At 43.0% G+C, this 144,179-nt stretch overlaps 3 protein-coding genes and 2 pseudogenes across 3 annotated transcripts; 2 read left to right on the top strand and 3 right to left on the bottom strand.

Annotated features, from left to right (window-relative positions):
* Positions 1-22,402: 22,402 nt before the first annotated feature.
* Positions 22,403-25,760, bottom strand: LOC147421988 (pentatricopeptide repeat-containing protein At4g13650-like). The gene has a single exon (XM_086503176.1). It carries the CDS (start codon positions 25,541-25,543, stop codon positions 22,988-22,990), a length of 2,556 nt encoding a protein of 851 aa, XP_086359302.1. The 5' UTR covers positions 25,544-25,760; the 3' UTR covers positions 22,403-22,987.
* A 23,263-nt stretch (positions 25,761-49,023) lies between these two features.
* Positions 49,024-50,883, top strand: LOC147421987 (PAN domain-containing protein At5g03700-like). The gene has a single exon (XM_086502837.1). The coding sequence runs from the start codon at positions 49,095-49,097 to the stop codon at positions 50,757-50,759; it is 1,665 nt and encodes a 554-aa protein (XP_086358963.1). The 5' UTR covers positions 49,024-49,094; the 3' UTR covers positions 50,760-50,883.
* Positions 50,884-51,719: 836 nt separating this feature from the next.
* On the bottom strand, positions 51,720-95,943 carry LOC147421984 (E3 ubiquitin ligase BIG BROTHER-related-like). Its single transcript, XM_086502838.1, has 8 exons — positions 95,776-95,943; positions 95,172-95,380; positions 54,084-54,378; positions 53,781-53,818; positions 53,659-53,700; positions 53,155-53,279; positions 52,947-53,055; positions 51,720-52,097 (listed from the first exon to the last, which is right to left on the bottom strand). The coding sequence occupies exons 2-8, from the start codon at positions 95,346-95,348 to the stop codon at positions 52,062-52,064; spliced, it is 822 nt and encodes a 273-aa protein (XP_086358964.1). The 5' UTR covers positions 95,349-95,380; positions 95,776-95,943; the 3' UTR covers positions 51,720-52,061.
* Positions 58,219-69,874, bottom strand: LOC147421986 (uncharacterized; annotated as a pseudogene).
* On the top strand, positions 72,526-78,330 carry LOC147421985 (uncharacterized; annotated as a pseudogene).
* Positions 95,944-144,179: the final 48,236 nt, after the last annotated feature.

Raw genomic sequence — 144,179 nt, 5'->3', positions numbered from 1 at the left:
CTACTAAGAATCCATGATGACGGATGATATGGTGAAGCGAGAGCAGGCTATAGAATTTGAGTATAACTTGATTCTGGCTAATGACACTTGGGACTTGGTAGAACTGCCAAATGATGCGAAAGCTTTACCTTGAAAATGGGTTTACAAGAAGAAATTTACCTCAGGTGATCCAAATCCAAAGTACAAGGCTAGACTTGTATCCAAAGGGTTCAAACAACAAAAGGGAGTCGATTTTGATGAAATCTTCTCGCATGTGGTCAAGATGACAATGCTCAGAATCGTACTTGGTCTTGTAGCGATTGAGGACATGGATGTCCAAATGGATGTGAACACAGCATTTCTTCACGGGGATCTCGATGAGGATGTTTACATGCAGCAACCTGAAGGGTTTGTTCAGGAGAACGCATCTCGTGAGGAGCTAGTTTGTAAGCTCAAAAAAGTCACTTTATGGCTTAAAGCAGGGTTCACGGCAGTGGTATCATAAATTTGATGCATGTATGAGGTCTCAAGGATATAAAAGGAGCAAAGAGGATCACTAGTTGTACAAAAGAAAGCTAGATGATGGCTCAATGATCATTCTAGTTTTGTACGTTGATGACATGCTTATAGATGGGAAATCCATTGTGAAAATTTCCAACTTGAAGAAAACACTTAGCAATAATTTTGCAATGAAAGATTTGGGGGATGCTAAACACTTTCTTGGCATGCGAATGAAAAGAGATCGCAAACGTCGTATTCTTGAGTTATCTTAGGAAACATACATTGAGAAATTTTTGCAGCGTTTCAATATGCAGGGGGGAAAGCATTGAGTACCCCAGTGTAGGTATTCTTGAAACTCAGCAAGGAAGATGCACCCAAATCTGATGTTGAGAGAGCAGAAATGGCTAAGGTACCATATTCTTCGGTAGTGGGCAGTCTCATGTATGCTATGGTAGCCAGAAGGCCAGACATTGCTTTTGCAGTGGGAGTGGTGAGCCAATATATGGCAAATCCTGGCAGCAAGCATTAGGAAGCGGTGAAGCACATTCTTAGGTACCTCAAAGGTACGGTCGGCAGGTGTTTACGCTTCGGGAATAGTGATGCATCCATCGTGGGTTATGCGGATGTAGACTATGCGGGTTGTGTCGACAATAGGAGATCGACATCTGGCTATGTCTTCATATTTGCTAGAGCAGCAGTATCTTGGAGGTCATGCCTTCAAGATTGTACGTCGTCTTCCACTACGGAAGCAAAGTACGTTGCATTGTTGGATGCAAGTAAAGAGGTTGTATGGTTATCTTGCTTAGCCAAAAATCTTGGCATTGATGAGACTCCAATGATATATTGTGATAGTCAGAGTGCTCTTGCATTGGCAAGGAATCCCGTGTTTCACTCCAGATCGAAACACATTGAAGTCAAATATCATATCGTGAGAGATTTCTTGGCTAAAAAGCTCATTGATTTGGTCAAGGTACACACTGACGACAGCCTAGCAGATGCTTTGACAAAAGGCTTATCTTTGGAGCGGTTTACACATTGCAGTGAGTTGATGGGTATAGGTTGAAGCCACTAGATTGCTTCACGGTTGTACATACCAGGTCACTTGGGCTGCGTTGGCCTTCAAGTGGGAGTTTGTTGCGATTCAGGTCAACTGGCCGGACATCCCACTTACTACTAACCCATCTACCAACTTAACCATTATACACTTATCCTTTAATGCAACAGAATAAGGAGCTGCAACATGATAACGTTGCTGTGCGCTCCACCCAAAGCAGGTCTCTCTCTCTCTCTCCCTGCTCTCACACTTGCACTCACTACTAACCCATCTACTAACTTAACCATTATACACTTATTCTTTAATGAAACAGAATAAGGAGCTACAACAGGATAACGTTGTTGTGCGCTCCACCCAAAGCATGTCTCTCTCTCTCTCTGCTCTCGCACTTGCACTCACACACGCTTCCTGCGGCACCTTCAACACACACACACACACGCACGCACGCACACTCATGGTGTATTGTGCAAAGTGCAAGAGCTCCCTCACCTTCTCCAAGCAAGAAGAGAGGTTGAGAGCCTACACCAACACTCTTGGCTATGGAATGCAAATCCAACCAAGAGCCATGCTTCAATGCTTAAGCTTGCCATCTTCTCCATATTCATTACTATGCTATTATGTATGCTAGCAAGAAGAGTGATGGTAAGTGAGGAACTAATTCTTTCTCCTATGAAATCTTTCTTCTTCCTCTTCCCTACCCTCATTCCTTGCTAGCTCTCTCCACATTTGAAGGTGTTTGAGGTCTTGGGACTGAGGCTTGGGAAAGTTAATGCTTTCCACAAAGTTTATGTTATGCTCGTGATGCATGAAGCTTTCCATCTTCATTGCATCACCTAGGTCACACAGAACACAAAGATTGTATTGTAACAAGCCTCTCTTGATGGGAGAAACTATAATACAAATGCCTATTGGAGAGGGGACGACGGGCTACACATAAATTCGGTTCTCAACTATTGTCATGTTCTCTAAACTCTCTCTCTCTTGCAAAAGTATTGTTCATGCCAAGTTAATTAAATTCTATGTTTATGTTGCTACCATCAATTAAGCTCACCCGCTATGCTCACAAAGTAATTTCATAAAAGTACTTCTCTAATTTCCGCTATTCTCAAAGTTAATAGGCCATTTACATTACAAGAAGTATTTTGAATTTCACCCACATCTTTGGTGCTTTTGTGTGAAAAATCAAGCTTTGACACCCAAGCGAGAAATCAATAGCAACACTTGAACAAAAACTACAACAATTGAACTAGAATATATATATATATATATATATATATATATATATATATATATATATATATATATATATATATATATATAGAGAGAGAGAGAGAGAGAGAGAGAGAGAAGAGGACACTAATTGACACAAAGGGGTGGAGTTCTGCTTCTAGATGCACTGGCCCCAAAAATTGGCACCCCTTTCAATATTTATTTCTTTAGTTTTTATCACAAAGGTACAACTTCTAAGGGTCCAACTCTCCACCACAACTCTACTTCTAGATGTTTTGCTAGAGGTTGGCCCAAGGAGTCCTCATAAACTGTACAAGGGATGCTAAAAGCAGAGCTTCCAAAAGCATCGGGTCTAAAATCTCTGATCCTAAAAAGTGACGCACAATCACTGTTGACCATGCAATACTGCGACGTCAACATCTTTCATGTTTTTGTGACCAAGGTGCCACATTACTAGTACATTAGTAGTGCATTAGTAGTAGATCCGTAATTTGCATTGTTGGGCCATGTCATCTTCTTTTTTACCTTCAGTGGTTTGAGTTTAGGACCTATGGGCATGTTTTGCAACTTGGGAGGGTTAGGTTTAAACACCTTAACCCTCTTGGCTCCTACATCACTAATGTGTGACACCCTAGAGGTATTTCTTTGCTTATTATTAGTCAAAATAGTTTACTAGAAGATCTCTCACATGAGGAAGGAAATAAATTTACTCTATAAACTGAGCACCGAGCTCTCTTTTATTGAACATGAATTGTTGAAGAGTGATTGGTGGAAAATCATGATACAAGTTGGATCTGCTTATAAAGATTCCAGCTGATTGTGTTCATCTAAGCACCAGAATCGATCAATATGAGTAGATAAAATTTTTAATCCTATCTTTATAGCAATGTATGGGTCCACATCATCATTATCTTCCGCCTTGGTAGTGATTTGATAAAGCTTGTGTTTCCTCTTAGCTGCCCTTTCTTTTGCTTCTTGTTGTGCTTGTTTAATCTTAAGTTTGTGCATCTCCTTTTTGTGTATTTAGTTGCATGTGCCCTCTCGAGCATTTCTTGTATAAGCGGCAAGTGATATTTCTTCAGTTTGCGTCCACTTATCCAATTTGGTATTTCTTGTCCATCTAATGTAGCAAGCTTAATGGCCCCACTTGGGTGATATTGAATGAATCACAAAGGGTCCCATTCTATGCTTTTTTCATTTTTTCATTTTTTTACTTGAGAGTATAGACAAACACATGATCCCTTGGTGCCAAGTCCTTGGATTTCACATGTTTGTCATGAAACTCCTTCATGCGGCTTTTCATGGCGTAAATTGCGACTACAACCTTCAGTCAAATTTTATCCAACTTTTCTAGTTCATCCAAACGATCAGACCATTCATGTTCGTTCCATTCAAGTTCTTTGGCTATTCACAATGTAGAGATCAAAAACTCTACAGGTAATATGGCATCCCAATCAGACCTATTGTCATCACAATCTTAGTAAGTACTATGTAGAAGACTTTGTTGGTGCTCTCAGCCTGACCATTAGCTTGCGGGTGATAAGGGGCTGATTTTCAATGTATAACCACGAACTCATCAAGAAAATATTCAATGACTTCATTAACAAAATGAGTTCCTCTATCACTAGCAATTTCTATTGGCAAGCCGTACCTTGTAAGTATATTTTCATATAAGAACGTGCAGTAGTTTGCGCATCATTTTTGTGTAGCTTTAAATTCAACCCACTTTATCAAGTAGTCTGTGGCTAGAATGATGTATTCTGCATGAGTTCTATAGGTCGGTGGTGCTATGGGGCCCACAAAGTCTAGATCCCATTTGGCAAACACGTGTGCTCCTATCAGGGTCTCATCAACATTTTGTCCTTCTTGATTGGGACTTTTGTTCTTTGACATTCATCACATCGTTTCACAAATGCGTCATCATCCATGCCACCAAATTCCGGAAAACATTATAGTTTTAGTTGTTTTGTCTGCTGAAAAATGACCTCCCGCTTGCCTTGCATGTGCTTCTTGCAAGATGGTATATACTCATTTTCTGATTCACAAAGTCGAAGTTGATTATCATTGCCGTGCTTATTGGCAGCTGGTAGCCAATCAATTTGTATAACTGTTCTTCAATTATGGTTGCCTTCATTCTTGTTTTAGACATGTTCTCAAGAAAAGGAACTTGGTTCAAACAATCTACAATATACTTACTCCAACGTGGTGCTAGGGTCACGTCGTACATGTAGCGTACTCCTGTTGTTTGTTGTTTCAACATGAACTAAAATTCTTAATACACACCCCATTCTTAGCAAATTTGAATATGTTTTAATTTTGCCATGATGGATGAAGTCCATAGTGACATTTGCTTCTTTTAGATACAAGGGGATGTCAGATGACTCAATACACAATCTCAACACGTTGTCCAAACCCCTATGATATAATCAATTGCTAAAAAATTGAAAAGGTATGCTTCCCTAGATTTCCTAATTGAACTCTGTATTTTTTTATTTTATTTTTTGTGTTTTTCTTGCCTAGTGCAAGCTTCACCTCACTACATGTTGATAAAGACTTGCAATAAGCTCCAACCATATCTAAAATACTAATTCTAACTTGTCTAATATTTTTGTAGCGAGAAACTCACCACGATCTCCTTCAAACAAAAACCAAGGAAACCCTGGTCTTCCTTTTCTAATCTATCTAACCTAAGAGTTTTGCATAAAGTCACTGTTGACTCCAATTGACTCCAAACTTCCCATTCAATATGCGGGGGCTATGTTGAACATAACTGGGTCATGAAATCTACAAAAAGACTCCATGCAAAAATCGCGAGTTTCTTATGTTAGCCTGATGCAGACAATGCACACCAGCTTTTCAAAATTTGGATATGCCTATTGGGTTCTCCAGGAATCACATGCAACATACATATTCTCAATACGACATTCCGATAGAGACAAATGTCACACGAAAGGTCGTAGATGAAGTTCTTGGGTTTCTACAGGACGCTTTGCAATGTAGCGATTCACATGTGGAGCTTGTCGTGACAAACAGAGTGGTGCCCTTAGAAATTCAAAGACACATTGAAAGAGAGAACACATGATTTAAAGAGAGAAAACCTTATCTGTTCTTTTTCATAATAACCATCATCCAAAAAACATTACAAGATTGCCTTTTATACCCTGGCTCGGGGTTTTATGGTACAAAAGCAAGAATTACCATTCTTCTCATCAACAATTACATCTTGGGTTTCTCATTAGAATCAGTTTTAGATTTAAATTATGGGGAAGTCTACATCATTGGAAATTACGCTTACAATTATTTGGGAGATAGAGTAAACTAGAGAATCTTTCTTGGAATCTCTCAACAAACAACCACAGTTCTCTCGCTCTTTTTCTCTCTGCCTTATAGTCACTCACCCTCATCAAATGACTTGGGTTACTCATCCCCCCCATCATAACCCACATGTGACTACTGCAGCCTCTCAAATCTCTCTTTCTCTCTCTTCAGATGATGCTGCTTACTTCATAGATCCATGCAAATTAACCACCACCCTCTAAACATGCTCAACTGTGAAGTGATTTATTTACTCGTTTTTTTATATTTCCTATCTTAGCATATAATTGTCATTTATATTATCCCCTATTCACCCAGCAATTGCCATTTGCTTGTGGATAATAAGGTGTAGACTTATGGTGGGCTATCATGAAGTTTGTCGTGAGTTCCTTTATCACTCCATTTATAAAATGAGTACCATTGTCACTCACAATCTCAACGAGACAACCAAATCGCGTAATAATTTTCTCAAAGAGAAACTTGGTGGTTGACCTTGCATCAGCCTTGCATGTCGCCTTGGCTTCCGCCCACTTTATCACATAAATAGTGGCAACAATAAAATATCGAGATTGAGTGTTACGAGCTACCATACTAATTGGGCCTACAATTCTCCCCCTCCCACCTCGACTCTTTCCCTACCTCATACATTTTTAATTCAAGTCCTCGCTCCACATTCTCAACCATACTACCTCCCTCTTTTACTCTCCTTGCTCCCTACACACCACCCTAATTACCCATCTTTAATCTCCTCTGGAAACCCTACATTCGGTACCCTCCATTCCTTAACATGTCCATAAACCCTCGCCCACATTCTAAAAACCCTACATCCGGTACCCTCTCATTTCATAACACGTCCATAAACCCTCGCCCACATTCTGCAGTGAACAACCATTCCAATGGGAGAAACTTAACACCATCGGGGAGAAAAGCGTAAAGTCGACTTAGACAACTACAAAAGTTGCGAGAATGAGAAGCTCAACCAGTGTGGATACAAACACTCGCAAAGCACCAAACCTATAGTAAGTCTTCATGCGGATTAAAGTAATTCCATCTTTCCCTATCTCTCTACTTCTCTCACGATTTTATCATGGCGAGACATCGAAACCTCCATCCTACAAGACTATGTAGTTGGCAGCAACGTTTGTTGGGCCGCCAAGGTCCTCTGTCATTTTTTTAATGGCCAAGAAAATACAGACTACTTGGTGCCCAATACCCTACCTGTCTAGCATGAATACGCGAAAGATTAGCCCAAGCTTGGTGATGTTCTCAACTTTGGTATTCTCTACCCAGACAACATCAAATGGACTAATGAAAAACTTTTTGCTGGAGAAATCCGTGTTACAAATAAAGTCCTCTACGTAAATGCCTTTGATTTGCTGCATTCACTGACAGTAGAAACCACCCAGAACTGTAAGGTACTTCTTCTAAACCAAAAATGGGGTTTCTTTCCCATGGTTATGCTCAGAGTCTGGGATGGGATCATTAAAAACATTGTATATTATTATTTTCATTATGTTTCCCCTGACTTATTTCACAATGTATTTGGAAAAATCTTGTGGTAATAGTGGCCATCACAATATAATCATGTTTAACAATTACCATAAACCACGGATGTGTCAAAGTCGACAATGCGGAAGCGTAGAGACCAAGGGGAGAGAGAGAGAGAGAGAGAGAGAGAGAGAGAGAGAGAGAGAGAGAGAGAGAGAGAGAGAGAGAAGGAGAGAGAGAGTATCCTAAAGTGTAGAGACCAAGGGGAGTGAGCACGAGGAGTCTCCTGAACCAATCAACCTTGGAAATGAATAATTGAATGTGTATATAATGGAGGCAAGGGGCTGCTTATATAGAAATCCTAGTAATTGCCCTACCCAAGACTTAGACAAATAAGTAAAATAAATACCTAAGAGCCAAACTACATAATGGGATCACATTGGGCAGTTCACTTGAGATGCCAAAACTTTAACACCCTCTCTACAACTCGTAGTGGAGATCAATAGTGAGACCAAGTCGATGAAGAAGTTACCATGGACACCCCAGTAGTGGCCACCAACTGGAATACACCTCGGTGTTTCTCTCCTCAAATTTTTACATGAAAGTAATGCCATCTTGAGCATCGATTGCCTTTGTAGAAACTTTGAACTATAGACCATACTACGTCTAGTAATCCCCATTCATGAACTGTGAACATATCACGTCCAAAATATAAAACTCCAAGATAATGAAGTGTTGAAACACATCCTCTCCATAATCTGACCAACAACAATGAATTGGCTAGCCCATCCATAGTGTTTTAGACATTTGATTGGTTCCCTACTAGATGCATGTGCCTTGAACTCCAACCTACGGGTCCAAATATCAATAACTTGAACTCCAACACAAGGGTCCAAATTGATTATAGGGAGTAGTTGTTAACCCTCACGACACACGGACACCCTATGATCTATAAACGTTGTATTATTTAGAGTCAGGTACCGGGCTTGTCGGACCAATAGGAAAAGGGTAAGAGTGATCGCCGATGAGAGGCGCACTCTAACACGAACATGCTAGGGTTAGTTGGCTAAGCATGGGCGCCCAAGTGTGAATGGGGTGAGCTCCTATAAAAGCCAACTAAACCTAATTTTTACTCATTCTCTCATTTGTGCAATAGAAGAGTGCTCTTGCTCCATCTCCATCTTCTTCTTCTTCACCTCCTCGTGTGTGTGTGTGTGTGTGTGAGAGAGAGAGAGAGGGAGAGTGTGTTTGCGATCGAGCATTACGAAGGCACGACGGCGGCGAAGCGGTTGAGCGCGGCACGACTGCAGCTTCTTCTTCATCGCGGCGAGGAATCCACCACGAAGGCGAGCGTAGAGCGGTGAGTGACACACCCTTTGTTCTCTTGAGCTTGCTAGTTTAGGCTTGTTGTGTGCTTGGAGCCGTTTGTGGCTCGCACACGGTGTATTGGCAAGTCCCTTGCTTCGACAGTGCGGCAAGGAGCGCACATTTTTGGCGCCGCTGCCGGGGATATGCCATACACTAAGCTCGGTTAGCACTTTATGCTTCCTTGTGGTGCAATTTCTATCATAGGAAAGGCAGGGAAGGAGTGTGTGGAGATTTCTGTTTTTTGCGTTTTCTGTGAAGTTTCAATTTTTGCTATTGTCTGTGCTTTTTCAATTTTCTGCATTTCTTGCGTTTTTTCAATTTCTGTAATTTTTGCATTTTCAATTTCGGCGTTTTCAATTTCTGCAATTTTCTGCATTTCTGCGTTTTTTCAATTTTCTGCATTTTTGCATTTTCAATTTCTGTATTTTCTGCACCAAAAAAAAAAAAAACCTTTTTTTTGAAAAAAAAATCCGAAAAAAAAATATTTTTTTAAAAAAAATCGGAAATTAAAAACGCGAGAGTGAGCGGGCGGTGAAATTTTTCGAAAATAAAAAACGTGACTCTTAAAACGGACGGGTTGGTTTGTATAAAAGATAGATCGGGATCATTTCCCCAAGCCCAAGCCCAAGCCCAAGCCTCAGTCCTCATACTTATGATATATACTAGACTCACTCTTATATATATACCCTACTCCCTCAAGAGAGAATGAGAGCATGTGGGACAAGTCCTCCACTCTCCTCCTTTCTCTTCCCACTTGCACCCTTAGACTTTCTAGTTTGGGCCTAGTTCCCTACTGGAAATTGACAGTTTTAGGGATTCCGAGGGCATAGAGTGACCAAACGGAGGGCTGTAAAGCACGGCACGACCCTCTGACCGATACGCTCATTTCGAGCTATCACACGGCCCATTCCACGACACGCTCTAAAAAATCTAGCAAAAAAACAAACAAAAAACACGCTAAAAACTAGTCACAAGGCCTCCTAGAGCAGCTTTTTGACACCTTAGGGTATCAAAAGCACATGCACTTACGCTCTGGGCGGGTGCTAGAACACGAGCATATTGAGGGTGCCTCTGTTCATACGGACACCCATTACCCATCCACGATAAGCTCTAGACCCTCAGCGGGGACACAAGGTAGCACCACCCAAGACCCTAAAATAGCCGCTAGTGATTCCTCCTCCGACTCAGAAATCATGGAAGCATACCCTACCCAAAACACTGAGAGAGAAGGCCATGCACCTCCCAAAGCTCCACAGCCTAGTACTAGTATGTTTAGCTGTTTCATGGAAACATTAGGTAGAGCTACTCGCTCGGAACCTGATGCAAATGAAGCACACGAAGGGGGTGGGGAAGTGGACTCTCCTTTCACATCGCACGTGGACCCCACACCCCCAAAGAGTGTCCATATGGATATCCTACCAAATTCTTACCAAGAAGGCCCTGTTGAGCTGCCTCCTTCAGAAGTTCCCTCTAGAGTACCGTTGGTGACAAGTAAAACCACGGGGAGCAACATTGCTTCTACCTCACAAGAAACCGTTAACACGTCGACTCTAGAAGGATTGTTCATTAATGATCATTGGACATACGACCTCCACACTGAGGTGTTGACGGATCTACACTCTGGCCACGCCTACCATGTAGGATGGATAGAGATTGTACAATCCACCTCTAGTGCCACGAGCATCGAAGATCAACAGAAAATGATCTGTAATGTTATCCATGGCATTATTCAATCAGAAAGGCAAAACCGAGGGGTAAATATACTCTCAACTGGCTCCATGAGATTTCTGGATACGAGCAAGGCTCAACAGCCTACTCTATCACAAATGGAGACTCCTCTAATGAGCCCCATGGACCCATCTTACGTCATTTCACCTGGGGTCTCTATGCAATCTGAGCCTCCGAGCGAAAACTTTAGCTTCCCTAACTTGGCTCAACCCTCTATCAAGGAAAACACAGTGCTCACTCCAGGGATAAGCCTGACAGAGAATGTACCGATGACATCTACGGTAAGCGCAGTGCCACTACCTAGTGTCGTAGTACCTAATATGGGGCCTCGACCATATGTGCCTCTAGACCCTTATGCACACATGGCCCCCACACCTCCAATTGTACCACTTGCTTATGCTCCTCGAGTGCCGCTCCCTAGCCCTTATCCGAGTGGACCTATGCCCGGTTATGTTCCATATCCTGCATCATCCACACATATGCCAAGACCGGCACCCGTCCCTCTCCCACATATGATTCCAAGAGTACCTCCACCGGCCCTGCCTCCTCACATAGGTGACTTGGCAGCGTTTGCTCAAACCATAGGTCGATCTATCGCGGAAAATATGCGTCACGCATCTGATAGAGAGCCTAGAAGGAAGGCAGTACAAATTGCCAAACTCACGCAAAAATTCAATGGGGACGAAGATGTTAGGAAACACATTGAAGTGTTTGAACAAGTATGTGATTCCTTAGGGGAACGCAACGAACTACATAAGTGCAATGCCTTAAGCTTGACATTAAGTGGGAAGGCTGGAGATTGGTATAGGACCCTAAGGGTGGATGAGAAAACAATCTACCCTACCCTTCGAAGGTTGTTTCTAAAGGAGTACATACGAGAAGGTGTGCTTTGGGGTGTAGCATCTCAGCTACAGAAGGCCGAACGTAAGGAAGGAGAGTCAGTAAGGGACTTCATTAGTCGTCTAAAGCACTTAAACTCTCGCTGCCCTGTAAATGAGCGCTTCAACAATAACCAACTGCTTGATCGATTCATTCGCGGGTTGAGGAATGAAGGAATCTATAATGGACTAGTGATTAGAGGTATCACAACCTGGGAAGATGTCACTGCCAATGCAATCCAATTGGAGGACAACTTGATGATAGCAGGCATGAGGGTGTCTACTGACACGAGATCCACTAGCTCACAAGCCATTGAGTATGAACCCATGACTGCAAAGCCCATTGCCAATGAGCCAAAGGTATTTGAGACATTCTTGACAGACCTCACCAAGGCAATCCAAGAGTCTCTTAAGGATAATCGACCCCCTCAAAATAGTCACATGTATCCAAGAAGGGAGCAACAATGGTGTTCCATTTGCTTAGGTCCACATAGCACTAGTGAGTGCCCTACGTTTAGAGTAAAATTTAATGGAACTTGCAACGCATGTGGTAGGTATGGTCACCAAGCTAAGGATTGTTTAATGATCAAACGTATGATGGCAAATAGACCACCTGTAGCCTGGACGGATGCGCCTCGAGCTCCTGTATTGATGCCTACTCCACCTGTTGAGCAACTACCGCAACACATGGTCCCTAGATCTCAAAATGTTGTACAAGCTACACCGCTACCACCTCCTGTGCTAGGACCGCAGCCCCCGCATCCAAGGGTCGCCCCTATGAACCAAGTGGGTTGCGAGCCATCTAATGCTTATGCAGATGGCTGTGAGGAGGAAATAGACACTAGTATTGCCTACAGTCTTGATACATTGGAAGAGTGTCCTATATACTACATGGAAGATTGTTGGGGGCAAGTCAAGCCGGTTTATCAAGCTGCTGCTCTCGCATCCAGAGGTCAAAATATCAACACCCATGCTAGGAGGCCACCTCTTCAATGCTACGAGTGTGGTGGACCACATCGAGCATCGGAGTGCCCTATTAGGCTGTAAAAGAATGCTGCACAGATGCAAATGAATCAAGGGAGCACGTTTGCAATGCCAATAGTCACATGTAATCGTTGTGGCATAGATCACTTGATTGCCCAATGCCCCTATAACCCAAATGCGCCTAAAATCACACCCCTGAATTTGGTCGAAATTGCTAGTGTGACATCGCCAATACCACCCGTCGCACCCGCTTATGCGATTACACGGTCCATGCTTCAAGGGCCAGGACATATCCTCGAAGAGAGAGATACCGCGTCAGTTATCCAAGAAAAGAAAAAGAAGACACGAAGGAAGAAGTCACAGAATACGGAAAATTCAAAGCCAAGTTCCAAAACAAACATAGGAACAGGAGATGACCCCGTGTATATGAATGACCTCGAGGATGATTTAGATTCAGTCGAGACAATGGAGACTAGAACCAATACCACAAAGAGAAAGACCGACAAAGAAAACCGTAACATGGAACCAAATGAAAACCGAATAAGAGAAAACCATAAGGAGCCTCTGAAAACACCACAAGTGTTTCCAAATCCAATCCAAGACCCCCAAGATAAACCGCAGGGGCAAAAAGGGAAGAATCGTAAAAAGAAGATTGGGACGTACCCAAACCCAGTAGACGAGATTGAGCAGGTGAAACATCTAAGAGGTTTAGTGGAGGAGACTCAAAGGAAACTAGAACCAGAACCCATGCAGGTCAAAATTCATGACACAGTGTTTCCCATGCAAGTTCATCCACCCCACATGAACCATAGACCGTTAGCCATATCTAGTATCATCCAAGAAGGGAGTGAGGACGGGACATCAGAAAGTGAGCATACACCCTTTTTGTTGGAAAGGATGTTTAACGAAGGAATACCTGATCCCATTGAGGAATATGAGATTCCATCCTCACCAGTTCCTAGTCAAGGACCTACACCCTGCAAAACGCCAATGAATGTTGCCAAACTAGTGGACTTCATGTCTTCTGAGGTCCGAACCACGATCATAGCAAAGTTGTATGGAGATCCTGAGTTATTCCTTGCACTTCGAGCATTCCTTAACGGAGAGCTACGAACGGGATTACCACAGTTTGCGCAACCAAATGGGCCTGACTCGATTATGATTGATGAGGAAAATCATGTGCAATCACTTGACTTAGATGGACACAAGTCTGTGATCGAGGTACCCATTAACGAATTAGGGCAGTATTTTGAAGGCGACGAGTCTAATGCGACCCTACCCATCACTACCAAGGGATTAACTATAAAGGGAATTCTTGATGGTGGTGCGGGAGTTAGCATCGTTACAAAAGATTGTTGGGAATCCATGGGAAAACCCCGCCTCAGTGTTACTAACATTGTGGTAAAGATGGCAAATGGTACCATAGCCAAACCTATGGGGATGCTCAAGGATCTTAAGATCAAAGTTCTAGGACACAAGGTACGACATACATTCATTGTAATGGATTTCTCTAAACACCTTATGTCATATGAAATGATTTTAGGACGACCATTCATGAGGGAAGCACAAATGGTTCACGATTGGTCTAAAAATCATGTCTATTTGCAATTCCAAGACTCTGTCCTTAGAGTGGATTTGGTGACTGGTAAGGTACACCCCTTAGGGAGTAAAACCATTATTGATCATCGCTCTGACACCACAGTTCACTCGGCCCCACTACAATATTGTTACACTTGTAAGAAGGATACAGACATTGGCAAAGATTCTCCTTATATGGATATCCTACCTGGGATGACTGAGTCGGACAATGTGAATTGGGTCCACCTAGCAGCAACCATAGACACTTGGGGAAATAGGGGGACGACCTGGGTAACACCGGAGGGGGATGAAATGCCTATACCCTTAAATATGCTACAAGCAATGCATATCGCTCCCGACAAGACTCATCCTAATGTAACGAAGAAAACATACAAGTGGGTCCCTAAAGCTTCTTTAGTGACCATAGCTAGTGCTAAAAAACAGAAGCCTTGTAAGAAACGTACCACTCGCTCCAAGAAAAGTAAGAAAATGTTGCGATGGATCCCTAAACGACTATTGGAAGCCCAAGGCTACTATCAAGGAAATGATCAAATCTGGGTGCCAAAACGTAGATTGTGCTCTTACCTATCACCTAACCCAAGTGAGCCCAATCCCGTAGTTCCAAAACGAATCAATGATCGTGGAAAGAAAACAATCACAGAATGCTACACACCCGCTCCCGAGCTAGTTTGGGTACCAAAGAAAGAACGATTTGTTCCACCTAGCTCAGGAAGGGGGGAGTCCCATGAAGATTCTAGCTCCTCATGTAATACATCCATAGAGATAAAAGCTTCTACACAGCCTCCATCTATAGTAGTGGACCTCCATGAAGCTACAAAAGAATCCACACCTCCCAGTGTTCAAGAATCACCTGATGAACCAATTCACGTTCGATCCTGGGAGAGTACTTTACCACCCTTGCAGCTTGACGAGGCACCTAGGGTAATAGAAAACTACTGGCAAAAATCATCACCTATTACCAACTGGAACAATTGGTTTCAAAGGGTGACAAGCTCATTTCAAACGGTATGATCTACCCAAGGAAGGGGGGAGTGTTTGCTGACAGTCATCATTCACTTGCTTCCCTCTCAACCTTTTTCCCTGACCTCTTAATCTCCAATCTTAGGGAATGTACATATAAAGCTTTATACTCACAAAAAACAAAAAAATAAAGAGCAAGAGCAATTAGCAAACGAGTATGCACATAAAAGTCAAAACATTGACTCAGACCTACACATGTCACATCTGGTACAGTGAAACAGAAACCTATGCCATAAAACACCTTTGATCCTCATCACTTGAGTGATGGAGGGTAGGTAAGATTAGTACGATAGGAGTGTTTCTGTTTTAGAGTTGAGTGATTAGCAAAGTTCTCTTTTCCCACTAATGTGCCTCCTGGAGGTATTCCTTTTGTTTTCTAGTGTGTACAGGAGCGTGTTGCTATTGATAGGATTTGGACCTTCATGGAACCTTTCTCTCGTTCACACTTCAGATCAAGCACGACCATCGACACAAACAGGTGTTTCTTGTCCATTAGCATTGCCCCTTATCTTTTTGCATCCATGTTTGTCTGCCTTGATTGTGATTGGTAGCATAATATTCAGCGCATTGGCTTAGTATCAAACATTTAATTCAATGTAATGTTTTGTCATAATCACTTGTCTAGGTTTAAAAATCAAGCAGTCCGACTAAGCTAGTTTGACCAAGTTAGATATTAGAGATCTTCTCTTAATACCATGGGGAATGCCTTCCTAATAAACAATGGTTACTTAGGTTCTTAATCGGATTTAGGCAGCATTGTATGAAATGTACTAGGGCTTTCTAGTGGGCTTAACCCTAGTGACCTTTAGCTTAAGTATTATAAAGGGAGTTTACTAATGTGATGAGCCTGGGGAGGGTAACAGTGTTATATGACCCCCCAAAGTTACAAAATTAAAATGCTGAAAATGAACAAACAAAAAATCAAAGTGCCACACTATAAAATTTTAAGCTGGAAGAGAAATCCCTGCTTAAATTGGTACTTCACTCACATGTATTGTCTATGGTACTAGAGCCCTAGAGGTTCCCAGTGTGGGCGCTTTTCCTTGAGAAGCAAAAAACCCCGGACATACAAAATAAGCACACACGTCACATGATTGTGACCCAAAGTGAAAAGGTATTAAAAAAAGATAAAGAAAAATTAAAAGACTTCCATTGAGCTTACAGTTAACATTTCAAGCTTTTGTTTGCAGTTGTGAGAGCGAATTGGCTAATCAAAGCTGAAAAGCATAATTAGGGAATCTTGCATTTAGATAATCTTCTTAGCTTAGCTAGTACTAGAGTAGTTGTTTTAACCTTAGTCATAGCTAACTAATTGATAGACTCACCCATAAGCTCAAAACCCTTGATTAATTAATCTACTCAAAGTGCAATTTATTTGTCCTTAATGGTAGTCTAACATTTCATAAGTCTTGCAATTACTCATTTCCACATGTACTTTACATTCCCCTCATGATTTATGGCAATATAATTCCGCTTGCTAAAACAGTGACTTTGCCTTGCAGATTCAAATCTAGATGCTCTACAACATGGACATACCAAGCTTCAGCTCAATAGCTTCCGAGGACGGAATCTACATCAGGAAGGGGGGCATGTTAACCCTCACGGCACACGGACACCCTATGATCTATAAACGTTGTATTATTTAGAGTCAGGTACCGAGCTTGTCGGACCAATAGGAAAAGGGTAAGAGTGATCGCCGATGAGAGGCGCACTCTAACACGAACATGCTAGGGTTAGTTGGCTAAGCATGGGCGCCCAAGTGTGAATGGGGTGAGCTCCTATAAAAGCCAACTAAACCTAATTTTTACTCATTCTCTCATTTGTGCAATAGAAGAGTGCTCTTGCTCCATCTCCATCTTCTTCTTCTTCACCTCCTCGTGTGTGTGTGTGTGTGTGTGTGTGTGAGAGAGAGAGAGAGAGAGGGAGAGTGTGTGTGCGATCGAGCATTACGAAGGCACGACGGCGGCGAAGCGGTTGAGCGCGGCACGACTGCAGCTTCTTCTTCATCGCGGCGAGGAATCCACCATGAAGACGAGCGTAGAGCGGTGAGTGACACACCCTTTGTTCTCTTGAGCTTGCTAGTTTAGGCTTGTTGTGTGCTTGGAGCCGTTTGTGGCTCGCACACGGTGTATTGGCAAGTCCCTTGCTTCGACAGTGCGGCAAGGAGCGCACAGTAGTTACCTCTTTGCCACTCACAAGCCTCTCTTTGGCTGAAGCTACCTGTCATTTGACTAGAAATCTGGCGTCAAGGCCACTGTGGCTGCCGCCACGTGTGCCATGTCGATCTCCTCTGCCAAATGTTTATTACCGTGATCTATGTTGAGCTTGCCTTTGTCGTTGTCTTCAAGTGAATTCCTACTTTTGCTTTTGGCTTCCAACTCTCGAGCCAAACAAAGCATCGAATCACAATCATGACTGTGAGCGTGCCTCCCGAGTGCCGAGGCAAGCAAACTGAGTACTGATATTGCCATCCCTGTCCAACTGACCTTTTCTGTTGTCCTCTAGCGAACTCCTCCATTTGCTTTTCACTTCATAACCTCAAGCCAAACAAATTTCCGGGTTCCTTGAGAATTGTGCCAGTGTATAACCGCTAAATGGATGGTTGACGATTTGTTGTTGTCGGGCGTGCTCGAGCAAGGGAGGGCCATAACGATGGTAATCCGGTACCTTCTCGCACTCCAAAGCTGGCTGCACAAACCAAGCCAATAGTAACTCCCAAGCCCACATGAACCACTCCTCTGCACTCCAACTTCCCGCCCCTTAAGCTCCATCACCTCTCCGAAGCCGCAAGATTGGCATGAAGCCGCTTCCACGTACAATGCTCACCGCACCCTCTGCTTCTATTGCCTTCTCCAAACCACTCCGCAAAGCTCTCATCAAAGTTGCTTTCCAAGTCGCTCCACACCCTCTCTCATGGGCCAAAGCTGCTCCTCAAAAGGACACTTCTCAAGCCGACCACCACCATTGCCCAGTGGGCAATCAGAGTCGATGGATGCGAGAGCAAGGCGTCTCAAAATGATGGGCATGAAAGTGGGCAGCGTTGCAGGGAGGGAGGCATCTCGAGACGCAAAAGAGAAGGCCTGGTGCTGATTTCTAGTGTTTTAAAACGCACAAGGGAGGGGGAGGCAGGGCGTTGGCAGGGCAGGTGCAGTAAGACCCTAGCATTTTAGAATGCTAGCAGGGAAGGGGGGAGCAAGGTGCTGCTGTGTAGTGTTTCGAAACGCTAGAAACTTGGGGGGAAGGGAGGGGGGGGGGACGGCTTTTGAAAACGTTGGGAAAGAGGAAGGATTTGGTGCCGCTGTCATAACAATGTTTTAAAACGCAAATTGGGGAGGAGAGGACACCGACGGCCAAACCTGCTCTTCTTCTCGTCTTCCAAATTTGCTTTTCCACACCAAGCGCTTCAAGCACGACCTTGCTGTGATACCATGTCAGAGACCAAGGGGAGAGAGAGAGCGCGCATGTGCACGAGAGAGAGAGAGAGAGAGAGAGAGAGAGAGAGAGAGAGAGAGAGAGAGAGAGAGTCTCCTGAACCAATCAACCTTGGCAATGAATAACTTAATGTGTATACAATGGAGGCAAGGGTTGCTTATATAGCAATCCTAGTAAATTGCCCCTACCCAAGACTTTGACAAATAAGTAAAATAAATACCTAAAAGCCAAACTAAATAATGGGATTACATTGAGCAGTTCAATTGAGATGCCAATACTTTAACAGGATGTTCTTTGATTTTTGGAACGTTTGCATCAAGGACAGATGGGATTACCACTCCCCATACCTTTCTGACCACCTCGCGGACACAAGAGAAAAAATCCATGAGCGCGAATACATACCATCCACAAATCTCACCTTACCCGATCACTGGTACGACATCCATAAACCTTACTTCTCTTGCCTTGAGTACGGCCCACGGATGTCTCAAGAACTACAAAATACTTGCCCTGAATGGAAGGCCTTGACCTCAATCACTGCCGGCTAGGCCTAGGAAGGAGATGTTCATCGCATCCATGGTGAACAAAAATCCATGTAAATATATTTTAGCAATTTTTGTAGCTTTCTTGGTGTGTATAATACCACAAGAATAAATTTTCATTTTGTCTATCTCTCTTAAATCTTCCACCTTTCTCTCTCTTACACAAAACATCTTGTGCGTAGTGTAGACATCAGCACATGTATAATCATTTATTCCTCTTACAATAAGTTGTTTTAATTTTTGTCTACCAATTGTTTAATTTCCATCAATCCATATATTGTTGTACATTTAATCACTTCGAAGTTGGATTTTATTTGTGTGTCCGGTCTCTCTAGCAAACTAGCCTCCTTTTCCTTGTCCCAAAAGCACAGCATAACCTGAACCTGTGAATTTTAACAATGCCCTCATCACAAAGATTTTCCACTATATCATCTCAATATCTAGATATATTTGTTTTACAGACCCAATATCACTCTAACTCCAAACACCTATACTTCACAAATTTACTAATCACTAACTCTTTTTTTATAAATTCACTAAGGTACCACTATCCTAACCTTTTTTTTAATGATCCTGCTATGAATTTATGGACCAACTCATGCAATTTTCTTATTTTTGTTCAAATCTTTGTTAGGCTATTCTCTTTGCAATTAATCTTCACAAGCTACACTCAAGCAATCTGCAACAACACAGAATACTACGAAACATCATTTTAAAAGAGATGGCTCCTTTACTTATTTCCATTAATTGTATGAGCTATAAAATCAACCAATTTCTTTGTCATCATTGTATGTGTATTAAATGGAACTACTGTTGGCATCATTATGCCATGCAACCATTTATATCACTATTCAAGCTTATTTCACTTTGGTATCAAGTAGGTAATATATGTGTAGTCTTTTATGCACATAGATTTGCTGATTTAGGCAGTGTGTTAATGTTCACCCTGCTGTAGATTTTTCAATTTAAGCAACACCAATTATCCATGTATAAATGCCAATTTAGGTAGTACGAGTACATATTTACCGATTTAGGGAGCACATCAACAAACAATAGACTCGCTACTTTAAACAATATCAGTGCAGATTCGTCAATTTAGGTAGCACAAGTGTAGATTCGCCGATTTAGGCAAAACATCCTATTGGTGTCGATTCGCCAATTTAAGAAACACCAATTACAAAATCTTACTGTAGTGGATGGCCACCACTGTCCCTATTATGATTTTGTTATCTGGATATATATATGTATACACACACACACATACATATATATATCCAGATAAGAAAATCATAATAGGGACAGTGGTGGCCATCCACTATAGTAAGATTTTGTAATTGGTGTTGCTTAAATTGGCGAATCGACACCAATAGGATGTTTTGCCTAAATCGACGAATCTACACTTGTATACATATATCTATATATGCACACACACACACACACACACACACACACACACACACACACATATATATATATATATATATATATATATATATATATATATGTATGTATGTATGTATGTATGTATGTGTGTGTGTGTATATGTATGTATATATACATACACACACACATACATATATATATATATATATATAGATAGTGTGTGTGTGTATACATATACATATACATACACACACACACACACACACACACACACATATATATACACACACGCACACATATATATATTAAAAGTGATTTGAATTTGAATTTGGAATCGGACTTGGGTTTGGATCTGGTTTATGATGATTGGTTGTCGACGTTGTGTATGTGATTGGACTTGAATTGACTATTGAAAGATAGCTATGACCAGTGGTATCTTAATCCATCAGGATATGAAATATGTTGTCTATTCTCGTGGTATGGGACATTAGAATATGCAATATGTGGACGACAATAGGCATAAGCAAAGTCATTTGTTTAAATTTAATATTTTTTTCATACACATGATTCTAACCATATTTTTGACAAGTAAACTTTGCAAGTAACTTAGTAGCTAAGAACAATTGCTTTCTAATGGAGACGTATATTATGAAAATTATTAATTATCTAATTACTACAGCTGATTGGTGAAAAAGGCTATGGACTATGCAAAGGGATATCATATTTATTAACATTGTATCATTAAAGAGCTCATTATAAGCTATCATCACTTTATGTCCGAGAGGACAATCTATATTCATTTTGGGCATTCAAGAAATCTATAAATAAATACGTGCAAGAAAAAATTGATCACTCTTGCACGGGGGAAGATTGCACCTAGTGTCTGTGTCCTTCTTCTCTCTTCTCTTCTCTTCTCTTCTCTCCTCTCTTGTCGTATCGGTGTAGCACCGGCTTTAGGAGCTGCACTTGCACATTCTCTTTCCCTCTCCCTCTCGCTCTCTGCTCCTCTTGTGTCGATTTTTGTTGTGGATTTTATGTGTACACGATCATTCAAGTATGATGATCTGTTGGGTTTATTGCTCGTAGTAGTAGGTTATTTTGTAGACATGCCTTGCTCTTCGTCAATATCGTCAATAAGCCAAAAAAATAAAAATAAAAAAAAATTGAAGTATACACATCTCTTTAATCCAAATCCGGTATACTATCTTCTTGGAAAATCCCAACGATTTTTTTTTTTTCGTTCTCCTCTCAACCGGTTGTCTTGAATTTCTGAGTGGCTCAAGGCTAAGCTAAGATGGACCTTTCGCAATCATTGGTTTGGAAAACTCAGTTTCTCCTTGTAAACTCTAAACAATACGATAGCGGTCAGCAAAAGGAGAGAATCTTCTTACTTCATGGCAAGCCAATAAGAAAAACCTTTGCAAAGACTTTATTGGTTAAACAAAGAAAATCAACAAGTAGCGAAAAACTTACCCGGGGGATCGATCATAGGAAACTTACCATACCAAGTAATTAGCCCCCTAAAGTTAAAAATGAGAAAAGTGGTTAAACTTAGGAAGGGGGAGGGGAGCAAAGAAAGGAAACTATTGGGTCTCATAAAGAGTTGTCCAAGTGAGCAACATCCCTATTCTTTTCCTATCCTCCATTTCCTATCCTCCAATTCATGAGACAGTAGTTGTTTAAATACAAAAGATAGTAACGCCTCTTTGTATCAGGTTCACGTCTTTTCTCCGAGAAGAGTTCTTGTTTGGTACACGAATGCAAATAAATATTTTGTTTATTCATGGAAACCATGCCATTTTTTTAAAAAGGGTTAGATTATTCAATAATTTAGAAGGTTTCTCCCTTTGATTGGTCTTGTCATGTAAGGTTGTGTGTAATCTTATATAAAAAGCCGAGGGTATAATATTTTTTCAATTAAAAATCTTAAAAACGTAAAATAGGGGGTCATATTTACCTTATACAAATGATATATAGGGGTCTGTAAATATGTACCTTGGGGGAGCCATTAGCACTCGGATCTTGTGAGTAAAGTTTACAAGTGGGCTCTCCCTGCAGTTGTTAAAGCTTTACCGGAAGGGGTGCCTAGTTGAGGAGCGAGAGCATTGTAGTGGGGAACTCAACCTCACTATGTCTCATCTCATGTGTTACGTTCTCTTGCAGCTCAAGGATTTGAAGTGTTTGCATATTTGTTCCGGTTGTGTTAGTCTGTTTCCATCCTCGGCATGAGGTGCCCTCTGGTTACACACATTGGGCATCCGACCCAAGTCGAATCATCGATCATCCCAGCCGAGTCGAACCAAACTATCCATCAATCAATAGATATCCAGGGAATGTGCACTGATGGTGGTTGTTATGAGCACCACTTCTCTCTCTTTCATTCACATTAATCAGTTCAATTGTTTGATGTAGATGTGTTTGGATTATTGATGTGCTCCAGTTCTGGCAGCCAACTACTTCTTTCTCTCCATCTAGCATGTGAGTGATTACAAAATGACACCAACATGCTCAGCATCTTTACCTTGAGTCGAATACGTGCAAGTTTCCAAATCAGGATCTGCATACATGTTCATCAAGGTAAGATACGTACCAGCGTTTCCTCGATCCAGCTCAATGGCATGCGTGAACATTTGCAGCCCAAGTTCCAGATTTCTGTCTCTTCGACAAGCACTCAATACTGTATGAAATGTGACCAGATTAGGATGGCATGGCATCCATTGAGTCATTGCAATTGCCTTGTTTAACTGGCCAGCACGACTGAGAAGATCCACTATGCAAGTCAGATGCTCAAGATTTGCAATATGGCCGTAATCTTCCTGCATTGCCTTGACATACAAAAAACCCTTGTCGACTGAACCTGCATGGCTGCATGCATTCAAAATGCCCACAAATGTGAGAATATCTGGGTCTCGCGCTTCTTTAATCATTCCAACAAGCATACTAGAAATCTTGTGACATTCGCCTATTTGAGAGTACCCTGCAATCAATGCATTCCAAGCTACATCTTCTTTAGTTGGAAGCTCATCAAACACTTTTTGTGCTTCCTCAAGAAGGCCACATTTCGCATACATATCAATCAGAGTATTCCTGACAACGACATCATACTCCAAGAGAGACTTCTCCAAAATCTCACTATGGATTTCTTGACCTCTTTCGGCCAATACAAATGTTCCACAGACTTTCAAAACATATGCAAAAGTCACAGCATTTGGAGAAATGCCCTCATTCTGCATTTGCTCAAAGCTGTTAAGGGCATCATCATACCAGCCATACCTAGCATACCCTGCAATCAAAGCTGTCCAAGAAACAACATCTCTCTGTGGGAGCTCTTCCAAAACCTCCAAAGCTTTACCAAGCAGGCCGCTGCTCGTATACATGTCAAGCAATGCATTCCCAACATTAAGATCTAAATGTAAACTGCCTCTGGCAATCTCTGCATGCAACTCTAGGCCTTCCTTCACCAGCACCCTACAGGCTTTCAGAACATAGACAAATGTTACTGCATTTGGACTTGCATTCTCATGCTGCATTTGTTTAAATACTTCCAAAACTTCCTCATCACAATCATGTTTTGAATACCCTGAAATTAATATATTCCAACAAACTGTATCCCGAGCTAAGAACCGGTCGAACAATTCTTGTGCCCTCAGAAGAAACCCACAGTTTGCATACATGTCAACCAACGCATTTGTAACGATAATATCAGAGTCCAACAGCTCTTTCCTTGCAATCTCAGCATGAATTTCTTGGCCCTTGTCAGCTGCACCTATGTTACCACAAGCTTGCAAGCCGCAAACGTATGCATAAGAGTTGGGCAAAATGCCTTCCTGTTGCATTTGCTCAAATTTTTCCAGGGCTTCTTCATCATTTTCTTGTTTTGTCAGACCAGAAATCAGAGCCGTCCATGCAACAACATCTCGCACCAATAGCACGTCAAACACCTCTTTTGCTTTCACAAGCAAGCCACAACTGGCATACGCATCCACTAATGCATTGCCAACAACAGCATCTTTCTCCAGAAAACCCCTCCTCGCAACCTCTACGTGTATCTCTTGGCTCTTTTCTGCATCTCCTAAGCTGCTGCAGGCGGTCAAGCCACAAATAAATGTGACAACATCTTGAAGAATTTCCTGTTCTTGCATGAGATCGAAAATTTCCAACGCTTTCGTAGGAAACCCATGCTGAGAGTATCCTGTGATAAGAGCAGTCCATGAAAATTGGTCTCGGACAGCAAGTGTATCAAACACTTCTTGAGCTGTTGCAAGCAAGCCAAGAGTGGCATACATATCAACCAAAGAGTTGCCAATGCCAGGATCTGTATCGATTAGCCCAAATCTGACAATATCCGCATGAATCGTTAAACCCTTTCTATGATCCCCCGCACACTTACAAGCCTTCATTGCGCACACAAAAGCAGGTATAGTAGGAATAACTCCTTGCAGTTGCATCTCTTCAAAAAGGCCCAATGCTTCCCTCCCATGCCCATGTTTAACTTGCGCTGCTATCAACGTGCTCCAAGAAACAGCATCTCTTAATCGAAGCTTGTTAAATACATCCTCAGCTTTGTCAAAACAGCCAAAATTTGAGTACATGTCAATTATGGTGTTGCCAACAAAGATATTTTCTTCTAAACCCATATCAGCAATGTCAGAATGCAATTGATGACCTTTGTCGACATCCTTCAGCCTGGAGCAAAGCTTTAGTAAGGCTACAAAAGCATGCCCGCTTGGATGTAAACCAACGAGCTGCATTTCGCGATACAAAACAAAAGCATGTTCAATTTCTCCATCTTTGGCATACCCAATAATAAGTGCATTCCATGAGCATTCATGTGTCTGAGCCAATCCATCAAAGACTTGTTGAGCGTAGTGAGTGCAACCAGCTTCCACAAGTGTGGAGACTAGCAAATTTCCAAGATGATCGTCGGTAAGTAAACCACAAACCCCAATGTAGGAGCATAATCGCAAAGCATGTGCCAGATTCTTCTCTTTTCTGCACGTATGCAAGATGTAATCCCAAGCTCTTAGTGAAAGAAACTGCATCTGCCACCGCTAAGGACTAGGAGTGCTTTGTTTTCTTCTGTAACGGAGCTCGCTCGCTCGCTCTCTCTCTCTCTCTCTCTCTCTCTCTCTCTCCGCAGGCAGGCAGAGAGAGAGAGAGAGAGAGAGAGAGATCATGAATAACTCCACAGCATTAGGCCGATTAAACCATCACCACATCATGAGTTGCGTCCATCCGGCCCAAAGGTCGAAGGCACATATTTGCCTACTCTTTTTAAAGGGCAAACGCCAAGAGTTGCCTTCTCTTTTTTGCTTCTTAAAACTATTTTTGAAACTTATGCAGAAGCAAACTAGAGTGCTTCATTAGCCGCATTTTGTATTGAATTGTATCGAATCGAAAGGTCAAAGAAAACAAGAACCCAAAAGAGAAATCTTGGATGGAGAGAGAGAGAGAGAGAGAGAGAGAGAGAGAGAGCTTGTGCTTTGTTTTCCACAAATGTTATTACCTTAAGTCGACATACTCTTGTGTTTACAACACCATGATCTTCATGTCCCAATTTTGATATGGCTAAACATGTCCCTAGCTTTTTGATCGTATCAATTCGTTGATTCAATCTTGCTCTATTGTGTGCATTCTTGTCATTTGTGTGAGTGTAGTTGTGTCATTTGAAGATAGTGATGATATGGATAATTTGAAATATGTTCACTTTAAGATGTTATTCTCATTTTATGTTTGAAAAAAAAAAAAACATGCAAGTCTCCTTGCATGTAGGAGTTTGAACAGTCCTTCCCAATTTTTATAATACGAGGGAATGTGCCATTCCTACGGCAGCGTGCAATTTTTAGTGCGTTCATTTTAGTGTGTTCTCAGTGATCAAAGGTAAAATGTGGTAGTTCTTACTCACCGCACAATCAAATATCTTTTGTATGTAAATGTAAGGGAGTTGTGTCCAGGCTTCTTTAAACATTGACTACAAGGAAACATAATAACATCACGAAAATCTGAAATTTAAGTAGGACCCATAAAACATTGTTATAACTTTGAATGTTTTACAATTAAAATAAAAACCAAAATAATCTGTGAGTATTTGCATCAATCCAAGTACAATGCTATTTCATAACAAAGCTTCATCGATTTTCATGACGATGTCAACAACAAAATTTTGACTCTATATCAAAGCTTGATTGTAATAATGGAGTTGGATATATCCTGGAATCAACATAAGCTATCACCAATATTATTGTGAATATTCGTTGTCTACCTTTGAGTCCAACACTACTCATTTGCAGTGGCCATGGAGAACCTGTGGAATATTGAGTGGCCATTTGGAATGCAAGAGGTCTACTGTTTTCAACTCTGCAAACGACTTTCTCACCATGGGATGAGATGAACAAACCATTCAAAAGCCATTTAATGATCTATCTTGGCATACAAGGTAATGCCAAGCAAGACGTTTTGTTTCAATAGCCCTTGTCTAACAATATCATTGTCGCCCATATTGGAGTCCTACTAAATGTTACATGCCTTCATGGTGCAAGCATACATGATTACATCTGGAGAAACGCCCTCGCATTGCATCCGATAAAAACAGTTTAGAGCTGCTTCCCTTGCACAATCAGTGCAGTACAAGAGACGACATTCTAGACAAGAAACTTGACGAGCACTTTTTGAGCTTTTTGAAGTAAACCACATTTGGCGTATATGTCAAGCATCGCATTTCCAAGCGTGAATTCTTTTTTCAACATCTCTTGACTAAAAACATCATCGTGATTGCATTTGGAGAGATGCCATCTCTTTGTATTTGTTGTAAGCAGCCCAGAACTTTCTGGCCTTGTCTTGCTGGGCATATTCCGCAATCAGTTCACTTTAGGCAATGCCAAGCACAACTTCTTCTTTCAACAGTCCCTGACTAACAATATCATTGTGAATTTTGTTGCCCAAAACGGCGTCTTGTGTAGTGTCACATGCCTTCAAGAAAGCTTAGGCGATTGCATCTGGAGAGATGTCGTCGCTTTGCATCCGCTAAAGGCTTCTTGGTCCTACCACATTTGTCATACATGGTGACCAAGGCAGTTCCAATCATAACTATTTTTACAATAGCCCCTGACTAACGATATCATCGTGAGTTCTTTTGTCCAACCTAGTGTCTTCCCAAATTGCCAGATGCCTTCAAGATGCAAGCATAGGTGATTGCACATCTAGAGAGATGCAATCATTTTGCATCAGTTGAAAACACCCTAGAGCTTCCTGGTTCCACCCTTGTTCAGAATATCCCGCATTCAGTGCAATCCAAGGCATAATATTTTGGACATGCAACTCCTCAAGAGCTTTTTGTGCTTCAAAAAGTACACCACATTTCGCATACATGTCAACCAAGGCAATGTCAAGTACGATTTTTCGTTGCAATAGCCCCTAACTAACAATATCATAATGAATTACGTTTTCAATATTGGCATTCTACATAGGGTCAAGATGCAACACTTGAAGAAATGCCCTCATTTCACATCTACTAAAAACAGCCCATATCTTTGTGGCCTTGCCTTTGTTGAGCATATTGCATAATCATTACTAGTATGTGACCTGCGCGTTGCTGCGGCTAATTAGAAGACAGGATAATTCTGTGATACTCTCCTCCCTCATCTTTCCCCAAGGTGGCAGCATGTGCAAACATTCTCTATGCATCGATGAGGTAGTGCCAAAGATATCCTTGGATGCTTCATTATTAATTAAGATCATCCTCCAAGGCTACTATAAGTCAACTATAATAACTAACTATCAATAAGGACATCTCATATAGAAAAATGGAGGAGATGACATCTAAACTCTTTAAGAAGACAATCCAATGAAAATCCACCCACAACAATGTGTTTATCCTTTTAACCTTTTTGATTGTTGGCTGCTTTAAGTTGCTATATTGTTCCATTGAGTTGGTTATTTTGTGATTTCCATTGGTTCGCAAATGACTTAGAGGTGATACTTTTTTTTGCTCGTAGCATGGCATTGTTGTAGGATCTATAGAGGGGATGTATAGCCTTGGTGTACATGGTGTATAATTTATGAGGATTTGCAGACTTGCATATCACAAATATTCTAATCATAATTTCTAAGATTTTGTTGTTCAATTAGCCAAGAAAGCTGATGCATGAGTTCATATATATATATCACTCTCTCTTTATCTCTCTCTCAAGGCAAAAGGGGATCTTCACATACATCATTGCTCACCCTCTCTCTCTCTCTCTCTCTCTCTCTCTCTCTCTCTCTCTCTCTCTCTAACAAATCTTTAGTTTGACTTGTCAGATTGATCTCTAAGACCTTGGTTTTTTTTACATTAGATTCTTCTCATGTGTGTGTGAGTGTATACATCTCTCTCTATCTCTCTCTCTCTCTCTCTCTCTCTCTCTCACACACACACACACACACACACACACACACACACACAACATGTGTGTGTGTGTGTGTGTGTGTGTGTGTGTGTGTGTGAGAGAGAGAGAGAGAGAGAGAGAGAGAGAGAGACACACACACACACACGCATGTTGCGTGTGTGTATACACATACATATGTATGTGTATACACACACTCATGTTGTGTGTGTGTGTGTGTGTGTGTGTGTGTGTGTGAGAGAGAGAGAGAGTTTGCAAAGTGTGCTCTTGATGGAAGAGCATATCTTTCTGAGGGTACTGTCATCCTATCTCCATTTCGCTTACCATGGAAAAATTTTAATCCTTTAAGAGTGAATTTTCATTTGGGTTTTGGTTTTTCCAATTTGCCATGTGGCTAGTTGTACAGTCCTAGGTTGTTTCTTCAGTGCCCTCAGAATCATCACCATTTATATTAATTCTTAGAGTTGTTTTTAAGTAGTGCAAATTAGCCTCTTCTCATTGAGAGAGAGAGAGAGAGAGAGAGAGAGAGAGATTTATTGAAGATAGAGCTTATCTTCTTCTTCTTCTTCTTCTTCTTCTTCTCTCTCTCTCTCTCCCTCTATGTATCTATATACATGTACGTGTAGTCGCGACCCATTGTTTCATCCCAAGGAAAATCCCGTTTATCATCTTTTACCAAAAATTGAGGATATTTTAACATGAGCAGTTATGAGAGTCAATCTCTTTATGATCTCTTTCTTTATCTTTCTCTCTCCGCCTATCTTCCTTTCATTGATTAGAGCATTTCTACTCTCTCTCTCTCTCTCTCTCTCTCTCTCTCTCTCTCTCTCTCTCTCCCCCAAACACCCACACATACATAGAACCTCTCTCTACTCGGGGGGGGGGGTGTGGATGTGTGTGTGCGCCAATAAAAAGATGAAAATGGTATAACTTTCTATCACCCAAGTGTGGTAGATTGGTTATGCCATTTCCCTCTTGAATAACAGGTCTTGAGTTCAACTCCTCGTCGGCTAGATCTTTAAGGTCTATTGGGATAGTTTCCTACGACGTTAAAACTCTCTTCTTCTCGTGTGTGTGTGTGTGTGTGTGTGTGTGTGTGTGTGTGTGTGTGTGTGTGTGTGTCCCAATAAAAAGAGGAAAATGGTATAACCTTTCTATCACCCAAGTGTGGTAGATTGGTTATGCCATTTCCCTCTTGAATAACAGGTCTTGAGTTCAACTCCTCGTCGGCTAGATCTTTAAGGTCTCTTGGGATAGTTTCCTACGACGTTAAAACTCTCTTCTTCTCGGGTGTGTGTGTGTGTGTCAATAAAAAGAGGAAAATGGTATAACCTTTCTATCACCCAAGTGTGGTAGATTGGTTATACCATTTCCCTCTTGAATAATAGGTCTTGAGTTCAACTCCTCGTCGGCTAGATCTTTAAGGTCTATTGGGATAGTTTCCTACGACGTTAAAACTCTCTTCTTCTCGGGGGTGTGTGTGTGTGTGTGTGTGTGTGTGCCAATAAAAAGAGGAAAATGGTATAACCTTTCTATCACCCAAGTGTGGTAGATTGGTTATGCCATTTCCCTCTTGAATAAAAGATCTTGAGTTCAACTCCTCGTCAGCTAGATCTTTAAGGTCTCTTGGGATAGTTTCCTACGACGTTAAAACTCTCTTCTTCTTCTTCTTCTTCTTCTTCTTCTGATTGATTGATTACTGCCCCTTTAACCTCTCTCTCTCTCTCTCTCTCTCTCTCTCACACACACACACACACACACATGCGCGCGCGCGCACGCGTATGCACGTGGTTAAATTGGCCTATCTACCATCCCAAAAGGTGATTCACACAAGAAGATGTACTCCTGCTAAATCTAATAGTGGCCTGTCCATGAAATTCCTCTCTCTATCAACACTCTCTCTCTCTCTCTCTCTCTCTCTCTCTCTCTCTCTCTCTCTCTCCAGCGACATACTTGAGCTGCATCGAGAGCTATTCCATGGATGGCGGAGCTTTGCCGTAAGCAGGCAAGCCCTCCTCTCTTCACAAAAATATACTCAATGTTGGAGTTTGAGTCCTTAATGTCTCTGTCATGTACATACATGCACTCACTATAGTAACTGATAAATTGAGAGAGAAGGACACCAACACAGGTACGCAATGCTCAACAAATTTTCATGCACTTTAAGAAATGTTATAAAAGTGTCTCTTTATAGTTATTTTAATTTTTTTTTAAATACAGTTGTTTGTTTGCAAAATGCACTGATGTCGTTGTGGCAAGCTGCAATAAGTGAAAGTTTGTTATTATAGTACACCTACTGTGTTCTTGGTAGACTAGGGAAGAGAACAAATGTATAATCTTCAACACCTTAAGGCTCAGCTTAAGCTTGAGGTTATTTTGTAATTTCTTTGAGATTTAAATACATTCACTTTCTATTATGAGTTTGGCAAAAAAAAAACTTGCACATTTTTTTAAAAAATATCAATATTGGTCTTTAAAAAAACCCTTTGAAAAAACAAAACCAAATTTATCTTTAAAAATTAGATTTTTATTAAACAATAAAATATCCACAACAATTGTCATTTTTTTGTTATGTGCACTTAAGTTAGACCATTTACTTTATGTAAAGTAGAAAGCCTTTGGACTTTACATTGTCTTTTTGTTATGTGTACTTAAATGGGTTTAGTTGCTTTGTGTAAAGTAGAAAGTCTTTGATTTTCAATTCCCAAAAGTCTTTTCATTTCTTGCAATATTACTATTTACTTTTGCATTTTTAATCTTCCTACCCTTGACTTTGATTTTCAATTTCCAAAAGTCTTTTCATTTCCTGCAATGTTACTATTCACTTTTGCAGTTTTAATCTTCCTACCCTTTACTTTTGCATTTTAGAATAAAGGTCTTATAAAGTTTTCTCTTAAGTGAAGCAGTGAGTGACACATGGAGGGTCTCTTCTTCCTTTAAAAATTTTAGGTGCTTCATATATAGTATAGATGTTCAAAGAGATAACATTCTGGACATAAAGCTTCTCAAGAAAATTTTTGTGCTTTCTAAAGCACACGACATCTGGCATACATGTTGATCAAGGTAGTGCCAAGCATGACGTTCTATTTTAACAGTCCTTGTCTAACGATAGCGCAAGCAAATATAATTCTATGTCCTCGCTTTGTATCCGTTGAAAATAGCTTCCTCGCATCGTGCTTGTTGGGAATGTCCCGCGATCAATGCGTTCCAAGAGACAACATTCCAATGTCCGAGACTCGTCAAGAATCTTGGCATTGAGGGGCCAGGAAGGTTTGGATTTTTTTCAACAACCCCTTACTAACATTGTCATCATGAATTTTGTTGCCCATAACAGCGTCTTGCATAGTGCCACCCACCTTCAAGACAAAATCATTGGTGATTGCATCTGGAGAGATGGCCTCGCTTCACATTGGCTAAAACAGCCCAGGGCTTCTTGCCCTGCCACATTTGGCATACATGTGGACCAAGGCAGTGCAATCATAGCATTTCGATTTCGACATCTGCTGAGTAATAATATCATCGCGAGTTATTTTTCCCATCTCGACGTCTTCCAAATTGCTTCGCATTCAGTGAAAACAGTCGATAGCTTTTTGTGTTGAGCATATCCCGTAGTTGGTGCGTTCTAAGAGATGACGTTCCAGACAGAAAGCTCCTCAAGCAATTTTTCGCGTGTTCTCGAGAGCACCACATCTTGCATGTGTGATCATTGCTCCTACGTAGTGCCACATGCTTTCGAGATGCAAGCATAGGTGATTACACCAGGAGAAATGTCCTCACTTTGCATGTTGGAAGTAGCCAGCCAAAGCTTCTTGGACCTGTCATGTTGCGCATATCCCGCAATCATTGTGGACACCAAGACAGTGAGACATCCCTTCGCATCCACCATTGAAAGCATCACAATGTTTCCTTGTCACAGCCATAACGGGCATCCTACAATCAACCTGTTCCAACAGACGACACTGCAGATAAAATGCTCATTGCCCTTGACTAGCAGTCTCATCATCAATATTTGAAGATTTGATGTATGTGATTTCATTTGAAGAAAAGACTTCCATCCATATCTAGATATTACAGCCCATGCTTCCTTGGTACATCCATGTTGAGCATATTCTACAATCAATGTGCATCAAGAGATGACATATGGGGGACAAAACCCATCGATAGTTTTTTGTGCTTGTATGAGAGTATCATGTCTAGCATATAATCTTGCGTAGTGCCAGATGAATTTAAGAGGAAAGTATAGGTGATTGCATCTGGAGCGATGTCCTCTCTTTGTATCTACCAAAAACAGCGTAAGGATTCCTGGCCCTTCCAGATTTGGCATACAAGTCAACCAAGACCATGCCAAGCATAAAGATTTTCCGCCGACAGTCCCTTTTCAGTAGCCTCTTACTAAAATATCATCGTGAATTTTGTTGCCCATATCAGCATCTTGCATAGTGCCACCTACCTTCAAGACGAAAGCATAGGTGATTGCATCTAGAGGGATCTCCTTGCTTCGCATTGGCTGAAAACAGCCCAGGGCTTCGTGCCCTACAAAATTTGGCATACATAGGCAGTGCAAGCATAATATATTGTTTTTGACAACCACTGAGTAACAATATCATCGTGAGTTCTTTTGCCCAGCTCGGCGTCTTCCAAATTCCTTCACATTCTGTGCAAACAACACAGATCTTTTTGTGTTGAGCATATCCCGCAAGCTTCCAAGAGATGACATTTCGGACAGAAATCTCCGCAAGCACTTTTTGGTGCTTTCTCGAGAGGATCACATCTCGCATATGTGATCATTGCTCCTATGTAGTGCCACATGCCTTCAAGATGCAAGCAAAAAAGATCACATCAGGGAAATGTCCTCGCTTTGCAAGTTTGAAATAGCTGGCCAGAGCTTCTTGGCCCTCACCCTGTTGGGAATATCCCACAATCAATGCACTTGAAGAGATGACATTCCGACAACCAGCCACAACATCTTATTGCAACAATCAGTGCACTTGAAGAGACAATATCCAGGACATCAAGGCAATGCCACATGCCTTCAACACAAAAGCATAGGTGATTGCATATGGAAAGATGCCCTTGCTTTGCATTTGTTGAAAATGGCCAAGGGCTTTTGTCCATCTCAGCATCCTCCAACAACTTTACGAAAAAATCTAACTCGGTTGATAATTGGCACCAACTCCTCCTTGTGAAAAACGTAAGTCAAAGTTTGAGCTTAGATCTACGTAAATCTCTAACGATGTTGTCAGGGAAATTGGAGGCCAAAAGTCACAGAGCAAGTAAGGATTGGGTTCTGATATATACCAAGAGGAAGCCTAAGACTGAAGTTGGGAATAGGAAGAGTGAATTTTGTTGCCCATATCAGCATCTTGCATAATGCCACCTACCTTCAAGACGAAAGCATAGGTGATCGCAGCTGGAGTGATGTCCTCGCTTTGCATTGGCAGTAAACACCCTAGGGCTTCTTGGCCCTACAAAATTTGGCATATATGTCGACCAAGGTAGTGTAAGCATAACATTTTGTTTTTGACAGCCGCTAAGTAACAATATCATCGTCAGTTCTTTTGCCCATCTCAGCGTCTTCCAAATTGCTTCACATTTGGTGAAAACAGCCCATAGCTTTTTGTGTTGAGCATATGCCATGATTAGTGTGTTCCAAGAGATGACATTTTACTTAGAAAGCACTATTTGGTGCTTTCCCGAGAGCACCACATCTCGCATATGTGATCGTTGCTCCTACGTAGTGCCACATGCCAGCAAGATGCAAGCATAGGTGATTACATCAGGAGAAATGTCCTTGCTTTGAATGTCAAAAAAATCTAACCAAAGCTTCTTGGCCCTGTCCCTATTGGGCATATCCCGCAATCAATGCACTTGAAGAGACGAGATTCCAATAGCCATCCACAACATCTTTGTCATGTCCCTATTGCATATATCCCGCAATTGGTGCACTTGAAGAGACAATATTCTGGACATCATGGCAGTGCCACATGCCTCCAAGACAAAATCATAGGTGATTGCATCTGGAGAGATGCCCTCGCTTTGCATTTGTTGAAAACAACCCAGGGCTTTTGGCCATCTCAGCATCTTCCAACAACTTTGCAAAGAACTCTAATTGGCTTGATCATTGGCTCCAACTCCTCCATACAAAACTGTAAGTCGGGATTTGAGCTTGGATTTGCGTAAACCTGTAACGATGTTGTGAGGGAAATTGGAGGCCAAAAATCACAAAGCAAGTAAGGATTGGGTTCTCATATATACCAAGACCGAAGTTGAAAATAGGAAGAGTATTTGCGTGGCGATGAATGGCTAGATTTGGTTGAGTCTATGTTAGGATGCTACTAAGCACGAGAGCAAAAGGAATTGCTAGGGAAAGTCTTAGACCGTTGGAGTAGAGAAGCGGGTCATTTGGTCGGAAATTTTGATGGAAAAAGGAGCCATTTTCAAGCTCCAAGCTGAAGGTCTGTGACATGTGTTGAGGTTGAGATGCTTGTCTCAAAACATGCATACATTTAGCATATACAATGACGGTTTATTTAACAGCCATTGTGAATCATGTTTCCCATATCGGTGTTCTACATAGTACCACATGTCTTCAAGATGAAATCATATAGGTGATTCATCTAGAGAAAAAACAGCCCAGAGATTTTCGTGTTGAGCATATCCCGCAATCAGTGCGTTTCAAGAGATGACATTTTGAACAAAAAGCTCGCATACATGATCATTGCTCTACGTAGTGCCACATGCTTTCAAGATGCAAGCATAGGTAATTACACCAGGAGAAATGTCCTTGCTTCGCATCTTGAAAAGAGCTAGGCAGAGCTTCCTACCCTTGTCTTGTTGGGCATATCCCACAATCAATGCACTTGAAAAGATGACATTCCAGACAGTTCCACATGCCTTCAAGACAAAATCATAGGTGATTGCAACTAGAGAGATGCCTCGCTTTGTATTTGCTGAAAACAGCCCGGGGTGTTATGGCCTTGCCAAATTTGGCACACATGTCGGCCAGGCAGTGCCAAGCATTACATTTTATTTAAACAATCCCTGACTAACAATATTATCATGAATAAGAAATTGTTGCCTCTGCATAAGTTGTTGTTTTGCATAAGTTGCTGAAAATCCACTAATCGGTATACAAGTTTCACTAAATAACCTTTGATATAGATAGATAGATATATAGATTTGCTTATTGTCCTCGGAGGTCAAATATGACCTATGGGACCAAAGTTACATGTGATGTAGTATGTGTGTGGTTGATGAGTGACTCTTGATGCTCCAAATTATGGTGATGAGAGTTGCAATCGAGAGCCCACATTGTGGTTGGGAGAGGAACGTGTGTAGGTGTAAGTCATGGCTAAAAATGTGAGGGAAGCAAGTTCGGATGTGACCAAAAGTTGAGCACTCTGGTAGTGTGTGGTACTCAGACTCTCGAACTTGAAGTGATCATAATGTGCACAATTGATTTGATTCTTCTCCATTGTCCCAACGCCCTGTCTCACATCGAAGGGAGTGGGAGCCAAGCCAAATGGATGCGATAGTGCGTATCACTGACAAGGGGATAGGTTCAAGCATGTAACTGTGAGTATGGTTTCCCCTTTCAGAGTGAAAAACATGGTTTTATAGTTGGGGGTAATATGGGTGGTATAGTGTATGAAGTGTGACCCACCGGATTCCTCCCAAGACGTAATACGTTGGCGATGTAGAAAAGCTTCATTCACTTGCGAGTCAATTGAGGCATCATGTAGCAAGTGTAATGCATCCCATTTTCCAAACCACTTTTTTTATATCTTGCATCCATCCTGTGCTCAAGATCTTGCTTTTACGCATCTTTTGAACTTTTTTGCTTGCTTCCCATGCAATTTTAGGAAGTCAATGTGAGGGGTTTTGACACATCTTTATCATGTACTCCATAACCCTTTCCATGCTTGGCCTCAGGACTAAAGAACACAAGGGCTTAAATAACCCCCTAGCCATGGGATCCACGGAGGAAAAGTGCTCGCATAAAAGCAGAGATGCGTCACGCCGTCAAATTTTGAAAAAGTAAACTCAGATAGGTTTTGTAAACTCGGACATCCGGAGAGTAAACTCAAACAAGCATACACACATAATTTTCAACGAAATGCTTATGCACACCCATCGTCAAATGTTTGGTCGCCGTCCCATCTCCTCGAGATCCCCGCCCTCAGTCGTGCGCCGTCGATCCCATGGCTAGGGGGGTCATTTAAGACCATGTGCCATTTATTCACGAGGATTGCTTGGGTTGGAAATACAACTCCACAGCATGGCCTCTACGAATGCAAAAGGTGTACACATTTCTCTCCAAGGCTACAAAATGTAGGTCTAGGGTGTGATGGAAATGGAGATTTCGGACCTCCTTCCACCAATTCAAAAATGCAGATGTTTCTCCTTCTCGTTACCTAAGAAACATCGATCCAAGGGAATTATTTTTGATGGATTCAAAGCAACAATCCTTGCAAAATACAAACATGCAAGAGAGAAGTTGTTTTGCCGTTGTCGAGCCGCTCCGCTCCTATGACAAGAAAACGAGCAAAGGAAAGCTAATCAGGTTTATTTGAAGCTTACAGGATTAATCAGCAGTTATAAGGGCTTGCTAACAAGCCATTTTTTAAGCTCAAAGTGTGCCAGATGCGGCTCTAAGGGTCAGAAGATGTTTTGGTAATGCTAAACAGTGAGTATTATTGAAGTGAGCATAGTTGGGGTTTTATTAATCCGAGTTGAAGTACTCAAAAAGCTCTACATGTTTGTCTTTACGGCTCGTCAATTGGAGCTACGGGTAAGAAGTTATGAAACTTTTAAGTTGAGTCGGTAACAGAAATGTACCAGATTGGCCAACTGCAGCTGGGATTTTGGAATGCATGGAGCAGTAATTGGTTTGAGGAGTATCACATTCGGAATGTTGATACGGGCATCGAAGTTCAAGAAGATAATGCCGTGTTTGGCAGTGCTTTGCTAGCTAGGTATGCCAAATATGGTGCCGTAAATTTTGCAGAGCTTCGTGTCTGGAATGTCGTCTTTTGGAACGCAATAATTGCAGGCGATGCCTTGGTCGGTATGTGTACAAAAATAATGCGGGAATTAAAATTATCAATAAGGTTATCATGCTTGGCATTGCCTTGGCTGAATGTATACAACATTGCATGGCCGGTAAGTGTGTCCGAATGCCGCCAATGAAGGAAGCTTGGCCAGGGGAGAAATGTTGTGCTTGAAAATGCCTTTGCCGATATGTATGTCAAATGTGGTGCCCTTACCAATGCTGCGGCCGCCCAATGGATAATATCTAATGTGGTGTCCTTATGAACTAAATCGGCCGCCCATTAAAACCAATGGCCGCCCTAACTATCAAGGTGTGTGAAGCCATAAAGGAGGAAAACAAAAAAAAAAGAGCTTCATGGCGGGTAGGGCAGCGCGAGCTGCGCAGGCAGAAGGGAGCATGGGACGGGCTGCACGATGCTCAGATGAGCTCGCCCAAGAGACGGAAATTGCAGACCTTGCCAGCGTGCTTCTATTTGGAGCCACTCTCGCCACATTCCGCGCTGTTGATCCGCCTGGCTGCCACGTCATCAGGAGGCCCTTCCCATTAGCGATATCGCTAATGGGATGGCCGAAAATAGGTTTTTTTTACTCTCATGCATCTATAAAAAAGGAACAGCTCTCATCCTCATGTTGTGGTGGAGTTACCCTCTCAAGAGGAAGAAGCCAAGTCTCATCATCGTGTGGAGGTTCTTCTTCTCCTCAAGATAAGCATAAGCTCGAGGCTAATATTCCTAATCTCCTCCTCCTACCTTCAAGCCGATGCTAATCCTCCTATCCCTTCAAGCCCGTAATCTAATCCTCCTCATAAGCTCTAAGCTATTAAGCCTTCACCATATAATCTCATAAGCTAATCTCCTCCTGAGCTCTCCATCATTCTTGAAGAAGATTTTCGAGGCCAAGCTCCTAAGCTCCCGTAATCATAAGCTTAACCTCATAATTAATCTCGCTCTCTCTCCGGAGTCAACATAACCCGAAACCCAAATCTCATGAGCCTCATTAAAAAGCCTTAAGCCATTCTTAAGCTCTATATATCAAGCTTGATTTCTAATCTCTCGAGCTAGTTCACGGCAAGGCACGCAAGCAAGGAAGATGGGGGTCGAAGCTTGAGCAAAACCTTGTCACGGATTAAAGCAAGTAAGGAATTGAAGGATGCAGGATCACAGAACTGAGCCGATGCCTAATCTCAATTCATTAGCCAAGCATAATCTCTGAGCCTAATCCTAATCCATTAGCCGAGACTAAACCCATTCAATTCTGGAAGGCAAATTAGGTGGCCAGTGGAAGAGGATGTTCCTAAGCCATAACGGGAAGAAGCAGAAGGCATCATTAAGCAGGTCATTATCACTTTTCTTGATTAGCACCCGTTTAAGCCAGGATTCATCTTGTAAAGAGCATTAAGACTCCATTAATGATTGATTAATGATGACTACGGTGGATTAACCGGAATTAAGAGTACCGTTTGTTTTGAACTCTGTCATGTTAATTGTGCCTGCTACATCTCTTTTCCCCGCACCTCTCACAGCCAGGGGCCCGGTGCCTTCGCGGCTCACCTTTCGCACAATTATCCCCAGACATTCTTGGTGAACCCGACGTGAAACGAGCCGGGGTGGGAGGTCAGGATGGACATTCCAGCAGAATTGAAGCAGTTTATTGAAGATTACAACCTGAATAGATTTGATAAAAATCTAGTGACAGCAGATCTGCCAAAAATGTTCGGCTTAGTTCAGAGGTGTTTGCACGAAGTAAAAGTTATGAAGATGAAAGAGCAGATTGATGCTACAGTGGAGATGGCACTTGATGCTGTACATGAACATTATGGGATTTTTCAAGGGCATGATCAGATGGACTCCTTGCATGTTATAAAGCGGAGATGAAAAGCCGACGGATTCCAAAAGATCGGATGATTTCAGCCTTTGAAGAAGTTGTAACCTCCGAGTTTAAAGATAAGGTACGAGAACTGGCTGAAACATATCCCACGCAGTGGGACTATTTTGCAGATGGTTTTGTTCATGAAAGCTCAAGAATTATCGAGTTAACAATGAAGGAGATTAAAGAACGAGACCAGCTTATTTTCTATAAAGAAGAAGGTGACCATATGCAATTCCTTAATTATGATCAATTTTGGGACCATATTTCTGCAAGAAGTCAAGCCAAGGCAAATTTAGCTTTGGAAGAAGCAGATTCAACTCCAAAGGACCATATTTTGAGCAACCAAGCAAAGGTACATGATGATTTTTCTGCTGAAACACAAATGTATGATTTTTTTTCGAAGATTTCTCGCATGGAAGTTACTTCGAATAATGGTTCTAGTGAAGAGCTAGACTGTACAGCAAATTTTTTTCAAGCTACTGACCTTGGCATGGGATGCTCTCAACGAGTTTATCAAGAAGATGAGCCACTACAGGCTTCTAATGGTTCTATCGACACTATAGCTGAACAGAGCAGCAGATTTATTATAGATGATTGCACAAACAAATCTATTATAGCTGTTGAAGTGGCCGAGGCTGTGAACCTAACACAGGATGTACCTGATAATGACAATGATCTTATAGTTGCTTCTGGCAATATGTTTGCCGATTCAATTATCACAGAAGCAGATTCCATAATTGATGGGTTTTTGGCCCGAGCTGAAGGAGAAGGTTATAGCAGTATAGAAGATCTTTGTGATGCATGTACCCCTTCAGAGGGGGTCCCTGATGAACCTTTTTCGAGTTATAATGGCTTGCTCAGTAGCATGGATGCAGATGAGGAAGTAGAGGACAATATTCAAGATTGTCTACATCATGCTAATCATGAACAGGATATTGACATGGATTGTACATCTATGCTTATTTATGGGCTGCAAGAGGAGCCAACTCCTATAGCTTTGAAGAATGTTGAGACCTCTAAGGATGATTTTCTCAAAGATGTTATGGATGAAGATTTCCAGGACAAAGCTATTATTCATTATCAACCTCAAGAGCCAGGTAAAAATCTCTCTGATGATACAGGTCCAGAAAGTCCTAAGATTTTTCGTAATGGTTGTGAAGCTAGAAGGGGTGATGATGCTAAATCATCCCTGATAATGCATAAAGTACTCAGGAATTTTCATTTCTTTCAAGAATGTGCCAAATGTGGCTGGATTTGGATATTATTCCTCATTCTTATGTCAGTGATGTCCTGGCTACCAGTAAAGGAAGCCAGAATTCTTTGATTCTTGCTAGTAACAACCTTAAGTTACCAAAAGTTTATGATATGTGGCTGCTGCACTATGCTTCAAGTGAAGCTCTAGTATACTGCGGAGGCCATCAATGCTATGTGATTTTAATGGTATTTGATCCAGGTGATTCGACAGATCTTCAAAACCAGGTTCACTATGGATGTGTATTATTGGGTCTACAATATGGTTTCTTTCTGCTAGATCCAGGCATAGCATATTTGGAGCAGAAGTGCTTGAAGTTATTCGATTCAGAATGTGTATGCTTATGTGGATACTATGTTGCTCCACTATTGGGGCAATTCCTTGTTATTCCATTTGATCCTGGGAGCTATTGAAGAGCAACTGCCAGATTCAAAGATTTCATTCATTTTCTTGTAGCAGGCTACTTGGCAGTAGGTTTGTTTTTGGATTTATGCTGAGACAGTCGTTTTTTTGGTTATATGATCAGTAAGCTTCCATGGCTAGATTCCAGTTGACATCTTGAACAATTGTTAAGGTATCTTCACATCTTTTGAGATGGTTTTGCTACCAGAACTTGAATAAAGAACTTGACGACCATTCCTTGTGCAGACAGAGTAAGGCATACTTGAGCTTGACAGGGTTCCTTAAAGAGAGCTGATGGTCATGCCGTGTGCATAAGTAACTAGAGCACTTGAGTTTGGTGGGGTTCACTAAACAGATTTTCATAATTGCATGCTTTGGAGATACGACCACTACAGTTCAAAGATTTGTGATGGGACAGCTACCAGATAATTGACTCTTGATGTTATGATTTACACTTTATTTTTGTTCTACATAGCTTTTTCAACTACGTGAGCTTGATGACAAGTAGCACAAGGTATTTATAGAAGATGCAGCTTGAAGACCGGTTGGCACAGACCGGAGGTTGTGCAGGTTCAGAGGGGGTGAATGTCGAGCCGCTCTGCTCCTATGACAAGAAAACGAGCAAAGGAAAGCCAATCAGGTTTATTTGAAGCTTACAGGATTAATCAGTAGTTATAAGGGCTTGCTAACAAGCCAGTTTTTAAGCTGAAAGTGTGCCAGATGCGGCTCTAAGGGTCAGAAGATGTCTTGGTAATGCTAAACAGTGAGTATTATTGAAGTGATCATAGTTGGGGTTTTATTAATCCGAGTTGAAGTACTCAAAAAGCTCTACATGCCTGTCTTTACGGCTCGTCAATCGGAGCTACGGGTAAGAAGTTATGACACTTTTAAGTTGAGTCGGTAGCAGATCTGTACCAGATTGGCCAACTGCAGCTGAAGGGACAAGAATGAAATGAATGCGTCAAGCTGAAGTGCTCACTTTGTGAAGCACGCCGGTCTTTTCAGATTGGTGATCGGGATTTCGGGTGGCAAGATATTGGCCGGTAAATATTCACCGGGGGCCGGTTTCATACCACTCCGGTCCGCTCGGCCAGCGAGCTGCAGCTGGGATTTTGGAATGCATGGAGCAGTAATTGGTTTGAGGAGTATCACATTTGGAATGTTGATACGGGCATCGAAGTTCAAGAAGATAATGCCTTGTTTGGCAATGCTTTGCTAGCTAGGTATGCCAAATATGGTGCCGTAAATTTTGCAGAGCTTCGTGTCTGGAATGTCGTCTTTTGGAACGCAATAATTGCAGGCGATGCCTTGGTCGGTATGTGTACAAAAATAATGCGGGAATTAAAATTATCAATAAGGTTATCATGCTTGGCATTGCCTTGGCCGAATGTATACAACATTGCATGGCCGGTAAGTGTGTCCGAATGCCGCCAATGAAGGAAGCTTGGCCAGGGGAGAAATGTTGTGCTTGAAAATGCCTTTGCCGATATGTGTGTCAAATGTGGTGCCCTTACCAATGCTGCGGCCGCCCAATGGATAATATCTAATGTGGTGTCCTTATGAACTAAATCGGCCGCCCATTAAAACCAATGGCCGCCCTAACTATCAAGGTGTGTGAAGCCATAAAGGAGGAAAACAAAAAAAAAGAGCTTCATGGCGGGTAGGGCAGCGCGAGCTGCGCAGGCAGAAGGGAGCATGGGACGGGCTGCACGATGCTCAGATGAGCTCGCCCAAGAGACGGAAATTGCAGACCTTGCCATCGTGCTTCTATTTGGAGCCACTCTCGCCACATTCCGCGTTGTTGATCCGCCTGGCTGCCACGTCATCAGGAGGCCCTTCCCATTAGCGATATCGCTAATGGGATGGCCGAAAATAGGTTTTTTTTTCTCTCATGCATCTATAAAAAAGGAACGGCTCTCATCCTCATGTTGTGGTGGAGTTACCCTCTCAAGAGGAAGAAGCCAAGTCTCATCATCGTGTGGAGGTTCTTCTTCTCCTCATGATAAGCATAAGCTCGATGCTAATACTCCTAATCTCCTCCTCCTACCTTCAAGCCGATGCTAATCCTCCTATCCCTTCAAGCCCGTAATCTAATCCTCCTCATAAGCTCTAAGCTATTAAGCCTTCACCATATAATCTCATAAGCTAATCTCCTCCTGAGCTCTCCATCATTCTTGAAGAAGATTTTCGAGGCCAAGCTCCTAAGCTCCCATAATCATAAGCTTAACCTCATAATTAATCTCGCTCTCTCTCCGGAGTCAACATAACCCGAAACCCAAATCTCATGAGCCTCTTAAAAAAGCCTTAAGCCATTCTTAAGCTCTATATATCAAGCTTGATTTCTAATCTCTCGAGCTAGTTCATGGCAAGGCACGCAAGCAAGGAAGATGGGGGTCGAAGCTTGAGCAAAACCTTGTCACGGATTAAAGCAAGTAAGGAATTGAAGGATGCAGGATCACGGAACTGAGCCGATGCCTAATCTCAATTCATTAGCCAAGCATAATCTCTGAGCCTAATCCTAATCCATTAGCCGAGCCTAAACCCATTCAATTCTAGAAGGCAAATAAAGTGGCCAGTGGAAGAGGATGTTCCTAAGCCATAACGGGAAGAAGTAGAAGGCATTATTAAGCAGGTCATTATCACTTTTCTTGATTAGCACCTGGTTTAAGCCAGGATTCATCTTATAAAGAGCATTAAGACTCCATTAACGATTGATTAATGATGACTACTGTGGATTAACTGGAATTAAGAGTACCGTTTGTTTTGAACTCTATCTTGTTAATTGTGCCTGCTGCATCTCTTTTCCCCGCACCTCTCACAGCCAGGGGCCCGGTGCCTTCCCGGCTCACCTTTCGCACAATTATCCCCTGACACCGCGAACTACAATCGCAAGTTGCATAGGTTGATGTGTGAAAATTGTGCAGGACAAAGCCAAAGATAGTAAAGCAGGTTGAGGGACATTATCCATTGAACACCTAAACTTTAACACCATACACAAGAAGTTTTGGATAAATTCTGACAATAATTCCCACATTGAGACTTACCTCAACATCATGAGTTTCTGTGAGGGAGGCACCGCATACCTAGCTAGGCACGATTGGGGGCAGGGGACCGCTGGCCTTGGTTGGGGGGGGGGGGGGGGTCCCCTACCCCCAATCGTAACTAGCTAGGTATGTGGTGCCTCTCGAGCAGAAGCTCATGATGTTATGCATTGTATGAAAAACATTGAAAACGACTCTGTTTTCCTACATGATAATATAGCCCCCTCCAAGTCATTAGATATTTTTGAGAGCATGGCTCCCAATACTAAAAACCACAAGTGCGGTGCAATGAAAGTGTTGTAGAGCAGCTAACCACAACAAAAACCATCGCGTGAATCGTGCTCTGTACGTGATGAACGATGCCCAATTCAGCTTCAAGTGTATAAAAATTATGTACCAAAGGGAGGAGGTATTTAAGTTTAGGGAAAATTACCAAAATACCCCTCTAATTTGTGGAAATTCTCAATATACCCCTAAAAATTCAAAAATTCCCAAAATATCCTTGTATCTATTTTTGTTGGATTCTTCAACATTTTTTAATCTTTATTCTTGTTTAACAATTAAGATCATTTTTTGAGTCCTTAGCATGTAATTTGTCGCAACTTACCTCGCAAAAAAAGGGCAATTATGTCTAAAAATAATGAAGCAATTCATCTCCAAAGCCTACATAACCAACTCAAATTTTAGTTTTAGCATCCTGTATGGTAGACAATCACTCTTCTTATGAAAAGCTACAAATTTTCTTGTTTTCGGAGAAATTTACTCTCACAACCATGGGTATTTTGGGAATTTTGGAAAATTTGAAGGGCATTTTGAGAATTTATGACAAATTAATTTGAGGGGTATTTTGGGAATTTCCACAAATTAGAGGGGTATTTTGGTAATTTTCCCTTTAGTTTATTAGCACTAGCAAGGATCGAACAAGGAATCAGACAAGCCCCGCTCCGCTGTCCACATACGACTATTGGTGCTCCAAAAAATTAATAATAAGTGGAGGTCGACAAATCCCTAATCATCGATTCATCTTTCTACTGGCTCCTTTACCTTAGCTGCAAGTTTGTCCTCTTATCTTCGTATATCAAGAATGCCCAAATTGCCTTCTTCCTTCCTTACAATATAAGAAGGCTTTCACACGGTGAGTTTCACATCGTAACCAAAGGAGTACTTTTGATGTTTTTTGTATTCAAGTAAAGAGTTTGTAGTTAAGAGGAAAAATAGAGGGAGAGGTTCCTTTTTATAAAGTTTTGCTAAAAGCAAAAGCTTGTGAGAAGATAGCTCCCTTCGAAAGTGGACACAATGTATAAAATATGATAATCCTTTTAGTGGGCATAAAGTGAGGTGCTATTAGAGGTTATAGCCACTTAATCCAAACACGTGCAAAAGTGCACAAGAAGTTTTGGACAGATTCTCACAATAATTCCCACCTTATGACTTACCTCAACATCATGAGCTTCTCTGAGGCAGGCACGACATACCTAGCTAGGTATGCGGTGCCTCCCGAGCAGAAGCTCATGATGTTATGCATTGTATGAAAAATACTGGAAAAGGCTCCCTTTTCCTACATGAGAAAATTTCTAAATCTTCTTGTGGTGATGATGGTTGCTTTTCATGTTGGGGAATAGTTTCGAAACTCCAGTGTGGAAGTGTTCTAACCTTGGAAACTCTATTCCCACATGAACTAGAGTCACCTCCAAATTTGGTCATTCTTCCCATTTTATATAGTAAATACCATGGGAAGACCTAACAATTTAGAAGGTTGTCTAGATTTAATGGCTTGGCATATCTGCTACTTTCACATGTTCAACATGCCTTTGGAACTTCTCACCTTGTCATAGGGTAATTGGCACCATAATTGTGCATCCCATTATAGCAATTCATGGCTTACAAGAGTGAAAATAATAGAAGTTGGTTATCATACACTAGTCAACATGGCCATCTATACAGATATATGGACACGGCCTAAGGGATTGCTTTGGAGCATTAATTCCATGTGATCATGATTGTGATTAGAACTAGTCTCTCACTGTATGATATAGCCCTCTACGATCCTTGTCTTGCTACAGTGTCCACTTAACGACCGGGTTCATAGGAATTTTGGGAATTTGATTGATTACTTTTTCTTGCAAAAAATAGCTTGTTGTAAAATGTTGATTGCTCCATTAAATTTTTTGAAAAGTGTGGTAGATTGGTTATTCGAGTTCCATCTTGATCGATCTTTGAGGTCAATTGGAAGCATTGATTCCTTGTGATCATGATTGTGATTAGAACTAGTCTCTCACCATATGATATAGCCCTCTACGATCCTTGTCTTGCTACAGTGTCCACTTAACGATCGGGTTCATAGAAATTTTGGGAATTTGATTGATTACTTTTTCTTGCAAAAAATAGCTTGTTATAAAATGTTGATTGCTCCATTAAAAAAATTGAACAGTGTGGTAGATTGGTTATTCGAGTTCCATCTTGATCGATCTTGAGGTCACTTGGAATTGTTCCTAGTTAAATGAATGGTAGATTGGTTATCCAAGTTCCATCTTGATCGATCTTTGAGGTCTCTTCGAATTGTTCCTCACTCTCTCAAATTGTTCTCTTCTTCTTCTTCTGTTAAGTATGGAGACTGATTTACCCTTGTAATTTTCTGTGGTAAAAGCGCACATTTGTAAGGCCCCCATTATGAGGAGAAGCCATCGTGCGTGAAGGAAAATCACTCACCGGAAACCAAAATTTTCACGGACAAGAATCAGGGGCAACTTAAAAGGCCTCGGGGGCCTCTGCCCCCGAGACTTTTTTTTCCGCCGGAATATTCTTTTTCGCCGGAATATTATGGCCGGACGGTGGCCGGAAAGTGGTCGGAAAACAATCGGTCGGTTGGTCGGTGGTCGGAAGTCAATGGCCGGTGGCCGGTGGCCGAATTCAAAAGCGGACTTGTCTTCTCAAGGGCGGCCACACATGGGCGGATTGGAGGGTCGGATTTGGACTTATTCGCACAAGGGCGGCTACACATGGCTGTCTCTCATAAGAGAGGGCAGCCCTTTTGGCCTATAAAAGGAGGCCATTTCTACACACATTTCATAGTGTGAAGTTGATGCAACAAGGTGAGTGTGAGGTGGTGAGAGTGAAGCAAGGCGGGAGCTCCATTAAGGGTATAATCCCTTTGTAAACTACTTCTTGTTTTGAAGTACTAAAGCCATTGAGTGGCTGCTTTCTCGTGGACATAGCCCACATTGGGTGAACCACGTATATCGTGTGTACTCTCTCTCTCTCTCTCTCTCTCTCTCTCTCTCTCTCTCTCTCTCTCTCTCTATAATCTCGTGTATATAAATCTGTCTCTCTCCATTAAGTAATCTACTCAATTATCTATTTAGCTACGTCTTATTTCCTAACTTCTTCTTCTCTCTCTCTCTCTCTCTCTCTCTCTCTCTCTCTTTCTCTCTCTCTCACACACACACACACACACACACACACACATCAGTCCCACACATGTACACAAATGTTAGAGAGAGAGAGAGAGACCCAACAACCCCACGTGACTAATTGACGCCCAAATCCCAATATGGATCAAATGTGTGCATATAAGCTGCATCCAGAGCTGTCGCATGGGCAAAGGGAATAATTTAAGAGTCTTTACCTTGGAGAGACAAAAACACCAATCGAGTGAGTCGGGTGGTGCTAGTGCACATTCTAACTCACCGCCTCAAACTTGTTAGACCAATTCTTTGCCATTAAGCTTTTCGTCATCACTTATCAAGTCGAGTGAGTCGGGTGGTGCTAGTGCACATTCTAACTCACCGCCTCAAACTTGTTAGACCAATTCTTTGCCATTAAGCTTTTCGTCACGACTTGATAAGTGAGCCATAAATGAAACATATAAAGCAAATCTCAAGTTTTGATGTTTCGTGGATCACATCTGGTCCAAGGGATTACATCTAGAGCACACCCCATGTGTAGCTCACATGGTGATCACATTGTGATTACAGCAAGATCCACATCAAAAGATGATCACAATCGAGCATATATGCAATCCGACAGCATAGATGAGCATCGACCACAATCGAGCATATATGCAATCCGACGGCATAGATGAGCATCGACCGTGTCTTTTGAGAGGGACCATTGATTCCATTGGGGAGGTGCGTGTCAATTAGTCTTGGGGCCAATGGTCGGGAGAGTCTTTTTTCCAATATGGATTTTCAACCGGCTAAAGGCTAAGAGCGCTCCCCAAATCTTTGCTGAACATTAGTACAACCACTTGCGTGCGCACTTCGCGTGTCACTGTGTTGGACGCGGATTCTAGAGAGAGAGAGAGAGAGAGAGAGAGAGACTTTTGTGCCTGTGTATTTGCCAATTGATCCTGTTATTAAGAAGTAAATGAATGGCATTGTAGCAGAAGAGTATATGCTTTTCTTGCAAAAATGCAGTGCATATTTGATACCCACATAGTCGCTTCCTTCTGAAAGACAACCCAATTTCAAAAGAAAGAATATTCCTCCTCCTATGTGCTCAAAAAGGGATACATCAGTAAGCCAAATCCATTGCATAGAGCAATGCTTCTCCTCCTTCTGTGTCTACTTTCCCTGAATGGCAAAGAGGCAAGACTACAATGGACAGATATGTTGGCTTTGTATCTTTTGGGTTCTCCTGGATTATGGTGCTTCCGGCGTTACTGCTGCTCCTCTCGCACATTCGCGCTTGCAAAGACAACAATGAGTATGCAACCACCTTGTTTGCCGGAAAATTCAGCTATACAACAACAGCAAGCATAGAGCTCTTTGACAAGGGCCTTGTGCTCCTCTCCTCTTCTAGTGGCAACTTCTTCCTCTCTATGCTGAGTTGCAAGCTCGTCGTCGCACATAATGACACCACCCCCTCTCATGTTGTTGTGTGGTCTTCCCTCTTTCCCCGTTGCCAAATGGGAAATCAATACAAATTGTTATTTCTTGAGAGTGGCAACTTTGTAATAAGAATGGGTCAAAAGCATTCAAGTTCAGCATCCCAACTTGAAGAATTGGAGGTTTGGGCAACCAACACACAAGGTCATGGTGTCACGACAATGCAGCTGAAGGACGATGGCAACCTCGTGCTTTATAATACCAAGAATGATCCCGTTTGGCAATCATTCGATCATCCTTTATCCACTCTTTTGTCTGGCCAAGTGTTGAAACAAGGCATGGCTCTTAGTCTAAGTGAAGATCTCTACAAGTATTCTCTTGTGATTGAACTGAACCGTGCAGCTTTCTATGTGATCGACATCATCACCCAAGATCACAAGCCCTATTGGGAGCTTCGTCCCAATTCATCAATCAATACTACGATAGCCTTTGCAGCACTTGATGAGGAAGGTAATTTTCAGCTTTATGATTCAGCCTCCAACCCTCTTGTAGTGTACCAAATTAGTAGTGAGGAAAACATCAGAAATGGCGGTGATAGAGCACCTTTGATTAATCAAATGAGTAAAGAGGAGGCTGCCAACTTTGGTGAGAATAGGTCCCCTACTAATTCTGGAAGAAATTATGTCGAAATCAAGAATGAAAGCACCCACAAAACATTGAATATTGAAGAGAGTGATGTAAAATTTAAGAATGAAAGCACTAGAATGGCTGTGAAAAAAATTGGTAAAGATATTCGAAAGTCTGCCAAATTTAACCAAAATGTAGCTACATTTGGAGGTGATCTATGGAGGGTAGAGGTGACTTCCACAGTGATAGGCCAAGGAGGGAGCATAGTGAAACAAGGTGGGAATTTGGATGTGTATCATTGGTGTAGCAGAGAGGGGACATGGAGTCTACACTCTAGGGCCATAAACAAGCGGTGCCAGTTTCCAAGGGCATGTCCAAGCTACCGTGCATGCCAGGGAGAAGAGGGTGAGTGTAGGGACATACCGGGAGTGCCACCAAATTTAGCAGGAACAGGTACAGATAGAGACTGTGAGAAGACAACATTTGTGGGGGTGAAGAATATGTCTTACTTTGCAGTGGAAATGGGAGTAGGAGGAAGTGGGTTGCATAAGGCAAGCCTTGCAGAATGCAAGAGTGCATGCATGCGCAACTGCTCGTGTGCCGCCTTTGTGTATCACCAAGATGCTGTGCTCTCTTGCTACCCCATTTATGAGAACCAGCCACTTAGCTTCCTCGCCATATCCAACCCCCTCTCTTCTGCCTACGTGCGCATCCCCTCCTCTTCAAACAGCAGCATTCCACCTTCACTAATATACCTTCCCCTTCTCTTCCTCCTATTTTGCTCTTCATTTCTAGAGTCATTTTTGTAAGACTATGTTAAGAGTTAAAAACCCTTCAAAGAAATACTCTCTCTCTGTGTGGACATTGCAAGGACAAAACTTATTCACCCCAATTGACACCAATCTCACCGAGTAAAAACCAGAATTTTCTCTCTCTCTCTCTCTCTCTCTCTCTCTCTCTCTCTCTCTCTCTCTCTCTCGGGATAGTTTCCTACAACGTTAAAACTCTGTTCTTCTCCTTCTCTCTTTCTCTCTCTCCCCCCTCCTCCCTCCTAACACCATAAATTATTGCTTGCACCATAAATGAGTCACAATCAGGCACTCAGAGACTGCAAACCTTATTGAGTTGATTTCTTTGATTACACCATCACAATACTTTTATTCTAAGTAGGAAATGAAAATGAACTTGCACAACTTCATGATCACTCCTTTGCAAAGTACATACGCAAAAACCTGACCTTTATAAGTAGGTACACACAAGACCAACATAAGTTCATGCCTTTTTTCACCACCAGTCTCCTCAAGTTGCTTCACAATGCCTCAAGCATGCCTAGACAAGGTACACAGGAGGGTGGGTACACGCATCCATGGTACTAGTCTCTCTCAGCCCAATGACATCTTGAGCCTACCTTAACTCTAAAAATATAAGAGGGACATCCCTTTGTAGGAGAAACAATGTCCAACAACTTGACCTTGAAATCCAGTTAGCAGTTTTGTACCATTCCTTCATTCAACAGCCAACACTTTTGAAGTCCAACAGAACTATCATGGAAAAATCATCCTGCCCATCGATGAATCCATATCAAGTTTGAAGTTATATAAGTCAAAACCCTAGCCGGGGTGATACAAAACTGAGAAACAATGGCCTTACACCAGTGTAAATGTACTCCTGAAGACTCCACTAAAAATTCCACATGCAGATTAAATGGACAAGCAGACTTCCTGGATGTCGTTACAAGACCATAGAATGCCTCTTAACTACTTCAGAGGTTTCTGTAACATTGCCAAGCTTCGATTAGTTATAACCAAAACACAAGACACTGGCTCAATTGCAAGTCATTTTGCCACAATCCCCTATTAAAAACCATTTTAGATAAAGAATAAGCTTTTTCAAAAAAGAATTGCTTGATTTTGAAGCAAAACCTCCATACACCAGCATTAATGCCCGAACAGTGTTATGTACAAACTGAATCATGCTATTGAATGACGATAAATAGCTTCTACTTGCTTGATAAGCTTAAGTTGCATTCCCTCCCCATCAGGAAAACAATGCAAAATTGTAGCTTTGCCTCCAGAATGGCTGTATGGGATGGTACTTCAGAAGCAACTCTGTCATGAAGGAACTTCAGCACTACATATAGGACAAGCCTGCAAATAATATCCAATATAACATAAGATATTGCAAACACAAGCAACACATTCCAACACTTAGATTTACAAAAGTCACAAGCCTTCAAGGTCTGCAAGCTATGCAAAGGGTCTTGACAGCGAAAAGGCACCCCGACAGCAGATACTTGATCTGTGCATGGGCCGAACAAGTGAAGTCAAAGGCAGCATATCATTATCACCGCATCTACTTACAAATTTTCAGAAGAGCAGTGACACCACGATGTCAAAACTTCAATTTACACTCCAATCCATGCACATTACCATCTGCTCTAGATGCTCAGTGTTATGGTATTTATACCCTTAACCCTGAAAAGCTGCTGGCCCATCTACACTTTGCCCTTACCAAGGCTCAGCCAAAATGTCAGTTTCCAAAAACCCACAAATAATTGGTACACCGTACAAGTGGGATAATTTGACACTGCCTTCTGATTCTGGTTAACAGATGATAGATATGTTTAGCTTGCGTTTATCCACACAAGATTTTCTGTATTTTCAATTGACACATTGCCTGGTTCAAATGCTTCATTAAACCCACAAACACGTTTTGTCACGTAGAGGCAGTTGAAAAGTTGATTCTGAAATGAGGGAAACCCCATGGAAACCCCATGAGAATGAGATGCTTTATTATCCAGCACAAAAAATCTACTCTATTTTCAGGCAGCTAGAGGTGTTCCACAATCAGCTTTACTTTTTAAATGCAGGTGCCAGGTCCTAAACAAGATCTCAAATAATGTGTGACGCTTAAAACATTGAGCTAGCCCTAACATCCGTAGTAGTTGCAAGATGCTGGTTGTCATAATATAAAAAACAAAAGCATTGTTTGACTACCTTGTTGATTTGAAGCCAGTTCTTGATACACTCTGAATGGTATTGGTGCTTGCAGGGTAAGGTTGACAAAGAATCGCCCTCCTCGTACTCAAACCTACAAATGACACACCTGCACAACTACACAACAGTCATAAGACTATCACAAGATGTAAAGCAGCAATGACCAGAAAGACTTCCGTTTACAACAACAATCAAATGCTCCACTCACAGGTCCTCCGAACTTGTGCATGAATTGTCGTCTTGAACATACTTTGAGTAGGGCAATGCAGCAATGGCATCCGGTTTCAAACCCCTGCTGTGAGTTCCGACTGCTTCACCAAGTGCGACAAGCTCCTACACACCAACCACGATATTTAGCTATAAAATGTTCATGAGATAACTATCTTTCAGCTCAAAGCCTCCATTCTCAAGCAAATATCCACTCTTACAAATTGAACCTTCTAGGAGCACAAACCTAATAGCTCAAAATCAGGCCTAGTCTGCAAGTACCATCACAAACACGAATCTAACAAGACACGTTATTCTGTTCTGGATTAAACTTGTGAACCCAAAAAGTAAGAGGCATTCATGCGCATTCATGCAATATGCTACAAAACTGCCCCCCTTTGCATCAGTTGATTCGCCCTTCAACACCAAACTCATGGGACATGCTTTCCAAAACAAGAAAATAAAAAGCATATAAACTGAACATGAGAGTCATGTGAAGTTCCACCTCATAGGACATGTTATCAGGATCCACGTCCTGCCATGCATCCTGCATAATGATGGAAAAATTATAGTGAAAGATTATCCTAGAAGTTCCATGAAATTGAGCATCGTGTTGAGTCACCAGACCTGAGACCCATAGCTTCCGTCCTCATCTTCTCCTTCAGCTGAACCATTTTACATTACATTAGCAATACATCCAAATATTTCACATCATAAAGGACAATATTGCCTTCGCCAACCAGGTAAAAAGTTTAATGATTTTATAGAAACCACACCCACACACACGCTGAAGACAGTGAGGTTCTCTGAGCTGTGCTCATAGTGTGTTTAACAATGCTTTTGTCTGATTGAGACACACAACGAGCTTACAAAATTAACTGAAACAAGCACGTGCAATCTTACACAAAACAGTAATGTTTAAGCACATACATTCTTCTACGCCAACGAGGCCCATCATGTAAACTGTGGCATCACGATGCTCCGCGTCTTGTAAAGCTCTGGCAAATGCCTCATCATTTTCATAAAGAGACCCATCTATTTCCTCCTCTTCTGCTTCATCAGCATCTTCATCCTCTTTGTGCGGTTGTGAGTGAGGCACTTCAGGGGCATCGTCCCCTTCCTCTCCTTCCTCATCATGTGCATAGTCGTAGTCAAAGCTGCTACTGCCGGGTGTATCATATTCGATACCGTCTGCTCCCATATGTAAAAGTAGGTACGCATGTTCCTGTTAAGGAAACACTGAAACAACATAAGCCAAGCGTCTGCAATTCATGCAAGGAATCAAGATTTTGTGCAGGGTACCGAAACTCAACCACCCCTACTTAACACAACTCCAGCAACTGCAGTAAGCCAAATGGTAGAGAAAAAGGAATCCGGAAATGCATGCAAGTTTGAAACACGGATTGATGCTTGCTCATGAAACCATGGCATTCAGATAAAGCCAACGAATGTTTGAATCTCCAATTTACATAGTTACTTTCAAAATTCCTGCTGGTTTTTGGTGAAAAAAGGTACGCATCTCTTATATCAAGTTTATACATGGTGGATCCTGTAGCAGTCACCACAGGCATAGAGCTGCTCGAGCTTTTTTTCTCTCTCCTTGCCCTTGAGACTACACTTTAACCTCCTCGTGGCCCGCTAGCTTTCCAGCCTCACAACTCCAACCTCCAAATAATTGGCAAGCTTAGAACAGTCATCGATCAACTCCATCTTGCCGCTCCCTCTAGTGTCAGCACCAAGCCGAAAGCTCTGATAACATGTCAAAGTTGACAATGCAGAAGGCATAGAGAGAGAGAGAGAGAGAGAGAGAGAGAGAGAGAGAGAGAGAGAGAGAGAGAGAGAGAGAGAGAGAGAGAGAGAGAGAGAGAGAGAAATGAAATGTTATATTAACGTCTTCAAAAGGCCAAAGTGACCTATGAGACCAGAAAGTTACAATGCAGTGTATCTGATACAAAGTCAGATTAACAAAATAAATTAAACTAGGATAACAAAATATAAATATTGCGGGATCTTAAACTAAGCAGTACAATGTGAAGACAATATGGGAGGGGAGTAGAGATCCATCTTCATCTGCACTCTGGACGACGAAAGAGTATGGCTTGAATCCTTTGCCATAGCCTCCTTCGAAATTGTGTAGCTCCTCTCCTCCCTCGGGGTCGTCTAGATCTCCCTAGCTCCAATGCTCGGTCTATGAGAATGCCAGTAGTGCGGGTAGACCTCTCCACCGTCGCTGGTTGCTCCTCTGTCTATTCTTCTGGGTGTACAGTATCTAGCGTAAAGAAATCTGTGATCTGTCTCTGGGGATGTCTCTCTTCACCTCTCCTCGGTAAGGTTTCTCTATGCTTGTGTAAATCAAGTAGATAAAGCCCAAGACATCTTTGATCCTCATAACTCATGACCCTAGATAGAGGCCCAAAACCTTCTCTAAATAGACAGCGAAAACGACCTCGTATCTCATAGTACACTGTGCAATGACATATGTAATGTACTTCTGTCTCTGGCTCTAGATGGCATAAGCGGCATATTCTGTTATCTGCTGGTGTCCCTCTGAATCTGCCAATCTCAATCTCGAGCTGATGTGAGGACGTGCGTATCTGACCAATGGCACAACGCAAACCATGCGAGAGATGCGTGTCAATATAGCTAGGTCGAATCACAAACCCATCCCCCGTGAGGTGGAGAAGATGCTCTCTATAGAAAGCCATCTTTGTGCCCAATTCTTGTAACGGCTCTATCCATGTCCTCCTCGTGTCCAACTAGATCAAATCCTGACGGATGAGTCTATTAATCTCTACCCGTGTCAGAGACCTCAAGGGTGCCTGAAGAGAGTATTGAAAAGGAGGCAACCTGTCCATGGTGAAACCATGCGTCTGAAACCATGATGTCATCTGAGCATATCAGCATGATGTATCCCCGTTAAGAGCTAATTGTCTGGAGGACTCTAGAGCCACCCTAGCATATCTGTCTCTGGTAGTATCCCACAAACTGTGTACAAAGGAGACTGATCTTGTGAGCGCCTCAATCTCCATAGGGGGGACAGCTAATTCCACTCGAATGATATCATGCGGTACAGAAACTTTGGCTCTAATCAGCCGAGAGATCATAGATACCAGGGGATTCTCCATACGCCTCCACCCATCCTGGCCTATAGAAGGTCCACAAACCTGCACCCCATATAACATAGTAGAGGCAACCAAAGTATCAAAGAGCCATAACTTTGTCCTAGGTTCTTGGAACTGAACCTGTGAACACATCCTCTCCATTCCTCCCAGAGCCGCACCAGCTCTAGTTAGTCTAGTCTCTGCTGCTCTTCTTGTAGCGCAGATAATGTGTCATGCTCTCTACAATGTGGGTGCCCCTCAGTGCAATGTGAGTGACAATCTCACTCAAACGAATGGAAACTCTCTCAAACAGAATGAAACACAGAAACAATGGATAACAACAGAGACACAACAGTGGACCAGAACATGTGGACTCGACTAGCTCAAAGAACCATGTACAGACTCTGGCGTGGCAGCACACTCAGCTCCAGCCCTGGACTCACAAGTACAAATGGGGTGTCGAGGCTCAGATGTGCAGGGATGGTGAAGCAGTGCTCTGTGTAAGACTCACTCTAGACGACTACGTACAAGATCATAGAACTGCCCAAAACAACTACTCATATGTACAACCATAAGAGCCACCAACGGCCCATAAATGTCCAGCCAGCTAAGTCTATCTCTAAACTGAGTGGTGGTGGTGGTGACCTGGCCACGAGGTCCACTAGACCACCGTAGGTACCCTGCCACATGTCACTCCCAGCCCAAAGGGTCCGTCCAGTGTGAACCAAACCAACTGTAGCTAACTGTCCAACTGCCTGTCCTGTGAAGTGACACTGTAGCCCTGCTACAGGTTGCCCGCCACAAGACCGCTCACCGTCTCGGTGAAAGGAAGACTGAAACTATGAAAGAAAACTACTAGTATGTACAATGGTGAGCTCCTTAATCTCTCATCCAAGAGATAGAGTGGTGGCCACTGCTGCATCCGAAGTATCAGCCTCTGGAGGTGGAGCCATCAAATCGATTGTGGGGCCTTGCAGTATGTGAGCGCTGTGAGCGCTCCTGTCAGTAAGTGTGAAATGACCAGCTACCTGCTGTTGGGCAGATGGTAGCACCTGTCCTGTAGTGTACTGAGGACGTCGAGTAACACAGCCATGGCGATGTGCTCCAGCAACTCCATCACAACAAGTCATATTTTGCATCTGAGGCAATGGTGAAGACTGAAACCCCTGAGGAGGAGGATACTGTTGTTGTTGTTGATTGTAGTACTGAGCAGGAACTGGAGTTTGTGAGTAGAGTCCCATAAACTGCTGAGAAGGACCCATTGCTGCATGCTGCACTGGTGTACCTGCTCTAGTCCACCCATATCCCATACCCATCATTGTAGGCTGCGTTGCCCGATTTTCATGTAATAGCAATTCTCTAAATCCTTGTAGTTGATTCTGAAGGTCACTAATCACTTGAGACTTTAACTTCAGGGCCTGTTGGAGTGCGAAAATAGTGGCATCCCTATCAGCGATGGCGCTTTCAGCAACCTTCAGAGCTCCCTCCATAGCTGCGTAAGTAGCTGCATGACGTTGGTGTGTGGCTGCTAAACGCTCTGCTCCCAGCTCAATGGTGGCAATGGCTTGCCGAGACTCCTGTAATATATCCTCAGATAGCCGAAAAAATGATGTAGAGTCCGACCCTGTGGAAGGTTCTGTAACAGTGTCACGGTGAAGAGAGCCGGAGAGTGGTACAGCTGGTGGGACTGGTGTGACAAGTGGCACTGCTTGCGGTGGACTAGACGCATGCCTCTCTGTCGAAGTAGAGATGGTAGGAGTGGTTGCCGCAGGACTAGGCATAGGAGAAGAAGCAACTGTCACTGGGACGTGGGAGCTAGTCACTGTGGCAGGGGTAAAAATAGCAGCAGTAGAGAGAGGAGCACACACTGTAGAAGCCACAGCTGTGACATGCATAGTGTGATCTCGACCACCTGAACTTACCATCATATCAGTAGCGACCGTATGCGAGGAACATCGAACTGGCTACTTCACTCGAAGCTGTTGGCTTTCCGAAACTGGAAGGGATACTAGAGATTCTATTGTGTCCTTCACTACCTTTGCTCTCTTTTTCTTTTGCTTTTCAGATAGATCCATTTTTTGTTCAATATCTTTCCCTTTTCCCTTAGAGCTTTTACGTTGTATCGCCACATCCACCTCCATAGGACTAGCAGGTATATTAATGACCCAGGCCAACATCGGAGCTGCGAAGCATTGAAAGCTAGATTGCACAGATTGCACCTGAGCTCTGAATCTTTTTGCCCGCGACTGTAGAGATTGATGAAAGCCACACGGGATGGTGTGGATGAGGCAGTATAGGCCTTCGCAGTGCGAGAATATAGTAGGCACGTCACATCTGACCTTGCCCTTGCCCTTGCCCTTGCTGACTTTAGGATCTCTGACCAAAAAGTAATACTTGAAAATAGCCCAAAGCTGTTTATTCCTTGCATAGTCAGCATGATTCGTACTAAGTAGCTCTTTGCATGCCTCGATTGTCGCATCTTTCGAAAGTTGTGAATAGGTGCGCGTAGCCGGTTTTACTGCAGGAAAGGTTGTCATCCCCAAAGCGTTACCTATTCGTGTAGCAGTCAGAGGGTGTCCTCTGACTTTGGGAAAAAACTTGAGGAGTGCATGCACCATATCCATGGGAATATCCGAAGGCAACTCGGTGTCTGCTAATGCTGACAGACCTAGCTTGTGTAGTTGGTCTTTGGATAAGACTTCTCTAAGAGACGGATGAGGCTGCTGCAGATGGAAGTTCAGTGTGAACTTGGTTTGAATCTTGGCAGAAGGAGGCCAAGGAATTTGATGACTCAATACCTGAATGATGGCTTTCCTCTTCTTTTGGTTTTTTACAGCTTCTTCTTCATCCTCTTCCTCTTCCTCTTCCTCTTCCTCTTCCTCGTTGCTAGAAGACTCTGAGTCGGAAGCAGAGCTTGAGTCGGACTCCTTGTAGTTTTCATCACTGTGATCAGTGGAGGACACATCGGTGAGGCCATGGCTAGATGTATCCACATCCTCTTCCTCTGCAGAACTTTGGGATGTTTCAATCGGCCTCTCTGGAGAGAGAGCTTTCTTCTTCCTAGCTTGTTTGCTTGTACCAGCCATCGTATAGCTACTTGGTTTGGTAGTGTGCAGGAACTCTGGAACTCTGGAACTCCCAATACAAGATGCAGCGCTGTACTGGAACTCCCAATGCTGAACTCTGAAAAGCTGTACTTGAAAAGCTGTACTTTAAAAGCCTAATTACACAGTAGGTTGCAGTTTTTTTTTTAAAAGCGATGATTTTGTAATACTCTAGTAGGCGGCACTTTCAAAAAACGTTGAGCAGGAGGATGGATGCAGGCGGAGAGTAGTGGCGAGAACCAAAATATGAAGGGTAGGGCGCGAGGGTTTGGGGTATGAGAAGGTAGGTAGGTCCGAGGGTGTTGGGAGAGGGTAGAGGCGAGGGGGTTGGGTAGGGTAGGGGCGAGGGAGTAAGGGAGGGTAGGGGCGATGGGGTGCGGAGAGGGTAGGTAGGGGCGAGGGGGTGAGGAGAGGGTAGGGGCGAGGGGGTGTGGAGAGGGTAGGTAGGGGCGAGGGGGTGTGGAGAGGGTAGGTAGGGGCGAGGGGGTAAGGGAGGGTAGGGACGAGGGGTGAGGAGAGGGTAGGGGCGAGGGGGTAAGGGAGGGTAGGGGCGAGGGGTGTGAGAGGGTAGGTAGGGGCGAGGGAGGCGGTGGGATAGGGTAGGGGCGAGGGGGAGTAAGAGGGTAGGTAGGGGCGAGCAGTAAGGGGAGGGTAGGTAGGGGGAGGGGGTTGGGATATTAGTGGTGAATGGTGAGGGGGTAGCCACATTCGACAAAAAGCACTTATGTCATCAACAAAAAGCACTTAATTCGACAAAAAGCACTTATGAGAGGAGGTTTATTGAAAATATAAGGAAATTGGTGGGCAGCACAATTTGAGAATCCCAATTTGCTGTAAGAAGTGCCAATTCATCGAAAGAAGAGCTCCATGTGGATGTCTACGAGGCATTGATAGGAGATATAAAACCTGAGACATGGCAAAAAGACGCATTCAAGCATGTTCAGGATGGGAACTCTGTAAGAGGAGAGAATGTGGGGCAGGTTTAGAGATGACAAGGCTCAGTAAGCAAGTAAGCAAGAACAGTGCGGGGGAAATGTTGTCAGAGATAGAGAATAACGATTTAGGCCTTATCTTTTTCGGCTATGGGGTTTATTAACCAGAACGGGCTCCAATTGACAGGAGGAAAACATCAGTACCGAATCAATTTGAGTCTTTTACAAGAGATAGTCCCAGAAGCCAAAGAGAGAGATTTGATGGTGATATAGTGCGTGTAAAAATTTGAGACGGAAAAGAGAGATGCAGTTGAGCTGGTTTAATCGTCGAACAATATCCAATAATCAAAAGATCTATTAGATGAGACTTGAACCTCGGAAATTACAGAGGGGAGCAGAGACAGAACAACAGTACTGATGAATGCATTGAAACAAGGGGAGTTTTGAAAGATAAGAGCTGTCATGAGGAAGATTTGAGAAGAGGGGAAAATGGTAAGCCAAGGAGAAATACCAAACTGAGAGGAGGGAATAATCATATGGTGTTGGGATATCTATCATCAGTAGATGTGTATATAATTAGGGCGAGTGATAGCATTTAATCCTTGATCCGTTTACCAGTGGCAAGGAAACGCCTTCTAGAGTGACTAACTGAACTGCTCCCTGTGGTAAAATCTCTTCCACCACGAAGGGCCCTTGCCAAGCTGGAACCAGCTTCTTTGCTTTTTTCAAATATTTTGCCTGATAGAGTAGCACCAGTGTGCCTTGCGTTATTTTCGGCTTTCTAAGGTGGCGATCATGCCACGCTTTGCGACGAAGTTGCTCCGCTTGCAGAGCATGTGAAGCCAAACGGCGGCTTTCATCCAATAAGGTGAGACGGGATATAGAAGCAGATTCCATGCCCCAACTTGCACGCAGACTGCCCACCCTAGGGGATCCGGAGTTGAACTCAAATGGAGCTATGGCTTCCAAACCGAAAGCGAGTTGAAAAGGCGTTCGATTCGTTGTTGCTTTGAAAGATGTGCGGTATGCCCAAAGAGTACCGTGCACAGCCTGAGCCCACGATGCTGGATGGAGATGACATGCTTTCCGCAGTAGGGCGATCAGAACCTTGTTGTCTGCTTGCCCATTGGCTCTAGGGTAATAAGAGCACGACTTGCGATGAAAAATCTTGTAATTGGCCAGCAAATTTGAGATCATGTCATTGACAAAATGACTGCCCCTATCACTGGTGATCTCTAAGGGACATCCAAATCTGCATAAAATATTTTCATATAAAAATTTGGCTACTATATTGCCAGTGCAATCTACTGTCGCCAATAACTCTGCCCACTTTGTTGCATAGTCTGTAGCCACTAGCAAATATTTGCGATTACCTGGTTGAGCCGGGGGATATATTCGACCCACAAAGTCCAAGCCCCATCTCTCAAAAGGTAGCCACGCCATTGAAACCTGCAGAGGACGGTTGGATTGCTTACTTGGCTTCGGCCCACAGCGCTGGCATACATCACAAACCTTAGAATATGCTATTGCATCCTTAAAAACGTAGGGCCACCATAGACCACTCTGTAGAATCTTATGGGCAGTGATGTGACCAGGGTAATGGCCACTAGTGGGACCATTGTGGGCATCCTCCAGAATATGCTCCACCTCATGAGGCGAGACACAACGCTTCAGAACACCATCTGGTCCCGATTTGTAGAACTGGCCCCCAATCAGAGTGAAAGGCCTGGACTTCAACAGCAATCTCCTCTTCTGTAGTGGAGATGCCTTCTCTGGGTACAGCCCAGTAGATAGAAAATGTAGGACCTCGCCGTACCATTCCGGTGTTGTATCGATTTTAAAAAGACTGCTATCTGGAAAGTCATCCGCAATCCCGGTAGCTTCTTCACCTGTGTGAATGCGAGAGAGGTGGTCAGCCATTACATGATGCTTACCAGGACGGAGTACCACTTCAAAGTCAAACTCTTGGAATAGGAGGAGCCATCGCCATACTCGACATGCGACCTGTGGCTTATTAAGCAGATAGCGCAAGGCATGGTGATCAGTAATAATTGTGAAGTGGACCCCTAGCAAATAGTGACGAAATTTTTGTAGAGCATACACTATAGCCAAACCTTCCCTCTCTGTGGTGCTATAGTTGCGCTCTGCTTTGGTAAGCAGGCGACTTGCATAATGTACAGGGCGATCCAAGTTGAACTCTTTGCTAGGCTGAGTCAGCACAGCACCCACAGCCAACAGACTGGCATCTGTATGCACATGAAAAGGTAGGGCCCAATCCGGGGCAAATAGAATAGGCGCTTCAGTGAGGCGTTTTTTGAGGTATGCAAATGCTTCGGCCTCAGGTGTTGACCACTGGAAGGGAACAGCAGCACTAGTGAGCCGGGTCAATGGTTGAGCCACCTGTGCATACATACGTATAAACCTGCGATGATAGCCAGTGTGGCCCACAAAGCTCTGAACACCTTTGGGATTTATGGGAGGAGGTAACTTCAAGATGGCCACTATCTTCTCTGGGTCAGGTGCTAAACCTTGAGCAGACACCACATGGCCCAACAGTGTGCCCTCTGTGACCAAAAAATGACACTTGTTCAGATTGAGCTTCAAACGTGCCTCTCTGCACCTGAGGAAGACTGCAAAGAGCTGAGCAAGATGCTCCTTTAGATTTTCTACTGGGGTTGAACATTGAGCACCCGAGAAGGTGGAAAAGTCGTCCATGAAAATGCGAAGGTGATCAGTAAGCAAAGGACAAAAGATGAGATATACTATGCGATTGAAAGAAGGCGGTGCATTTTTAAGCCCAAAAGACATTCTAGTGTAGATGAAAATACCCCAGGGAGTCACAAAAGCTGTTTTGATTTGGTCGTCAGGATGTATTCCTAACTGATTGTAGCCGCTAAACCCGTCCATAAAACTATACAGTACATGGCCAACGACATCTTCGAGGACTCTCTCAGTGAAAGGTGTCGGAAATCCATCCGGGATTGTGACCTTATTCAGAGCCCGATAGTCGACGCAAACTCGAATTTTGTTGGACTGCTTCTTTGGGGCAATAACCATAGGGGACAACCATTCTGAGTGCTCTACTGGTACAATAATACTTGCTTCTTGCATTTTTTCTAACTCGATTTTGACTGCTTCTGCATACTTGGGATTCAGTTTGTAAGCACGTCCTCTGACCGGCTTAGCCCCCTCAACCAAAGGAATTGTGTGGACTCCTAGCTCTGCTGGGATTCCTTCCAAATCGTGGTAAGACCAGGCAAACACATCCTTGAAAGAGCGCACGAAAGGGATTACCAGGTCGAGAAGAGCGGGGTGATCCCATAACCAAGTGGCTAATAAGATGGGCTGATGGTTGTCAAGGCCGCCTAGGTTGACCTCTCTGACTGGGTTAAGCAGCGCAGTGGGCAAGGCTGCGTCATGGGGAGAAGACCGTGCCGCCTCTATTAGCTTTTGGACATTATGAGATGGCGTCTGATGAAATCAGCATACTCTTCTTGCAACCATCCTAATGGAAGCTCTGCAAATGGTAAATCCTCAGATACCTCAAAGTGCTCCGGCATGGGTGGAGAGTCAGATGGAGTAGAGGCTAAGGAAGGATCTGGGGTGTTGGCCAACTCTTGCAAGGGAGACTTTTTCCCCCTTCTATGGTGGGTTATAGGCTCACCCAGGCTGACGGTTTCCATCAAGGGACCCTCTGAAGGATGGGCACCAGAGACCGGTCCACTTGGTTCTGGCTCACTTGCCTGATTGGGATTACTGGCTTCAGGTGTAGCTTCAGATGTAGGATCAAGGGGAGAGGGTGAATCTGTTGGCAGAGGTTGAAGAGAGACTACATAGCATGGCATCGAAGAGGTGGCTTCTAACCACTGCAGTAAGTCTTCATCGGACCCATCAGGAGGGACCGGCTACTCCAAGTCAGGGTTGGATTCTACTGACAAAGAGCTATGCTGAACGACCGGATCCATACCTCCTTCGAGACGAATTTGTTGCATTGGAGAGCCAGGAGTATGTATCCACATGGCGTCGGTTCCCCAGTCGTGAAGTGCTTTCGTATGTCGCAACCATGGCCTACCAATCAGCAAGGGATAACCTCCCTCTACCTGGGGAAGATTAACTACCACAAAATCCAAGTTAAAAGTGAAATCTTGTACCTTCAGAGGCACCTTGTCGACTATGCCCACTGGGTAGACTGTTCTCTAATCGGCCAATGTAACAGTGAAAGGAGCAGGTCGGGTAGGCTTTAAACCTAAGGCCATCATAGTGAATTCGGGCATCAAATTGATTCCAGATCCTCCATCAACGATGACGTCGGATCGCTGGTGCCCAAGAATAGATACAGTGAGGCGAGGACTTTTATAATCGGTGAGGGGAGCAGATGGATAGGAAATCAAATAAGACTCTGAGGTCTGTACAGGGAGGTGCCCACCACTAGGCCCAACCCCCGGGTACAGAGACTGAATGACTGACAGGGTGTCACTTCTAAGTGTTGCGTCGAGCCTTAGCATGTCGTATAGTGACACCTGCTGAAAAGTATTTTTCAAGATGGCTTCTGCTGTGGGCTTGGCGCCTTCGAACTGGGCTCCCTTTGGGACCTTAATCTGTTCCAAGTCAGCCACTGCTTCCAAGAAGGCTCCATCAATGTCAGATAACAGGGAAGTTGGTTTGCTCTAAGCAATTTTGAAGGACTCGTCCTTTGGGTCAAATAGACCAGCTTGAGGAAGTGGGGACTGGCGAGGTGGACCTGTGGGCAGGCTGAGACCAAGAGCTGCTCTTTGTGCCCGAGTAAGGACACCAGCAGGCTCCTCCACTTGCAGTGGCTTAACCACATGAGTAGCAGGTGATGGTTGAGGCATGGTGTTCACAGTTATCAAGTTTATCTTCGGGAAGGTGAATTCTTGCTGGTTCTGAGTCGAGCTTGAAGACGTGGATGCCCTTTGCGTGGGACAATCCTTACTGTAGTGATCCTTCGAATCAGGGCAATGACGACAAGGAGGGGACCCCTCAGGTAAAGGACACTTGCTTTGATAATGCCCATATTCTCCGCATCTGTAGCAAAGTATGGGCCGATTGGAAGGACGAAGCGGGGGACGAGTGGTTGCTGCATGGAGTTGGAGGCTGAAGTGTAGAAGCTCTGAGGGGTTGAGGTGGCATTAGCATTATAAAAACTTTGAGTCAGGAAAGTACTTGACATACCTTGGACAGCAGGGGTATTGAGCAAAGGTGGCATGTAGTTGGGATGGCTGTAGTGGGAAACCATCTTTGATGCTGGTGTTAATCCCTGTTGGAGAGTAGGACCAAGACTTTGCTGTATTTTGTGCAATCCCTTTATATAGTAGCAATCCTTATCTTCATGACCCGATTTTTCGCAGAAGTGGCAATAAGAGCGAAGGGGACAGTCCTGTGGAGGGTGTCCTGGAGAGCGGCATGAACTACACCATACCATAGCCTTAGTCTCCTACTGAGACCTGAGCTCTTCTAACTCTCTTTTAAGTTGATCATAAGCCTCTTGATGTGGAGGCTTCTCCTGTCTGAGAGAGAAGGATCTCTCTTCGTGAAGGGCCCGCTGTAACTTTAGGGCTTCCAGTTCCTTTCTTAAAGAAGTCAAGGGGTCTGATGGACTGTCCATGAGTACAGGGGCAGTATCTAACTGAAGAGAGTCAGTGAATTGCCTTCTTGCTCCCTCTATTCTAGTAGCAGTAGCAACAAAATCCTCCAGACTGGCTTCAGGACGGAGACTTTCTCTGAGCTTTTGTTGAGAAGTCTTAGGCAGAGCCTTCTCTACCCACTTCTTCACCATGAATTCCCCTGGTTGCTGAGGCAGCTTGGCGACCAGGGACTTTGTTCTGGTCATGAGCTCTCCAAATGTCTCCTTGGGATGGAGCAACAGGTTGGCCAACTCATCTAGAATCTTCTCTTGATAATCCCCTGGTCGGAAAGCTTCACAGAGCTGCTGTCTTAGCATGGTTCAAGTAGTAAAGTGGTTTTCAGCAAACTGACTGTACCATTTATCTGCAAGACCATCCAAGGTGGAAGGGAAGAGCACCAGGTATGCGTCTTCTCTGTTGAGGCCACGACCTCTGCAAAGAGAGACAAACCTCCGAGCATGGTCGTCTGCATCTTCTGCGGAGAGACCTTTAAAGGTAGGGAACTTGATGTTCACCTTTGCCAACACTTGTGAGTTTCTCCATGGCCTCTTGCTCCTGAGTCTGTTGCTCACTAGCTTGATGTAACAAAATGGGGGAGAGCCTTACCGGAGAAGGTGACCTGGAGGATGTAGAGCCGGTCGAAGGAATGGAGGTAGCAGTATGAGTAGGTATGGGTGATGGGGTTAATATGCTTCTACTAGGCACCAAGGGTTCACGCCGTCTGTGGTAGTACTTCGGAGGACTCAATAGTGCACTTTGACGCTCCAAAGACCTCCTTGTATGTGTCATGCAGTAACCGCCAACCCCACCAAGCTTTGGGCAAGAAGACCTTCACTTGGGCAAGACAACCTTCACTTGGCTGAACATTGGTCTAGACTCTACTAGACCAAGGCGAGTGACTAGACCACCTGGCCTAGACCAGGTCTAGACTCTACTAGACCAGGGCGAGTGACTAGACCACCTGGCCTGGACCAGGACGAGGAAGGACTAGACCAGGGACGAGAAGAACCAGACCAGGACTAGCACTGAGTGGACCAGGGCGAGAGAGGACCAGACCAACAAGGCGAAAGACTAGACCAGCTAGGTTAAGCTGGCAAGATGTCAAGAGACTAGACCAGCTAGGTTAAGTTGTCAATGGGTGAAACTGGATCAGGCTGCACAGGCAAAGCGAAGAAACCAGCTACTCAACAGAGTGAGACTTCAGTTGAGATCCCATTGTGGTCGCCAAAATGAGAGCACGTGTAGCGCGGATAATGTGTCGTGCTCTCTACAATGTGGGTGCCCCTCAGTGCAATGTGAGTGACAATCTCACTCAAACGAATGGAAACTCTCTCAAACAGAATGAAACACAGAAACAATGGATAACAACAGAGACACAACAGTGGACCAGAACATGTGGACTCGACTAGCTCAAAGAACCATGTACAGACTCTGGCGTGGCAGCACACTCAGCTCCAGCCCAGGACTCACAAGTACAAATGGGGTGTCGAGGCTCAGATGTGCAGGGATGGTGAAGCAGTGCTCCGTGTAAGACTCACTCTAGACGACTACGTACGAGATCATAGAACTGCCCAAAACAACTACTCATATGTACAACCATAAGAGCCACCAACGGCCCATAAATGTCCAGCAAGCTAAGTCTATCTCTAAACTGAGTGGTGGTGGTGACCTGGCCACGAGGTCCACTAGACCACCGTAGGTACCCTGCCACGTGTCACTCCCAGCCCAAAGGGTCTGTCCAGTGTGAACCAGACCAACTGTAGCTAACTGTCCAACTGCCTGTCCTGTGAAGTGACACTGTAGCCCTGCTACACTTCTCAAAGAAAATCTCGGCCCAATGAAGACTACCCCAAGGTAAGTGTATGCATTTGTATACTCCACAATCTCCTCACCATATTTGAAAGTAGGTACTGATCTCCTAACCCATTGCGGTGTGGTGTTAAACAGCATAACCTTTGTTTTACCTAGGTTTACACCCAGTCCACTATCCTCTGCAAAACTGCGTAGTGCGTCCAAATGTTGTTGCATACCTTCTGGTGAGTCAAATATCAGTACAATATCATCAGCATAAAGCAACAATTGGATCCACGTCCCTGCCAGCTGGGCATCCCTGTCACCCTTTCTATCAATGTAACCAGACACCTCATCAACATACATACCAAATAGAGTAGGAGACAATGGGCAACCCTGTTTCACTCCAATAGTAGAGTGAACTAAATCAGATACCCCTTCTGGAGTGCGTACATGTCCCACCACTGATCTGTACAAAGCCATTATCCCCCAAATTACCTCTATGGGCACTCCCATCTCTTGCACTCTGCGCATCAATCGAGCCCTTGGTACCATGTCAAATGCTTTGCGAAAATCCACAAAGCTACAATAGATCCGTCTCCCATGTGCTCCCATGTGCTCTGCCCTCCTCAATGATGGCCCTGAGTGTCAGAATATGATCAAGAGTGGAGAAACCCCTCCTGAAGCCGGCCTGACCCTTTGCTCGTACACCCTCGTCCTCTGCCCAGCTACTCAAGTGTTGCTCCAGAATAGATGCATACAATCGTGCCAATGTGTGTCCAACCATAATAGTGCAGTAATTCTCAGGCTCTGTAGGGTCACCAGCCTTGAAGATGGGCACAATATTAGACAACCTCCAGGTCTCAAATAATCCCTCACACATGGCACGATTGAACAACACTGCGAGAACCTCCATCAGCATATCCTTGGCATGTATAAAGTGCTCCGCTACTAGACCGTCATGATCATATGTCTTCCCGGTCATCCTGTCGATGGCCCTTCGTACCACCTCAGGTGTAAAGAAAGTGCTCGTAGCCGGGCAAGGCTTGGTAGGGTCTGGAAGGGGTTCCTGTCCCGGAACCGTATATAATGATGTCGCATATTGGCCCCACACATCAAGTGAAGTAATCACTGGGGGAGGAGAGTGCTCATGGAAGAGTCGCCATGCCTCTCCTGAGTCCCTACTCAAGAACATCTGATATAAGTCTCGCTCCATCTGAGCTAGGTAAGCTCGCTTCTTCCGTCGCACAAGGCGTCGGAAAGCAATCCGAGACTGTCTGTAAGTGATGACTCCTAACAGGAGATCCCTCTGAAGCTAAGCTCTCATCTCTCTGCATTCCTCATCATACCAACTATTCTGGGGCATGCTCCCAGAATGTCGTCTCTTACCTGGCTGAGTGTGTGGGTATGCCACTGATGCAGCCCCATGTAGTGTCTCAGTCAGTATATTGGTGCACTCCTCCACTGAGAGGCTTGTACCATTTGTGCCAGCTGTGCCTTCCAATAGACGGTCCAAGATCTCCTTTGTATAAACGAAATCAGTCTCTTGTGTAAATGTGTAGCGGGTGTGTGGCCTGCCTCCTGGTGTCTCGGTTGTACTATACTGAAAGTTAACGGACAGTGTCAATAGAGCATGATCTACTGCTATGCCCACAGGCCTGGCTCCCACTGTGAAATCCTGAATGTAGGGGACAAAGCTTGGTCGTGTCATAACATAATCCACTGTACTAGCCCCATGTCTGTGTGGAAAGCATGTGAAACCGGCTGCTTCGGGAAATCGAAGTAAGCCATTAAGTATGGCTAATCCATGTGTAGTCGTCATTTCCATGAGGTATCTTCCATACTCCGTCTGCTCTCTATCATCAGAGCATCTGTCCAGTCCAAGCTCACCCACATCCATCTCTCTGAGCATCTCATCTGAAGTGTCGTAGAAGACTGTCTGCGAGTTGCCCGTTCGGGCATTAAAATCCCCTAGGAGAATGATATCACCATCCCTAGAAAACTCCCATATGTCATCATCTAGAATAGAGAAAGGTGACTGCCCTCTGGATGCAGCGTACATGGATGTACTAGGAGGAAAGTAACATATGGCAATATATAGGAATCGACCTGTGTCAGCTGTCAGTCTCACCCACATATATCTAGCATGATTATCTCTTCGTACAATATGCAGTAATGATTGTAGTTCCTCTCTAAATAGCACTGCTACTCCTCCTGAACCTCTGCTCCCATGCTGAGATCTCGCATTTGTCCTGTGAGTTGTCTCCCACCTGTAACCCATCACATGTGGCATTACCTATCCAGGGGCTTGATCGGTCTCTGAGAAGAATACAATATCCTTGTCTTTGAAACTGTCCTCAAATGCACCCACGTCCAGCCTCATAGACCCATTACAATTCCAGGTAGCCATCTTCAGTGTGGTCCCATAGGTCTCGTACCGTCATGCAGTGCGTCGCTCTAAAATCACCACCCGTCCATCTCTGTAAAAGGCTATCTTCCCCTTCTCCCTTGCCGCTGTAATCTCTGGCATTATCTCTCTCATGTGTGCGAGCTGTGAGAGAGTCAGGTCATCCCCGAGGAAAATACCTGTCTTTTTAAGAGTATGCCTCTTCCTCAAGAATTCCTTCTTCTCTTCCAACGAGTGGAAGCGTAGTATGAGAGCTCTCCCCTTTGAAGATTCTCCTGCGCCATCACTTTTCTTACCTACCCTCCATGCCTTTGTGTGCAAAGGTTTCTCCATCCCCATCATGGATGTTAGGCTTGTGACCTCTTTCTCCACATTATTTATGTCCTTGAGCCCGGTCACTGTCACATGCAGTGCTCGCATCCGCCTTCTTTGTTCCTCTTCGAGGGTCATGTTGATAAGCGTCGGTGTACAAGGAGTTTCTTGACCTTTCCCTTTCTTGGCGACCTCAATCCATTTTTCGGCCTCGTCTGCCTTTTTCTGTGTCCGTGTTATCATCTCCGCCCATGAAGATGTCTTTGCTACACTCAGTTTCTCTTCCTCTGTGATCATCCTCTGTGATCATCCTTACCTGTTCCTTGATTTCATCTATTACCGAGGGCTGAAATTCGCCTTCCTCCAGCCCATTGTTTACTCTATCAGGAAGCTTCTGTTTAAGGGCTGAGACTTCATTTTTGAGTGTCCGTATCTCGGCGTTTGGGTTATCCTATTTGAGGGCTAAGACTTCTTCTTTGAGTGTCTGTATTTCTGCGTTAAGGCAATGTTACTGAATTGTCCAAAAGGTGAAGCAGGAAACGTTGTCCGACAACTCAAGAGAACAACAATAACATCGAGGGTGCGCAACCTCGATGTTATTGTTGTTCTCTTGAGTTGTCGGACAGCGTTTCCTGCTTCACCTTTTGGACAATCAAGTAACATCACCTTTTGAACATAGACTGATCTCTTGGGGTAGGTTGAAACCTACGCAGAAGCCAGTAGGAGGAGGTGGTGATTTGCCATGTCATTGGAAGAGCTGTCTTCTGAAGGAGAACGTAAACGAAGGCGATTGGAAGGAAGTGCAGAAGCCATCAGAGCTTAATCGCAGCTCCAAGGCTGCAGAAACGCAGAGGGAGCAAAAGCTGGCGGTCAGATACGGAGGCGAAAACAATGCAGACAGAGAAATCATACGTGTAGATGGCGGCAAGAGCGCACGGGCGGTATCATCACACGCGTAGGCGGCAACATCATTCACTCAGTATTCAGCGAAAATTTTGCGTGCGAAATGGTAAGTGAGCCCGAGACATCTCTTGAACGACAAAACATGGAAGCAATCTCCCCTGCACAAGACCCTGCACAAGACACGGAAGCCGTCAATGTCTCGCCTGTTTGCAAGTCGCGAGCAAAGGCAACCTTCATGCTAACGAACAAGCGGATGGCGCAGATGGAGAGGGAAATGAAGGAGTGGAAAACAGAGATGAAAGGATAGTGGAAGGAGAAGGCCAACCTCTTTCAGATGGTCTTCAATGAAGGCTCACAGTGGAAGAAGGAGAAAGAGAGCCTTAACGCAGAAATACGGACACTCATAGAAGAAGTCTTAGCCCTTAAATAGGATAACCCAAACGCCGAGATACGGACACTCAAAAATGAAGTCTCAGCCCTTAAACAGAAGCTTCCTGATAGAGTAAACAATGGGCTGGAGGAAGGCGAATTTCAGCCCTCGGTAATAGATGAAATCAAGGAACAGGTAAGGATGATCACAGAGGAAGAGAAACTGAGTGTAGCAAAGACATCTTCATGGGCGGAGATGATAACACGGACACAGAAAAAGGCAGACGAGGCCGAAAAATGGATTGAGGTCGCCAAGAAAGGGAAAGGTCAAGAAACTCCTTGTACACCGACGCTTATCAACATGACCCTCGAAGAGGAACAAAGAAGGCGGATGCGAGCACTGCATGTGACAGTGACCGGGCTCAAGGACATAAATAATGTGGAGAAAGAGGTCACAAGCCTAACATCCATGATGGGGATGGAGAAACCTTTGCACACAAAGGCATGGAGGGTAGGTAAGAAAAGTGATGGCGCAGGAGAATCTTCAAAGGGGAGAGCTCTCATACTACGCTTCCACTCGTTGGAAGAGAAGAAGGAATTCTTGAGGAAGAGGCATACTCTTAAAAAGACAGGTATTTTCCTCGGGGATGACCTGACTCTCTCACAGCTCGCACACATGAGAGAGATAATGCCAGAGATTACAGCGGCAAGGGAGAAGGGGAAGATAGCCTTTTACAGAGATGGACGGGTGGTGATTTTAGAGCGACGCACTGCATGACGGTACGAGACCTATGGGACCACACTGAAGATGGCTACCTGGAATTGTAATGGGTCTATGAGGCTGGACGTGGGTGCATTTGAGGACAGTTTCAAAGACAAGGATATTGTATTCTTCTCAGAGACTGATCAAGCCCCTGGACAGGTAATGCCACATGTGATGGGTTACAGATGGGAGACAGCTCACAGGACAAATGCGAGATCTCAGCATGGGAGCAGAGGTTCAGGAGGAGTAGCAGTGCTATTTAGAGAGGAACTACAACCATTACTGCATATTGTACGAAGAGATGATCATGCTAGATATATGTGGGTGAGACTGAGAGCTGACATAGGTCGATTCCTATATATTTCCATATGTTACTTTCCTCCCAGTACATCCATGTACACTGCATCCAGAGGGCAGTCACCTTTCTCTATTCTAGATGATGACATATGGGAGTTTCTAGGGATGGTGATATCATTCGCCTAGGGGATTTTAATGCCCGAACGGGCAACTCGCAGACAGTCTTCTACGACACTTCAGATGAGATGCTCAGAGAGATGGATGTGGGTGAGCTTGGACTGGACAGATGCTCTGATGATAGAGAGCAGACGGAGTATGGAAGATACCTCATGGAAATGACGACTACACATGGATTAGCCATACTTAATGGCTTACAGCGATTTCCTGAAGCAGCCGGTTTCACATGCTTTCCACACGGACATGGGGCCAGTACAGTGGATTATGTTATGACACAACCAAGCTTTGTCCCCTGCATTCAGGATTTCACAGTGGGAGCCAGGCCAATGGGCATAGCAGTAGATCATGCTCTATTGACATTGTCCGTTATCTTTCAGTATAGTGCAACCCAGACACCAGGAGGCAGGCCACACACCCGCTACACATTTACACAAGAGACTGATTTCGTTTATACAAAGGAGATCTTGGACCGTCTATTGGAAGGCACAGCTGGCACAAATGGTACAAGCCTCTCAGTGGAGGAGTGCACCAATATACTGACTAAGACACTACATGGGGCTGCATCAGTGGCATACCCACACACTCAGCCGGGTAAGAGACGACATTCTGGGAGCATGCCCCAGAATAGCTGGTATGATGAGGAATGCAGAGAGATGAGAGCCCAGCTTCAGAGGGATCTTCTGTTAGGAGTCATCACTTACAGACAGTCTCGGATTGCTTTCCGACGCCTTGTGCGACGGAAGAAGCGAGCTTTACCTAGCTCAGATGGAGCGAGACTTATATCAGATGTTCTTGAGTAGGGACTCAAGAGAGGCATGGCGACTCTTCCATGAGCACTCTCCTCCCCCAGTGATTACTTCACCTGATGTGTGGGGCCAATATGCGACATCATTATATACGGTTCCGGGACAGGAACCCCTTCGAGACCCTACCAAGCCTTGCCCAGCTACGGGCACTTTCTTTACACCTGAGATGGTACGAAGGGCCATCGACAGGATGAGGACCAGGAAGACATATGATCATGACGGTCTAGTAGCGGAGCACTTTATACATGCCAAGGATATGCTGATGGAGGTTCTCGCAGTGTTGTTCAATCGTGCCATGTGTGAGGGATTACCTGAGACCTAGAGGTTGGCTAATATTGTGCACATCTTCAAGGCTGGTGACCCTACAAAGCCTGAGAATTACTGCACTATTATGGTTGGACACACATTGGCACGATTGTATGCATCTATTCTGGAGCAACACTTGAGTAGCTGGGCAGAGGACGAGGGTGTACGAGCAAAGGGTCAGGCCGGCTTCAGGAGGGGTTTCTCCACTCTTGATCATATTCTGACACTCAGGGCCATCATTGAGGAGGGCAGAGCACATGGGAGCACATGGGAGACGGATCTATTGTAGCTTTGTGGATTTTCGCAAAGCATTTGACATGGTACCAAGGGCTCGATTGATGCGCAGACTGCAAGAGATGGGGGTGCCCATAGAGGTAATTTGGGGGATAATGGCTTTGTACAGATCAGTGGTGGGACATGTACGCACTCTAGAAGGGGTATCTGATTTAGTTCACTCTACTATTGGAGTGAAACAGGGTTGCCCATTGTCTCCTACTCTATTTGGTATGTATGTTGAGGAGGTGTCTGATTACATTGATAGAAAGGGTGACAGGGGTGCCCAGCTGGCAGGGACGTGGATCCCATTGTTGCTTTATGCTGATGATATTGTACTGATATCTGACTCACCAGAAGGTATGCAACAACATTTGGACGCACTACGCAGTTTTGCAGAGGATAGTGGACTGGGTGTAAACCTAGGTAAAACAAAGGTTATGGTGTTTAACACCACACCGCAATGGGTCAAGAGATCAGTACCTACTTTCAAATATGGTCAGGAGATTGTGGAGTATATAGATGCATACACTTACTTGAGGGTAGTCTTCACTGGGCCGAGATATTCTTTAAGAAGAGCAGCAGAGACTAGACTAACTAGAGCCGGTGCAGCTCTGGGAGGAATGGAGAGGATGTGTTCACAGGTTCAGTTCCAGGAACCTAGGACAAAGTTATGGCTCTTTGATACTTTGGTTGCCTCTACTATGTTATATGGGGTGCATGTTTGGGGACCTTCTATAGGCCAGGATGGGTGGAGGCGTATGGAGAATCCCCTGGTATCTATGATCTCTCGGCTGATTAGAGCCAAGGTTTCTGTACCACATGATATCATTCGAGCGGAATTAGCTGCCCCCCCTATGGAGATTCAGGCGCTCACAAGACCAATCTCCTTTGTGCACAGTCTGTGGGATACTACCAGAGACAGATATGCCAGGGTGGCTCTAGAGTCCTCCAGACAATTAGCTCTTAACGGGGATACATCATGCTGGTATGCTCAGATGACATCATGGTTTCAGACACATGGTTTCACCATGGACAGGTTGCCTCCTTTTCAATACTCTCTTCAGGCACCCTTGAGGTCTCTGACACGGGTAGAGATTAATAGACTCATCCATCAGGATTTGATCCAGCTGGACACGAGGAGGACATGGATAGAGCCGTTACAAGAGTTGGGCACAAAAGATGGCTTTCTATAGAGAGCATCTTCTCCACCTCACGGTTGATGGGTTTGTGATTCGACCTAGCTATATGGACACGCATCTCTCGCATGGTTTGCGTTGTGCCATTGGCCAGATACGCACGTCCTCACATCAGCTCGAGATTGAGACTGGCAGATTCAGAGGGACACCAGCAGTTAACAGAATATGCCGCTTATGCCATCTAGAGCCAGAGACAGAAGTACATTACATATGTCATTGCACAGTGTACTATGAGATACGAGGTCGTTTTCACTGTGTATTTAGAGAAGGGTTTGTATAACCGGCCCGTACAACGTAGAGGGCGGTACTATTTCAATTACCTGTTAACTTTACACAGAGCACTAAGAAGGGAAGAGAACACAGTTGCGTCCAGCGACTAGAGTCACTGCGCACACGAAACCGACACACTGTAGGCCCCAAAGACTGGCGCCCCTTTCGGTATTTCTTTATTCAAATTAAGGTAGACGATCCGACCACTTCGCACAAGCTTTCACAAAGCTGTCCAAACCTGGCGAGGGCTGAAAACGCAGGTTTTCGACCTGATTTTGGCAACATAACGGCGCAAAAACCCCTGTAGGTCAAAAACACCTGTCTAGAACGGATTCCCTCGCGATCTGGAAGCTTTCTGGTGAGCTGTCACAGAATTTCAGCAGGCTGTAATTCCCTGTTTTTCACTGCCGGGTGCCCAAAAGCCTGTACACGCATCCCAAGGCTCTCACGAGACTCCCCCGGTGTTCCCTTGCAGTTTAGGTGCGAAACCCTAAACCTGCAGAAAAACACAGCAGGCTGTAATTCGCTGTTTCGGATCGTTTTTAGCGGAGCGAACACGCCTACGCGTGTCCCAAGGGCTCCTGCACGCAATGGGACAGTTCCCCTGTGAATTGGGCGAGTTTTCACGCGAGAAAACTCTCCAAAGTCGCAATCTTTCGTGATGGAATTGTGCGTACCTGTGGGGGATTAGCAATTAGCTAATCCGGTACCTGTTCAGAAGGCTCTTGCCTTGGCAAACGCGCATAAACCCCCAGAACTGTACATAGGTCAAATGAGAAGCCCACTAGTGGGGCATAACATACTTACGTAGGGGAGAAAGAGAGCAGTATGTAGCGTGCGGGGCATCACTCCCGTCACCATACTGTGCATAGAGGGCAAGGTAAGCATTCCATATTTCCATACCTGCTACAATCCACCTGAGGCCGAAAATGGCGCCCCCTTTGTTGATATGCAGCTCATTTTTGCCTCCCAGAGTGGCAGAATCGCTCACAGGCTGACACGTCGCCCAGTTTTCGAGTTTGGGCTTTCCCTGCTAAAAATATCTCAACTGGTGCGCCAGTTGACTTGGCAGCAGAGCAATAAAATGTTCCCCTTGTCATTCCAGAGCTAATGACGCGAACACATTTTCCGGTCAAAAATAGCAGTTCCCTAAATTTTAGGAGATGCTTCCATGGCGTCCCTATCGGTCTCCTGACCATCATTGAAGACTACCATTTGACCAACATCTACAATGTGGGTTAATTTACTGGCCCCTTTCAACTTATAAAGTTGCAGTGACTTGACGAGTGGCCCAAATTCCAGTTTGGCGCACACGAGCTTCCATACTCATCAGAATTCAGTGCTAACTGGCCCGGGCAGTCCCTGTCTGGCTGACCTAGATCCCCGATGTGAGAAACCCATTTGGCTGCAGCCGTTTCACACTGGCCATGCAATGTCCACTTGCACCTTTTCAAGGGTTTTGGGACAAACAAGTAAAAATAAAATAAATATATCTAATACTTATTTACGGAAGGCAACAGGAAAAATACACCTCCTGGTGACATTTTGGGCCTCTATCTAGGGTCATGAGTTATGAGGATCAAAGATGTCTTGGGCTTTATCTACTTGAGTTACACAAGCATAGAGAAACCTTACTAAGGAGAGGTAAAGAGAGACATCCCCAGAGACAGAAAAGAGAGAGAGAGAGAGAGAGAGAGAGAGAGAGAGATGAAATGAAATGAAATGTTATATTAACGTCTACAAAAGGCAATAATGACCTATGAGACCAAACTGATTACAATGGTGAGTCTATTACCAAGTCTAGGTACAAACAAAGAAAACTACAAGCTAGAAACTGAGTTAGGAGTGCTAGCGACTCCTATGGGTGGCTAGTAAGGTGAGCAATGGTATAATGCCACAAAGGTACAAAGTGGGCATAAGTGTCACCATGATTCAATATAGCAGTAACATGAAGCCTATCCTGATCGACACCCATGCTAGAATCCTGTGGATCCTTTGCCGCAATATCCGTCAAGTGCTGCATGGCTCCCCTCCTCAGTCGTGGCCGTCTCGATCTCCCCAACTCTAAAGCTCGGTCAATGAGAGTACCACTGGTGTGTGTATGGGTGGGAACCGAGCTCTGTGGTGGTGGTGGTGGTGGCCCCTCTGCCTCTGTGGTACTCGGACTGAAGAAATCTGAGATGCGTCTCTGGGACTGTCTCTGTCTATGCCCTCTCAATAGAGAGTCTCTATGTCTTTGTATCTCAAGTAGAAATAATCCGAGACATCTCTAATCCTAGGCGCCAGAACCAAGGAAAGATCCTTTGATTGGAACCTCCCGCATGCACGAGAGGCAGAGGAAACCTCCAGAACGTCATGTGCAGTTTAATCCAAAGGTTCAAGAGCAGGATCCCCCTGATTCTCCTCAGTTTTCTTTCATGAAAGATCTGGATGGCATCGTCGCTCCAGAGGACATGTTTCTGGACGATCCGTTGCAGCAAGAAGTGCAGTCAAGGGAAAGGACTCCTGTACTTAAGGAGTAAGAAGAAGCACCACAGGCAGAAAACATTCAAGTCGGGAGACAAAGATGTGAAATTCGACACCTACAATGGACGACGTGATAATGACAAAGCTTTGGCTTTCATCCGCCAATTTGAAGTTGCATTTGCAGAAGGGAATTTTAATGAAAGATCCAAGCTTCGCCATGTCAGTATGTACCTGAAAGGCACTGCCAGGAGTTGGTGGTTAACCCTTATCCTGAAAGATCACAAACCCCAAGATTGGATTGCTTTCAAGAAGGAGTTCTACGCACAGTTCCTCCAGACTATGAGGAGGAGGTAAAGAAAGAATGGGATCGACTCTCACAGTCAGAGAACGAAACTGTTCCACGCTATGTGGATAGGTTTTGGGACGTTCTCTTGAAAGTCACTCCATTCAAGAAGATTGACAACAGATAGTCTTTCCAAATGGAAAGAGCATGAATTATTGCCATTAGCTCTTTCTTGTATATGGAGACATGCAACTGTGCATCTTTAAGGCGCCGACTTTCGTAGGCTATGGCGTGACCCTCTTGGTTCAAAACTGCTCCTACACAATCTCCAGATGCATCGCAGTATACCTCGAAAGGTTTGCGAAGATCAGGGACGGTGAGGATAGGTCCATGACAGAGTAGATACTTAAGCTTTTCAAAAGCTTGTTTTTGTCCAGACCCCCAATGGAATGGAATCCGCTTCTTTGTCAGGTCATGGAGGGGACCTCCTATCGCGGCAAAAGCTCGAATGAAACGTCGATAATAGGAACAGAGGCAAAGGAAACTTCGTACATCATGTACTGTAGTTGGTGTAGGCCATTCTACAACTGCTTGAATCTTATCAGGGTCCATTCTCACCTGGTTGTGAGATACTATATGGCCCAAATAGTGGATTTCTTTTAAAAAGAACTCACTCTTCTTAGCATTCACAAATAATTTGCGTTTGCGTAATTCTTCAAACACTAATGCGAGATGCTTATAGTGTTCGTCTTCCGTCTCTGAGAAGATTAAGACGTCATCAAAGAAAACGCCTGTAAAGCTTCTATATGAGTGGAAGATTCTATCCATCATTTTGTTGAAAGTGGCTGGTGCATTAGTGAGTCCAAAAGGCATCACTAAGAATTCATACAACCCGAAGGTTGTTCTAAATGAAGTCTTATGCACATCCTGAGGAGCTATGCGGATTTGATGATAACCGCTCTTCAAGTCTATACGACTAAAGACACTTGCTCCTTGTAACTTGTCAAGAATGTCGTCAATCCGAGGGATTGAAAATCGATTCTTGATTGTGATCTTGTTTAGAGATCTATAGTCTATGCACATGCAGAATGTGCCATCCTTTTTCTGTACTAGCAAGACAGGTGAACAATATGGAGAAGTACTAGGCCTTATTAAGCCCTTCTCCAAAAGTTCGTTAACCTGCTGGAGAATTTCCTCTTGCTGCATTAGACTAACTCGATAAGGGGGCTGATTTGGCTTTGCTTCTGCTTCGGAGGTGGTTCTTTTCTTCTTTTGAGAAGAAGAAGTAGAGGTAGGCTGCTCATGGAGAGCCTTCTGCTTGGCATGGTAAGTGCTTTGCTCCATCTTCCTGGGAGTACCCTTGTCATGTATTCCATCAGCTATGCGAGTTGATTCCATAAGTATCTGCAAGTTACCCCGAGGGTAAAGCTTCATAGCCTTTTGCAAGGCTTCATGCAATCCTGCTCCAGGTGCCCGTATGCCCATAATCTCTGCCCAACTGCTCAGCCTATGCTCAAGGATGGATGCATACAACCGTACCAATGTGTGTCCTACCATGATAGTACGGTAATTCCCCGGCACTGTGGGGTCTCGTCTTGAAGATAGGTTCAATAGTAGGCAATCTCCAAGACTCAAGAAAGCCCTCGCACATGACACGGTTGAACAACCGTGCAAGCATCTCTGCCAACAAGTCCCCAGCATGTATAATGTGTTCTACTACAAAACCCTCATGATCCTGTGCCCGTCTAGCCTTCATCCTGTCAATGGCCTCTCTACCATCTCAATGGTAAAGAAGGTGCTCGTAGCCGGGCATGGCTGTGGTGGATTTGGTAGTGGTGGCTGTCCAGGTACAGTGTATAATGATGCTGCATACTGCCTCTATATCTCCGTAGAAGTAATCACGGGTGGGGGAGACTGCTCATGGAATAGACGCCAAGCCTCTCCTAAATCTCTACTAAGGAAGAGCTTATATAAATCCTGCTCCATCTGGACCAAGAAAGCTCGCTTCTTCCGTCGTACTAGTAATCGTATAGCAATACAAGACTGTCTATAGGTGATCACTCCCAATGCAAGCTCCCTCTGGATCTGAGCTCTCCTCTATCGACACTCCTCATCATACCAGCTGTTCTGAGGCATGTGCCCAGAACGACGTCTCTGACCAGGCTGAGTGTGTGGATATGCCTCTGTCGCTGCCCCATGTAATGCCACTATCAGCATAGATGTGATCTCCTCCACTGTGTATACTGGCTCTGATGTGCATAAAAGTCTACGAATCTCCTCTGCATAGACTGAGTCAGTCTTTGGTGTAAAAGTATAGCGTGGATGTCTACCACCCCATGAGGCCTGAGATGTATTGTACTCAAAGGAGACTGATAATGTCAAAAGTGCATGATCTACTGCTATTCCAACAGGCCTGGACCCCATTGTAAAATCCTGAATGTGAGAGATAAAGCTCGGATGTTCAGAACATAGTCTACAGTACTGGCCCCATGTCTGTGTGGAAAACAAGTAAAACCTGTAGATGATGGGAAGGTCGGTAAGCCATTCAGTATGGCTAAACTGTGAGTAGTCGTCATCTCCCTGAGGTATCTCCCATACTCTGTATGCTCTCTGTCGTGTAAGCATCTCGCAAGCCCCATCTCCTCTGGCTCTAGCTCTCTAAGCATCTCCTCTGAGGTGTCATAGAAAACCGTCTGTGAACTGCCTGTACGGGCATTGAAATCCCCCAATATGATGTCTCCATCCCTGGAGAACTCCCAAATATCATCATCAAGTACAGAGTAAGGAGACTGTCCTCTAGGTGAAGCATATACTGAAGTGCTGGGAGGAAAATAGCATATGGCGATGTACAAGAAACGTCCAGTCTCTGCCCTCAGTCTCACCCACATGTATCTGGCCTGATCATCTCTCCGAACTATGTGCAGTAGTGGCTGGAGCTTCTCTCTGAAAAGAACTGCTACACCTCCTAATCCTCTAGTCCCATGCTCAGATCTGGTGCATGTCCGACAAGCAGTCTCCCATCTGTATCCGGATATATGCGGCATCAACTGTCCTGGAGCCTGATGAGTCTCAGAGTAGAAAACAATGTCTATATCTCTGAAGCTGTCCTCAAAGGCCCCCACATCAAGTCTATACGAACCATTACAGTTCCAAACCGCCATCCTGAGTGTGGTCCCATAGGTCTCGCACCGTCATGTAGGGCGTCTCTCCATAATGACCACTCTTCCTTCTCTGTAAAAAGCTGTCTTCCCCTTTTTTCTTGCAGCCCTAATCTCTGGCATGACTTCCTGCATGTGGGTAAGCTGTGAGAGGGTGAGATCGTCACCAAGGAAGATACCAGTCTTTTTGAGAGTGGGCCTCTTTCTCAAAAAGTCCTTCTCCTCAATAGAGGGGAAGCGCAGTATGAGAGCTCTTCCTCTCGATGTTTCCCCCGTGCCTCCACTTTTCTTACCAACTCTACATGCTCTTGTGTGTGTCGCTTTTGCATCCCTGTTAGTACCATGAGCTCCTGTACTTCCTTATCAATTTTGTCCCAATTGTTGAGGCCGGTAACCCTCACATGCAAGGCCCTCATACGTCTTCGTTGTTCCTCCTCAAGTGTCATGTTGATGATGGTGGGAGTGGGGATTGATACCTCCATGCCTTTGCCCTTCTTTGCGACCGAAATCCACTTTTCTGCTTCCTCCACTTTCTTATGGGTTTTGGTAATCTTGCTTCCTATTGTTTCTCCTCTTCCTTAATGGCTTGCATTTGCTCTTTGATTACCTTAAGTTCTTCTATCACTGAGGGTTGGATTTCTCCCTCTTCTAGTCCACCATTGTCTCTTGCCTCGGCTAAGGTCTCTCTTGAGGACTAAAATCTGATTCTTGAGTTCTTCAATTTTGGCCCGATGTTCCATTTTCTCCACAGTTCGAAGTTCGGCCTCACTGATTTTCCACTAAAGAAAGACCGCCTTCTCCATCTTCCACTCTTCCATCTCTGTCTTGTACGCCTTCATCTCCTTTCCATGTTTGCTAACCTCTTGCTGGTAGACATAAAAGTTGATTTCTTCGTTGCTGGTGATGCCATTGCATGCAAACCACTCAAGGGGGAGGGGCTAGAGCTCTCGGGAAGTGCTGGATTTGTGCTTATGACCTCCATCACAAGACGGCCACACTAAACACACAGTTGAGAGACCAAGCGGCAATGGAACACCCACAACCCGATGCGGGTAAATACACAACCTTAGCCCACTGCGGGCATCGGCACGCGGCCTCCGCAGAGGGAAGGCTCGCGGCCTGCGCAGCAAAAACAACACGTGGCCCCCTGCTGGGTCGGCTCGCGGCGAGCAGTAAGCGAACTGCCTGAGTTCCGTGGAGTTCCTTCCCTGTGTGAACCAGTCCTGATGCCCCCACCTGTATTCGTGAAGAAGTCCTGAGCCACAGCCTATTACAGGCACCGATACTAACAGGGGGCAGGCCTCCTGCTGAACCTCTGACATGCTGTGAATGGTAAGGCCCGTAGCCCCCCTTAATGGAATACCTGCTGGCAGCACAACACCTTGTTGTGCGTTCAATAACGGCCCCGCACGGCAACCTGTCTCGACTGCCAACTGTACAGCGCGCACCTCCCTCTGAGGATAGCTCGCAGCCAGCGCAGCTCCCTGCTGTGCTTGAATGAACAGTCCCCTCGGGCGACCTGTATCCCCAAGCACGCGCACCCGCTGCGCTGAGAGAGAAAGAGTTGTCCTCCTCGCTGCAGAGAGACCCTCGCACTCAGACAGCAGCCCGACCAAGAGAGAGAGAGAGAGAGAGGGGGGGGGGAGATTGCTCAAACCAACTCAACTAGGCAATGAATTAGATGATTACTACTTGGGGACTTAAATACCCCTCTCTTGAATTGCCCGACCAAGACCCATGTCAAATAAGTAAAATGAAGACCTAAAATGACAAAATAAATTAATAGGATCACATTGGGCATTCACTTGAGATGAATAATTTTAACAATTGGCTGGAGTAATTTCAAATTCAGAGCGGCCATTTCGATCGAGTATAGACCCAGAATTGGAGGTGAAGTAGCGGTCTGAGGAGAGCCAGTTGGCTGGCTGCCCATTTATGTCTAAGAATCGTGCTGATTTGAAGTTGTACAGAGCTGTTTCCGAGCCTATCCTCTTCACACAACCATACTCTTCCCGTCAACTTGAAGGTGACTCAAATGCTGGTGGTGTTTAATCGTAGTCAAGTGCTACATGGGATTGGTATCAAAAGGAGCCGGATGAGAAACCTGTCAAGATTCCTACCATTACGACTTTTCTGGCTGATCGTCAAGTAGATGATACCGAATATAGCACTTTGTAAAATGACGATTATGGCGGTATTCAACTCGTATGATCTCGGGTTATTTGTGACCGAGAAGGTGGAGAAGCCATCTACAGTGGAAAGGATGCACTTTGAGAGCGTGCCAATGCTCGAATGTAGTCTTTTATCCATAGTTACCCGGAATGCGGAACGGTAAAGGCAACGGGCCTCTCCGGGGAACGGGGAGGGGTCCAGAACGGGAATGACACGGAACGGGAGGCATAAAAAACACCCAAATAATGCAATTTTTAGCTTTGAGTGATTGAAAGCAAGTAGTATTAGAGTCATTGACTCCTTTGACTCTAATACTCACAAAAACCTTGATTTAAAGACCATTCAACATTATTATGGCAAACATGGCACGATGTGGGCAATGTAACTTGAGAGCTTGAGAGGGAGAGAGGGGGAGAGGGAGAGAGAGAGAGAGAGACAAAGGGAGAGGAAGAGAGGAAGAGAGAGATAGGGAGAGAGCTTGTACTATGTGGACTTGAGAGCTTGAAAGAGGCTAGAGCTTGAGAGTTGAGACTCGAGAGGATAGAGCTTGAGGCTTGGCCCTTGAAAGCTTGAGCCTTGTGTGCATTGTGAAGGCAAGGGGTGGGGGGAGGGGCATTTTATAAGCCACAGGCTCACAAGATGGAAAACCAAAAACTGAAAATTTGGCTCACAAGAACAAAATCTGAAAGTTTGGCCGTTCTGAGCTATCCATTCTGGTATCAACTGCTTGTCCAGAACGGCCAGCCGTTCCAAAACGTCCCTTGGCTTGACTGTATCCCGGAACGCCGTTCCAACATTCCCCCTCCTAAATGGGCGTCCCCCGGTAACTATGTTTTTATCATCTTGAATTGTACCCCACAGATTTTGCATCACGTGAAGGCAATGGCAAGCGCCAAGCAAATTTGGGATCATTTGGAGTCTATGCATGAGCACGTTACCCCTATGAAGCTGTTAAGAGTGATGGCATCTCTCTAGATGGAGTGAGGGCTATTTTGTGGCTATCCCCGACAAGAATGAGGTTATTTTCTCATGTCGGGATGTGTCTAAACATGTTCAGCTCAAGGTTTTGGGTTGGTTCCATGGCCATTAAGCTCTTACAGGCTAGGAATATTTTTCCCAACCTTGCCGGTGTTTTCTCTATAGCCCACACGGCTCTCGTGTCTGTTTTTCACTTCTTGCATATTTATGAGGTTGTGGGGCGGCTTAATGGCTGGCCGACCAGCATACCTGGGAGTATATATTAGTAGGCAGGGGTACCATAAGGATATAGTGTGCATAGGCTTTCAAGTGCAGGGTGCTCCTAGTGGGCAGCCCTTGTGGGGGGGGGATTGGGCAAAGGGAGGGCACATCTCCAGCGTTTTCTAGAGACGCTTTCCCTAGCGATTTCTGTAGCCCAGTGTTTTGCCCTACCAACAAAGGGGGAGCAGCACACTGGCAGTTTGTGAGCAGCAAGGGATTTGTCCTTGCCTTTTTCTTCTCAGACAATTTACACAAAGACGATGCGATCACTCAAACGCAGAGCACCACATCCGAGGTGCTTGCACCAAAGAGGAGATTTCCATGCTCTCTCTCTCTCTCTCTCTCTCTCTCTCTCTCTCTCTCTTCTCTTGCTAGGAGGAAATCCCACTAGAGCCAGGAGGCTAGGGTGTCAGCCCATGTGGAGACCATGTCAGTGGTCCAGTGTGCAATAGCAAATGGCAGTAACAGTCGCAGTTATGTGTACCTTGGGCCTATCTGTCAGGTGCATCGGAATTGAAATGGTGAAGATCTAGGTTTTACACTCCATAAATCCTTTTCTTTCTTTCCTTGCGTTAGTGATTCCTTTTAGCTTGAATGAGAGAGAAGAGAGAGAAGAGGAGAATGACACTCGATGGGGTCCCAACCAACCCTTTGGATCCTTCTCGATGTGGGAATGCTCATGGCCACCAAGAACCTAGATCTAGGGCTGAATTGCGCTCCCGATGTGAGAGGAATGAAGGGCTGAAAACTGGCTGCAAAAACACACATCTGGCGCGCCAAACATAGCAGATCTGTTGCATAAAGCATGGCTGAAAACGCAGACCTCGACGATGCCAATGATGGACAGCAATGTGACCACTCGATGACGGTGAGGGAATGGCCGAGGTGAGGTTCGATGGGCTACCGAAGTACCGGATCGCAATGGGATGCAGACGAGGTCAGATCCAACCGGTTTCGCAAGGAGGGGCTGAAAACTGAAAACTGATCTGCAGGCTAGAAGCTAGCGCTAGGCGTCGAGATTTCAGCCATAAACAAGGCATTAATCTCAGGAATCCTGTTGAGCGCATCGGCAACTCGATTGCTAGATCCTTTTCTATAACGGATCTCAAAGTCAAACTCTTGCATAAGCTCAACCCATCTAGCCTTCCGGCCTCTGAGATCACCCTGATCACAGATATAGCGCAAGGAGTGATGATCTGTCCATGCAACAAACGTAGAGCCATACAAGTAGTGCCGCCATTCCCTGTGCGTGTACTACGGCGTAAAGCTCCTTCTCATACGTTAGATAACGCATCTCAGCATCAAAAAGTTTCTTACTTTCAAACGTAACACGACGTCCATCCTCGTATAATGTCGCACCAATGGCATAATCACTAGCATCTGTTTCAACCACAAACGGTTTGCTAGGATCCACAATGTGCAATATTGGCGCAGTAGTCACCAAGTGCTTCAGTGTCCGAAAGCTCTCGTCGAGACGCTCATTCCAGACAACAGGGGGATTACCTTTACGGTGAGGACCCAAAGTCTTCGGCCCTTTTTTACGAAATTCAGTGGTGGCAGAAGTACCAAGCGCTAACAAATCAAACCAAACAGATAGTACACATTGATAAAAGTCAACATCAGAAGACTTTGCATCTTTATACATTTCCAAAGCAGTAACAATTGGTATTGCAAAACCATTATTTACAGATTTCTGATTACAAAGCGACACAGATACATGAGGCATGTCCTACTTAACAAAAACAAGAGAGTGATGTACATAGTCTATATACAATGAGTCTTGTTTATCATAAAACCATGGAATTCCTAAAATAACATCTGCTCTGTCCAAGCGCATGATGTGGAAATCCAGGTTCTCTTTGTAATTAGCCAGCTCGAGCGACAAGTCTGGAACCATCTCATTCCATGCATCCGTATCCTCGCCATGAGCCATCTTCACACGATACTCATGGTCACTGTCCCGCGTCCGCGGGCTCAGTTTCTGCACCAATTTTGCATCCGCAAAATTGTGTGAGCTTCCATTATCAAGGAGTACGGTCAAGTGGTGACCATGGATCTTCCCAGGGAAATGGAGAAGATCGTGCTTATCAAACACTTTGGTGCTAAAAGTACAATTAGTGCATGAACTGTGCGCTAAATGATGGATTTCAAATTGAAATGAGCTTACCAAAAATTTGGATATTGACTGGTGGAAAGGCTGTGAGTGGATGGATGGGTACAATATTACTTTCTTCTCTTATCTTGTAGAGCATCGTGGCCTTAGCCACAACATCTTCGACATCTGTCGGAGGTTTACCTCTGAGTAATGCCCAACGGTACTCGTGTAGGCCGAGGATATACATGTGGACAGCATGTTCAAAGTCCAAATTAGTAAGGTAGAGGGCTTCCTTGAAGGCGGTAGTATATTGGTCGAATGACATTGTTTTCATCGACAGGCTCTGAAGCCTAGGTATGCCTTCAACGAATCCTTTATGGTGAAGTGATTCGCACAAAATCAACCCACGTCGCAGGTTTTTCTGTCATGTTACACCACCAAATGAGTGCGGCACCCTTCAAGTACCGAGGAAGCATCTGCATCCTTTGTGCATCTGATTCTTCATGGAAATCAACATAACTTGTCCATTGGCGAAGCCAATTATTAACTGCAACCTCTGTACACTCTCTCTCCTCACCGGAGAATTGAGTGATTCGTCCAACCTGTGGACGCACACTGTCGGCAATTTGCATCGGCAATTGTCGACTTTCAAATCCGCTCACAGAAAACGTTAGAGTCGTCGACTGAGCTGTGTTTTCGGGAGTAAAATATGAGTATCAAAAGGCCATGTAAAGCCCCTCGAGATGACAAATATTAATGCTTATATTCCATGAAAATGGCGTACAAAAACACAAAATAATTTCTTACCTGGAGTAAATCAAAACTGGAGGACTCCATTTCGGGAAACTGAGAGAAACATTATTGAATTCGGATTTTTCGCGTCACGAAAAGATGAAATTCCACGCTCGACCGCGTCAACGGGAACATACAGAGACGTGCAGGTAACGGCAGGGGTGCGTGAGCGCGAACAGATGAGAGCGAGAAGCGGTGGGAGAGAAGCAGGAGAGTTAAACTTTCCACTCTTTGCAAACTTTCAAGTCTCTGTAAAAAGTGGGTTCTTTTATTGTGCAGGTTTCACACCCTTTTTAAAAACTCAAGGTGTCCTGGCCACACTTAAAAAATAAAGGGTCACTTGATTAAATAAACCAAGCTTAAGTGGTAGCGTTAAAAAAAAAAGACCAGCAGCGTGAATTCATTTGCGAAGGCAGCGTTGGCCAGACTAACGACGCGTGGAGAGAGAGGATCAGCGCACGTAGAACCAAAAGGGGCTTGTGTATGCTTGTGCCCAACACAAGACCATCACAAAAAACAATCCCATGTTGGTTCCACTTTGGAACCCCACGCTGGATGCTCCCTCCATGTCAAAAAACAAATCACGCTGGCTGCTTCTCTCTTTCAGCGCTACAGCAGAGACTTGCTTCTGTACAGAGGAAACAAGGGAGAGGTAATTCTCTCTCTCTCTCTCTCTCTCTCTCTCTCTCTCTCTCTCTCTCTCTCTCTCTCTCTCTCTCTCTCTCTCTATGCTTCGCACAGAGGAAGAGTACCAAGAATATTTGACAGCATGCTGAATTTCAATCTAAAACCAGCAATTCAATAAACAATCCTCCGATGTCCATTGAAAATCAATAGAATTCGCCAAAAAAAACTCCAATTTTCAGCACTTGCACCTGCTAAATTGTTGAATTTCATCAAAAATCAGCACAAAGCACATTAAATTTCGCCCGCTTACACATATGAGAAGGAAAACAATTTCATCAAAAATTGCATGAAACAATGATTATCCGACTCGAACCAGCCCGTAGGTGTGCACACAATCCTTCGTGCAGCCAAGACAGCTCTGATACCATGAAACAAACACAAGGAGTGGATCTCCCAGCTACACAGACCTCCTACAAACACGCGTCGGACGAACTACCCGACCATAGCCACCATCCGGCAGCTCCCTCGTGCTAGGCCAGCATCCGAGGACGTAGGCGTGCAACTGTAAGACCCAGCGTCCCATACCACCCGGCCTCACCTCCTCGAGGTGACCTCGCGCACTCCTAGCCTCGCGGGCTAACCATTGGCACTCTGTTAGTGGGGGGTGGATAACAGCAAATGAGGCCTTGACCTCCCTTTTATAATAATGGCCGGCCACACTGGCCGTGTTCACACTACGTCCGCCGGGACACTGGACGCCCACCCGACGGCGTCTGGGCTAGATCCCCTCTCTCGTGAGCGGGACATAACAGTATCCTTGCCAAAGCAGGTAAAGAGCAGACCCACCTCTTGTGTACTAAGTTGAAGCAATATAAAGAAATACCAAAAGGGGCACCATTGTTTGGGGCTAGTGCTCTCTTGGGGTGGAGCTCCGCCACTCCGTGTCTCGTGTGTCGTGCATCTCTTTCAGTTCAATTGTTTTGAAGTGCTTAAAAGTTTCTCGTCTATTCTATTATGTTGGCAGAATAGGTATGGACGAAAGTGTTAAGGTTGAGAGACTCCCAAACACTTATTTGAGAGGCTCGTGGACTATTGGCATGTTTAAGGAGCCGAGAAGGTGAGAGGAGGAGGGGTGGGGTTTGAAGTAAACCCCTTCCAATAGTTCAAGGCCTAAGGGCATTTGTCACCTACACATTACAATGGAGCCACGTGGACAAGCTACTGCTATAGGTCAGTATCAATTTTAGTTAGCTCAAACCTAGCTTGGCACTTTGTGAGCCTCCAAGGACATGCATGATCAGGTAGGTCATAGTTGCATACCCTCACTTGCACAGTACAATCACTTAAGCATATAGGCCAAACTTACATGGAAAAAAATGGAGGCCTCTAGAACATTTCCGGGACAAGGGGGGGGGGGGGGGGGGGGGGGGGGGGGGGGGGGGGGGGGGCAGAAAAGCGGAATGGGAACGGGGGCCGGAACGGTAAGCTTAAAATATGCTAAAATTAGGCTAGATTCAACCTATATGTTAGTAGAGAGCCATGCACACCCATTACTCCAAGTAGAATCCTATTTAGGTATACTTTGCAATGATGCTTCAATCTTAAGGCTTACACGTGATTGCGCCATGCGGCGACACAATAACCGATTGGAAACACAGTACACACAACACATGAACTAGGATCATCCTTCATAAAAGCATCTTGAAGTTGATTTTTTATAGAAAGAACATTAACTTAAAGTTGAATAGAATCCAGACTCCGTACAAAAGCTTGAAGCAAAAAGATGATAGATTATGAAGATGGCTTACAAGGCTAGCCAAGGCGCTACAAGTAGCTACAAAAAGATATGTAGAGCGTAGAGTGCAAAATAACAATTGTAAGAGTCACTGGGTGGCATGTCAAGACTCAATCACTCATGTGGTGGTGCAATACAAAAAGAGGCGAAGTCGGTGGCCGCAAAGGAAACAAATGTGAAAACCCATGAGTAATGAGTCATGACTCATGCCCGATGTTCACCTCTGGGTAAGGGCAAAAGAGCATCCCACCTCCCAATCTATAGTTGTGTCTTGGATTCATGAATATCATCCCAATCCTCCTGCATAGGCTCATCCTCGTGAAGCAAAGCAAATACTAAAAGCACTAAAGATCTAAACAACGGGTAAGTGTCAAACAATAAGTCGGCTTTTAAGCTCCCCACTTTTATTGAAATTTACTATTGATTATCTTATCGTACTGTAACAATGTTAGACTTTGTAAATAATTAATTTATTTACAAGAAAATAATTATCTAATTAGTTGTTGCACATCACAATAGAACTACCGATTCTAGGGCCTCAAGTACCCCCAAACTTGGGCCAGAGCACCTCAAGGAGACCCTAGCAGAAAATACCCTCAAGCCCTAGTGATTGGGAAATCGGGTCTTCAATAAAGGGGTAGACAGAAGCCTCAAATTCCAGGCTTAGAAAATTATGCGCGTCAGTGCAAGCACAAGAATAAGATGGGGTCCTTAGAACAGTAATTCTAAGGCTTGGATTATTTCTAAAGCCAAAGGAGATAAGTCAATTAAACTAATTTAAATTGTTTGTGCCAAACCAAATGGCCGGACAAGTGCAAACAGGTAATGCCAGAGCAGTGCAGGTACGGCATTGTGCTGGGGAGCAATTAACGTTTTCATTAGTAGCATCCATGTGCGGAGTTGTGAGTTAATTTGAATATTTCAATAATAGTCTAGGAACTTTTAAATGTGAAAGTTGAATGGTTTTTAAGTTATTAAGTAAGTGTGCCACTTGACACACTTACCAATGCAAAGTGACTCTCACTCTCACTCTCACCCTCCTCATCCTCTAGCGTCCCCTCTTCTTGTTGACTTTATAAGAGCACCCCCTCCCCCTCTTCTCAGGTTGGCAGTGTACCTACCCCCCTAAAGTGAGCGTGCTCTACGCACCAAAGCTCTCCATTGAAGATTGAGAATCAGCCCTTGTGGTGTATGTGGAGTCCTGGGACTCCCATCACCTAGAACAAGGTTTCTCTTGATCATAGGCTGCTGTGGGGAAAGATTCATCGCAAAAAGTAGAAGGAAACTCTCTTTCTCTCACGCCTAGTAGCTGTAAATTCTCTGTTTTCAACCCCTAATCACCTCTATTAGGGTGAATTTCAGTAAAATACTCATAGAAACTAGTTCTTCTCTACCTACACTACGCGTATACCAAGTTTGGTGCGATTCCATCGCAAAAAAGTCTCTATTTCGGCATTGGAACGTGCTCAGGTAACATTTTCAGATTATGTGCAGAAAATTACAGCAAGCATGTGTGCGTGCATTTTGCGAGTTTCTCCCTTGATGAATGATTATGCATAAAGGACACAGTTAGCGAAAGGTAGACTCTTATTTTTTAGAGCTTCCGTGGAGTTTTGTGGAAGATAGACTCTCGCTTACGAGAGCTTCCCAAAATCTCACAGCAGAGGGGAAATCCTCTCAGTAGTCACAGAGTATTATTCTCACTCTCTCAGTCAAAAGCAGGAAAGGAACCAAGAAAGAATAGAGGACGGGCTTTTGCCCCGTTCCTGTGCTTGTAAAGATTCTCCCTTAGTAATAAAGATATTCTCTTTATGGGGGGGGACCAACCGATCTTCTGGTCCCCAATGCTTGCTCTCTCTCTCTCTCTCTCTCTCTCTCTCTCTCTCTCTCTTATTTGAAGTGCAATTAAAAAGTCAATTTACGCTTCCGTAATTTTTTGTGACACGTAGGAAGAAACATTGAAAATAAACTTGTTACGATGCAAAACTGAACAAATGTTTTTCATGATTTTTTGAATGAGTATCCTTTCTCAGCATCTAAAAAGGCACAACAATCACTATTTATGGACCACATGACACAAAGAAGTTCACAAAATCCTTAATTCCTCTACCTACAAAACTCGAATCCAAGTAACTAAAATCTTGAAAAGAAGAAATGGCACGAAAAAAAGATCATCTAAGAACCTATGCTTTGGCAAAGACATCCCAATCTCGAGTTAGTTCTTTCTTCAATTTAGTCTAAAATAGCTTGGATTCCTATAGGTTCTTGTTCAGAGCCACCTCTATCGCTCGAATCAATCCAATCTTTCATAGCACTATTTCAAGTGCAATATTTTCCTAGGGCCTTAAACTCTAGGATTGAGAGTACTAGCACTTCAAACCATAGAGTTTTGCATACAAGGATTACAAACAGAGATTCATTCACCTATGTAAAGTCATGGAGTTGGCTTCTTTTTCCTATGAAGTGTTTGAGAGGTATAATATAAGCAATTTCTTTAAGCTCTTGTATACCCTTGAGAACTACTCTCATGAAGATTTAGAATTAATAAAGTCTCATAGTACTTAACTACGAGTACTATAAGATAAATTTTTAAGGTCGAAGTGTCTTAGTCTTAAGAATCCCTTGGTTGGGAAGAAAGATTTGTTGATAGCTATCTTTACCTCCCCTAATTTAAATAAGATTGGAATAAGCTCTATTTTGAGGTGCTCTTCCTCCTGTGTGAGAAATGTATGAAACTATCTCATTATAGCTTTCAAACATGTAAAAACTTTAAGACCGAAAGCTTTGAACTACAGTGACATCGGATGTAATCTCAAAGCCCAAGAGAAGCTAGCAATCTCTGATATTTGTTGTCCTTGTAGTAAAGCTGCCTTTTCTTCTTGCGTGAATGGAGCTTTGGGTCATGTAGTTACTGCATATTGTTCTATTCTTTTTTCTGATTCCCTAAAAGGCCTCAGAGGTACTAAATATAGACTCTCTTCCTCCTATGACTCTTAGGCTTCTCAAAGACGTAGAGAAAGGAATTTCTAGTTTCGTAGTAAAGTTTGAGGAGTCTTTAAGAGTTCAAGGTGTTTTTTCACATTGGAAGTATGTAGTCCTCAAGAAAACTTTTTTGAAATTAGTATCTTGCTCTAGGATCATTTCTTCAGGAAGAAATAGATTATCTTCTAATCATCTGCTCTTAGGAAATTTCATCGTGATTTTGTATGTAATCTTTTACGAAGATAAGTGCTCTAATGACTTTGTTCTTACATACAGAAAGTTCTGTTTAGAATGCTTGTTATGTGACATAAACTCCCCAACTTCTAATGGTTGTGATCTTTCGACCCACGAGGTTATATTAAAACATCAAAACTTTTGTAAGTCTTTTGATTTCAAGCGCACCCTAAATTACCATTTCTTTATACCGTTTGGAAGTGCCACAAAAATCCTATCAAACTTAGATTTATAGCTGCTTCTTTCTCCAAATGGCTTGGTTATTGTTTCAAAGTCATCTGAACTTTAGAAGAATCTTCTAGAGGAACTTGACATACCTACTGACTCAAATTGGATTTTAAATTATCATGTAAATATAATTCGGGTTATAAAGTTTTTGCACTCTTCAAGAAGCATTGATGAGAAATCATCTCCTTTATGTCTCCAAACTTTTGACTTTACAATGCTATATACGAAGCTGAATTTGGAGGACCTTAAATCCAGAGTCACATCTCTTATCTCAAAAATTTCGCTTGCAAGTTTAAGAACGATAGGTATAAGGCAATGCTATTAGAAAAGACATCCTTGAACTCTGAATTTTTATAGATAAAAACAGTAAGAATGTAGACACAGACTAAGGGAGAAAGAGATTCACCAAGATTGACATTGACATCATATCTTGGATTGATTTTCTTTTGGAGAATTTATATATAATCTTGAATGAGGCTCTTTTCAAGCAAACAATTGGTATCCCTATGGGCACCAATTGTGTTGTTTTTCTTGCCAAAAAATTTTGTCCAATTTGTTCTCTCATACTCCTTTACATTGGATTCATAGTTATATTGTTGGGGCTTACATTAGTTTCCCCTTAAAGAGTGAGCCTTCATCAGTTTTGGTTGAAGACATGTAGTGTAGGAAATTGATTTGTCAATGCTCATCATTGAAATTCAGGTATATGAGTTTTAATTATTGGCTGAATTTGCAGCAATATTGCTGACAAGAGAGAACCATTTTGAATGAGAAGCTTCTTCACATGACAAGCGGATTGCAAATCAATCAACTTAGATCGATGAGCCTCTGGAACTGATATAGGCTGAGGCATAGGTATCAGCTATGAGAACCATTAAGCTTCTTCACATGACAAGCGGATTGCAAATCAATCAACTTAGATCGATGAGCCTTTGGAACTGGTATAGGCTGAGGCATAGGTATCAGCTATGCTATATGGTAATTGCAAGGTGTCAGCTACCTCTGTCCTATGAGGGCTTCAGCAGATATTTACATTATCAACTTATCCTTGCCCTTACCTTTGAAGAGACCCATACTCTACCCCTGTGGCTATCAAATAATCCTGGTCTGCAAATGCATCTGGAAAACTTAATGAACAGATACATGGATTGGGCATTGCAAAATGGCAAAAAGGTACCGGACGCACACAGCCATTCGCGAATAACGTGAGAAATTGGATGTTCCATGGGAACCCAGGCAGGTTACTACAAGAGAACTCTAAAATGTCAAAAAAGAGGTGTTCAAAGGTGTACCTGCTGTTGAAGTGCTCGAGCTAGGGCAAGATCGGCATCAACCTGACTCAGACTTGTAAAAGGCTGCTTATTTGAGGTCATTTGCGAGGCAGAACTATCTGCTGAAATAGCTTCAAGAACGTCATTCACTAAAACTTCTTCGGAAAGCTCATCTGCATTAGCCGAAGACCTCTCCATGGCTTCAAAATGCTTATTTTCTCTGCATAACCCTTAAAATGGGAGCAATTCACCACCACAAGACAACACATCAGTTTCCAAACAAAGTTTCCTTGTATAAGCTCGTAAATGGCCAGTGGGTATGTAACAAGTTCAAGCCTCAGGATAAGGAATCGCTTAACCAATATGGGTTTTTCACTGCAAAAAAACATTCTGCATCCTTTCAGCTAAGGATCCTAAAAATGGAAGGGGTGAACTTCAACACCCAGCTGGTACATTATGAGTAAGCCAGATGTGCGATGAGAATGAGGTATGTGTGAGTAAGCGCACGCAGAGGAAATGATCGCCCAAAGAAGAAAATTGGTGATCTTCTGACATGAATACTACTCTCAGCAAGCCAAAATAATACATGAAATCATGCAATGGAGTGAAAAAACGAGAGGGGTACCTGCTGCGCGTGCGACGGTCACAATTGTCGATTTGTGGATGATCGAGATGGAGTAGGAGAAGAGGACGGTAAGGGCCAAGAAGGAAGAGCAGGGAATGTAAAATGTATCATCTGGGCCTGAATCATTATTAGCTCGTCACAACAAACGCTGGAAAACTTGAAACGGCCACTTCAATTTCGAACGTGCAGTGGTCCACCGTGAATATAAACTTCAAAGTTCAAAGTGACGAGATTTGAGAAAGGTAACTAGGTCGAGACGAAGGCGGGCCTCTAATTTGTGGAAATTCCCAAAAGTACCCCTCAAATTTCAAAAATTCCCAAAATACCCCCAGTACTTGTTGGCACTGCTTGCTTGCAGGTAGTGATATAGGCATGGTGCCTACCAAATTGTGTACACATTTTTTAGGCATTCTTTTAGGCTTTTTAGGCTTACTAATGAAAATAGCGTATCTTTCTTTCTATCTCTCTCTCTCATCTGCATTGCCAAAGCAGTCAAGAGATCTCTCTCTCTCTCTCTCTCTCTCTCTCTCTCTCTCTCTCTCTCAACAGGCAGTGCCACCGTCTGCGCGTTAGTGTAGGCTTGTTCATAAATTCCCAAAATACCCTTGGTTATGAGATTAAATATCTCTAAAGATTAAAAAAATTTGTAGCTTTTCATAAGAAGACTTTATTGTCTATCAATACAAGATGCTAAAACTAGAATTTGAGTTGGTTATGTAGGCTTTGGAGATGAATTGCTTCATTATTTTTAGATATAATTGCCTTTTTTGTCAGAAAATTTGTGACAAATTACATGCTAAGCACACAAGAATGGATCTCAATTGTCAAAAAAGAATAAAGATTAGAAAATCTTGAAGAATCCATCCAAAATAGATACAAGGGTATTTTGGGAATTTCCACAAATTAGAGGGGTATTTTGGTAATTTTCCCATAAGAAAACGAGGACATTGGCAAAATCTAAGGTTAGCGAGAGTCCGATGAAAAAAGAGTTCCTTGCAGGGGGGTGGGTGATGTCAAGCTATGGCACCCACTCTGTAAACCCTAATCCCTTCGGGAGGGGGAGAGGACAAATGTCACTTCCCCCCCACTCCCCTGGTGCCTATCACCTCAACCCTCATGACTTTGTGTGGCATCCCTCCATCCCATAAGGGATTCATCAAGGGCACAAGAATTTTGGAAGTTGTCATAGCTCTCTGGAAAGGCATAGAACACGCTAAAGAAATAGGACTCAATTATGTATTTGTCAATAGCAATTTTGATAAAACGTATGATCTCCTTGAGTGGTCCTTTATCTTGCAAAGCTTAGAAAGAATGGGATTTTCCCCAAACTTGCTAATGTTTGTAGCCACACTCTTTGGCAATGCTAGAGCAAGAATTTCCCTCAATGGAGTCCTCTCAAGGTACATTGAGGTAAACAAGTTTGTAAGGCAAGGCTGCCCCTTAGCCCCCCTTCTATTCGCAGTAGGAGTTGATGCACTTAACGATCTCATCAAAGGAAAAATGGAGCAAGGATTGATAAAAGGGGTTCCCCTACTAGAGTAGAGAAGCCAACAATGCCTTTCTTAGTTTGTAGACAACATGAATGCCCTGCTGGCCAGCGAAGAAATCACTCTAAGGTAGTTTTGGAGGGCCATGTAGACCTTCTGTGTACAGCCTCAACCTCAAGGATAAACCACAGCAAAACTAGAATCAAGTCCTATAGAACCACTAAGTCTCCCTGAATCGATATCCCAGTAGGGATTAATGTTTATTAAAGAAGGGAAAATATTCAAGCTGTTGGGGAGCTCTTTCGCTTCAATGTATCCATGAAACAGAGATAGGACTGAGTCCTTGGCCGCTTTAAAGAAAAGTTGCACATATGGAAAGGGTTCCAACTCTCCCTAGTTAGCAGAGTCATGGTGATCAACCATTTCGTTACGTCCTATATCCTCTTCTTCCTCTCCAATTGAAGACCACCGATATCAGATTTCCCACCTATAAGAAATCAACAGGTATTGTAGAAGATTCTTTTGGTTAGGGAACCCTTTCAAAAAGTCGGTATTTAGGTCAATTGGGACACTTGTTGTCTTCTTAAAGAAAAAGGGGGGCTTAGCATGAGGAATATTTCTACTTGGATTGACAAACAACCGATAATTAGAGCTATCAACCACTCCACTCAGGAGTCGGCCGCCCTCCTATTCAGACACTTGGAAGGATTCTCCTTGGAGAAACACAAATGATGGAAAAATTTCACATGGGTCACCATCCTGTTCAGCCACTATTCTTTCAAACCCAAGGGCTCAGATCTCATCAAATCTCTATGGGCAGAGTTTAAAATCAACCTCGGAGTCTTTCACATTATCCTATAAGGCTCGACCATTGATGTTTGTGTTTGATGGAGTGAAAAGGCCATAATGGAGCACTCTCTTGTGATATGGGCAACACCACAAATGCATGATATTGATACATACATAATATATTGATACATACAAAATATATTGTTCAAAAGACCAACAAGAACCAATTGTGATGTGCAAGAGATTGACAAAAATTAAATACATAATATATTGTTCAAAAGACCAACAAGAACCAATTGTGATGTGCAAGAGATTGACAAAAATTAAATCATGTTCTTGTTGCATTAAAATACTAATATGATTGCATCAAAATACCTCTCTCGCTATGGGATGGAAAATCGAATAGCAAAGAACTTAATTTGTGAATGCCTATGCTGCTTGCAAAAACTCACATGATTGATTTCAAATGGAGCAAGATGCAAAACAAATTGATTGGGAAAAAATGCTACTTCCATGAATCGGAACAAAAAATGACTTCATGCATACTTAAATGAGGGAAAAGGTGTGTTTTACAAAAAAAGAATCTCAAACTCCAAAAACGTTAGCAAACAAAGCATGTTCTCAATGCCCTTGACTCATTCAACTTTTGCATTCGTCTCGCTCTAGCTATGGTTTGCATGTTAATAAACATGTGCAATGGGCCAAGTTGATTTATTAAGAGTTGATAATGTTGCCCCTCATACAATACAGCACAAAGATGCTTCTCCTAACTAAACATGTTGTATCTCCCACTCCTTTCATGCCACTCAATCCGCTTGCCCGTTCTCATTGACACTTCTTTTCCTCAACTGCAATTTGCAACTTCTTTTGTAGCTTTTTCTCCTCCTTTGCTACCTCAATAGAAGCTATTCTTTTGATTCTACTTCATAGTTTCAATGTACTACTATGATGTGATGATAAGAGAGTTTGTGTAATCTAGAACGGCTCTCCCAAGAGCTTTGTACAAGCTTACTTCTTCTCAAGGAACTCTAAATTGCTCCTTAGTTTGTTGTTGGTGAAGGGATTCCATTGATGTGCCCACGAGATTAGGGAGGGTATGTATAGCTTCTTCCTCAAAGTCTTGGGCAAGTGGAGTTTCCAAGACTTGGCTATCTAGATGTTATGCCTACTAAATCTAACTTGGTTATAGCACTTGTAAAGACGCCATAGAGCTCTCTCCTTCTTGAAGTGTTTTTTTGAATGGCTTGAAAATGGAGACATCTAATAGCTAAAGACGATGTGAGCTATGAGGTGGAAGTGTCACTATGTCTATGCCCCAAGAATGTGCCTTCTCTACAAGCTCAATGGATGTGTGACTACCATGGCCATCCAAGAGACGCAAGTGGCAATGCTCTGGTGACACTCCATTTCCAAAACATGCTTAAAAGTGCTCTAGCCATGTTGAAAGTAACTACATGTTCATCCAAGTGTTGCCTTGCATTGACATTGTTACATCTTCTTTGCATTGGTTCAAGTAGTTTTGCATTGCTCTCTTACCCTTGAAGATGTAGTATGTTGACAAAGATTTACCTTCATCATTCACACAACTTAATATAGTCATGTGTTCTCTTGAATCAAGTGTGAGACCGTATACATATATGGTTCCCTTCTTGGCCCATCTCTAGAACCTTGACATCCTGTTTACTTTGCATTACATTGTTGCTAGGATCATATTTGTATTTGTTGTACATTGTCCTCCAAGTTGTCATGAAGACTCTTTACTACATAAAGTCTTAAGTTGATTGCCCTAGAGTGATCCCGGTCCTCTACAACATTAGGTTGGTGCTTTTAAAAATTGTTGACCCAAATTCAACCAGGGATCCCATCTGTGAAAGGATTTGGACGAGTTTGACATATCTCGGCCACCTTCAAAGCAAACTCTTGAGTAGTTGCACCATGGCCGGCCCCTGGGGTGGTCACTAATCAAAATCTCCCTATATCACATGCGTTCAAGAGGTTATAAATAATACCTCAATATACATACTATAGTTACACTACGGGCCTATTAAGAAAACCCACCCCCCTCTAACGTATACATAAAAGTATACATTCTGGATAGTTAATAATCCTCTCTGATTAACTCACGTGATATGATACACATTAAGTGACCCACCGAGGGGCCAACCTCTTGCTTTTGAAAACAACATGGAACGAGGACTTCCTCCTTATATGTTGTTAGTATTGTTGCCATGCCATGCTGCTTTGTAGTAGTTCTACCTTCCACCCAAGCTGCCAACAATGAGGATTGGCTCATCCCCATTGCCGACAAGCCCCACAATTGACATCCCATAACATCTTGAATGGTAGCAGCCATGTCATCTTTAGCTCAACTCCTTGCTACTCTCTTGCACTTTTTTGGGGCAAGTGGAGCTGACTAAGCTTCTTGAGGCTCATGGGACAACACTCCATAAGTGAATTATTTGCAAGAAGATATTTGTTTGCTACTTCCATGGAGATCTTTTGGAGTAGAAATTGTGCATCTTTGGGTTGGAATGAACTTCTTCATGTTGTGCTTGCTTTGGTTAGAGGACACAATTGCCTTGTGTGACATGTTGGATGAGATATAAGTGTTGAAATGTTAAAAAACATTGTGAATAGAAGAAGCCTAACAAACGATTGAAGCTAAAGTAATAATACACAAAAAATGTAACATTCATAGATAGCTTGCCAGTGTATAAAATTCAGCCCATACCTTACACATAATTGTTAAGCAATTTCTCATACTCTTAAGGATGGTGGGACTTGCACTTTATTGCAATGATAAACTCAAAATCCTCTCTAATGTAAGGATAATGCAATGCACAAGAAGGGAGTTAATTGAGAATGGTGATCAATGAGGCAACTCTTGCACTCACAAAGCCCGATCAACATTGTTGAAAGAGAGCAATTTCATGAATATTGGAAGCTTAGGCTATGCTTAGCAAGACTAGAAAAATTATCTATGTAGAGGGTATTATAGGAATAGCACTCTCTACAAGTATGCATAGATACTTAAATAGGTAGCTTCAAATTCTTGAGGGAGCTTGAAACATTCAAAGGAGGCCATTGATGCCACCCGCAAGTAATTGTAACCCTTGATTTTTAAGATTTAAAACCTGGTTGGTGCAAATCAGGGTCAAGAGTTTGTAGAGAGAGGGAGATTTGAAACTCTCTCTCTCTCTCTCTCTCTCTCTCTCTCTCTCTCTCTCTCTCACACACACACACACACACACACACACACACACACACACACACACACAAGTGCCCATAGACACACATACACTCTATTTCTCTCCCTCGTGCTCATTGATTGAGAACCATTAAAATGTATTTTTGGAGTTAGTTGTCATAGTTAGTTTGCTTTATGTTACAATATTGGGCACCCCCTATTGTATGTGGTTAACTACAATTGGCATAGTTGGCATGTGATCATTAATTATTGTGCTGTTTTTTTATTTTTACTAACAGTGAGTTGATGCTATGTAGATTGGAATTCTGGGAGTTGAGGAGAAGGCGTTGGCAATAGATTATTCTCGGCCATTTTCATTTGCGTAGTGTTATAGTTTATTTATCCAATAAGCCATTATGGCTCGCTTGCAAATAATTAGTGAGAACTCACCCTTAACAAGGTTATGCAATACGTGGTAAAGTGGAACTAAGTGTAAATAGGGGCCTCCAACTTTGTTGGAATTAGGGTTGCAGAGAAATGCACACAGCTTGGAGAAGACGAAGGAAGCTCAACACACACAATAGAGAGTGTGTTACATAGTGTGCAATGGAAAGATGAATAGCCCTAGAGTGATGGGTGTATATACAATGTTCGGGGGGAAAAACCCCCTAAAGAGGGAAAAAATGCCCCGGCGGTCCTAGTGTGTTCACACACATCACTACCACATGTATATGGTAACAAATCCCCCTTGGAGTGATGCGATGAACGAGAGCTGGCACATGAGTAAAGGGAAGTGCCATGCCCTGAGGACATGATCGGTCCACAAACGGGAGTAAGCCCAAAGTTTTGCGGAAAGCTTCAAGCTTCTCACGAGATAATGCCTTTGTGAAAAGATCTGCAAGGTTGTCCTGTGTTGGCACATAAGCCAAGCTGATCTCTCCTGCTGAGAGCCTCTCCCTAACATAGTGGTAATGCACCTCAATGTGCTTTGTGCGAGCATGAAAAACAGGGTGACAAAACCGCGAGGCTGCGTTACATAAACTTCATCAAATATATCACCATTCAAGAAAGCAGTAACAATGTCTGATTGATGTACATCCCAACCAAAATGAGCTGCCAATGCACATAGAAAATGCACAGTAGTCATATGACAAGTGGGAGCAAAAGTCTCTTCATAATCTATGCCTTTTTGCTGTGCATAACCCTTTGCAACAAGTCGAGCTTTATGGCGATCGATCTCACCATCCGACTTGCGCTTCAACTTGTAAACCCACTTCGTGCCTGAACGAGTACGACTAGACAAAGGTGCATCCAATTTATGCAAGCTGTGCACCAGCCATTTTGGCATACCTCTAGCCTGCTCATTTTCAGCCCTTTCGTCATCAAGTACATCATGTACATCTGCATCAGTAATAGGCTAATCTGTAACATTTTTAGAAACCCCCATAGGCTGTACATTTGCCTCATTGGAACTTACATTCGTATTTCCACCACGGAAAAGAGGCAACAAAGTGTCATAAATGTCCTGTGAGCTTACATTACTGTCTCTAGTACATGATAGCAAGAGCTGAACAGAATCTTCCACAAACACTACATCCCGTGAAACCAGATTACGTTTTTTTTTGCGGATGATACAACTTGTAACCTTTGCTTTCAGCACTATAACCAATAAAAATACATTTGACAGCCTTATCATCCAATTTTCTGCATTGTGTTTGTGGCATCAAAGCATATGCCAAATAGCCAAAAACACACATGTGCTCAATAGAAGGCTTTCTATCATGCCATGCTTCATATGGAGTAATAGACTGCAAAGCTTTCATAGGACACATGTTTAGTACATAAGTGGCACACATGATAGCCTCAAGCCAAAAAGAATGCGGCAAAGCTTGACTTTTGACCATACATCGTGCCATTTTCGTAAGTGACCTGTTTTTCCTCTCAACAACACCATTTTGCTGAGGTGTATAAGGCACTGTACATTGGTGTTTTATCCCACGACTAGCCAGAAATGCATTGAACTCATGAGACATATACTCCCCCCCTCGATCGGAACGGAGGGTGCCCATAGTACATTTCGAGACATTTTCAGCCATAGCAAAAATTGTTTGAAGCACATAAAAACTTCAGACTTCGCTTTAAGCGGAAATACCCATGCATGCCTGGAGTAATCATTAATGAAAGTCACTAAGTACATGTAATTGCCCAAGGACGGAGTTTGCATGGGCACACAAACATCACTGTGCACAAGCTGCAACCTGCGTGTGGCCCGAACTGAACCATCCTTTGGAAACTTAGAATGCTGCATCTTACCCAAAATACAGCCTTCACAAACATGTTTGACAGGTGCTTCAAGAGGCGGCAAAGAAGCAACCATATCAGATTTTTGCAAACGCAGCAAATTGGCAAAATTCAGATGACCAAAACGTGCATGCCAGAGTTTTGCATCTGAAATAGCCCTTGAATCTGCAAGAGCATTTGCAAAATTTTATCCACACTTGTCATGCAAGTGAGCTTATACAACCCACGGCACAAAAGGCCAGATGCAACAATTTCATCACCAAAACTAAGATCATGAAATGTACATCTATCATCCCCAACTTTGACTACAAGTCCAAGTCTAGCAAGTGCGGATACAGACAAGAGATTCTTCTTGATCCCAGGTACATAAAGTGCATCAACAAGCATAATCTTTCCAACTCCCTGTACCGGATAAGAGGCATTGTTCGCACAAGTGACTGAATTCCCATGAGGGGCAGACTCGAGAGAGGTGAACAATTCACGATGTGAAGTAATGTGCTTAGTAGCACCACTGTTGAAATACCACACATGTGAATCTGCAGCAACTGACATGCATGCATCATGGACAGCAGGATTGTAAGTGCACTTTGCACTAAAAGCCCATTCTGCATCAACATCAGCAACACAATCTCCTTTCACAGAAGACTCAACAATGGCTGCATTTGTAGTGGAACCAGCTTCTTTCTTCTTAGCCTCTTTGGCCTTCAACTTAGGACACGACTTGATCAAGTGATCATTAGCTTTACAATAATGGCAATGCATTTTCTTTTTGCCCTTATAACCAAAATTTCCAAACGAATTGCTACCAGCAGAAGCATTAGGAACAGAAGTTTTGCCACTCGCAACGAAACCATAAGAAGTGGCCGCATTGCTGTTACCACCCTTTCTTTGAGAAGCAATAAAAGCCTGCTCAACTGCACGCTGCCTAGTCATGTTTTTTCTGGAAAGTGACTCTTGCAACAGCAATGTGCATAATGTATCAAACTTGGCAACTTCAGGATTTCCTTGGGTCATCAGTCTCCAAGTACTAGCAAAAGTATGGTATGAATCTGGTAAGGCATCAAGAACAGTCTGCACAAGGAAAGGAAAGTGTCCATATCATCTTTCTCATGCATAATCTTCGACTCCATCTCTTTACGTAGCAAAGCAATTTTAGCCTCATTGCGGCTTTCATAAAGACCAGCCAAAATATCCCAAGTCTGTTTTGCAGATTTTGCTGAATGGATGTGAGGAACAATGGTGTGCTTCACAGACAATGTAATCAATGCATGAGCTTGCGCATCCTTTACATCCCAACGAGCTTGTTTTGCCTTAGGCTAAACAGCTCTAAAAGCAGCAATCCTTGCAGCAAGACCTGCAACATCCTCAACATCGCCTACATCCTCAGAACCAGGATGTACATCAATGCCCTGCACAATATTCTAGACGCCCTTTGACACAAGAACGTGTTGCATCATATAAGCCCACATAGGGTAATTGTCCCAATCCAACTTGTCCTCAGCAGCAAACATCTTGAAGACATCTGTGTTGTTGTTAGCCATGGTAAATGTTGCACCTGATGTGAAAACTACCCGAAAATAGGAGAAACGGAGTGAGAACAACACATGCTATATAGCACAAACCGTAGAAGAGTGTAAGGCACCTGTTATATAGAAAACAACACTGACAGAAATTCTGCACAAAAATGATGAAATTGCCTGTGCAGACCTGCCTGTAGTGGAAACGGAGGCCGAAATGAGCCCGAATCAAAAATCTAAGTAGACTCAGCTCTACAAGTCCACCCAAAATATTTTTTGACCTATGAACGCTCGCCAAACCTCATTGTAATTGGCGAAAGTGACCAGGCGTGTGCTGGAGCAGCTGGTGACTAAGCCCGGGAGGACGCAACCTGCTCTGATACCAATTGTTGGAATTAGGGTTGCACAGAAACGCACACAGCTTGGAGAAGACGAAGGAAGCTCAAGGCACACAATAGAGAGTGTGTTACTTAGTATACAATGGAAAGATGGATAGCCCTAGAGTGATGGGCGTATATACAATGCTCGGGGGGAAAAACCTCCTAAAGAGGGAAAAAATGCCCCGGTGGTCCTAGTGTGTTCATACACATCACTACCACATGTATATGGTAACAAACTTTTGGCACCAACAAGCAATAAAATATATTAAATACCAAATTCCACAAGAGGTGCCGTGGAGTTTGGGGCTACAATCTTTAGGCCATTGATTTGCAAGTTTTCTCTCTCTCTCTCTCTCTCTCTCTCTCTCTCTCTCTCTCTGTCTCATGCTATGTTGTGTACTCTCTAATCTTGTCTACATCATCTTCCCCTTACAATCTTTCACTATCAAGTTTATACTTTGTGTGTGTGTGTGTGTGTGTGTGTGTGTGTGTGTGTGTGTGTGTGTATGTGTAGCCCCAAACTCCACAGGACCTCTTGTGGAGTTTGGTATTTAGTATTTGTATTACTTATTGGTGCCAAAAATTGGAGGCCCCTCTTTACACTTAGTTCCACTTTAGTCTTTGTGTGGCGGCTACCACTTATTGCATGACCCTCTTAAGAGTGAGTTCTCACTAATTATTTACAAGCGAGCCATAGTGGCTTATTGGAGAAATAAACTATAACACTATGCAAATAAAAATGGCCGAGAATAATCTATTGCCAATGCTTTCTCCTCAACTCCCAAAATTCAAATCTACACAGCATCAACTCACTGTTAGTGAAAATAGAAAGATAGCACAATAATTACCCATTACATGCCAACTATTTCAATTGTAGCTAACCACATACAACAAGAGGGTGCCCAATCTCGTAACATCCGTCCAGGGATAGCATCTGTCCTCAGTTGCTCAATAGAGAATCAACTGGACCATGAGTGATGAAATGTGTGGAGAGTATCTAGGAAGTTTGGAAAAAAAATTCAGGTAGTGCATGTAGTGGTGGTCTCATGATCAACTATTTGGTCACAGATGAGTTTCTCTTCTTGATCTACAAGTGGGTATGTATCCTCATATATATGATGTGTAGGTAGGGGTCCTCAAAAGGGTTGTCATAGACTAATGTGAAATGAATTGTGAATGTGCCACTGTGAAGGCAATAAAGTATTAAAGTACATTACAAGGTTAGGTATCCTGTTTAAATACGCTTGGGCATTACACCATGATCCAAAACATAGTGACTATCCAAATATGAGCTAAGTTCATGATGTAGAATGGACAAAATCTTAATATTCCTCTTGCCTAGCATATCCTGCATTAAAATACATAGAAAGTGGCACATAGAGTGGCCACAAGTATGAATATCTAAAAAGAAAACTTCACCAGAAATTTGGTACCTCATAGGCTGGTAAGCCCAATGTTGCAATGTAAGTAAGTGTAGGGTATAATACCCTATCGACTTTGTTGAATTGCATTTCTCAATCAAATATTTAAAGGCTATTATCGAGCAATTGGTGTGTTTCATGATACAAATATGTTTCTATCTAGATATTGAGTTAGCATACTAGTAGTAAATAAATAATGATGCCTTTTTTCTAGAAACTCAATAACTTGGCATTCATCCTTTTCATAGATAGTGCAAACCATTATAAACTGAACACTTATCCGAGTTTGGAGCTCACAATTCTTGATAGAAATTGTACTAAAGAGCAATTGCCTTTGTGATCTGTCAAAATTAGAACTAAAAGTGGCCTTTGTGCCTTGATTAGTAGCATCAAGATTGAAAAACATCTAATTCAGTTATCAAGGATAAACTATAACTGTCACAAAAAAATACTATAACTAATGAATAATATCAAGAGTGAAAATAAAATTTTGTTCTAAAAAGATAGAAGGGAGAGAGACTTCCAAAACATATTCACAGACACACACTTTGACATGGAATGTTATTAATCTCACCACGATTAGGTGCCTTATCCCTTGTCTTGGATAGCTTCCAAGGATATGGAGAGAGAAATGATAGGTCGTCCAAATTAAAAGGTATGTTGAATACACCGAGGTAAAATAACTCATAAATTTGTGAATATAGGAATCATTAAATATGTTGTATCATCTTTTAAAGTAACAAGTATAGAGTGAAGTAACAATTATCGATGAAAAAGATGGGAAGAGATACATTACCAAAAGTTGGCATAGACTTTTAAGATACTTGTTTTGAATGTTCATGGTTAGCTAGTCCAAATGGCTTCAAGTACAGACATGTGCTGAGATAATACTTCCATTTTGTTCTCAGTGCCATTTTTGCAACATACAAATAGAGAAAACTCCATTGATTTATGGAGATTTAGTAGTACAAGTCTATATAGGAAAATCGTCCCTCGTTCAATATACAATATATGAAGTAATAGAGTACTTATTCCATATCAACAAAGTGAGTGCTATCATGAAGCTAATGACAAATGTTGAGAGAATTTTATTATCGCCATGATGGAATGTGTTGGCAGAAAGAGAACTGTGTGATGGCACACAAGCAATTTCCTTGATTTTGATGCATAAGTTGACTCTTTGCTGACTTTGTGTCCAACTTTGAAGGTAGTCGAGATAACTAACTGATCGAACTTTGTTATAGTTGTTTGACGACCTCAACTTCCAAGGATAAAGTATCCTCATCTGGTATCCATGGTGGAAACTTGTGTAGCATCATGGATAGAAGCACCATCCCGTTAGCAAGGGAGTTGAGTTTAAATTGTGCTCCAAAAATGTGCTCAAAGGTTATAGATCTCTGCAAAATTTTCACGAAAACTAAAAAAGGTAATAAATTTGAATTGATTAACCTTGTTGTCGAATAGGGTAAGTTGGTGATGGCTAGCACAAGCTCGATAATGTTTGACTGATGTTGGGGTTTTGAAAACCATGGCAATCACGAGCTCTAGAATACTTGAATGTTTTTTTTTTTTTAATGTGTGAATTATTTCTTTTGAAGCCGCGAAAGATCTAATTCAAGGCATGCAAAATGGACAACCCAATTCCGCTTTGAGTGTTCGGAAACGTGGTTAAAATTGGTGGCCAACTAAAGGTTTGTCAAGTTGGGTAGGCAAGAATGTTTAAGATTGTGCGGCCAAGAAAAAGTGGATACCTTTTGAGATTTTTAAGCTAGAAATAAAGCTTGAAAATGGGTGGCCAATGACTTGTGGGCCCTTGGAATTGGGTGGCCAAGATAGTTTTGCATGCAGTAGATGACGAGTAAGGCCACATTTTGAGTTTAAAAAAGTGAAAAACTAAATAAAGAGCATGACAGCGAAGTCATTTTTTGCATTTACTGCGCGATGGCAAAAAGGTTATGGGGTGAATAGGTCCTTGAATTGTTGACCATTGGTTAATGGGCGGCCAATTGGTGGCTTTATGCAATAAGGGTCTGAAAAAGAGAAAAAAGAATGGTTGAGGGTTGCAGGCAACGAGCAGCAACGACAGCGCATACGGTTGGGAGGCTGCTGGCGACTTGTAGGTAGGTTTTCGGGCCACAAGCAGAAAGGGGAAGATGTTCCCAATGCTGGGATGACCCTCTGGTAGCGTTTCTGTACGGTTTGGTGATGGTCGACAGAGGGGGCGTCTTGCATGCAAGTCTCATTTCCCACGACCATCGTTGTCGGACCCTCAAGTTTGCTTCCTTCGTGTCATATGCTTAGTGCTTCGGATGCACCTCAAGCTCACAAATACTTTCCATTCCTCTTCCAAGAATCCTATAAGCCATCTTCTCAATTATTTTTCTCTTCTTATCTCCACTAAATTGATACTTGACTTCATAACTCCTTCCAGATCTGCTTCTTCTTGTTATTCTTTTACCTACACAAGATTTCAACCTTTAAAATTTTCTTCAAAGCACTTTGATGCGGGTTTTCAATCACCGCTTCTTCAATTCTCGCTATTCCACCTTCACAATCCATGAAATTTAATGCTACATTGACTTTTAAAACTTCACATACCGAATCTCAATCCGTCAATAAGCAAAATTAATTGATTGATTTGCCAATTAATGGTCTATTAGCCTTGATTTGTAAATTTGATGCTCCAGATTCACAAATTGCTCTTTAAAATTTGGATTCGATTGCCAACTTCCCTCGAACTAGATGCTATGATACCACTGTTGGGAGGAGAAGGGAGAACGGTTGCTTCCACAATTCCAATTTGCTCACACACTTACTTGTCAACCTCTCACAATCTCTCCTAGAACCCAACTACACACACACACACACACACACACAAAGTATAGGCTTGATAGTGAAAGATTCTAAGGGAAAGATGATGTAGACAAGATTAGAGAGTACAGAACACAACATAACATAGCATGAGAGAGTGTCATAAAATCTAATATCTAACCATCCCAAATGATTTTCTCATATTAAACTGATCATTTAATGTGGAAGAATAAATAGGAACAAGGGTTAGAATATAGACATGTGCTTACAGATCTATCTCAATACGGGGCCAATGGTAAAGGGGTCCAAATGAGAGATGGTCTATCAAAGAGCAAGGCTAACCAATGGAGCTTTATAGACCTTAGGGTTAGCTTCATTAAAGACCTCCAATAGTAGTGTTAAAAGTCCTTTGACCTTAGGTAAGCTAGGGCTGTGCTTGAGGTGGGAACATGGCCCAAGCTTGAGGTGCTTGTCGTGCCTAATGACCAAGATGCTTGAAGTGCTTGATGATTGAGATGCTTGAGGTGCTTGTCATGCTTGAGATGCTAGGGTTGTACTTGAGGTGGGAACCCAGCCCAAGCTTGAGGGGCTTAAGGGCTGTGCTTGTGGTGAGAACTAGGCCCAAGGTTGAGGGGCTTGAGGTGTCACAAAAGTCAAACCATATCCCTACAAGGAGGGGGCAAGCCATGCAAGAAGGGGGGGTGGTTGCTTGACCAATCTCTCTCCCAAAGGGCACCCCTTGCCCAAGAGGCAAGTAGGACACATGTGAAGCCCCTAGCTAGGTTACCCTCAAGGAATGTCCAAAGCCTATTGGTTGGCCTCCCAAGGGGTCCAATGATAATTAAGTAGATTTAATTAATTTTTTTTGCATTTATCATGTCCTCTCTCTCAAAGGGGAAAGGGGGACACTTGTCCCAAGGCTAGCATGCTTGCTTAGTATGCAACTTGCATGTGATTGGCTAGGCTTGCAGAGGTCCAATGAGCTTTAAGCTTGTGCTAGAAGAGGGGGTCGACCAAAGCAAGTAGGGGGCATGCTTGGGGGGTATACTCTCCCACACACACTCACACACACTCTCATTGTGTATTGTGCAAAGTGCAAGAGCTCCCTCTCCTTATCCAAGCAAGTAGAGAGGTTGAGAGCCTACACCAACACTCTTGGCTATGGAATGCAAATCCAACCAAGAGCCATGCTTCAATGCTTAAGCTTGCCATCTTCTCCATCTTCATTACTATGCTATTATGTATGCTAGCAAGAAGAGTGATGATAAGTGAGGAACTAATTTTTTCTCCTATGAAATGTTTCTTCTTCCTCTTCCCTACCCTCATTCCCTGCTAGCTCTCTCCACCTTCAAAGGTGTTTGAGGTCTTGGGAGTGAGGCTTAGGATAGTTAATGCTTTCCACAAAGTTTATGTTATGCTCTTGATGCATGAAGCTTTCCATCTTCATTGCATCACCTAGATCACAAGGAACACAAAGATTATATTGTAACAAGTCCCTCTTGATGGGAGATGTTGGGGTGGTAAAGCCCAATGTGCCGCACCTAAGTGTTGGGCGGCCAGAGACTATTGGGAACTAACACTGACCATTCATTCTACATAAAAGAATAAGGACTCATAACCCTAACACTATTGTGTTTTGGAGTCCACCCAAACCTGTGTCTCCTCTCTTCTCCATTGTTGCACACATACACACACACACGCTCTCTCACGCGCTCTTCAACTGGTATCAACGCTTCATAGTCAAAGACTCTAAGATGCTTGCAAGAAGGTGGCTTCCCAGACCAAAGCTCTTCAGGTACCTTCTCATCTAAAGCCTTGTTAGGAGATCTGTTAATAAGATGGATAGCAATTGATAACGCTTCCGCCCAAAATCCATTAGGCAACTCTGCATTAGACAACATGCTACATAACTTCTCTTGTATGGTACAGTTCATCCTCTCAGCAACACCATTTTGTGGAGGGTTATATGGAGCAGTCAGTTCTCTTTTGATGCCTTTGGAATCACAAAAATCCTGAAAGGCTTTAGTGACATACTCATCACCATTGTCTGACCTCAAGCACTTTCTTTCTTGCCAGGCTGATTCTCCACTAATGCCACAAAATTCTGAAATTTTGAAAGAACTTCATGCTTCTTCTTGAGAGGATATACCCACACTTTCCTTGAGAAGTCATCAATGAATGGTATCGTAAATTCTACTCGTTCATGCTCTCTCAAGGCTACAAAAGTAGCAATATGGACCATTGCATCTACACTAAGCGAGCTAACGATGGTAGTTTGTTGATTTTGGTCCTTTATGTGGATGATATGTTAATTGTCCTTTATGTGGATGATATGTTAATTGCTGGGAAATGTAGGGATGAGATTTCAGCCTTGAAGTCAGCGTTACATGAAAACTTTGAGATGAAAAACATGTGAAACAAGCCATATCCTTGGCATGCGCATTAAGCGAGACAGATGCAAGAAATTGGTCTATTTGTCTCAATATGAGTACATTGCTAAAGTGCTCAAGCGTTTCAATATGGAGAAGGGGAAGGCATTGAGTACTCCATTGCCTCCATATGTGAAACTTTCTAAAAATGATTGCCCTAAGTTTGAAGAGGAAAAGGCTGAAATGGCACAAGTGCCTTATTCATCTGCAATTGGGATTTTGATGTATGCTATGATTGCTACATGTCGTGATATTGTTTTTGCAGTGGGAGTTGTTAGCAGATATATGTCAAATCCAAGCCAGAAACATTGGGAGGCAGTGAAAGGGGTTATGCGATATTTGAATGGTACAAAAGACATGTGCATTTGCTTTGGAAGAAAGGAAGCATGTGTAATTGGTTACACGGATGCAAATTATGCAGGAGACTTGGACAAGAGAAGGTCCACTTCAGGATATGTTTTTGAATTCACTGGAGGTGCAGTTTCATGGCAATTTTGTTTGCAAGATTGTGTTACCTTGTCTACTACAGAGGTTGAATATGTTGCAGCTTCAGAAGCTTGCAAGGAAGCTATATGGCTTGGTCGGCTGGTGGGAGACTCGGGAATCAATGTTGAGATGCCTGTGCTACATTGTGACAACCAAAGTGCTATACAATTGGCAAAGAATCCAGTGTTTCATGCAAAGACAAAGCATGTGGATGTGAAGTATCACTTCATTCGTGAGGTGCTTGAGGACAAGCGATTGCAGCTTGCCAAGATTCACACCACTGAAAACCCTGCTGATCTTCTAACAAAGGGCTTACCTTCAGAGCAGTTTGCACATTATCGGGCACTCATGGGCATTGGGTAGATGATCATGGTCATTGTCTACCTGTATTGTATATATATATATACATTGTGACCCCAGCTTAAAGGCACATTGTCCTTTAAGTGAGAGGTTGTTGGGGTGGTAAAGCCCAATGTGCCGCGCCTAAGTGTTGGGCGGCCGGAGACTATCGGGAACTAACACTGACCATTCATTCTACATAAAATAATAAGGAGTCATAACCCTAACACTATTGTGTTTTGGAGTCCACCCAAACCTGTGTCTCCTCTCTTCTCCATTGCTACACACACACACACACGCTCTCGCACGCGCTCTTCAGAAGAAACTATAATACAAATGCCTATGGAGGGGGGACCATCGACTTCACATAAATTCGGTCCTTAACTGTTGTCATTATCTCTAAACTCTCTCTCTTGCAAAAGTATTCTTCATGCCAAGTTAACTAAATGCTATGTTTATGTTGCTACCATCAATTAAGTGCACCCGCTATGCTCATAAAGTAATTCCACAAAAGTACTTTCTCTAATTTCCACTACTCTCATAAAAAGAGAGATCTAGTCTTATACTCGGGGGGTGCACTATGTAATCATGTTAATGTATAAGGTGGGTTTGAAATGCAAAAAATTTAGGCAATTTAACAGAGATACATTAAAATAAGGAGTTTTTATATTCAATTTTGGAAAAAAAATCCTAAAATAAGGGGTCATTTTATTCATTCAGACATGTTAAAAGATGGGTTTTCTTAATACCCCACGAACACACGTTATATAGGGGGGTACTAAATGGTGAACCCCCCGAGGTCTTATAACACAAAAAAATTGGTCATTCAAAATAAATTTGTACATTTTCTTATTGTAATGTAGCGTTGTAAGCATTGACAAGGTTCATACTATCCTTAAGTTGTATTCCTTGCATCCATCTAGCATCTTCAAAAGGATAATTTTTGAACTTAATAAGATACCGTCCGATAATCTTACCATTTCGTAGTACCTTGTCTTCATGCCCAAGGATAGCTTCGGGTTGTAGCACCTCTTCTTGGTCTTCAACTTCGGGAGGGTCTTCAATAATTGGTTGACTTGGTGGCTCTCCTTTGTAGGGCTTAAGTAGGCTCACATGAAAAGCATTGTGTATCAGCCAATGGTTGAGCAACTTGAGTCGATAAGCCATTTCATTTTGATGGGCTTCAAGATTTGGAAAGGACCATAGTATCTTTTTGCTAGCTTAGCATAATACTTTTGATGGCCTGTAGGATTTTTGCCCGTTGTTTGCCTCAATCGAGCCTTGGGAAACTTGAGTAAGACCCAATCATTTTCTTTGAAGGTTAAGGCCCTTCTATGATTGTCAGCAGAAGCTTTTTGCCTTTGTTGAGAGATGGATATAGCCTCCTAATCTTTTGAAAAGACTCTTGTAGGTCACGGCTATACTCATCAGTAGCAAAGATCTTCCCATGTACTTTGAGTAGCATGGGACTTTTAGGTCTTTCTCAATGATTTCAAAAGGTACTTTTCTCTTAGAAGTATGTGTAGTATTATTGTAGGCATACTCTACAAGAGGTAAGTACTTTTCCCATTGTGTGAGCATTGATCTACTTCGCATAAGTCTTTAGTAGATCAAGTATCATAAGATTGGCTATCTCACTTTGGCCATCCGTTTGTGGGTGATAGGCCGAAGAGAAATTCAATCTTGTGCCTAGATTTTCAAAGAGACCTTTCCAAAAGTTACTTGTTATTCTAGGATCTCTATTTGACACGATGGATGTTGATAATCCATGGTATTTGAAAATCTGTGATATGAAGAGAGTTGCCATTTGGTGTGCCTTAATAGTCTTTTGATAGGAATAAAATGTGCTTGCTTGCTAAACCTGTCGACTACTGTCCATATTCTCGTATTCCCATGGATAGACTTGGGTAATGCAAAGATAAAACCCATGGATATACTCTCCCATGGTGAATTTGGGATAGGCAATGGTTGGAGTAATCCAGGTTGCTTCCCTCTATCGTACTTGGCCTTTTGGCATACTACACATTTTGAAACATACTCTTTTATGTCCAATTTCATGGTAGGCCAATAGAACTACGTTTCTACTCCTCAGAGAGTAGGTTGAATGCCTCTATTATGCCCCACATAGGGACTCATACATGAATTTCTCACGAAGGGAGTGAGTAACACATAGCCTATTTCCGTAGAGAAGATAACCATCCTGCAAGGTGAATGGTTCCTCTTTCTTCCCCAAACCAAGGGCTGACATTATGTCTCTATAGTCGGGGTCAGCAACATACTCATATATCATAGAAGCTAGGTCATTGTGAGTAGCTATAGACACGGCATAAACTTTTGGTCCTCCTGAAAGTGCGTCGACCAGTTGATTGTGCTTACCAAAGCAATGTGAGCAATATGGAAATTAAATTGCGAAAGGAAATTTGCCCACCTCATTTGTTTGTCGGAAAGCTTGGTTTGCGTCATGAAGTACTTGAGACTTTGGTGGTGGGTTCGTAGATAAATGCTTCCATGTGTCTAGGGCATGTAGAATAACTAAAAGCTCTTTCTCATAAATGCCTAAGATACGTTCATCCGTATTGAGCCTTCGGCTCTTATATACTATGGCTTCTTGAAGCAAGCCTGCTGCAAGGCAATCACTACAAGCATCCGAATAAATAATGCTTCCATGTGTCTAGGACATGTAGAACAGCTAAAAACACTCTCATAAATGCCTTAGACACATTCATCCATATTGAGCCTTCGGCTCTCGTATGCTATGGCATGTCCTTCTTGAAGCAAGACTGCTCCAAGGCAATCACCACAAGTATCACATTGGACCTCAAATGACTTTGAGAGATCCGGAAGCATGAGGACTGGTTGGGAGGTAAGCTTCTCTTTGAGCTTGTCAAAAGCATTTTGCTACTTAGCAGTCCATAAGTACTTAGCGTTTTTCTTAGTTAAGTCATGTAGTGGTCCTGCTATTTGAGAAAATTTTGAATAAAGCTTCTTAGCTCATGTAGATTCCTTCGATTAGGCCATGCTTATATTACCTCTAACTTCGATGGATCCATATGGATACCATCTTGAGAGATAATATGACCTAAGTATTGAATCTATTGAACAAAAAAATTGCTTTTCTTTTGGTTGAGAAAAAGCTTGTTCTCCCTCAATGCTTGATAAATTACTTGGAGATGTTGCTTATGTTCCTCCAAGGACTTGGAGTAGATGATGATATCATCAAAGAACACTCTAGTGAATTACGGTAGGGTCTAAATATTTTCTCCATTACACAATTGAATGTGGCTGGTGCATTAGTCAAGTCAAAGGACATGACTAGATATTCATAAAGACCAAACGTTGTGCAAAACGTGGTCGTTAGGATAGCTTCATTCACTATCCTTATTTGATGATAGCCACTTTTCAGGCCAATCCTACTGAGGTAGGTAAAGCCTTGTAGCTTATCAAACATATATTCTACCCGAGGCACGGGAAATCTTTTTTTGAAAGTGATATGGTTTAATGCTCGATAGTCCACACACATACGGTATGTACCATCTTTCTTTTGCATTAAAAGGAATGGAGAACAAAAGGGAGAGGATCTAGGCCTCACCATCCCTTTGTCAACCAATTCTTGTACTTGCCTCATGATCTCCTCTTGTTGAGCTTGAGAAACTCGATAAGAAGGCTTGTTAGGCAGTGAGATTCATGGAAGGAGCTCAATGTGATGGTCATCATCCCCTCGTTTTGGAGGTAAGTCCATAGGGATATCATCAATGAACACATCTTGGAATCCTTTTAGGAAACTAGACAAGTCTAACTCTTGTTGATTCCTACCATTTACATTTGATGAAACATTAGGATCGTTTAGGGACTCTTTGACATAAATCATGTACACAAAAACTGAGCTCTTCATTCATTTATCAAAATCAAGAAGATTTATAAGTGGTATAGTACGACCACACTCACTATCATCTATATACATGTTCTTTTCCCTTGTAGGTAAAGTAGATTCTCCTTTGAGGGAACTTCATGTTGGACACCATACGATCAAACCATGGCGCCCCTAGGATAGCATCCTCGTGTTGGAGAGGAGAGATCAAAAAGTCTTCTTTGTCGACATATCTTTGGACATGAAGCCTCAACTTTCCAATCAAGGGAGTAACGGAGGCTTGTTGTCCCTTGAAAGTTGTGTCAACCATTACAATATCTCCCTTCTCAAAAGCTTGAATGCCCAACTTGGTGGCCAACTCCGTTGATATGAAGTTGTGAGTAGAGCCAGGGTCAAAGAGGATGAAGGCATCATGCTCCCTTACCTTTCCCCAAGCATAGGAGAGAGATGATCATTGCAATGAGCATCCTCTTTTGGAGCTTCGATGGTGGAAGCCCTAGGAGTCTCATTGCGAGAATTTTTCTTGGGGCAAGAACAATAGCCATGTCCTTGCTCCCCGCACTTAAAATACTTAAAATACTTCTGGTCCTTGCAAAAAGATTCAAACTCTTCAAAAGAGAGTTTCTTTTTGCCTTTGTATACTCCCTTCTCCTTAGACCGATTGTTGTTGTTGTTGGAAGTGCCTTGGGAAGAATTTTGGGGATTGATTTTTCCATTTGCATCATTTTTGTCTTTTTTTTCCACGGGCTTGACATTCCGTCTAGCCCCTTGTTGGAAAGTGATGCGTGAAGCAACCATGGTGTGATGGATTACTTCAGTGATAGAACCAAGCCGTTGAGAGTTGACGTATTTGGCATTTCTACAGGTAATCCCGCACAAAATTGTTGCTTTTGCTTGGCAAAGTCTATCTTTTGGAAGACAGTAGCCTTGAGATGTAAATCCCAAAACTTGTCTACATACTTGTGGATAGACTCATGAGAGAGAAGCTTCAAACTGCGCCATTCGGTAAGCACTTTGTTCTTTGCATCACTTGCAAGCATGATGGAAACTGGTAGAGTTCTCCATGTCTTTGGGGCTTCACCGTTGCCATGGAGGCTAGCCCACCATTGACTAGCCAATTTTTGGAAGTGCATAGCTACATAGCGTGGCTTGGAGGACTCTATGAAGCCTTTGTCTCCAAAGGCCGCATCAAATTGCTGGATGAAGGCCAATACTTTATCGGTGGCACCAAAGTTTCCATCATAGGTGAGAAAAGAGATACGCTTCCCTCCCTCTTTGAACTTCTTGAGCATTTGAGACCTTCACCATGCAGGGTATGTTTTGTGATGTCCTCCCCTCTTGTATTCTCTAAGAGAATAGCCATAACTTTCGTCGGAAGAAGAGGAAGGTGAAGAAAGAAGGAGAAGAGGGTGACCTCTTTCTTGCCCTTTTTCTTCCTTTGTTTCCTCTCTTCCCTTTTGGATTGATGAGGAGAAGGACTATGGGTTGAACATTTCCTCTTGGGAGGAGTTGGCGATCGTCTAGATCGCCATCTTCGTGGAGCCACATCCTCAGAGGAACTTAAAGTTTCATTGCTTTCTTGCTCTTTAGATTCCTCCTCTTGTATGGGAGAGAGTCTTATTTTGGGGGTCTCTTCAAGAGGCCTCCTAAGCTCTCTCTCCTCTTGGAGAAGGAGGGAAATGCCTAAGTGCGAAGTTGTTGAGTAACCTCGGCTTGCAAAGCAAGGTTGCCCATAGCTTGCTGCAACCTAGTAACGAGATAATTGACAAACATGGGGGCATCATCATTAGCACCTTCATGTGAAAAATCAAAGCTATCAATGTTCATTCTTCTCTCTTGGTTATTGTCATCCATGTTAACAAAATTTGTGTACTTACTTAGTGTATGCTTTGGCAATTCAAAACCTTAGTTTCCACTCCTCTTAGCCTTTGAAAATTGGCACTTAAGTATCTACACCCACAACTCGAAGTAGTGGAGTGGGTCTAATATTACATAATTGCCGAGGTCTAGCTCCTTTCGGACTTCTTATGGCTCAATAATGGTAAAGCCATAGGCAAGTCTAAAAAGACCCCATTATTAAGTCCAAAGCTCTCGAGGTGTGCACCATATCCCACATAGTGGGCTCAACAAAACCAATAATAGATCCCATCCCACTTACCCTAATATAATTAACAAAATCAACCATTTATAGACTACTTAAGGACCTCTCTTCTTAAGCAAGAAAAGAGAAACCAAATGCTCTGATACAAATGTAATGGAAATGGCCTATTAACTTTGAGAGTAGCGGAAATTAGAGAAAGTACTTTCGTGGAATTACTTTGTGAGCATACCGGGTGAACTTAATTGATGGTAGCAACATAAAAATAGCATTCAATTGACTTGGCATGAAAAGTACTTTTGCAAGAGAGAGAGAGTTTAGAGAACATGAAATTAGTTGAGGACCGGATTTATGTGGAGCCGGTCCCCCCTCCAATTGGCATTTGTATTATAGTTTCTCCCATCAAGAGAGAGACTTGTTACAATACAATCTTTGCGTTCCTTGTGACCTAGGTGATGCAATGAAGATGGAAAGCTTTGTGCATCACAAGCATAACATAAAATTTGTGGAAAGCATTGACTATCCCAAGCCTCAAGCCCAAGACCTCAAACACCTTCGAAGGTGGAGAAAGCTAGCAGGGAATGAGGGTAGGGAAGAGGAAGAAGAAACATTTCATAGGAGAAAAAATTAGTTCCTCACTTATCATCACTCTTCTTGCTAGCACACATAATAGGATATTAATGAAGATGGAGAAGATGGCAAGCTTAAGCATTGAAGCATGGCTCTTGGTTGGATTTGCATTCCATAGCCAAGAGTGTTGGTGTAGGCTCTCAACCTCCCTACTTGCTTGGAGAAGGAGAGGGAGCTCTTGCACTTTGCACAATACACAATGAGAGTGTGTGTGAGTGTGTGTGGGAGAGTATACCCCTCAAGCATGCCCCCTACTTGCTTTGATCGACCCCGTCTTCTAGCACAATCTTAAAGCTCATTCGACCTCTACAAGCTTGACTGGCCAATCACATGCAAGATGCATGCCAAGCAAGCATACTAGCCTTGGGACAAGTGTCCCTCTTTCCCCTTCGAGAGAGAGGACTTGATAAATGCCAAAATAATTAATTAAATCTACTTAATTATCATTGGACCCCTTGGGAGGCCAACCAATATGCTTTAAACACTCCTTGAGGGTAACCTAGCTAGGGGCTTGACATGTGTCCTACTTGCCTCTTGGGAAAGTGGTGCCCTTTGAGAGAGAGACTGGTCAAGCAACCACCCCCCCTTCTTGCATGGCTCGCCCCCTCCTTGTAGGGATATGCTTTGACTTTTGTGACACCTCAAGCCCCTCAACCTCGGGCTCAATTCTCACCACAAGCACAACCCTTAAGCCCCTCAAGCTTGGCCTGAGTTCCCACCTCAAGTACAACCCTAGCATATCAAGCATGACAAGCATCTCAATCATCAAGCACTTCAAGCATCTCAAACATCTCGGTCATTAGGCACGACAAGCACCTCAAGCTTGGGCCAGGTTCCCACCTCAAGCACAGCCCTAGCTTACCTAAGGTCAAAGGACTTTTAACACTACTATTGGAGGTCTTTAATGAAGCTAACCCTAAGGTCTTTTAACCTCTATTGGTTAGCCTTTCTCTTTGATAGACCATCTCTCATTTGGACCCCTTTACCATTGGCCCCGTATTGAGATAGATTTGTAAGCACATGTCTATATTCTAACCCTTGTTCCCGTTTATTCTCCTACATTAAATGATTAGTTTAATATGAGAAAATCATTTGGGTTTGTTATATATTAGATTTTATGACAACCTTATTCTCCTTCTTCTTCACCTTCCTCTTCTTATGACGAAAGCTATGGCTATTCTCCTAGAGAATACAAGAGGGGAGGACTGTTCGGTTTCAAGCCCTCGTGATCGATCATCTAGCCCATGGGACTTGCTCTTTGTAGCATGTAGTTACATACCTCCGATCTTTTTGGAGTTTGCATGGTGCCTTTCCATGGCAAGAGAGAAAACCCTATATATACATGTAAACACTTTTATCCATAATATAGCGTGAGTTTCCTTTATACTGTGTCGACTCTCTCTCGCTCGTTCTCCATTTTTCCATGCTCTGCACGATGGCAGTTCTTCGCCATCATCCACCCTAGCTGTACGCGTATGTCAGACGTGTCAATGCAAGGAACTTGCTGATACACTGTGTGCGAGCCACAAATGGCTCCAAGCACACAACAAGCCTAAACTAGTAAGCTCAAAGATGGCGTTGGTGTGTCACTCACCGCTCTACGCTTCCTGTCGTGGAGGATTCCTCGCCATGAAGAAGAGGGAGATGCCGCTACGCGGCGCTCAACCGCCTCGCCGCCGTCGTGCTGCCGCTATGCTCGATCGCACTCTCTCTCTCTCTCACGCATATACACACACACAAGGAGATGAAGAAGAAGAAGATTGAGATGGAGCAAGAGCACTCTTCAATTGCACAAATGAGAGAATGAGTGAATTTTAGGTTTAGTTGACTTTTATATGAGCTCACCCCATTCACACTTGGGCGCCCATGCTTAGCCAACTAATCCCTTGAATGTTCCAGTTAGAGTGCGCCTCTCATCGGCGATCACTCTTACCCTTTTCCTATTGGATCGACAAGCCCGATACCTGACTCTACCAAGTAAATAATACAACGTCCGTCGTAGGTGATATGGTGTCCTTGAGCCGTGAGGGTTAACATGCCCCCCTTCCTGATGTAGATTCCGTCCTCGAAAGCTATTGAGTTGAAGCTCGTTCGTTGAGGTGGAAGAGCATTTGAGATGAATTTCCTTAGCCTTCTTCAGTCACACTGCAAAATCAAACAACATTGGCATAGTAATTGCATTCTCATATAGAATTAAAAAGCATATGCAGTTGTAGGCAGACAATGTGATTGGTAACAGAATTTTAACCCATTTGTCAGCAATAAAGATTAAATTGCAATATAATCAAATGCATAAACAGATGTAAGGGTTAAAAATTAAACAAGTCTGGGATCGCTAATTTAACGATCGAAAGGCACTAGAGATCGACTATTAATACCATGGGTAAGCTTCTCAATTTTCTCTGGTCAATTAAGTTGTTAAATCGCGAGAGCCAAGTATTTCATGTTCGAGGGCTGACTAGAGGCTACACCTAGAAGACCTTGTAGTTAAGCTACGATAAAAGGAATTTCTCATGAAATGATCACCTGACTGATTACTTTTTCTTTGACCCCCCAAAGTCTTTTCATAGTGATTCCATTTTGATGTGTGTGCTTATTTTATATGCCTTGGGTTTTTTGCTTTTCAAGGAAAAGCCCACAGTGGGAACCTCTAGGGCTCTAGTATCATAGGCGATACATGTGAGTGAAGTATCAAATCAAGCTGAGATTTCTCTTCCAGCTTAAGATTTTACATTGTGGCACTTTGATTTTTTGTTTGTTCGTTTTCAGCATTTTAATTTTGTAACTTTGGGGGTCATATAACATTGTTACCCTCCCCAAGCTCATCACACTAGTAAAATCCCTTTATAATACTTAAGCTAAAGGTCAATAGGGACTAAGCCCACTAGAAAGCCCTAGTACATTTCACACAATGCTGCCTAAATCGGATTAAGGACCTAAGTAACCATTAATTATTAGGAAGGCATTCCCCATGGTATTAAGAGAAGATCTCTAACGCCTAGCTTGGTCAAACTAGCTTAGTCGAACTGCTTGATTTTTAAACCTAGACAAGTGATTATGACAAAAATTACATTGAATTTAATTTTTGATACTAAACAAAGGCACTGATTATTATGCTACCAATCACAATCAAAGCAGACAAACATGGATGCACAAAAGATAAGGGGCAATGCTAATGGATAAGAAACACCTATTTGTGTTGATGGTCGCGCTTGATTTGAAGTGTGAACGAGAGAAAGATTCCATGAAGGTCCAAATCCTAACCACAACAACACGTTCCTGTACACACTTGGAAACACAAAGAATACCTCTAGGAGGCACATCAGTGGGAAAAAGGAACTTTACTAATCACTCAAATCTAAAATAGAAACACTCCTATCGTACTAATCCTACCTACCCTCCATCACTCAAATGATGAGGATCAAAGGTGTTTTATGACATAGGTTTCGGTTTTAGTATACCAGATGTGAATGTGTAGGTCTGGGTCAATGTTTTGACTTTCTTTGTGCATACTTGTTTGCTAATTGCGCTTGCTCTTTATTATTTTTGTTTTTTGTGAGTATAAGGCTATATAAATACATTCCCTAAGATCGGAAGATTGAAAGGTCAGGGAGGAAGCTTGAGAGGGGAGTGAGTGAATGGTGACTATCAGCAAACACTCCCCCCTTCCTTGGGTAGATCATACCGTTTGAAATGTGCTCGTCACCCTTTGAAACCAATTGTTCCAGTTGGTAATAGGTGAGGAATTTTGCCAGCAGTTTTCTATTACCTTAGGTGTCTCATTGAGTTGCAAGGGTGGTAAGGTACTCTCCCAGGATCGAACTTGAAGTGGTTCATCAGGTGATTCTTGAACACTGGGAGGTGTGGATTCCTTTGTAGCTTCATGGAGGTCCACTATTGTAGGTGGAGGCTGTGGAGAAGCTTTTACCTCTATGGATGCATTACATGAGGAGCTAGAAGCTTCATGGGACTCCCCTCTTCCTGAGCTAGGTGGAACAAATCGTTCTTTCTTCGGTACCCAAACTAGCTCTGGAGCGGGTGTGTAGCATTTTGTGATTTTTTTCTTTCCACGATCTTCAATGCGTTTTGGAGCTACAGGATTGAGCTCACATGGGCCAGGTGACAAGTAAGAACACAATCTACATTTTGGCACCCACATTTGATCATTTCCTTTATAGTAGTCTTGGGCTTCTAATAGTTTTTTAGGAATCCAACGCAATGTTTCCTTACATTTCTTGGAGAGAGTGGGACGTTTCTTACAAGGCTTCTAGTTTTTAGCACTAGCTATGGTCTCTAAAGAAGATTTAGGGACCCACTTGTATGTTTTCTTCGTTATATTAGGATGAGTCTTGTCAGAAGCTATATGAATTGCTTGTAGCATATTTAAGGGTACGGGCATTTCATCCCCCTTAGGTGTTACCCAGGTCGTCCCCCTGTTTCCCCAAGTGTCTATGGTTGCTGCTAGGTGGATCCAATCCACATTGTCCGACTCAGTCATCCCAGGTAGTACATCTATATAAGGAGAATATTCCCCAACATCAGTGTCTGCTTTACACGTGTAACAATATTGCAATGGGGCCGACTAAACTGTGGTGTCAGATCTATGATCAATTATAAACCTATTTCCTAGAGGATGTGCTCGACCAGTCACAAGATCCACTTGAATGACAGAATCTTGGAACTGCATGTAGACATGGTTTTTAGACCAGTCATGCACCATCTTTGCTTCCCTCATGAAAGGACGTCCTAAGATCATCTCCGATGCCATAGTGTGTTTGGAGAAATCCATAACAATGAAGGTAATCATTATTTTATGTCCAAAGACCTTGATCTTGAGATCTTCTAGCATCCCAATAGGTTTAACAATAGACCCATTGGCCATCTTCACTACAATGGTTGTGGTCGCAAGGTGAGGTCTTCCCATAGTTTCCCAGCAATTTTTAGTCACAATGCTAACCCCAGCGCCACCATCAAGGATTCCCTTCACAGTTAATCCCTTAGTAGTGATTGGTATGGTCGCATTGGATTCATCACCCTCAAAGTATTGTCCCAACTTGTTAACAGGTATTTCTATAACAAGGTTCTCATCTCGGTTGGGTTGTGGATCTAAGTGTTCCTCCTCTATTGGCATCTCCCCAACTCCATCCATCTGTGCAAATTGTGGTAGCCCAAACTTGAGTTCTCCATTGAGGAAGGCTCGAAGAGCTGAGAGTAGCTCAGGGTCTTTATATAGTTTGGACATGATGGTGGTTCTGACTTCTGAAGACATGAAATCCATCAATTTGGCAATGTTTAACGGAACCTTTTGGCCTTGAGTCCCTTAACGTGGGGAAGATGGGATCTCCATTTCTTCGATAGGATAAAGTAGTCCCTCTGTAAACATTCCTTCCATCAAGAAGTGTGTACGCCCACTTTCCCATGACTTTAAGTCACTTTCTTCTTGGATGACACTAGGTATGGCTAAGGGTCTATGGACTTGGTGAGGTTGTTGTTGCGTAGGGAACACGGTGTCTGTAATCTGGATCTTCCTAGGTGCTGGTTCTAGATCCCTTTGGGTATCTTCTACCAAACTCCTTAATTGCTTGACTCGCTCAATCTCCGCTGTAGGGTTTGGATAAGTTCCTATCTTCTTCTTGGATCCCTGCCATTGTGGCTCATGAAAATCTTCCTTGTTGGTTTCTATCTTAGTGGTCGTTTTGGTCTCCATGATTTCACTTGAATCAGAATCCTCTTCAACATCGTTCATATATACGGGGTCGTCACCAGTCCCTATGTTGGTCTTTGAACTAGGGTCTGACTTCGCTGCTTTTTGCGATCTCTTCCTTTGTGTTTTCTTCTTTTTCTGAGATTGGGCAATTGATGCCGTGTCTCTTTCCTCAAGAATATAATTTTGTTTTTGGAGCATCGATCGGGTGAGTACATTTACTGGTACCACAGTTGTACTTGGTGATGGCTCCTCGGTAACTTCAATCAAGTTTAATGGCGTGATCTTCGGTGCATTTGGATTATTTGGACATTGGGCAATCAAATGATCTATACCTCAACGATTACACATGAGTATTGGCATTGTAGATGTGCTCGCTTGATTGGTTTGCATTAGTGTGGCGTTCTTTTGTAGCCTAATAGGACACTCGGCTACACGATGTGGACCTCCACACTCATAGCATTGAAGAGGTGGTCTCTTAGCAGTGTAATTGATATTTTGGCCTCTTGCCGCAAGAGCAGCTACTTGATATACATGTTTGACTTGTCCCCAATAGTCCTCCATGTAGTATTGTGGGCTTTCTTCAACCACATCCATCCCATAGGCAATATTAGGATCTATATCTTCCTCACAGCCTTCTAAACAAGCAATAGATGACTCACAACCCACTTGATTCACAGAAGTGATTCTTTGACGTGGTGGTTGCGGTCCTAGCACTGGAGGTGGTAAGGGTGTTGTTTGAACAACATTTTGGGCCCTAGGCACGATGTGTTGTGATGTTTGTTCAAGAGGTGGGGCCGGCATCAATGCAGGCACTCGAGGTGTGTTTGTCCATGCTTAGGTTTGTCTATTGGCCATCGCGCGCTTAAATACTATGCAATCCTTAGCTTGATGACCATACCTTCCACAGACATTGCAATTCCCATTGATTTTTACTCTAAAAGTAGGGCATTCACTAGTACTATGCGGTCCATAGCATACTGAGCACCATTGTTGCTCCCTTCTTGGATACATATGATTGTTTTGCGGAGCACAATTGTCTCTAAGACTCTCTTGAATAGCCTTGGTGAGATCTGCTAAAGTCATCTCAGATATCTTTGGCTCCTTAGCAATAGACTTTAGGGTCATTGGTTGATGCCCTGATGCTTGCGAGCTAATAGATTTAGGCTCAACAGAAACTCTTTCTCCTTGAATCATTAAATTATCCTCCAATTGGATCGCATTGGTGGTGACTGCTTCCCAAGTGGTGATACCTCTAATGACTAGGCCATTATAGATATCCTCATGTCATAATCCCCTAATGAATCTATCAAGAAATTGATTATTATTGAAGCGCTCATTTGAATTACAACTAGAATTCAAATGCTTCAAGCGACTAATAAAGTCTCTAACCGACTCTCCTTCCTCTCGTTGGGCTTTCTGGAGCTGAGAGGCTACACCCCAAAGTACTCCCTCTCGTATGTATTCTTTCAAGAACAGTCTCCTAAGAGTAGGTTAAATCGTTTTTTCTTCCACCCTTAGGGTTCTATACCAATCCCCAGCCTTTCCACTTAAGGTTAGGCTTAAAGCATTACTCTTATGCAGGTCATTGTGTTCTCCTAGAGAATCACATATTTGTTCAAACACTTCGATATGCTTTCTCACATCCCCGTCTCCACTAAATTTTTGTGTGAGCTTGGCTATTTGTACTGCCTTACTTCTAGGCTCTCTATCAGGCGTGTTACGCATATTCTCAGCAATAGATTGACCAATAGCTTGACCAAATGTTGCCAAGTCACCTAAGTGAGCAGGCACCGTGGGTGGAGGTGCTCCAGAGACTATATGTGGAGTAGGTATTGGCATTGGGCTTGGCGCATAGGAAGCCCTTGGGTTCCACGTTGGGTACAATGTTGTGCCATGTGGTGGCCCAAAGTTCATATGTGTGGCCCTAGGCATAGCAGACGTCGGATGTGATATGCTAATGCTAGCCGGTATAGTCCCATGGAAATAAGAACTTGGGTATTGTGGTTGTGGAGCATAGGTTGTTGAAACAATGGGAGGAGTAGGGACTACATGAGTACGAGGACCCATGGTGTATACGATTGTTACACACTTGTAGGTATTATTGCAGACATTGAGCTACCATGTAGTGGTGCTTTACTAACAAATGAGGTCCATGGCATATTTCTTGGCATGCCCATCATTGGGGCAGGCATGGTAGCCGTGGTGTCATCAAGGGAAAGATGAGCTAGACTTGGAAAGGTGAAGCTATCACTTGTGGGCTCAGATTGCACTGAGACCCCTGGCGAAACAACATATGGAGGATTCATCGGACTTACCGAGGGAGTCTCCATTTGCGATAAGGTCGGTTGTTTAGCCTTTCCTGTATCTAAGAATATCATGAGACTCGTTGAAGGCATGTTGATCCCCTTGTTCTGTATCTCTAACTCAATGACCCTATGGATGACCTCACAAACTCTTTGTTGTTGATCCTCCACACTAGTAGCACCCATTGTGGATTGTAGGACATCTAACCAACCCATGTGATAGGTGTGACCTGTGTATAGGTCGGTCAGAGTTTCTGTTTGTAGTTCGTACTCCCAGTTCTCATTTAAGAACACTCCATTTAGGATTGAGGTGCTAGGGGTGTCCTTTGAGCTAGATGCAATGTTGCTTTCTAGGGGTTGGCCCTTAGGGGTTGCTAAGTCAGGAGCACTCGATTGCTCTTTTAGCAAGGATATTGACATAGGGGCTTTTGCTTTTAACTCTCTTTGTTGCTCCGTCTTGCGTAAGCTCTTGACCGCCTTTTCCCTCGCCACAAGGATATACCGCTCAACCTCTTGCACTTCGGCAAGGCTTCTACCATCAAGTAATATAACCTCGGAGGGGAATAGCTCTGAAGAGTCAGGAGGTGCAGTGAATGAAGTATTCACGTGCACATTCTCTAAGGGCATAGGCTCTACGTTGGTCATGAATGGAAAATTTACTTCCCCACCCCCCTCATTTACATCATTAGCTCCATGTTCGGAGCGAGTGGCTCTACTAAAAGTTTCCTTCAAGCGGCTAAGCATGCTCGGCCCGGGCCCATGACGCTCGGCCCGGACCATGGGCCCATGGCATGCATGTCTTGGCTTGAGCTATTGGGATTAGGCATTGGAAAACCCTCCATGATGTCGTAGTCAGAGGAAGAGTCACTAGCCGCTATGTTCAGGTCTTGGTTTGTACTACCTTGGGTCCCTGTCGAGAGCCCAGAACCTAAAGTAGGTGGATATTGAGAACTCGCGTAAGTCAAAATTCTCTCTAGTTGCTCCGTCTCTAGCACACGACGAGAGCGCAATGCATGTGCCTTTGACACTCTACAAGCGTCGGCGAATAACCTCGAAGGTTAATCGCTTACTTTTTTAGGAGTCCGTTTTCACTCGTGTTTTTTGCGTTTTTAATATTTTTTTAATGTTTTTTAATGATCAATTTTTTTTTATTAAAGTGTGTGATAGCCCAAAATGAGCGTATCACTCAGAGGGTCGTGGTGTGCTTTACAGCACAACGTTCGGACAACTGAAGCTCCGTTGGTCCTCAAAAACTCAATTTTTAGCTGCGTGTGAAGCTAAAATACGTAATTTTAAAAGGGCGACTGAGGCCTGAGCCTGAGCGCGAGCTTGGGCTTTGGTCTGGGAGATATTCCCGATCCTGGTCCTACCTTTATTTATTATTTTATTAATTAAAAAAAAAGGATAAGGTTGCCGCGGCCTGCGCGAGAGCACACACACTCTACCTGCCTACTTCCAAGTAATACACCTACTGTTACACACTAACACACTCTATTAGCTCTCACAGATCTACTTCCTACTTACTGTACATTACATTACAGAGAACTAACCACATTAATACTAACACCTTACACAGAGAAAAAACACAGTACCTTTGAAAACTCCATTAACACAAAAAAAAACACAGTAGTAACACAAAACCTTCTTCTCAACACACACACCCTCCTTCCTTACCTTTCTTACAATTGAAATTGCACCACAAAAGAAGCACAGAGTGCCATTCAAGCTTAGTGTATGGCATTCCCCGGCAGCGGCGCCAAAAATGTGCGCGTATCTCGCATGTGTCAATGCAAGGAACTTGCCGATAAAATGTGTGCGAGCCACAAATGGCTCCGAGAACACAACAATCCTAAACTAGTAAGCGCAAAGATGGCATTGGTGTGTCACTCACCGCTCTATGCTTCCTGTCGTGGAGGATTCCTCGCCAGGAAGAAGAGGGAGACGCCGCTACGCCGCGCTCAACCGCCTCGTTGCCGTCGTGCCGCCGTAATGCTCGATCGCACTCTTTCTCTCTCTCTCTCTCTCTCTCAGGCATACACACACACAAGGAGATGATGAAGAAGAAGATAAAGATGGAGCAAGAGCACTCTTCAATTGCACAAATGAGAGAATGAGTGAATTTTAGGTTTAGTTGACTTTTATATGAGCTCGCTCCATTCACACTTGGGCGCCCATGCTTAGCCAACTAATCCCTTGAATGTTCCAGTTAGAGTGCGCCTCTCATCGGCGATCACTCTTACCCTTTTCCTATTGGACCGACAAGCCCGGTACCTGACTCTACCAAGTAAATAATAGAACGTCCGTCGTAGGTGATATGGTGTCCGTGAGCCGTGAGGGTTAACACTAGCTTCGCTTTTAACATCTGGTATTAGAGCCCAAGAGGGAAAAGCTTCAAGGTGGAAGAGCTCCAGGAGATGTTTGTGCAAGCATGGCGTGAGGTTGCAACCGATGTGCTACCACCTGGAGATTTTGTCCACGTACAGAGCTCATCGTTAGCAAAGCCCATGAAGCTGAGGTGGCTGTTTTGAAACACTACAGCAGTACAGAGGCGGATGCTCTTCAATGTTCGTGTATCAAAATGCTCTCCAAAGCAAGAAATATCTTTTTCAATAACTTCTCAAAATGCCTCTCTGACTGTAGGTAGTTGACGACACTACATGGCTTCCTACTTTCCCATCTGAACAATTTCTCAGCATCTAAGAGCACAAGTTGGAATTTCTTGCACATAAAGGTAGTTCGCAGCTATGGAGCATCTGGTTTATTGGTGAGAAAGTATCCTTCATGCATACGGTCTTGTACTCACATTGATGGGATTTGTAGATGCGCAATCTTTTGCCCTCGTAGGACTGTATATTGATGTTCATCTTACAACCTTCAAGTTTGACTACTTCTTTGAAGAGTTCTTGGCCAGACAACTCGAGTTGCCCTTACATGAGAAATTTTGTTTCATCAAGATGTTTGAAGGACTATTTGTTGTGAAACTACAAGAGCTATCAGTCCTTATCAACTCAACATGTGTAACCCATCCCATGTCTAAGTATCACCACCCCATGTTAAAGATATTTGCTTTTGTGGCACGCCATCAATTTGGAATGGATACAAAGGAGGATTTGGAGAAAACCAGAAAGACTTCACAGATTGGCAAAAACAGCGTGCCTTGTATGTGTTGAAGGTTGTTTTGGAAATTTCTCAATTTACATATGAGTTGTGCTTGAGGCACATGAAGAAGTGGAGATGTTGGAGCTATGTTGTTTTATATGCAACATTAGCTATCATGCATGGATATTCGCTTCAGAAACGCCGTATTATACGACTTCAAATTCAAAACTCATGCAGAAAGAAAGTAAGTGAAGACTCATGCAAGGGTTTGATTGGAATACTCAATACATCAAAACATTTTTCAAAAGTTTGTTACCCTGTTTTATGTTATATTTTCTTAGTTGTTAGTCAATTTTGATCAACTATCAGTTATATTCTGTCAAAAGCTTTGTTTCTTAACCTATCAAATTATCAATCACAGCCATGTCAAAGTTTGTACGGGTTATAGACACTGCCACACATGAGTGGTAAGACCTCCCAAAAATACCAGTTTTTATTCAAGTCCTATTTTGTTCTACTTCTCATGAGGTTACTTGGTACACCTTAAACCCAAGGTTTGGCAGTGAACCAAAAACTCCATTTATTGGTAGCTAATTTTTTGACCTACACCCTATCTATTTGAGGGGGGTTTTACTATCATAGCACCAGGTTATGGATACACCAGAAATCCTTGGTTGTGAGAGAACCTAAAACTCACGGTTGACGAGTACACCAAAAACTCGAGGTATCATGAGAGGGTCTGTTTAGTTCGGGCTTGAGGGGGGGATTGTTGATTTTCAAGCCCTGGTGATCGATCGTCTAACCCATGGGAATTGCTCTTTGTAGCATGTAGTTACAGACCTCCAGTCTTTTTGGAGTTTGCATGGTGCCTTTGCATGGCAAGAGAGAAAACCCCACATATATATGCAAACACTTTTATCAATAATATAGCGTGAGTTTCCTTTATACTGTTTCGACTCTCTCTCGCTCGTTCTCCATTTTTCCATGCTTTGCATGTCTCCAAGCCATGGTAGTTCTTTGCCATCATCCACCCTAGCTTCGCACTTAACAAGGACATCGCAAAACTTACCCTACATGGCGAAGGTCACAAAAGCTCAAGAAGTTCAAAGAGGGAGGAAAGAGTATCTCTTTTATCACCTACGATGGCACCTTTGGTGCCACCAACAAAGGATTGGCCTTCATTCAACAATTTGATGCGGCCTTTGGAGATGAGGGTTTCACAGAGTCCTCCAACCTACACCATGTAGCTATGCACTTCTAGAAATCGGCTCGTCAATGGTGGGCTAGCCTGCGTGGCAAGGACGAAGCCCCAAAGACATGGAAAACTCTACGAGTTTCCATCATGCTTGCAAGCGATGCAAAGGACAAGGTGCTTACCAAATGGCGTAGTTTGAAGCTTCTCTCTCATGAGTCTATCCACAAATATGTAGACAAGTTTTGGGATTTACATCTCCAGGCTACTGTCTTCCAAAAGATAGATTTCGTCGAGCAAAAGCAACAACTCTGTGTGGGATTACTTGAAGAGATGGCCAAATACGTCAACTCTCAACCGCCTGGTTCTATCACCGAAGTAATCCATTATACCATGGTTTCTTCACGCATCGATTTCCAACAAGGGGCTAGATGGAATGTCAAGCCCATGGAAAACAAAGAGAAAAATGATGCAAATTGAAACCCAATGCCCAAAATTCTTCCCAAGGCACCTTCAACAAGAACAACAACAACAACAATTGGTCTAAGGAGAAAGGAGTTTACAAAGGCAAAAACAAACTCTCTCCTGAAGAGCTTGAAGCTTTTCGCAAGGACCATAAGTGTTTTAAGTGTGGGGAGCAAGGACATTGTTATCATTCTTGCCCCAAGAAAAATGCTCACAATGAGACTCCTAGGGCTTCCACCATCGAAGCTCCAAAATAGGATGCTCATTGCAAAGGATCATCTCTCTCCTATGCTTGGGGAAAGGTAAGGGAGCATGATGCGTTCATCTTGTTTGACCTTGGCTCTACTCATAACTTCATATCAATGGAGTTGGCCGCCAGTTGGGCATTCAAGCTTTTGAGATGGGAGATATTGTAACGGTTGACACAAATTTCAAGGGACAACAAGCCTCTGTTACTTTCTTGATTGGGAAATTGAGGCTTCATGTCCAAAGATATGTCAACAAAGAAGACTTTCTCATCTCTCCTCTTCAACATGAGGATGCTATCATAGGGGCACCATGGTTTGATTGCATGGCTACCAACATGAAGGTCCCTGAAAGCAGAATCTTCTTCATCTACAGAGGAAAAAACATGTATATAGATGCTAGGGAGTGTGGTCGTACTATACCACTTGTAAACTCTCCTGCTTTTGATAAATCAATGAAGAGCTCAGTTTTTGCATACATTATTTTTGTCAAAGAGTCCCTAAACGATCCTAATGTTTCATTAAATGTAAATGGTAGGAATCAAGAAGAGTTAGAATTATCTAATTTTCTAAAAGGATTCCAAGATGTATTCATTGATGATATCCCTATGGACTTACCTCCAAAACGAGGGGATGATGACCATCGCATTGAGCTACTTCCAAGAAGCTCCTTATCGAGTTTCTCAAGCTCAACAAGAGGAGATCATGAGGCAAGTACAAGAATTGGTTGACAAAGGGATGGTGAGGCCTAGCTCCTCTCCCTTTTGTTCTCCAGTCCTTCTAGTGCAAAATAAAGATGGTACATACCGTATGTGTATGGACTATCGAGCACTAAACCATATCACAATCAAAAATAGATTTCCTGTGCCTCCGGTAGAAGATTTGATTGATAAGCTACAAGGCTCTACCTACTTTAGTAGGATTGAGCTTAAAAGTGGTTATCATCAAATAAGGATAGTGAATGAAGACGTAACGTTTAATGGCCTAGTAACTTGTGTGTCGCGGAAAATAGCATAAACATAGTGAGCATTTCATTAGAACAGATTTCTAATGAGCATAGCAAGAGTGCTTGGATGGAGAGAGCAACAAAAAGGATAACACCTAGTTAGATAGGCATGAACAATACTTCAAAAGAGAGAGAAATTAAGCTATTGACAACAGTTGAGACAGGATTTACATGGACCCCTCCAAAAGGCTTTGTATTATAGGTTTCCCTCATCAAGGGAGACATTTTACAATACAATACTTTATGTTCCTTCAATAACTTGCTGGTGCAATGAAGATGGAAGCTTCAAGAACCATGCACACACTTTTATAAAACACAACATCAATTCCCTCACGGTCTCAGACCCAAGACCTCACACACCTTCGAAGATGGTGAGAGTAGCGGGGTATGAGAGTAGATTGAGAGGAAGAAGTAGTCGTCTTACGAGAAAGAAGTATACCTCTTCAATAATCACTCATAAAAGCTTAGCGTAGTTTAGTGGTAGAGGAGATGATCATGCATTGGAGCTTGGCTCTTGGTTGGGTTTGCATCACAAAGCCAAGAGTCATTGGTGTAGGCCTCCCTTCTCACAAGCTTGGAGTAAATGATGAGCTTTCCATTAAAGCTTGAGAAGGAGATATACTTTCTTGACTTCACACATGAGCTAGTGTGAGTGTGTGTGGAATAATTTCTTCACAAATCAGCCCCTCTCTCACCTTGGTCAACCTCTCTTGCTAATTCCTCTTGCTGGCTTTCCAGTGGACCTTTCCAAGCTCAGCTAATAGGAATCAAGTGGTCAAATGAAGAGCCTTCTGACAAATGTCTCTCTTTCCCCTTTAGAGAGATCTTAGGTAAATAACTTAATTCCTTTAAATCCCTGTTGGACCTTTTTCCCTTTTGGGCAATAGGAATTAAGCAAGCCATTGGGCTGCTTAATTCCTATTGGACCCCTTGGCAGGCTGTCCAATAATCATCCAGGAGACTTAATTTCCATTGGTTCTTTTTATAAAGTGTTTTCAAATTAATTAGACTAGATTTACTCTAGCCTAATTCTCATTGGTCCACCTCTATGGTCATCCAATAGGATTTGAATACACTTTGGGGGCAACTGAGCTAGGAACCTGACATATGTCCACTATGCCCTTTGTGTAAAGGGGAGCCTTTGAGTGTGTGTGTGTGTATGTGTGTGTGTTATCTCACCACTTTCTCTCTCTTCCCGTACTTTTAGGGCTTGCCCCCTCCTACGTAGGGATCTAGGAAGACTTTGTGTACAATTACAAAGCATCCAATTTCCTTAAGCTTGACCATTTGGACTTACCCTTTGAAATTTGGAACCTTAGCATTTTGGAAGTCTTAATGGGCTGAACCTTAGGTCTTTGAAGCCCATTGCTTACACATTGCTCTTCTGCAGATGGTCCCCCTTTGGATCCCTACTATGACCAGTGCGTTAGCCTTACCAATAATCTAGCCTTTTCTCCCCTGGTACTTCCTCGTATTAAATGATCAGTTTAACATGAGAAAATCATATAGGAGAATTAGATATTAGTTATTATGACATTACCTCTCTCTTGAAATCATAGTCGTCCTCGACTGTGAGGTAGAGATGATAAAGCATAGTCATTAGTCCTTTTCTTAGCGAGTAGAGGATCCCTATTTTACCCTACGACACCGTTCCAAATTGGATAACTAGTCCATTTGGTGCTTGAGAGCAGAAGCTGCCACAAGCATGTCTGCACATTAGTCCTATCAATCTTCCATAGTAGAGTGACAAGCTCTACTTGGTGTTTGGGAGACGTCGTCTCTGCAAACTTGATCCTAAGCATGCATACTTCTTAACATTTGTGCACAAATAACAAAAAGAGAGTCTTATAAGACAAAAAATTTGTTCATTTTAAACATTTGTACATTTGCTTACTCTAGGGAAGCATTGTAAGCATTGACAAGGTTTAGGTTATCCTTTAGTTGTATGCCTTGCATCCATCTAGCATCTTCAAAAGGATAGTTCTTAAACTTAATAAGATACTGTCGGATAATCTTACCGCGCGCCTCTCAATACCTTGTCTTCATGTCGGAGAATGGACTCGGGTTGCAGCACCTCTTCTTGGTCCTCGATCCCCGGTGGGTTTGAAGTAGTTGGTTCTTGAGGTGGCTCTCCTTTGTAAGGCTTTAGTAGGCTCACATGAAAAGCATTGTGTATGAGCCAATGACTGGGCAACTTGAGTCGATAGGCCATCTCATTGATTGGTCTAAGAATCTGAAAGGGACCATAGTACCTTTTTGCTAACTTAGCATAGTACTTTTGGTGTCCCGTAGGATTCTTGCCCGTCGTGTGCCTTAATCGAGCCTTGGGAAATTTAAGCAAGACCCAATCATTTCTTTAAAGGCTTGGGGTCTTCTATGCTTATCAGCAACAACCATTTGCCTTTACTGTGAGATAGAGATAGCATCCTTAATATTTTGGAAAGATTCTTGTAGGTCTCGGCTATACTCATATGCAACGAAGATCTTCCTATGTACCTTAAGTAGCAGGGGACTTTTAGATCTTCCCTCAATTACCTGGAAAGCTGATTTTCTCGTGGAGGTATCTACAGTATTATTGTATGCAGACTCCACTAAGGGTAAGTACTTCTCCCATTGGGACCTTTGATCTACTTCCGTTACATAGGATTTTAGTAGATCAAGAATTGTTAGGTTAGCTATTTCACTTTGGCTATCCGTTTGCGGGTAATAGGCCGAAGAGAAATTCAGTCTTGTCCCTAAATTCTCAAAGAGATGCTTCCAGAAATTATTGGTCATTCTAGGATCTCTATCCGACACTATGGACATTGGCAAGCCATGGTACTTGAAGATTTGTGATATGAAGAGGGTTGCCATTTGATAGAATTTGATAGTCTTTTTGACAGGTATAAAATGAGCTTGTTTGTTGAACCTGTCTACTATCGCCCATATTCCCGTATTCCCATGGATAGACTTAGGCAATCCAAAGATAAAATCCATGGATATGCTCTCCCATGGTGAATTAGGGTTTGGCAAAGGTTGAAGCAATCCATGTTGCTTCCCTCTATCAAACTTTGTCTTCTGGCATACCACACATTTAGAAACATACTCTTGTATGTTTGCTTTCATGGCGGACCAATAGAAATATGCTTCAATCCCTTTTAGGGTAGACTAAATCCCTCTATGCCCCACATAAGGAGGAGCATGAGATTCATACATTACTTTCTCACGTAGTGAGTTAGTAACACATAGTCTATTGCCATAGAGAGGATAACCATCTTGTAAAGTAAATGGTTCCTCTTTCTTCCCTGATGCAAGGCCTGAAATCAAATCTCTAAAATCGGGATCTATAGCGTACTCATCTATCATAGAAGATAGATCATAGTGAGTTGCTATGGAAACTGCATTCTTTCTCGGCCGTCTTGAGAGTGCATCGGCTACTTGATTATGCTTGCTAGCAATGTGAGCAATATGACAATGAAATTGCGAAAGGAAATTTGCCCACCTCGTTTGTTTGTCGGAGAGCTTGAAGTACTAAAGGCTTTGGTGATCCGTCTGCATAATGAAACGAGTCCCCAGTAAATAGTGCTTTCATGAGTCTAAGGCATGTAGAACTGTGAGGAATTCCTTTTCATATATGCTAGAGCTTGCTCAACAGGGTCGAGCCTTCGACTTTCATAGGCTATGCCCTTCTTGGAGCAAAATAGCTCCGAGGCAATCACCACAAGGGTCACATTGGACCTCAAATGGCTTTGAGAGATCCGGCAATGTAAGCATAGGTTGAGAGATAAGCTTTTCTTTAAGGTTTTTGAAAGCATTGTTCTCCTTGGCAGACCATGTATATCTAATGTTTTTCTTTGTTAGGTCATGTAATGGTCCCGCAATTTGTAAGAACTTTTCTATGAAGCGTCTATAGTATTCACACATACCTATAAAGCTTCTTAGTTCATGCAGATTCCTTGGATTAGGCCATCCTTTTATTACCTCTAGCTTTGATGGATCCATTTGGATGCAACCTTGAGAGATAATGTGACCTAAATACTGAATCTCTTGTAAGAAAAACTCACTTTTCTTTCAATTAATATAAAGTTTATTCTCTTGTAAGACTTGAAATATTACCTGGAGGTGTTGCTTGTGTTCGTCTAGTGAATTAGAGTAGATGATTATATCATCAAAGACACTCCAGTAAAGGTTTGGTGAGGCCTGAATAGCTTCTCCATCAAGCGGTTTAATGTGGATGGTGCATTGGTCAAACAAAAAGGCATGACAATGTATTCGTAAAGACCAAACGTAGTGCAAAATGTGGTCTTTACAATGTCTTGATCAACTATCCTTATTTGATGGTAGCCACTTTTTAGGTCAATCCTACTGAAGTAGGTCGACCCTTGTAGCTTATCAAATAGGTCTTCTACCCATGGAATGGGAAACCTATTTTTGATAGTGATCCTGTTTAGTGCTCTATAGTCAAAACACGTACGATATGTGCCTAATAGCACGGGTGAACAAAATGGAGATGAGCTAGGCCTAACCATGCCCTTCTCAACTAACTCATGCACTTGCCACATAATCTCCTCTTGTTGATCTCAAGAAACTCTATAAGGAGGTTTATTAGGCGGTGCACTTCCTGGAAGAAGTTTAATTGAATGATCATCATTGCCTCATTTAGGAGGTAGTTCACAAGAGATGTCGTCAATAAAAACATCTTGAAATCCCTTGAGAAAATTGGATAACTCTAATTCCTTGTGATTATTTATATTCGCTTTTGCTAAAGCATTAGGTTCATGTTGAGAATCTTTAACAAAAATCATGTACACGGAAATAAATCTCTTTATTGACTTATTGAAATCTTGCATATGTACAATGGGTATGGTGTTACCCAACTTCTTAGCATCTATGTACATATCTTTTTCCTTGAACCTAAAGTAGATTTTCCTTTTAGGGAATTTAACATTGGCAGCCATGTGATCAAACCATGGTGCCCCTAGGATTACATCCTCGTGCTTGAGAGGAGAGATAAAGAAGTCCTCTTTGTCCACATAGCTTTGGACATGGAGCCTCCATTTCCCAATTGAGGGAGTGAGTGAAGCTTCTTGCCCCTTGAACGAACCATCAACGGGTAGGACATCTCCCATCTCATAGGCTTGGATGCCTAGCTTGGTGGCCAACTTTATGGATATGAAATTGTGAGTAGAACCAAGGTCAAAGAGAATAAAAGCATCATGTTTTCTTACCTTTCCCCGAGCGTGGCATAGAGGAGATCCTTTGTGGTGAGCTTTCTCTTCTTGGATTTTGACCAAGGTAGCTCTAGGAGGCTCGTTTCGTGTATTATTGTGGGAGCAAGCACAGTAAGCATACCCTTGCTCCCCACACTTGAAACAACGGTTATCTTTACAATAACACTCAAGCTCTTCAGGAGAGAGTTTATTTTTGCCTTTATAAACTCCCTTCTCCTTAGCTTTGTTGTTGTTGGCGTTGCTTTTAGGAGACTTTTGGACATTGTCCTTCCCCTTAGGTTCATTGCTACAGTCCTTGTTCTCACTGGGCTTAAGATTTCTCTTAGCCCCTTGTTGAAAATTGATTCGTGAAGCCACCATGGTATGGTGTATGACCACAGATATAGTGCATGGCCTTTGGGAGTTGACATACTCCGCCATATCTTCAGTTAGACCTGCACAAAATTGTTGTTTTTGCTCTCCAAAATCCATAATTTTGAAGACAATGGCTTTGAGATGTAAGTCCCAAAACTTGTCTACATAATTGTGAATAGATTCGTAGGGAGAGAGCTTCAAGCTTCACCATTCATTGAGTACTTTGTCTTTGGCATCCGTAGCCAAAAACTACTTCATGATGGAAGATCTTAAAGCTTTCCATGTTCGTGGGGCTTCACCATTTGCCCATAGGCTAGATCACCATTGCCTGATGGACTTTTGAAAATGCATAGCTACATGGAGTAGCTTAGAGGACTCCCGAAAGCCCTCATCTCCAAACGCCACATTAAATTGTTGGATGAAGGCCAAGACTTTGTCCGTAGCACCAAAGGTGCCATCGTAGGTAAGGAAAGAGACGTTCTTTCCTCCCTCTTTGAACTTCTTGAGCTTGGACGACCTCTTCCACGTGGCATAGGATTTCTTGTGGCCTCTTCTTTTTGGTGGTTCAAAAGTTGCACCATTGCTTTCTTAAGAAGATGAAGAATTTGAGGAAGATGGAGAAGAGGGTGACCACTTTTTGCCTTTTTCTTGCCTTGTTCTTCCTTGTCTGCACCATCACTTTCTTCATAAGAGGAAGAGGATGAAGAAGATGGAGAAGAGGGTGACCTCTTTCTCACCTTTTTCTTCTCTTGTTTTCTGTCATCCCTGTTCGAATTATGGTGTGAAGAAGTGTGCGATGGTCTTCTCCGTTTAGGAGGTGATGGAGAGCGTTTTGCCCGCCATCTTCGTGGAGCCATCTCCACCGAGGTGGCAGGAGGCTCACTTATTTCTCGTTCTTTTGGTGGGGGCTCTTGAGTTCTCCTTTGGGAAGGAGATGCGTCATCAAGTAGTAGATTTTTGAGCCCTTCGTACGGATCCTCTTCTTCTTCTTGAATCGGAGAGAGGTCTCTTGTAAGTCTGACAAGGAGGCTTTCTAGGTACTCTCTCTTCTTGGTGGGGAGTTTGGAGAATCCCATGAGCATGAAGCTGCCATTGAACTTCACCTTGGAGGGATGGATTGCCCATGGCTTGTTGAAGCCTAGAAACAAGGTAGTTAACAAGCATAGGGACATCATTAGTAGCTTGCTCATTAGAAAGTCAAAGCTATCAACATTAATTTCACTCTCTTTACTATTGTTAGCCATTCTAACAACTTTTAGGTGTAAACTTTTTTTTTAAGGTGTACTTTGGCACTTCAAATCCTAGTTGCTACTCCTCTTAACCCTTTAGAAAAGCACTCAAGCTCCTGTACCCGTGGCTCAAATATCATTAATTGAATAGAAGAGAGGGTCTTTCAACACCAAATTAGTACCGGCTCCTATCAAGCTTCTAATAGCTCAATAGTGGTTAAGCCGTAGGCAAGCCCCGTAGGACGCCACTATTAAGACCCTAGCTTTTGACGGTGATGCCCCGTTATCTGCATGAAGTAGGCACATTGCAAGGCTAGAAAATCCCTATTCTACTTAATCAACTGCAATTAATAATACGAACCATTTATAGCTAGCTTGAGGACCTCCCTTCTTGAGCAAGAAAAGAGAAACCTTGTGCTCTGATACCAATGTAACGTTTAATGGCCTAGTAACTTGTGTGTAGTAGAAAATAGCATAAACATAGTGAGCATTTCATTAGAATAGATTCCTAATGAGCATAGCAAGAGTGCTTGGATGGAGAGAGAAACAAAAAGCATAACATCTAGTTAGATAGGCATGAGCAATACTTCAAAAGAAAGAGAAATTAAGCTATTGAAAACAATTGAGGACCCGATTTACATGGAGCCGGTCCCCCCTCCAAAAGGCTTTGTATTATAGGTTTTCCTCATCAAGGGAGACATTTTACAATACAATACTTTGTGTTCCTTCAATAACTTGTTGGTGCAATAAAGATGGAAGCTTCAAGCACCATGCACACACTTATAAAACACAACACCAATTCCCTCACGGTCTTAGACCCAAGACCTCACACACCTTCAAAGATGGTGAGAGCTAGCGGGGTATGAGAGTAGATTGAGAGGAAGAAGGAGTAGTCTTACGAGAAAGAAGTATATCTCCTCACATAATCACTCATAAAATCTTACTCTAGCTTAGTAATTAGCATGGTAGGGAAGATGAGCATGCATTGGAGCTTGGCTCTTGGTTGAATTTGCATCACAAACCCAAGAGTTGTTGGTGTAGGCCTCCCTTCTCACAAGCTTGGAGTAGATGATGAGCTTTCCATTAAAGCTTGAGAAGGAGATAGACTTTCTTGACTTCACACATGAGCTAGTGTGAGTGTGTGTGGAATAATGTCTTCACAAATCAGCCCCCTCTCTCATCTTGGTCGACCCCTCTTGCTAATTCCTCATTCTGGCTTCCCATTGGACCTTTCCAAGCTTAGCCAATAGGAATCAAGTGGTCAAATGAAGAGCCTTCTGACAAGTGCCCCTCTTTCCCTTTAGAGAGAGCTTAGGTAAATAACTTAATTCATTTAAATCCCCATTGGACCTTTTCCTCTTCTGGCCAATAGGAATTAAGCAAGCCATTGGGCTGCTTAATTCCTATTGGAACCCTTGGCATGCTATCCAATAATCATCCAGGAGACTTAATTTCCATTGGTTCTTTTTATAAAGTGTTTTCAAATCAATTAGACTAAATTTACTCTAGCCTAATTCTCATTGGTCCACCTCTATGGTCATCCAATAGGATTTGAATACACTTTGGGGACAATTGAGCTAGGAACCTGACATGTGTCCACTATGCCCTTTGTGTAAAGGGGAGCCTTTGAGTGTGTGTGTGTGTGTGTGTGTGTGTTATCTCACCTCTTTCTCTCTCTTCCCCTACCTTTAGGGCTCGCTCCCTCCCATGTAGGGATCTAGGAAGACTTTGTGTATAATTACAAATCATCCAATTTCCTTAAGCTTGACCATTTGGACTTACCCTTTGAAATTTGAAACCCTAGCATTTTGGAAGTCTTAATGGGCTTAACCTTAGGTCTTTGAAGCCCATTGCTCGAACATTTCTGTTCTGTAGATGGTCCCCCTTTGGATCCCTATTTTCCCTCCTTTGGATCCCTACAGTGATTAGTCTGCTAGCCTTACCAATAATCTAGCTTTTTCTCCCTTGGTACTTCCCCATATTAAATTATTAGTTTAACATGAGAAAATCATTTAGGAGAATTAGATATTAGTTATTATGACAGAAGATATCTTAAAGACCACATTTTACACAATGCTTGGTCTTTATGAATATCTAGTCATGCCCTTTGTCTTGACTAATGCACCGGCCATGTTCAATCGTCTAATGGAGAAAATCTTTAGACCCTACCGCAAATTCACTAGAGTGTTCTTTGATGATATCATCATCTACTCCAAGTCCTTGGAGGAACATAAGCAACATCCAGAAGTAATTTTTCAAGCATTGAGGGAGAACAAGCTTTTAGCTTTTTCTCAACCAAAAGAAAATCGAATTTTTCCTTCAAGAGATTCAATACTTAGGTCATATTATCTCTCAAGATGGTATCCGTTTGGATCCATCAAAGTTAGAGGTAATAAAAGCATGTCCTAATCCAAGGAATCTACATGAGCTAAGAAGCTTTATTGGTATGTGTGCATACTATAGACGCTTCATAGCAAAATTTTCTCAAATAGCAGGACCACTACATGACTTAACTAAGAAGAACGTTAAGTATTTATGGACTTCTAAGGAGCAAAATGCTTTTGACAAGCTCAAAGAGAAGTTTACCTTCCAACCAGTCCTCATGCTTTCGGATCTCTCAAAGCCATTTGAGGTCCAATGTGATGCTTGTGGTGATTGCCTTGGAGTAGTCTTGCTTAAAGAAGGGCATGCCATAGCATATGAGAGCCGAAGGCTCAATACCGATGAACGTGTCTTAGGCATTTATGAGAAAGAGCTTTTAGCTGTTATACATGTCCTATACACAAGGAAGCATTATTTATTGGGGACTCCATGTATTCTACGAATCGACAACCAAAGTCTCAAGTACTTCATGATGCAAACCAAGCTTTCCGACAAACAAATGAGGTGGGAAAATTTACTTTTGCAATTTAATTTCCATATTTCTCACATTGCTTGTGAACACAATCAAGTGGCTGATGCACTTTCATGATGACTAAAAGTTAATACTGTGCCTATATCTACCTCACAATGATCTATCTTCTATGATAGATCAGTATGCTACTTACCCCGACTATATATACATAATGTTAGCCCTTGCTTTAGGGAAGAAAGAGGAACCATTTACCTTGCAGGATGGTTATCTTCTCCACGGAATTAGGCTATGTGTTACTTACTCCCTTCGTGAGAGATTCATATATGAATCCCATGCTCCTCCCTATGCGGGGCATAAAGGCATTCAAACTACTCTCCGAGGAGTAGAAACATACTTCTATTGGTCTACCATGAAATTGGACATACAAGAGTATGTTTCAAAATGTGTAGTATGCCAAAAGACCAAGTATGATAGAGGGAAGCAACCTAGATTTTTTATTAGTCGCTTGAAGCATTTAAATTCTCGTTGTAATCCAAATGAGCACTTCAATAATAACCAATTGCTTGATAGATTCATTAGGTATTACGACATGAGGAAATCTACAATGGCCTAGTCATTAGAGGTATCACCACTTGGGAAGCAGTCACCACCAATGCAATCCAATTGGAGGATAATTTAATGATTCAAGGAGAAAGAGTGTGCGTTAAGCCTAATTCTCGTTGTAATCCAAACGAGCACTTCAATAATAACCAATTGCTTGATAGATTCATTAGGGATTACGGCATGAGGATATCTACAATGGCCTAGTCATTAGAGGTATCACCACTTGGGAAGCAGTCACCACCAATGCGATCCAATCGGAGGATAATTTAATGATTCAAGGAGAAAGAGTGTGCGTTGAGCCTAAATCTACTAGCTTGCAAGCATTGGGGCATCAACCAATGACCCTAAAGCCTATTGCTAAGGAGCCAAAGATATCTGAGATCACTTTAGCAGA

Source organism: Adiantum capillus-veneris, chromosome 27 (genome assembly GCF_014529385.1).
Source record: "Adiantum capillus-veneris isolate H3 chromosome 27, ASM1452938v2, whole genome shotgun sequence".
In the NCBI taxonomy this organism is placed as follows: Eukaryota; Viridiplantae; Streptophyta; class Polypodiopsida; order Polypodiales; family Pteridaceae; genus Adiantum; species Adiantum capillus-veneris.
This window is presented reverse-complemented; position numbering and strand designations above follow the sequence as displayed.

Bases quoted from the DNA above. Each gene is read 5' to 3' on its own strand.
- LOC147421984 (XM_086502838.1), bottom strand. From the start codon at position 95,348: ATGGAGAGGTCTTCGGCTAATGCAGATGAGCTTTCCGAAGAAGTTTTA. The intron at 53,056-53,154 runs GTGAGTGGAGCA...GTAGTTGTGCAG, and splicing joins TGCACAAGTTCGGAGGACCT to GTGTGTCATTTGTAGGTTTG. The intron at 52,098-52,946 runs GTAGTCAAACAA...TATTATTTGCAG, and splicing joins ACTGGCTTCAAATCAACAAG to GCTTGTCCTATATGTAGTGC.
- LOC147421988 (XM_086503176.1), bottom strand. From the start codon at position 25,543: ATGCAGTTTCTTTCACTAAGAGCTTGGGATTACATCTTGCATACGTGC.
- LOC147421987 (XM_086502837.1), top strand. From the start codon at position 49,095: ATGGACAGATATGTTGGCTTTGTATCTTTTGGGTTCTCCTGGATTATG.